Raw genomic sequence first — 112100 nt, 5'->3', positions numbered from 1 at the left:
GTATCTTCACCCTTACTCTTCTCAAGGAGTAAATGGCATTTCAGGCCTTCTGTCCCAGGTAGTTCATGGCCCTAAGCCAGGACAGTGTAATATTATGGTCTGGATCATGAGGGGTTTTAAATAGAAAGGAAACATCACACATTCTGCAAAGTTACTGTCAAAATGTCTTTGGAGAGCTAAGACTTCTGCTGTTTAACATCTTTGTCAGTGATAAGGACAGAGGAATCAGTGCACCCTCAGCAAGTCTGCAGATGACACCAAGCTGTGTGGCACAGTCAACTTGCTAGAGGGCAGAGATCCATCCAGAGGGGCCTGGACAGGCTGGAGAGGTGAGCCCAGGCCAACCTCATGACATTCAAAAAAGCCAAGTGTAAGGTCCTGCACCTGGATTGACACAATCCCAAGCACAGCTCCAGGCTGAGTGGGGAATGGCTGAGAGCAGCCCTGAGGTAAAGGACCTGGGGGTCTGGGCTGATGAAAAGCTCAACAGGAGCCTGCAGTGTGAGTGCAGCCCAGACAGCAACTGTGTGCTGGGCTGCAGCAAGAGCAGTGTGGCCAGCAGGGCAAGGGAGGGGATTCTGTCCCTTTGCTCTGCTCTCCTCAGACCCCACCTGGACTCCTGTGTGCAGTTCGAAAGCCCCCAGCACAAGAAGGACATGGAACTGTTGGAGAGAGTCCAGAGGAGGGCCACGAAGATGCTCAGAGGGCTGCAACAGCTCTGCTATGAGGACAGGCTACAAGAGTTGGGGATCTTCAACCTGGAGAGGAGAATGCTTCAAGGAGACCTTGTAGTGGCCTTCCAGTACCTGAAGGGAGCCTACAGGAAGGTTGGGGAAGGACTATTGACAAGGTCTTGTAATGACAGGACAAGAGGTAATGGGTTTAAAGTGGCAGAGAGGAGATTGAAACCAGATGTTAGGAAAGGGTTCTTTGCAGTGAGGGTGGTGAGACACTGGCACAGGTTGCCCAGGGAGGTTGTGGCTGCTCCCTCCCTGGAAGTGTTCAAGGCCAGGCTGGATGAGGCTGTGCGTGACCTGTTCTAGTGGGAGGTGTCCCTGCCTATGGCAGGGGATTGGAACGGAATGATCCTTAGGGTCCCTTCCAACCTAAACCATTCTATGATTCTCTGAGCTGAGATAGAGGGTGACCTGATGGGTGCAAGATATCAAGTTCTGATTTCTAAGCAAGCAGTGAAAACCTGTGAGAATGCTTCCCACTCAATATAGAATGGAAAGTACAGCACTGGTCATTTTGTTTCACTCTCAAGTCAGTAACTGTTTTTCAAGTTACCACTTCTGTTTACATTCTCTTATAAATATGCTACCATCCATGTCTAAAGACGGTGTAGTAAATAGAAGTCAAAAAATAATTAGTTGAGCCATGGTTGACTGTTCAAATGAAACTAAATTACCTGTATTCATCTTGCATTCCTGTTGATCACAGAAGGTAAACTTGCAGTAATGAAATGTTACATTTCAGGGCTTTAATATTTTAGAAATTACATCATTTTTGGTAACATAATGCACTGAATGGATCTTTCTTTGTTGTCTCCCCCCTACACACACGCCCAATTTGGTGTTGCTGCTCTAAATAGTGTGGAATTAAATTGTTTCGAAATCTGCCTAGCAACTGAGGATGCTCTCTCTCCCTCTGGTGGAGAATAAAACCCAGAGCGGGGAGTTTCTGTCTCTGTATATGTAAGCCCTCAAATACTCTTCAGAGGTTGAAAGCTTTCTTGAACAAGAGTATAGGCTGAATGTTAGGAGGAAGTTGTTGGCAGAGAGAGTGATTGGCATTGGAATGGGCTGCCCAGGGAGGTGGTGGAGTCACCGTCCCTGGAGGTGTTGAAAAAAAGCCTGGATGAGGCACTTAGTGCCATGGTCTGGTTGACTGCCCAGGGCTGGAAGATAGGTTGGACTAGATGAGCTTGGAGGTCTCTTCCAACCTAGTTGATTCTATGATTCTATGACTATTTGTGCATAACATGTAACATAAATATCACAAGAGTAGCAGTTGAATAAGATGTATTTTCCTATTAATATTTTTCTACAAGTGCACTGCTTTTAAAACGATCCTTAATCATACAAATTATAAAATATTTGCCTGTAAATATTTGCATCTGTCTAGACAAATGTTAAAATAGCACTAAAGGCCCATCATCTGTAGGAGAAGAAAATGAAAATGTTGTGATACAAAAATATAGAAGATGAGCTTGAACCATACCCAAATTGTAATATAAATCTATACATTTGCATAAATCTTTTCAGGATCTACTGTAAATATTAAGGCTTCTTGGTTTATCTAGCTGCTTGGTCAGTGCATCCTCTGTGATTGGATTGCTCCTTACTAAATGACTTCAGCAAGCAAAAAAAAGGCAACATTAGCACAATATCCTTCCTGCAGGTGTTGAGCACTCTGCTTTGCGAAGTGCTAACCCTACATAGAATCATAGAATCAACCAGGTTGGAAGAGACCTCCAAGATCATCCAGTCCAAACTATCACCCAGCCCTATCCAGTCAACTAGACCATGGCACTAAGTGCCTCATCCAGTTTTTTCTTAAACACCTCCAGGGATGGTGACTCCACCATCTCCCTGGGCAGCCCATTCCAATGCCAATCACTCTCTCTGGCAAGAACTTCCTCCTAACATCCAGCCTAGACCTACCCCGGCACAACTTGAGACTGTGTCCCCTTGTTCTGTTGCTGGTTGCCTGGCAAAAGAGACCAACCTCCACCTGGTTACAACCTCCCTTCAGGTAGTTGTAGACAGCAATGAGCTCACTCCTGAACCTCCTCCAGGCTAAACAACCCCAGCTCCCTCAGCCTCTCCTCATAAGGTTTGTGTTCCAGGCCTTTCACCAGCCTTGTTGACCTTCTCTGGACATGTTCCAGCACCTCAACCTCTCTCTTGAATTGAGGGGCCCAGAACTGGACATGAAATGCCAGGTCTGATCTTTTTTGAATGCTAGATAAAACAGCCACCAGGGTTTTCTTTCATGCCTGCAGAAATATTAGTTTCAGTAAGCCCAAGGTTTTGTTGCGCTGTGTTAACAATTTTAATTTGTTTAATAGACTCATAGAATGGTTTGCAAAGCACCTTAAAGATCATCTAGGTCCAGCCCCCTGCCATGGACACAGACACCTCCTACTACCCAACCAGGGCCTTGCTCAGAGTCCCATCCAACTTGGCTTGAAACAATTCTAGGATTGGAGCCTTCACAACTTTTCTGGACAACCTGCTCTAAATATTTATACTGAAGTGAATGAAGATCAATATCAAGATGTGTCCCTGGAGGTGTTTAAGAAAAGCCTGGATGAGGCACTTAGTGCCATGGTCTAGTTACAGTATCACAGTATCACCAAGGTTGGAAGAGACCTCACAGATCATCAAGTCCAACCCTTTACCACAGAGCTCAAGGCTAGACCATGGCACCAAGTGCCACGTCCAACCTTGCCTTGAACTGCCCCAGGGACGGCAACTCCACCACCTCCCCGGGCAGCCCATTCCAGTGTCCAATGACTCTCTCAGTGAAGAACTTTCTCCTCACCTCGAGCCTAGGATAGGGCTGGATGCTAGGTTGGACTGGATGATCTTGGAGGTCTCTTTCAACCTGGTTGATTCTATGGTTCTATGATATGTTTTCAGCATTTTTAGTGCTCACACTAGGAGGAGAAGGAGATTGCCACAGTGCCTGGGTGAAATGTCTATCTATCTTTTCTTCAAAACCAGCTGATGAAATCTACTGTTTCATTTCAGTCCCCTCCTATTTAAAGAGCAGCATAAACACCTTCCACACACTTACTGCTCATTAGAAGTGCAAACTGCTTATGTCAGAGTTAAGTCCACAATTAGGGGAGTAATACTTCATGTGTATTACTAATTAAAAAAGATATGGCTATAATTACTCCACTTTAATTTCTAAACTCTAACAAGGCCACTGTTTCTTGGCTAGATTCCTATTATGTTTTCAGTGGAAAGTTTTTCTTATTCTGCTGTTGAGTTCCTTTTTAGCATATTTGTTTCTATTTGACATTTTTATGATCACACTTTATTGATATTTTTCTTTTCCTTCCTTGTTGCTGTACAGAAATTTTGCACAAGTGGAGAAGCCATTGGCCAAAGGGAATTTGGAAGATGACTGCATGTGCCTTCACAGTATTCATCTTTCTCCACCTGCTCCACAGTGAATGTGTCACTGTGAGCATTTTGGTTCAGATTAATTGGAGATCATATATTTGTTGTTCTTAACCCTTCACTAAATGGCAACACATGAAGTGTTGGGTGGCAGTTCTGGATTGCCACTGCTCAAATACTGGCAGAAAGTGGATCTCTTAACAAGGAGGGAAAGCTTTTATTTTCTTGTACAGGGAGTGACTCCAAAGTCTGTGGTGCAATGAGTCACTCAAGTCATAATTGCTATGAGTAAAACAGAAATGTAAAGAGTGGGTAGAAAAAGTGCCCTAAGAGGTGATACAGAAGAGGTGGTGGAAGGCTCTTAAGAAATGGCAGTATGGCCTCTGGACTATCTGTCCTTGAAAATCTCCTGCAGTATGAAAAGATGTTGTGGTGGGGCAGAGGGATATAAGACAACGCTGCCGAGGCTGCCACAGCAGATCTGTGCTTCCTTCCCAGCAGAGCCTGCTATAAACGCATCCCAAAGCCAGAATTTGACAGACTATTGATGACTCAGATTGTGCAGTGTTACAGAGAGGTTGACAGAGAGTCAGAGAATCGCAGAATGGTTTAGGTTGGAAGTGACCTCAAGGATCATCCAGTTCCAACCCCCCTCCATAGGCAGGGACACCTCCCACTAGAACAGGTCACTCAAGACCTCATCCAACCTGGCCTTGAACACCTCCAGGGAGGGAGCAGCCACAACCTCCCTGGGCAACCTGTGCCAGTGTCTCACCACCCTCACTGCAAAGAACCCTTTCCTAACATCTAGTTTCAATCTCCTCTCTGCCACTTTAAACCCATTACCTCTCGTCCTGTCATTACAAGACCTTGTCAGTAGTCCCTCCCCTGCCTTCCTGTAGGCCTCCTTCAGGTACTGGAAGGCCACTACAAGGTCTCCTTGAAACATTCTCCTCTCCAGGCTGAAAGGCCCCAAATTTGTAGCCTGTCTTCATAGCAGAGCTGCTGCAGCCCTCTGAGCATCTTCGTGGCCCTCCTCTGGACTCTCTCCAACAGTTCCATGTCCTTCTTGTGCTGGGGGCTCCAGAACTGCACACAGGACTGCAGGTGGGGTCTGAGGAGAGCAGAGCCAAGGGGCAGAATCCCCTCCCTTGCCCTGCTGCCCACACTGCTCTTGCTGCAGCCCAGCACACAGTTGCTGTCTGGGCTGCACTCACACTGCAGGCTCCTGTTGAGCTTTTCATCACTCCAGACCCCCAGGTCCTGTTCCTCAGGGCTGCTCTCAGCCATTCCCCACCCAGCCTAGAGTTGTACTTGGGATTGTGTCAACCCAGGTTTCAAGACCTTACCCTTGGCCTTGTTGAATGTCATGAGGTTGGCCTGGGCTCACCTCTCCAGCCTGTCCAGGTCCCTCTCAGTGGATCTCTGCCCTCTAGCAAGTTGACTGTGCCACACAGCTTGGTGTCATCTGCAGACTTGCTGAGAGTGCACTGATTCCTCTGTCCTTATCACTGACAAAGATGTCAAACAGCACTGGTCTCAGCACTGACCCCTTAGGGATGCCACTTGGCACCGGTCTCCAGGTGGACATTGTGCCCTTGATCACCACTCTCTGTATGCCACCATCCAGCCAATTCCTTATCCAGCAGTGCTCCACCCATCCAGTCCATGTTTCTATATGGTTCTATCATTGCTAGGCAGGATAAGACAGTAATGCCTGGATTTGGGTGATCCCAAATGCTGTGCCCTTTAGTGTGATAAGATTATTATTTGAAAGGCAGCATTGGCTCCTGAGACATTTGGAGTTCATTGTTAACTTCTCCCTGGTTTCGGAGCAGAGTCTCACGCTCTCATGGTCAGCAGTTGCAAAGGACCTCACAGATGACTGCTAATGCCCTTTCCACTGTTGTGACAGCTACAGCTGAAGTGGCACCAAACACACAAAAGTAACAAAACAACAACAAAAAAACCCAAACAAAATTACACCATTAAATGTTTTCTGATTTAAATCAGTTGATCTTCTCTGAAGCTGCTTTAATAGGGAATGCAAATATTATTTTAATGCCTCTGTGTGTGTGTATGTGTGTTTGGAAATTACTGTTAACCTCTATATGCTTCATTTTTGTAGCATTTTTTGTTCATGTTCTGAAATGATTTTTTTCAACCAATTAGTGTGTTCCTAACATTGAGATGATGATTATACCAGCCTAGTATTTTCAGGAGCACTGGCTTTGTTTGCAAGATTAAGGAGTGCAGCCTCGTTTCTCTGTGTTTCCTTTTAAAAGGCACATGTTTTATTCAGGTCATTACTGAGCTGACAGTTCCCTAACTTGGTAGTTTTTCATTTCTTTTTTAACAGAAATGTAATGAGGCTGTAAGGAGAAACTACAATTATTAGTAATGAGGCTTCCTGGAAGGAACAGTTACCACAGCATTTTATCATTCCTAAAAATAATGTTTCTGTGCCTCTTGTCGCTTCTTTTCCCCCAGTACCCTCCTGGAGATACTGCACCCTGAAGTGCTGGAGGCAGCAGCTTCCTCTCACTGTTGCTGCACTGAGAGAGGGCTCCTCTGCTGCTTCCAGCCATTGTGGAGCTTTCCAAACCCAGTATGTCAAGGAGGAGAGTATGTTCATAGCCAGTCCAGCCTCAGAAGCCTCTGTGGCAGACTCAAGAGGCCATGTCACACCAAGCAGACACCAGCCTAGAACAAGGAGGAAGCAGAAGCAAAGCTAAAATTGAAGCTTATGGATCTGAGTAATTCCTTTTCTGGCACAAGGAGGAGCAAAAGGTATTCTCTGAGTTTGCAGCACACCTAGGACACACCAATTATAGCACCCACCCAAAACACACTGTGTTATGTGAAGGCCTGCTCACTCTCAGCACATCCCTATCTAACTTGCATGGTGTTGCTTCTCATGGTTAAGACAGTCTTGCTAGCTGCTTCTTATAGGATGTTAGCTGAAAGAAGCCTTTGTGTTGTTGCAGTTCTCTTAATGGCTCTGCAGTCTTCGCTCACTGTCACCCAGACAAGACAGCTTATGTTAACAGTATTCTGATAATCTTCATCTGGACAATAACTTGAGGCACACAGGGCTCCCATCCTCTCTGGCCTGATTTTTTGACATTGACAGGTGCAATACTGGTAATTGCACTACCACTCATGGTGGTAATAAGCAGCATATTGTCTAGTGGTTTGGGTTTTGGTTTTTTCCCCCTCAGAAATAGCAATAACCTGCTTCCCAGATGTGTTCCAACCAGAACAATCTTATGACCCCAATTTTATATAATTATATTCCAAAAAAAGCCCAAAGCTGCCAAGTGTGCTAACATCTTGCTGAAAGCATGTAGCTTTCCCTTTCAGATCACAAGCCCTGCCTGAGAAATGCCAGCAAAACGTAGTGCATTATGGCAACGTAAGTCAGATGCAGCATATACTGTGCATGAGAGATAGCCACAAGGTATGCTTAGCATGAGGAACCTGCAGAAGGAAATTGTCTCTGCAAAGCTATGGTGTCTAGAACAAAGGAGGAGCTTTTGAGGGTGAGTCAGAGAAGGTGACAGACATGTTTTACTCGGTGCTCTTGTCATTACACAAAATATTCTGGTGCAGATACCCCTGCTTGTCACTGTTTTCTACAGGAAAACAAACTGCAGCTGGTGGTTAACATAAACAAAGCAAGGCATGCTCCACCTAACTTTTTAGGACTTTCATGGATTTGGGGGGAAAGACTGTTGTCATTCTAGAGTTTGGGTTTGAAAGGACCTTCAAGATCATCTGGTTCTAACCTTGTTGCCACAGGCAGGGATGCCTTCCACTAGACCAGGCTTCTCAAAGAAGGCTCTGCCATCGCAGACCGTGCATTTAGTCTCACGTTTAGTACACAGGATTTTCACTCTTGCAAAGAGTGACATATATACAATATCCTGTTCAATATCTTTATTGATGATCTGGACGAGGGCATTGAGTCCAGCATCAGTAAGTTTGCAGATGACACCAAGCTAGGAGCAGGTGTTGATCTGTTGGAAGGTAGGAGAGCCCTGCAGAGGGACCTGGACAGGCTGGATGGGTGGGCAGAGGCCAATGGGATGAGATTTAACAAAGCCAAGTGCAGGGTTCTGCACTTCGGCCACAATAACCCCAAGCAGCGCTATAGGCTGGGGACAGAGTGGCTGGAGAGCAGCCAGGAGGAAAGGGACCTGGGGGTACTGATAGATAGTAAGCTGAAGATGAGCCAGCAGTGTGCCCAGGTGGCCAAGAGAGCCAATGGCATCCTGGCCTGCATCAGGAACAGTGTGGCCAGTAGGACAAGGGAGGTTATTCTTCCCCTGTACTCAGCACTGGTCAGGCCACACCTTGAGTACTGTGTCCAGTTCTGGGCCCCTCAATTCAAGAAAGATGTTGAGGTGCTGGAACATGTCCAGAGAAGGGCAACGAAGCTGGTGAGGGGCCTGGAACACAAATCCTATGAGGAGAGGTTGAGGGAACTGGGCCGGTTAAGCCTGGAGAAGAGGAGGCTCAGGGGTGATCTTATTACTGTCTACAACTACCTGAAGGGGCATTGTAGCCAGGTGGGGGTTGGCCTCTTCTCCCAGGCAACCAGCAATAGAACAAGGGGACACAGTCTCAAGTTGTGCCAGGGTAGGTATAGGCTGGATGTTAGGAAGAAGTTCTTCACAGAGAGAGTGATTGGCATTGGAATGGGCTGCCCAGGGAGGTGGTGGAGGCACTGTCCCTGGGGGTCTTCAAGAAAAGACTGGATGAGGCACTTAGTGCCATGGTCTAGTTGACTGGCTGGGGCTGGGTGATAGGTTGGACTCGGTCATCTTGGAGGTCTCTTCCAACCTGGTTGATTCTATGAATAGATGAAAATATTCCATGAATTTCTATGCAGACAGACAGTATGAGGATATGTAAATTGTCCATATTCTGTTGCAGCATGGTAATGCTGAGTGTCTGTATTGTATCAGCTTCTATTGTTCACAAAAGATTCGGTGTGGTAAGACACAGTGATACTGATCATTCCCTGTTAAAGATCTTTCTGATTTTGCAGACTACCTCCTAACACCATCTTACTTCTAAGCAGATTCCTATTTAATGCCAACAAGGAACATTGCAGAGAGCATGGAGCTGCTGCCCATAGTGGATGTGAAGCCATGCCTGACTGTATTGTTGTGCTGGTTTGGGTGTTACCTGCCCCCCTACGCTTTGGAAAATCACCCAGACTAGACTCAGCAGTTCTGGAAATGGAATGAAGCTTTATATTGACAGCTTAGCACAATATACAAGCAGATATTTACAATATATACAGAAATATACAAGTTAAAAAGTAATACAGAAACTCAACAACCCTTCAAAAAAACAGAGTCCCCAGGAGGGGCTCTCAACCACCCTTCCACCTTACTTCCACCCCTCTGCCTTACCCAATACTTTGCCTTATACTTAAGGTAGTTTGGAGAGTCGGCCAGGGGAGTTAGGAAGCAGATGGATTAGTCACACAGACAGCAGGTTAGATTAGAGAGAAGTTCATGCAGCCCCAGAGAGACAGAGAGCAACTCTGTTATCTATAGTTATGTTCTTGTTCTTACACATCTCAGCAAGCCTATGAGTGAAGCAGACATCACCACTGTTTTCTTTTCACAGCCTATAATCTAATTCTTCTCACCAAAACATTCTAGCTAGGCTCAAACTAGCACAGTTGTGGATAAAGGCTCACATGGGCAGGCCCCATGACTCTGTCATAAGAGCTGTAAACATTTTTAATCTAAATTGTATAGGCCTGCATTCTGATCTAAACCACACACAGACCTAAACTGCAGGTAACAGCCTTAAGCTACGGTTTCCTTTTGCCCATACATAGGAAATGACCAATTAAGCAAAGCATTACTTATGCACATATATAGTCAAGTTTCTAGGACCCCTAACAACCAAGGAGACAGTGGTCTGTATTATTTTAGCAGCTTTCTGCTTATTTAGTGCATATGTCTGATGAATTCATTCTTCTACACAACAAATGGAAGACAGAATGTCTTACTTATGGTTGAAGTAGCTAAATGCTTCCCTTGCTAGATCACACTGGGAGATCAGAAGGCTGGTTTGTGACAAGGCAGTGCATTTTAAAAATAGCTCCAGATGCCAGTATTGACATTGTGGAACTGAAGCTGTATGGCTGCACAGAGCCAAATCAAATCCACAAGCTGGCCTGTGTGGAGCATTTTGAAGCTTTGGAGACCTATCTCTGAAGTGATGTGTTAGCGTTAACAGGTTGGCAGGAACAGGTGAAGCTGCCTTAGGGTCTAAAAAGGCATCATCTGTATCATGAGTATTCTCTTTGTGTCTTCAAACCACATGGTGATGGGTTTTTGGTGATGCATCTTGCTTTCTGTATTTGCAAGCACAGTGAGAAGTGTTGTCTCTGGCAGTGAAGCAGCTTGCTTCTCCATGCAGTGCTCATTGATGACAGAGATCCTTGAAATCCTGACTGGCTTCCTATGCCTAGAGCTTTACTAGCACTTACAGCAGGATCATATTGCCTTTACAAAATTTGCAGTGATGTAACAGATCAAATTCAGCTTGATAAAGGAGCTGAATAAAGAGGAAATTAATTGACATGATCACTTTCCAAAACACATTCACTCACAAAGCTGTTTCCAACTGGTTAGCACGTTGCTGGCAAAAGATTTTGTGAGCATGTTTTGCTTGGATGGATTGCTCTGTTTCGTCAGTGTGGTTTGGAACACAAATGCTATTGTTAAAAAAAAAATGAATGTAAATTTGCATTCCATTGCTGGGTTTTTACACAGGGTGTGGAAAGAAAAAGCAAGCTTTGATTTAAAAAAACAAACCCCAACATTGTTTCCTTTTCCCTTTCTTCTTCCTTGTGCCTGGTTCTCCTTCATTTCCATGTTTCTTCTCCAGACTATGCTCTCTGAGAGAATGAGTGTCCTCTAGAGCCTTTAGGCAAATGTAAGTACATTACAGCTGGGTAAGATACAATAGGATAGAACAGAATAGGAATAGAATAGAACTGTTTCCGTTGGAAGGGATCTATAACAGTAATTTACTCCAGCTGCCTGTAGATCATCTAGCAGAGCTATAGAACTTTTAAGATGAACTTACAGAATCAGCTCTATAATGATGTCTGTGTGACAAAAAGAGACTAGACTGCAAGGTACACATTTATTCAAGGTTTGCTTACAGGTTTAACTGCAAGGCCCAAGCAAACAACTAAGCTCAGCTTCCCTTCTGGGTTTATCAGTAGCACTGCCCTGTTTGGTCTATGGTTTATCATAGAATCATAGAATGTCAGGGGCTGGAAGAGACCTCGAAAGATATCTGTTCCAGCCCCCCTGCTAGAGTGGGATCACCTAGAGCAGATCACACTGGAACACATCCAGACAGTACTTGAATATCTCACCCAACCTGGGGCCGAGCTATCTACACAACTTCCCATGGATCATCTCTGGTGATCCTGGCGGTCCTTTCCAACCACGGTGATTCGTAGTGCTTAGATGTTGTGCTGAGTGATTTGGTTTAGTCAAGGACTTGTCAGCTGAAACTAATGATTGGACTTGATGGTCTTGAAGGTCTTTTCCAATCTAAGAAATTCTGTGAGTCTGTGATCTCTGCATAGATAGGGCCTCAAGGCATTCCAAGGCTGGGTCAATTGTATGACCCTTTCATGAATCACCTGTATGCACTAGACAACCAAAATTTGTTCAGAACTGAGACAGACAGTGCATGCAGTCTGTGAAGGGTGACATCTGCTCTGAAATTAGGAGGTAATTGCAGTATGCAAATCCATATCCATCCTATGCCAGAAGACTCTGGTGTAGCTTCAGAAGTGGCCTAGACACTCCACAGACCACACTGGCACCACTCACTGATTCTCAACCCTGAGCCAGGTGCTCTGGCTGCCGCCATAGCTCTGGTTCTAATGTTCATGTAACAGTGTGGTGAGTTCACTACAACAATCAAAAATAACCCTACCAAAAGAGGCTTCATTTCCAGTTGAAGTGGTGAGCTGGTCTGACTCAACAGGCAGCTTCACAAGCACTAAGGCTAATGCAAGAAGGGTGAAAGGAACAGGACACTGGAAAGAGGAAAGAGTGGAGTGGTCAGAGCCCTGAAGTCACTCGTAAGCCTCTACTGATGCCACCTGGAGCTTCCCTCCACACCTGTGGGCCCAGAGGCTTTATTTAAGTTCATGTGTATTAATAGCTCTGACAGTTATGTCTGTTGATCTGTGTCATTGTGGACTGTCCTGACCCACACTTGTGGACTGACTTTGCAGCCATTAATATTGAGGAATCTATTACAGACTTAATTGAAATTACTCATTTAGAACTAACAAGAAGCATTTACATTAAGATGAGGTATTCCACAAACTTTTGCAGTTTCAGAATTTATCAAATACCATGGATGTATTAGGAATAATTCCAAAGGCACTTGAAAGGGTAGTAAAGCCAAGCAGGTGTGTGAAACAAACTGCCAGTGTTAAGTGAAGCACAAGTGATTAATGCTATCAAGGGCAGCAGAAAAATGAAGGATTATTTTTGTCTGGAATAGAGTCCTTGATGCTTGGTAAAGGTAAAACTGTTGTACATCTTGTTGTGAGCTACATGAAATCAGTTTAAGATTAATAAGTGCCAAATTAAGCAGATTCCAGGATACTCAATAAGGAAGCAGATGATAAAGGTTTGGTTTGGTTTGGTTTTTTCCCACAAGAGCTGAAAGTGTTGAAGGAGACCAAAATGGTACTTGGAGAGAAATTGTATCATTGTTATTGTTTTGCTCTTCTTTCTATATCTATCTTGATGCTTTAAAGAGAAAAAAAATGATATAGTCATGGTGTCCTCTTCTTTGAAGTGACAAATGCTGTGAATAAAGCAGCTGATTGATTCAGGCCTGATGCCTGTTACTTAAAATGCCTTCCATTTTTAAAGCTGCACCTCAGTAAACCAGCATAAGCAGAAAAGAAATTCCTGGAGCTTATGAATGATCCTGCAAAGGTTCAGTTCCTAGTTACAAAATTAAAGACTAAATGAAAGAAACTTGCCTGCTGTTAGTCCACAGCAATGCTATTTCCTTGTCTGATGAGCACTTCCTCAGAGTAATTATATCACGGTTTTGAAAGCCTTTTATAATGTTTGTGTGTAACATTCCACTTCCATTTCTGGAATCATAGAATCATAGAACTGACCAGGTTGGAAGAGACCTCCAAGATCATCCAGTCCAACCTAGCATGCAGCCCTAAACAGTCAACTAAACCATGGCACTAAGTGCCTCATCCAGTCTTTGCTTAAACACCTCCAGGGATGGCAACTCCACCACCTCCCTGGGCAGCCCATTCCAATGCCAATCACTCTCTCTGTGAAGAACTTCCTCCTAACATCCAGCCTAGACCTCCTCTGACACAACTTGAGACTGTGTCCTTTTATTCTGTTGCTGGTTGCCTGGCAGAAGAGACCAACCCCACCTGGCTACAACCTCCCTTCAGGTAGTTATAGACAGCTCCCTCAGCCTCTCCTCACAGGGCTGTGCTCCAGGCCCCTCACCAGCTTTGTTGCCCTTCTCTGGACACGTTCCAGTATCTCAACATCTCTCTTGAATTGAGGAACCCAATACTGGACACAGCACTCAAGGTGTGGCCTGACCAGTGCTGACTACAGGGGAAGAATAACCTCCCTTGTCCTACTGGCCACACTGTTTCTCATACAGGCCAGGATGCCATTGGCTCTCTTTGCCACCTGGGCACACTGCTGGCTCATCTTCCAGCAACCCCAGGTCCCTCTCTGCCTGACTGCTCTCCAGCCAATCTCTCCCCAGCCTCTAGTGCCGCTTGGGGTTGTTGTGGCCAAAGTGTAGAACCCTGCACTTGGTCTTGTTCAATCTCATCCCATTGGCCTCTGCCCACCCATCCAGCCTGTCCAGGTCCCTCTGCAGGGCTCTCCTACCCTCCAACAGATCAACACCTGCTCCTAGCTTGCTGTCATCTGCAAACTTAATGATGCTGTATTCAATCTCTTTTTTCAGATCATCAATAACACATTGAACAGGACTGGGCCCAGCACTGATCCTTGGGGGACACCACTAGTGACTGGCTGCCAACTGAATTTGTCTCCAGTTCTTGGTAGGGATAAGCCCCATGTGCATGTGGTTCTGGGTGTTGTTCCTGGGTGAATCACTTAGCCCTTCTGTGGTTTTTTATTTCCATCTGTAAAATTAGCATAATAATGCTAATTTATCACAGGCTATAGTTAGCCTCAATGTTTGTGATGATCTCTGAGACTGCTGCATAAAACAGGCTGTAAAAGTGTATTATTATTGTTAATGAAGCCTTTTGTAGAACTGCACTCTAGCAAAGCACTACCAGTGCTCACTGGCTTTGGCCTGAAAATTTCACTGAAATTCCTAAAGACTTCACAGAATCACAGAATGGGAGGGGTTGGAAAGGACCTCTGAAAAGCATTGAGTCCAACAACCCTCCCCCAACCCAACCACAGCAGGATCACCTGGAGTAGATGGGATATGACTTTTTGCAAGTGTGCCCATTTCTCTTCTTGACTGACTCTTACCATCAGAAGAACAACTTCAGTTCTAAACCACAGAAGAGACACAAAGTTTGCATGAAGAGAAATTATGTCATTTCATAAGTGATCTAGGACTGAAAGCTTTTAAACCAGGGCTTCATTTACACTGACCTTAGTTACAGCTCAACTAGTTCAGACTTCAGAAAGCTGTTATAGAACAGCCCTCTTAAAATGAAGTACCTACCTGTCTAGTTGGGAATATAGACAGTCTTTAACCATAGAAATTACAAGTCTGAGAGAGTGCTGGTAAACAAATTTCAGTCTACAACAGTGGAGAAAAAAGGGCTGGGATTCAAAGTTTATTCTGGAAAAGAGGAGACCTCATTGCTCTCTACAACTACCTAAAAGGAGGTTGTAGCGAGGTGGGAGTCGATCTCCTTCCCTAGTAACAAGCAATAGGATGAGATAAAATGGCCTGAAATTGTACCAGGGCAGGTTTAGGTTGGACATTAGGAAAATCTTTTTTCCTGAGTGGTTGGAACAGGCCATATCCAGGAAGATGGTAGAGTCACTATCCCTGCAGGTGTTCAGAAAAGGACATGGTTCATGGGCAGGGTGGTGTTGGGCTGTTGGATGGACTTGCTGATCTCCCTAATGACTCTGTGTGATTCTGTGTGATACATTTGTTAGATTGTTAGTAGTTACAAGACTGTGATGGTTTGGGTGTTCCCTGCTCCCCCCCCACTTTTGGAATTCACCCAGACTAGACTCAGCCAGCTCTGGAAATTGAATGAAGCTTTATATTTACAGCTTAGCAGAATATACAAGCAGATAGTTACAGTATATACAGTTATAGACAGAAATATACAAGGTGAAAGGTAATACACAAACACAACAGCCCTCCCAGAAACCTGAGTCCCCAGGAGGGGCTCCCAACCACTCTTCCACCTTCTCTCTGCCCCTCTCAACCTCACCCCAGCCCCAAGGAAGAATGGTGGTTTGGCCAGGGGGTTAGGAAGCAAAGTGGATTAGGAAAGAAAAAACAGAGGGTGAGGTTAGAGATAGAGAGAGGCAGCTTGGAGTGCCACAGCAGGAGAAGTGCTTGTGCCTTATCTATGTTTTGATTCTTATTCTTATAAAACTCAGCAAGCCAATGAGTGAGGTAGACATCAGCCTTGTTTTCTTTCCACAGCCTATAATCTAGTTCTTCTCACCAAAACATTCTAGCTAGGCTCTAACTAGCACAAAGACCGTTGGGTAACACCCATGAATTTTAGGCAGCAAGACTGTAACATTTGATTTTACCAAAAGCTGAACTGTTCTCTTGTAACTTCAAAAACATTTCCTCTTTTGCTGGTGTACTGCAGCTTTGTGATAGGTTGGACTGGATGATCTTGGAGCTCTCTTCCAAGCTGATTGATTCTATGACTCCTACCCCTGCTTTTTTTCTTGCACTTTTATTACTAAAAATAGATTTCTTGCTATTTTTAATAATGAAAACAGTGTGTTATCCTGTTTAAAGCTGCGTGTATATATATATCTCAGAAGTAACTTTAATCAGGAGTTTATAAAAGGAAAATGTTTGCTCATGCAAATACATAAAAATGCTGAACTTCCTTTTGCAAAGGACAGATTTTATGTTTACTGCTCTGAGAAAATGTCTTTTTTTCAACCTAATCCATATTGCCCTTTGTGCTAGTTTGAAGCTAGCTAGAATGTTTTGGTGAGAAGAACTAGATTACAGGCTGTGAGAAGAAAACAATGGTGATGTCTACTTCACTCATAGGCTTGCTGAGATGTATAAGAATAAGAATGTAAATATAGATAAGACAGACACTCTCTCTCTGGGCTTTGGGCTGCATCTCTCTCTCGCTAACCTAACCTGATGTCTGTGTGACTAAATCCACCTGCTTCCTAACCCCCCAGGCCAACCCTCCAATCTTCCCTGGGCATCTGGAGTGAGGTAGAGGGGTGGGAGAAGGTGGAAGGGTGGTTGAGAGCTCCTCCTGGGGACTTAGGTTTCTGGGAGGGCTGTTGTGCTTCTGTATTACCTTCTTAACTTGCATATTTCTGCATATAACTGTCTATATTGTAACTATCTGCTTGCATGTTCTGCTAAGCTGTAAATATAAAGCTTCATCCAAATTTCCAGAGTGGCTGAGTCTAGTCTGGGTGATTTTCCAAGGGGTGGGGGGGTGGGGGGGCTAGGGAATACCCAAACCATCACACCCTACTTGCCTATTTCCTGGTAGAATTATTTGGCTAATATATCTGTATCTCTCTCCAGGTTTTTATGTGACTAAGTGAAGCCTCTTTCCATATCAAATCTTTGAGTCTTTTGCTCTCCAATTGCAGAGTCTACCAGTTAAAAATGGAAGGGAAGCGAAGAAATACCTGAAAGAAGAAATGCTGATCAACCGGAGGGAATCACAGAAGAATGCAGCTATGAGTGTCAAGCAATCTGTGCCATTTAGTACAGAGAAAAATAAAACTGGTAGGAGCAGAGTAAAAATACAGTACCCAAGTTCACTAATCCAGTAAATGAGTCAGGACTGATAGGCCACAGAAGCTTGAAACACATAGCATAGTGCCTGGCAGCAATTCAGAAAGCAAATAGGGCCTTAGGAGGCAAAATTAGAGGGAGAGATCATGCTCATTAAAGCACTATTCAGAGGAAATAATTCAGAGAGAAAAAGGAATCTAGCAGAGCCATCCTAATGGCTATGTTTAGGACCAAGAAGGAATTCTCTTAACTTTCCTCACCCAACTAGCAGCAATTGTAGGAATCACTTTTCCTAAACAGGTGGTGTTCCCCAGCTTGGGCATCTCTAGCCTAGTTGTGTCATTGACATGGCATAGCTACAGGAGCAGGTGGAATGTTGGCTCCTCAGTCTCTGCCTATGGCCTACAGCAAGTTAATCTGCTAAAGACTGATGCTGTGTTTTGGGAATTCAGCCTTTAGTTATCCACATGGTATGTGGGTTAGTGCCATGTAGCGTGGTTGGGCTGTCTTCCATGATAAATCTCTGGTGGTATGAAACTCTTTTCAGAGGTGGCCAGAGACAAGACAAGGGGCAATGTGTACAAAATAGAACACAGGAAGTTACACTTTTAAGTTAAGGAGAAATTTCTTTATGTTGAGGGTGACGGAGCACTGCAACAGGCTGCCCAGAGAGGCTGTGGAGTTTCCATCTCTGGAATGATTCAAAACCTGCTTGGACACGATCCTGTGCAATTTGCTTTAGGCATAGCTGAATTAGCAGGGAGGCTGGACTAGATGATCTGCAGATGTCTCTTCCAGCCCCTGCCATTCTGTGATACTATGGTGCTGGAAGGCTGCTATAAGGTCTGCCTGGATCCTTCTCCTCTCCAGGCTGAGCAACCCCAATTCTCATGTTTTATCTTTTCTAATATAACTCTCATTTTGAGTATTCATAAACAACATATTTTTTTACAATGACACTAGTGGAAGGAAGGGACAAATGTAATCAATACAGCTACACAGGGAGGCTGAAACAGTTATCCCAAGAGCAGTTTTGTTGAAAGGCTGCAGCCAGTTCTCATTTGCACTTTTGTAAACACTCATCCTGGTTCCTCAGCTGTGCTTCACGTTGTCTTGCCGCTGCTCAGCAGGGATGGTATCACAGGACAGCTGAATATGGTTTCTTGAGTGCTGGGATTGATTCTGTTGTTTTCTGTATGTTGCTCATTTACTTGACAGTTAAAAAACCCAAACAACCTAAGTACTGAAGTGGGAATCACCTCAGGCATATATATATATTTGTTCATTCATAGATATATCATTAAGCATATATGGTGGGTTAGGAACTTTCCCCCACCACTACTGAAACTAAACCAGACCAGCTCAGATGGCTTGGAAGCAAGATAATGCTGTATTTACAGCAAAGCAAAATTCACAACCATATATACAGAATATATTTACAAGTATGCACAAAGCAGAAATAATACAGAAATCCAAAGTCCCTCCTGGACAAAGAAACTGCCCAGAAGGAGCTCAAAGCCTCTGTCCCTCTCCCCCTCTTTCCCAGACAGACAAACAATCAGTAAAGCTTACTTGTTATCTGTTAGTGGAAGATATTAAAGTGAAGTAGAAGTGAAAGGAGCAAAGGTGACAGAATTACTTACATTGTGGCTTTTTATGCCTTTCAGCAAAGCAATGAATGATACAGACTTTATCATTTTTTTTGCTTTTTACAACCAATGATCTAATTTCTCTCTTTAAAATATCCTAATTAGCCTCAAACCAGCACAGCATAACTCCTACATCCAGGGCATCTACTATTGCTACAAGGACAATTCATTCTCTTTATCCAACTTGGGCCTGTGTTGAGTAAAGCCAGAAGCAACCTGATCAATATTATACTGACAGTGTTTGTCATTTTTTTTTCTCAGTCTGCTGGTCTTCTTCCAGCTATTTAGTGCTAGAAGGCAGTAAATTCTTCAGAACTTGGCAGAGCTCTCAGTTTACCAGCCTGCCCTCATGTATTTTCTTCTTAGGATGACAAGGTGTGGCAGTATTTTCTGACAAAAATCAGCTCAGTTTTAGGGACTCTGTTCTTTCCACATTCTATCTCCTTTTGCTTCTGCTCTCCAAATGATCAATCTGGAAGACTAGGAAGTGTTCATCTAAGAAACCATATGCCATGAAGTGGAGGCTGCAATACAAAGTGATGTTGGACCCCTCCTCATTCCTCACAATTTTGATAAGCTACAGTATTTGAAGAGAGACTAGATGCTGTTGCCTTCAAGTGCTGATAAAGAGAGGAAGAAGCAGCATGCTCCTAACTATGAAGCCTCAAAGTAGGAGAGAACAAATGGCCTGTTTGATCCAGAGAGGATACCTGAAAGAGCCTCCCTTAGAGCTGATTGAGTAATGGATACAAGCTCACAACAAGGGCTGAGAAAGGCCTGACCCAGCAAAGGCAGGAAATTTTGAAGTCAAGAACAAAAAAGACAATGCTTTAGGACTACAACAGTTAGAAGATCTTTCTGACTGAGAAATAACATACAATATGAATACATCTCTGCCTTGAAAACTTGGGCCTACATTGTGCAATCTACAAGTGCCATGCATCATGCAGCTGTAGAAGGGCCTAAAAGCTGATTTCTGAGCTGAAATGATGTTGAGTCTGAAGCAAAATAATTGCAACTCCAACCCTGGAAAATTATTACTAAGTACTGCAAATGACCTATAAAAGCAAGAGGTACACCTAAAGATTTGGATGAGCTCACTCCCTCATTCACTGTGAGATGTTTATTCTTCTGCTGCACTCACTGCCAGCAGGTCTTTAATATTTCCTATATCACAAAACCCAGAACACCCCTCTACCCCAGAACACTACTTCTCGGGAAGAATCATAGAATCAACCAGGTTGGAAGAGACCTCCAAGATCACCCAGTCCAACCTAGCACCCAGCCCTAAACAGTCAACCAGACCATGGCACTAAGTGCCTCATCCAGGCTTTGCTTCAACACCTCCAGGGATGGTGACTCCACCACCTCCCTGGGCAGCCCATTCCAATGCCAATCACTCTCTCTGTGAAGAACTTCCTCCTAACATCCAGCCTAGACCTCTCCCAGCACAACTTGAGACTGTGTCCCCTTGTTCTGTTGCTGGTTGCCTGGCAGAAGAGACCAACCTCACCTGGCTATAGCTTCCCTTCAGGTAGTGCTGACCTCAAAAATACAGGATTGGATATATTTGTTGTGATGCTCCCCTGAAACCTGTTTTTTTGCTGAAAATCTTTCTTTAAACAAACCCATCACTTGGTTTTGAAACTGCAAAATCACAGAATTGCCTGAATGGATGCCCCGGGCGGATCTCTCCCCCAGTAAAGTAAACTCACTACAACATAGATTTTTGGAAAGTCAGGAAAAATGAAATAGTATTTCATAGAGTTTAAACTAAATATAACAGTATAAGGTGAATAAACTGCTACAGAAAAATGTGATAACCTTAAGGAAGATGGGAAAGGGGTCAAGCGGCTGCAAAGCAGCCGGAACAGTGGTGGGGGGAGATAGCAGCAGGCACAGTAGAAACAGCAGAAGTAGCAAGGGGAAGGTACAAGCTGTGCTTTCAGACATAAAGCTCTTGATGCTCCAAGGAAATTATATTAACTTATTCATTGTTTCCATTATATGGCATATCCCTAAAATGTTCACCCCTCCACACTTCTAAGTTTCTCTGTTCTGAATTTCTTCATGTCTGAGCTAGACACCTAGCTCAAATGGCCACACTGGAAAAGTCCTTGAGATCATGAAGTCCATCCATAACCTGATGTCTCCCTGTAGGGACCATGTTCCCAAGTTCCTCATCCAAATATCTCTTAAATACCTCCAGGGATGGTGACCCCACAACTTCCCTGGGCAGCCCAATGACCCTTTTGATGAAGAAAACTTTTCCTAGTATCTAATCCAGTCCATCTCCTCTTGTCCTATCACTTGTTGTCTGAGAGAAGAGCCCAGTCTCCACCTTACTTGAAGCTCCTTTCAGGGAATTGTAGAGAGCAATGATCTCCCCTCAGCCACCTCTTCTCCAGGCTGAACAACCCCAGCTCACTCAACTGCTCCTCACAGCACTTATGATTAAGACCCATTGCCAGCTTTGTTGCCCTTCTCTGGACACACTCCAGTACCTCAAAACCTGCTCAATGTAGTGAGGAGCTCAAAACCAAACCCAGTCCCCAAGGTGTGGCCTCACTAGTGCTGAGTACAGGGCACGATCACTTCCCTTTCCTGATGGCCACACTATTGCTGATCCAGGCCAGGATGCTGTTGGCCATCTTGGCCACCTGAGCACACTTCTCTATCAGCACCCCCAGAACCTCTCTGTCAAGCTACTTTCCAGCCACTCTGCCCCAAGCCTGTAGCATTGCATGGGGGTTTTGTGACTCAAGCACAAGACCCAGCACTTGGCCTTGTTGAACCTCATATAGTTGGCCTCAACCCATTGATCCAACCTGGCCAGGTCCATCTGTAGAGCCCTCCACAGCTTAGGTTTACCTTCTTGTAAAACTAACAGCCTGCTATATAAGGCTCAAATCTTCTGTCATTGAAATCTGTCTGATTTGGCATAATTTTAAACAGGGCATGATTAGTTTGATAGTCTGTATTTGTCTGAGACAAGTGTTAAAAAAAACCCCAAACAACAAACCAACAAAATTAACCTGTATTTACCATTCTTAATTTAAAGTTGAGACATGGTGGCATGTATATAATCAGACAGGTCTTAGTTCTAAAAGCTCAAAACAAACCAAAAAAATCCAAAGAAAGGGTTGCTAAAATCCTAACTTATTTTGTAACCATGCACTGCAATAGCTGATGGTTCTGCTGCCCTGGTCTGCCTTTCTGCTGGCTGGGTTCCCTTTCTGCGTGACAGATGTGCTATTTATAGAAAGGGATTCTGAATATTTTAAAGCACTCACTGTTAGGATCATCTCCTTCCCAGCTTTTAAAATGAAAGAGAACACAGTGCCAAAGAACTTCCCAAAGAAAAACCTCCTAATTAAATTGACACCTTTTTAATCACTAAAAAAAGAGAAAGAAGATGGGAAAAAAAAAAGAAGCAAAAGCAAATTGTCTGGTTTTTACAGGAAGTGAGTCTGTACATACAGCAGTCTGGTTGTTGCTGTGCAACATTTTCTGATTTAACACAGTACTTGGTATTTGTTTTCATTTTCAAAACTAAGTGTTCCTTTAGAAAAAAAAAAATACATTGTTCATGGGTTCCTAGAGCAAGAATATGTTGCTGAAACGTTTGTCTGCTTTCTTTCTCAGCTGTACTGGCAAGTCGCATAGAAGACGGTGCCTCACAAATACCACCTCAGAAGCCTCCATTTAATTCAGCAGTTGGCCAGAAACCATTCACTTATATATATATATATGTGGTAAACAATGCCTAAAGAAGTCTTTTGGTGAAGCATTTTCAGAGTTACCACATTCATTTTCACAATGGTGTTCATGTGCTTGCTAACAGTTGGTGGTATTTGCAGGTAGACAGAGAGGAAACTGGGCAAAATCATTAAATTAGTGTAGGGGGGAATCTGCTCTCTAATTAGGAAGATCTTATGTTTTGTTTTGCCTCACCTGATAGTTTAACCTTCTGGAAAGGAAATTCACATTGCAGTAAACGGTGGCATGGTCATCTCATCTGCCTTTTGGAGACACAGGGTAATGAAAATAAAACCAGTTACGCTTATTAGGCAACACAAAAATAAATTCCGAGTGGAAGTTTTTAATGCTTACATTCTACATATTTTGCATTAACAGATGCAAAATGTTTTTACTGTATTTTGAACTTCTCCAGAAGATAACCCTTTTAAAACACTCATAAAAATCTAATTCCCACAATTACTCTTGCAGCCTCTGCAGAGGGTGATACCAGTTTAACGTATGCAGCTAAACAATGTGCGTGCCATTAATCTCAGAAGGTAACAGAAGGATGTTAAGTAGATGAGGCAAAATTTGTAATTAAAAAAATAATACAGCAGTAGTTTAATTTTTCTCTTAAAGGTGATAGCACTTTAATATCTGCATTGAACTCAGGATGTCAGAATGTCATCATGCAACCGTAGCTAAGAAAAGCCTCCGAGGGAAAAAAAAAAACACCAACAAAGGAGCTTTGCATCTTCCAATAACATGAGATGTGCACACACAGTACGTAGCATTTTGGATTTCAGACTGTGGAAGTGAGTTGTTGCTTTCAGTTTGATTAGATGATCATTGTTTCGTTTTCTTTGCTGTGACAGCGAATCTGCTTGTACGCTGCTTAAGTCTTCTTAGTGCTATCTAGGTCAGTATACTCAGGCTAGCTTTTCCGAGCTGTAGGTCTGACAGATACCGTGCCTGACAGATCACTACCAAATTCTCTTTTATTTGTTCTATCTGAGGAGAGAAAAAATATTTTATAATCAGTCAGAACAGTACACCACATAGCACCTACGGTTTCTGCATTGCAGATATATTTAGCTCTAACACTGCTTATGGTTAACAGGGTGTAGCGTAGACACAGACAGCTGATCATGCAGGCAAACCCTCTGCTCGTGCGGTTTGTCAATACTGCTCAGCATTTTGATGGACTGTAAAAGAGAGGAAACGGAAAGAAAAAGCAACGTTTTCTTTATACAAGCATCACAACTTTAGTTGTGCTATTTTTTGCTAGCATCTCTTTTTTTTTCTTCTCCTTTGTTTTAATTCTGAGGCTTAAAAAATAGAAAAGCCCAGCAAATGCATCCAGGATTTAATGCGTGCGACGTGAAATCTTCCTGCATCAAGAGGATGTTGCTGTAGTCAGTCCAGCGTTTCTCCAGTGAGCAAGAAGACTGGTTTCTTTTCCTCTGCAGGCGGACTCAGCCATTGCACAAGCAGATTTTGATAAGAGTTTGAAATGCCTGCTACTGTATCACTGTAGAATTTGGAGTTTGCTAACAATGTTAGTGACTGAAGCTCATCTTGCATCACCAATTGATGACAATTTTCTTTGTTCCCTCCCACCCAGTTGAACCAAGACTCTGTAGCTGATACGCAATGTCACTTACAACATTAATCAGATACTGCATTTAAGGTGAGCTGTCCCTTGCCTCCTCCCTTACCAGCGCTGTGCTGCAGTATGTATCTTACTCCTGCGAGCCTAAAATGGCAGGCAGGATTAACGTTGCTTGTGCTGTGTGCATGCTGTGTATTGAATTCATTATACTGTGCCTAGTATCTCAAATGTGAGTATGTAAATGGTCTGTGTGCCATGTCATGCAGTAGGGAAGACTGGTTTATACTTTTTTACAGGCTTAGATATTTGAGCATCACCCTCAGAATTCTTTTTGAATTTGCAGTGTGGGGAGCTGTTAGCTTGTCAGCACATTCAAACTACATTATTAGCCCTTGGAAAGGGATAAAAAAAAAAAAAAAAAAAAAAAAAAAAAAGGCAAACTGTGCTTCCAGATGGTGTCACCCTTTTTCTTCTTGTGTTTACTGCAGTTTAAATAATGTATATTGTATTGTTAATTAATGTGAATATCGAATTAAAGCACTTGAAACTTAGATATTTATTATGCAGGTAGGAGGCATGTCAAATCTATTTTTAACTCTTACGCAGTCCACGTTGTGCAATGGGCTTTGGTTGTTGAGTTTATATTTTCAGCTGTGGTATCAATAGGCTGATTTTCAGTAAACGTGACAAGTGGCCTTTGCAGTGGTCAGCTTCAAGCTTTTTGAACCCTCTGAGAAGGAGGAAAAAAAAACACCAAAAACAAACGATCTTTTGTTGCAGTTTCGGAAAACCTTGGATGAGGACACTTTTTTTTTCCCCCCTCACTCCTGCCTTCCCTATTCATAAACTCGGTTCTCCTGATCACAGTCTGTTCAAGCTGCTTCCCATCTGATTTTTGACTGCTTCTAAAAAATTATCAAGAAGACCAAGAACAGAACTTACCTCCATCGCTTCACATAAAATGGCTGGGTGCACTGCCATGCTAACACTGCACTAAGTGGCACGAGCAGGTAGGTTGAGATTTGCATGTTTTACTTATTTCTTGGTCAGTGTTGCAAGAACATGAAATGGGCTTTGGAATGCAGCTTTTGGTTAAAAAAAAAATGTACTAAACTGTTAATGAAAACAAGCTAATATTAAACTGTTGGCTTTGGTAATGGGCATGGCAATTGTTCTAACCTGCTTTTAAAAAACCTGCTGTGAAAGTAGAGCAATCATGTCTGTTAAAATAATCATATGGAGCAAGGGCGTGGCAACGCTTATGCAACAAAAGAATTTTTGAAAACCCTATTGATTCGAGCCCATTTTAAGGGTGACTATGGGCATTACTAAGCTTGCCATTAAAAGGCAAAAATAAAAACTGAAGGAGATCAGAAAAATGAAAAATCTTTCAATTTTGTCAGAAGCGGATTTGTGCGAAATCTGAAAATCATGAGTAGCCTTGAATGCTTATATTTCCAGTATCAGCTACAAACAGGAACCTGCAGCATTTCTGTTGACTTTAAGGCAGAAGGACTTTTAAAGAGAGAGATTGATAGAGATGGTCCTGTCAGCTTAAACTGAGTATCAGTTCACCAAAGTGTGTTTTACTTTACACAAAAGCAGGTTATGAAATAAAACCAGCACTAGGTACAAAAGCCCAGATTTCAGCATTAGGAATAAAAACCATCATGTGTATGGTATGGCTTGCACCAACTATTGTTAATGTATTTGTTTCCGATTAATACTGGGCCAGAACCAGTTTCCTTGGCAACCAAATCCATTTAAAAGGTGCAAGAGTATAGATGTAGAAAGATGTTTGCTCTCTTTAACAGCAGTATCATAATGCACATTGAAATCTTGCAGTTATTTGTCTTCGGTTCTGATTAAGAATCTGATCTCACGTTATGTTTCCATGTGGCTATCATTTCTTAAATGATGCCACGTTGATAAAGCTGTGCACAACATAGAACTGGTTTATTGGTGGCTTTAATTGGTTGTTCCCAGTAACGTAGGCAGATTTCTTTTTTTAATTGAGCCTAGTCTTGCACGTAGGTCAAGGTTTGTACTGTGGGTATATAAAGTGATAGTTCCATTATGACAAGTATAGAAGTATCGTTTAAATATTTAGCAGCTGAGAAATTGAGAGAATCAGAAGTATGTTTAAACCTTTGCTGAATTCAGCCCCTGCAATGCTAATAAACCTTTCTTTAAAGAGTGGACCCATTCTGAAGTTGAGGTAAACAACTGCATTTAAGCATAATGGAAAAGAACTTCTGTCATATCTTAACCAAGCCTTTAAAGAATAAACTCACTTGTAGTTTGCGGTAACTTCCAGATCATACAGACTTTGCAAACTTTAAGTATTCTAATTCGTTGTTTCCATTCTAGCTAGCATATTAAACAGTATCAGTAAAGTTAAATCTTACCTGCACCACCGGTAACTGCTTAGACACAATCAGATGTTACTATGTTTCTCCACTGAGCTTATAACATACTGTACCTCCTTGTGAATCTCCTTTATATGTGACTCGAGAAATTCTCACTACTGCAAAAAGCATTTTGCAGCAGGGTAGCCATTTTCCTTTCATGTCCTTGACTTTAAAATGACTAAGTATATTTTGTGCAGATGAGGAACCAGCATTGAAAATTAATGCAGAGGAGGTATTCAGAAGCAGAGCCAATTATCAGTAATAGCCTTCACAGCCTCAGTAATATCAAACTAATTCTCATTTATTTCTAAATGTGTCAATTTGGTGCATGCCAAATAAGCAGAGTATAACTGTTGAAGACTATGACTGGTGACCTGCCTTGATAGGCCAATACCTAATAATGATAATAAAAACATCTGAGTCGTAATTACAGGACTAGTTTGAGGCAGTGCAATATTCCCCTGTTCCACCTGAAGAAGCAGAACTGAAAACGTAATAAACAGCTTCTCTCAAGTGGCAGATAAAAGTCTGCAGGCTTTTGGTAATTTGCTTTATCTCCAGCAGCTTGCTTCTGCTGCATCTTTTCCTGGTCAAAACGTTAATATGGAGTATGCCATTATATGTAGCTATCAGAATTGCATTTCTTTGTTTATTTCTTGTGGAGTTATTTTTACAGGAAGTTGCTGAGCAATGGCTACGTAGAAGCAATCTATTTATTGCTGCTGCTATTTCTCTTTAGAAAAGATAGGGCACTTAGCAATCAGCTGGTTTTATTACATCTCTGTGTTCAAACGTACCCACCACTCAAGGCATTTTACAAACTGTGTCACTCCATGACATGAGCACGCTTCACTAAGGTTATTTTAAATCCATCTGCAAATTTGCTCTTTTGTTAAAGACGTGCAAGTCCTCTTGTAACTAATATGACTAAACTCAAGGGCTGAAATGAGTCTGCAAAAACTCACTGGCAGCCTGGAAACTCTTTAATATTTTCTAGCTAAAAAAACTTATTTACTGAGGAGGAGTCTAGCAATTAGCAAGTTGTTTCCAGTTTGATCAGTTTAAGTGACTTGCTGTATGTATTTTAATGATAGCTCGTGCAGAGGCTTAGAACGGTACAGCCAGAGGTGGTGTGAGAAATCTTGTGTCAGCTTAACCATTTTATTCTCTCTGGCTAAGGGGGCTAACCAAGGCACGTAGGAGCAGGTGCAGGTTTTCACACCTCCAGCAGAGCCTGCACATGTTATTGTTAGGGACGCTTGAGGGTTGTATTTTTTTGCTTTCATCATAGAAATTTAATTGTTGGTACTGAGTCCTCTCTCTTGTAATTGAAATGTGCTCTGTCTACGTGAATTTCATTCCTGGAATGCAAAGCACGAGTCAAAATAAAATCAAACTAAAAATCATTCGGGCACTGTCCTACATGCTTTTCAATGACCTTTCCAATTAAGGTTAATTCTGATGTGAAACTACAGATCTTTCAGTCTGAAATTGTCTGTGTTCGTGTATTTGTTAGACTATCACACAGGCTCAGGCAGAAATTAACAGGTACTAGTTAATCATTTTGGGGCATCTATTGCCTGTGGTACTTTATCATGTGAGTTGTTGCGGCATTCTAAAAGGACTTTATTATGTATAATAGTAGATTTGAATTCTAGTATTATCACATTTGGGAATTCTTTAGCTTTTTAAGATGGTTTACTGCTTTGTAAAACCTTTCAGTGCTGGATTGCTCCAAATGTGATGCTTAAGTTTCCCATTCACCACAACATTCCCATTTGCATTTTTTGTGAATACTACTTTCTTGGTATTTGGGGTAATAATTAAGAGTTTAATTTTGTTTCATTCTACCCTTTGTTATGGGCAGATGTGAGCTACAGAATATTGAACTGAAAATGAGATATGCCACAAATGTACTCAGCTAAAGCAACAAAAAAATATTAGCTTGACTTCTTGACTTTTAAAGCCAAAGGGATGGATCCTATATCAGATGTATAATGTTATTCATAAAAATGCTTATTTGCAAATGGAATATGGATCTATAAATTCATAATTGCTGCTATACAAATGCCTATCAGCTCTGAGATTCTGCAGTTGCCCTACGGAACAATTTCATTTTGCTTAGTGTCTTTGAAACAAAGCCTTGCTCTGAATAATTTTTACACTATTCCATAATAGGCTTATTAGGACGTTTAATACATAATAACATAAAATTGGCATGTTTGACAACGATGAATAATCAATTAAGCAAACAGATACAGGAATTGTATTCCAGAGAACAAGAGCTGCCTAGAAATGTCAGTATCACAGATACTGTGATATCTGTGACAAAAAAAAAGACCAAAAGAAAAGCAGCAAAATGAAAAGGGGAGAAAGAAAAGGCCTTTTGAAACACTGAAAAAAACCCAAGCAAACAAAAAAACATGGAGACTTTTAAGATAAAGGATAATTTGTCATTAGTTCCAGCAGTTTATAGGGAGTCAGAGTTGTTGAATAGTAATGATGATTGCTTCTCCCTGTATCGTGACTTGTTTTGTAACTGGCAAACTGTGAAGCTAATCTTAAAATATACTTGTTTTCTGCTGATTTACATTGTGAAACTCAGGGCCGGATGTAACTGAGGAAGCTGTGAAGCTTCTGTTATTTGGTGTCTTATTAGGCAAATGTGTGAGGAATAATTTCAATTATATAATCTATACAGTGTATTCTATATTACAATATATAATGTATTAATGTATAATATATAATATGGGGGTGGGTGTTACATAAATATCATAATAGGGAAAGGGAAGAAGAGCCCAGGATTGGATTTAGACTATTTTTTCCAGTGACCTCAATGAAAAATTCAACTCAAAAACCTCTTTACACTTCTGCCTAAAACACGTTATGAAACACTACATCCAGTTTGCACTATGCAGGTTAAATCATTAAATAAGCAGTGGAGACAGAAGCAATATTCATAATGGATCTGGAAATTACCACTTGCCTAATAATGTAGAAATTACATTTGGATTTTTCCCCTTTGCAGGCTGATACACAGTAACCACAGAGTTCACAAAATTACTGAGATGGTTTTGCTGAAAATACCTGTTGATACTACTTTTAAAACACTCTAACGGAAGAACAACCTGATTTTAGGTAAGTTTATCAAGTGCTTATAGCAAGCTGAGATCTCTTTAAAATTCACATATAAATAGTGATAAAAATATTTAACATTTTAAAACCACTGCATGAAATGTTTGGGTTTTTTCCTGTTACCTGGGTTCTACTTTTCTTAGCAACCATTGTTCTTGCTATGGCACAACAGTGCCCTAGTCTCCTATCAATACTGTTCGATTTTTCCATCTCCTGTTGGATTTTTATTGCCACAGTGGTTGGGCAAACAAAAACAGGCAAAAGAGATCTTTGAAACAGGCTGTTTCAAACAAATTGACAGACAAGCAGACCTCCTGAGCTTGCCATGATGTTAGCCCTGGATCCCAGTCACTAGTGTTCATTACAAACCCGTGCCATAAGATAAAGGCTGAGGGACTCTAATATTATCGTTTTGGTTAAGCTGTACGTAGTTCAGCTAATTTCTGCCTCTACACATAACTGTAATTATGTCAGTCGTGGGCTGCAAAGAACAATTTCTAAATTCAAGTACAGTATTGGGATAAATAATCAGGATATTTCCAAATAACTATGGCTTTTTCAACTATCGGCAGTTTCCTTTCTTATCACTGTGCATGCACAATAATCATGGTTAAAATATGTATGTCTGGTATCCGTGCTTTAGATTTGAGATACGTACACACTGAATGAAGGTATCAGTGAAATCCTGATTAATTCATTAATTTTGACCATGGTTCCTTATCCTATAGCAGATGATTTGCGTTATACAAAGAGAGCAGTTTAATTTATTTCAGTGGCACCATTTGCACAAATTTCTATAGAAATGGTCTGTTGCATCATCATCATTAATGTCATGATATCTCTAATTAGAAATAAGTAATTAAGGCTAGCAGGCAGAATGTAAGATAAGGAAACGTATTTAAAACAAAACAAAACCCCAAAACTACACATCAAACAAAAAAAATCTATTTAATTCCTAGAATCTCTCAAAACATTTACTATATTTAAGTTTACTTCTAATACACAGCATTGTACGATGTAGAAAATGGCAATGGATTTTCAGAGACAATGAAATGGCATTGGAGGTTTAATCAGTGAAACATTAACATTAGACATATTCAGGTGACCTGGACTCGTACCAATGGGGTGCAAAATCTAAGTTGTACCTATTTTAAGTGAATTAGCATAGAACATTTATTCAGTATGTTTTAGAATACTGGGCCATAACCTGTTTCCTTGGCAACCACATATGAAAAAATGGTACATTAGCAAAGCTGCAGATGTGTGTCAGTGAATGCTTATTAAGCAACCCAATGCATTAACATACCATGTGCTTGCAATAATGCATGCATCTTGAAAATCACCATATAAAATGATTTCTGGGCACAGTCCAGCATGGATTCTTAAGATGCAAAGGTTTTAACTTAAAAGTCTCATGTTTGCAATGGAAATATCTTGTGGGGGGTTTTTTGTTTGCTTGTTTGTTTTCGTTGTGCTTTAAATCCAACTTAGAGCAACTGGGCAAATTTAGCATGGCAGGCTTGGTCTGAAAATTGAAACAGTTGTCCAAGATTCTCAGTACTTACAGCACTGCTTTAAGGCAGTAAAGTTAAGTTTAGAATGGCATTCTAAATTTGAGTTTTGTACCATCACTTGGAAGTATAATTATACACAATGACAAATTAAAGCCACTCCATGATGATGTTGCTCATTATACTCTCATTCTATCCAACATATTAAGACAAAGAGATATAATGAAACAGCGTCTTCTAATACTGAACCACACATAAAGATGGGGGGGAGAAGGTACAGAAAAAAGAGGTAGAAGTCATCAAAATGTAATTTCAGAGTAACATTTGGATATAATATTTAGGCAGTACTCACTCTCTGTGCAAGTGTTTGTATAGTACTATTTAGTTTTATACTCATGGACTAAAAGAAGCTGATTTTTGTTCAAAACTGATCTTACATGATTTGTTTGCTGAATTCAGCAGGTTTAACTACAGGTTATTTATGGCCTTTCTTCTTAAAGTATCTATTAATATATAAAGTGAAAAATGGGTGCAAACCTTTGGATTAACTATGTTATCCCAAGATAATAGATCTTTAAGAACTACGTCTAAAATGCTGATCTTGTCTTTTAGACAGGAAAAACAGGAATCTGCAATTTTTGATCTTAAATTCAGTTAGTAGTATAATCTGAGTTGTTGTGTGTGTGACCAGTAACCTAATTAAAGCCCCACTTCTTGGAGCGTGCAATAAGAGAGAAGGCTTCATTACATAATGTGTTTTAGCAAATAAAGATTATCTTGAGAATCACAGAATCACTGAATGTCTTGTGGTCTGTTTAGTGTTAAAGAAACTCAGATTAGTCCACCCCTAAATTGCAAGAAGGCAATGCACCTTGGAGGACGATTTCCTCCACTGCACATGCACAGTTTACACAGCCTGAGAGCCAAATGAGTTCTGCCAGATTCTTCTCTCATCCAGATCTGGAGGAGCAGACAGCTGCTGCAGGTTTCAATTACTGTGCTTATTCTCCCTTTCTCTCCCTCTTCTTGATGGTGGAAAGGAGTAGAATTATACAAAGGAACTTCTTCCTCCCTTGTTCAGAAACAGAAAGGGAATAAAGCCACTTTGGGCTGCTGGGTCCTGCCTGAACCCCCTTTCCTAGTGAAGTGTTGGGCCTGCCTGAGGGGTTTTCCTGCTCGGCCACTTTCACAGTAACAGCAACAAAGAAGACATGCCATCTAAGTGTTTTTCTCATGGATAGGCTGACCTACTCTAGGCACTAAGAAGAAAACAAGTAAAGCCCTGGTCAAAATCCTATCACTCATGAGGAATCTGCATGAGTTGTTAATGCTATATATGCTGTTTCCTTCTGTTCTTTAAAAACTGAAACTGCTTGACAAGAGAAGAACACTGGAACACTTTTTTTTTTCCCTGGATGGTCTGAAACACTCTCAGGGAAAGAATACCACATGCCACGAGTCTCAGAAGTGAGATTATTAGACTTCAGCACCCCAACATTGCCACTTTAGTAACCTTGGAACTGGTTTAGACATTTTAAAGAAGTCAAAGTTTGCTGACAATTTTCTCTGTATCTTGCAACTTTAATTAAGATCTAGAGAGAATTCCTAAATTCCTAATATTCATTAAATGTATTTCATGTAGCCTAAAAAAAATGCTTGTATTCATTGTTGATCAGTAATGTACTTCTTTATTTTAAGGGATTACAACAGATTTAACTTTAACCCATGCTATTCTGTCATTACTGGCAATGCATTTGTCCCAAATAGGGCACTTGTGTTGGAAATATTAATTCATGTATATAATTTTATATATATATATATATAAAGTACAGATAAATAGATAGATAGAGGTTCCTTAAACAATAATAAATGAACAATAGCAAAATCTCAAGATTAAAAGTAACCCACACGTTAAGTACGAAGGTTTGATTCTCAGGTAGATTGGAATCAACGAGAATGTTGTGAAAATTTTGGGACACACTTCATTGTCTGAAGCACGCTCTTGTGTGCTTCAATTATTTGTTTCACTTCCCATAGCTGTTGGTAACCAGCTCAGTTTGCCATGAGGTGAAAAAAACCACATTTTGGTAGCAGAGGGTCAAAAGCTAAAAAAAAAAATACTCATTTCTGGTGATCCAGAAGCAGTAATTAAGCCCTCCACTGAGATGTTCTGTATTTCTAACACTATCTTTTAAGAGGGATGTATAGATCAATCAGTCACTGAAATGATTGATCACTTGGCCAGGCTGGATGGGGCTTTGGCCAGCCTGACCTAGGGTAGGCTGTCCCTGCCCATGGCAGGGGGGTTGGAACTAGATGATCCTTGTGGTCCCTTCCAACCCAGACTGATTCTATGGTTCTATGAAATGATGACAATTTCCTGACAGGAACAAATTTCTTCCTCTATCTTTAAAATGACCAGGAAAGCCTATGCATCCCAGGACAGAATGCTGCAAAGCAGACCTCCCCTCCATAGAACAGATTTTATATCTTAGGTTGAGATTAAATAGTTTCCTTAGATAATAAGCAGCATTTATAGTGATGGAGCTCTAGCAACATTCTAACTTCCAAGCCTCTCAGGGGTGGCAATGATGAAATTTAGTGCTTCTGGGTTTTGAGTTTTGGGGGTTTTGTTATTGTTGTTGTTGTTTGTGGTTTGGTTGTTTTGTTTTTCCTGAAGTAATCCAGTTCCTACTATTCAGTGCTTCTAATGCATAGGCTTGAAAGAATTGAACATCGATTCACTGTGCAGTCAAACCCCATACACAAACGTAGGTAAAAATAAACACAGGTTAGCCTTGGTCAAAATGAGTCTTTTCAAGCAAACTGTCTGTTTTTCTAAGAGTGTTTTCCACCTGGTCAAAGCCCAGCTTTTCTTTTTAAGCTTCATGATTCCAAGGACTGGGGAAGCAGGTTTTGCTGACTATTGAGAGACAGAGCATGAAAATATATAGGAAGACTGTATCAAATATTTTGTAGCATCTGGCTAAACAAAACCAAGCTTATCCCTTATCTAGGTAAGCACTTGTTAAGTGCTTGTGGAGAACCAGGTTTGGTTCCTGAGGCAGTAAGCCATCTGGAAAACCAAAACTGGAGGTTACTGCTTAAAATAAACCTCATGATGCACGAGTTTCTGTGTATGATAAAAATTTGTCATCATCAGAGAAGGAAAGTGAAGGAAATGGGACTACAGTTCACATCTGTAATAAATCTGGTTGCTGTTGTTTTCCGAGGCACTCTTATTTCATCCCTCCTGTCCTGTGGGAAACTGCAGGAGCTATGCACAGCACTGTGGATCCCCAGAAATGCCTTCTCTTCCTACGAGAAAGGTTTTTAAAGAGAGCAAGGTCTCAAAAGCCTTTGTTAGGGTTAAGAGGGATTCTGAATTCCGTGGACAAAACTGCGCGGATGCCCCGGAGCAAGGGGCTGAGCACAGCGAACACAGGATTCCCTCATCTCCCCTCCATTTATTACAGCCCTTGCCTACAAACAGCCTTGTCCGATAGGCTACACCGTCCACCTACGCGTGTTTACTAAGCGCAGAGCCTTTGCTGTCCAACAAGCACGTTAGAAACACGGCGGCAGCAGCAGCTAGCAGAGGAAGAAGGGAAGCCCGGGCGCTGGAGCCCGCCTGCACTCCCCAAACCGCAGCCTAATCCGCTCACCAGGGATTAGAAGCGCAAAATGGCGACGGCGCCTTCCTGCCCGCCGGCCCAGGCCCCGCGCCGCCCGGAAGACAGCACCTGTCACGTCAGCTCGCGCCCGGGCGCCCCGCGCACCGTAACGCTCCGCCGCGGCTCTCGCCTCCCGCCCTGCCGGAGACAGCCCCAAAGCCATGGGTCTAAGCGCCAGGTAGCTCAAAAACAGTGAGTTATGCGGCGTTCGAGCCTAACGTTGCGTAAGCCTTGCTTCTGCTGCTAGGAGAGATCATGCTGCAGGTTAACGTGCGCTGCTTCCTTGGCTAGAGAGATCGAACCGAGTCCGGGCGACAGTTAGTGCCCGTAAACAGGAAGCGACTTCAAGTTCTCTGCAGCTGACAGGTTGCCAAACGTTCGATGGCTCAAGAGGCTCCGCTTTAAGGCAGGCAGATAACCTGACGTTAACATGCTGCATCCAGATCGTATATTTTACAGGATTAAGGAACAATCCCGTTGGAGCTCTGCAGCAGCAGTTGTCATTTAATGTAGTGGTAAAACGTTGGGTTTAGCCTCTAGCTGTAGCGAGCAAAGCAGATGGGGCCTTTCTGCGCGTCCAGCTCCACCCTGTGGGCCAGCAGTGCGAGGGAGCCTGCGTGGGCCGCGCCGCCGCCCTTAGCCCTTGAGAAGGGTCTGAGAGGGACGTGGGCGAAAGGGTGAACCCTTTAGGTTATCAGAAAGAACGGGACAGGCAGCGGGAAATGGGATTGTATTTTGTTTTGCTTTTACATAATTGTAAAGCCAGATGAGTTAAAGAGTGCCCCAGGCTCTCCAGTTAAAGTGAGTCAGGAAACTACTGGAGAGAGTCCAACAGAGGTCCGTCAGGATTAAAAGGGGACTGGGGCAGATCTCTGAGAAGCTCTTCAACCTGGAGAAGACAGAAAAGGGGAGGTTATCAGTGCTTATAAAATACCTGAAGGATGGAGAGGTCAAGAGGATGGAGCTGGGCTCTTTTCAGTGGTGCCTAGTGAGAGGACATGGGGCAACGGGTGCAAACTAGAACACGGGAGGTTTCACTGGAACATAAGAAGAAACTTGTTTGAGGGTGCCAGAGCACTGGAGCAGCCTGCCCAGAGAGGTTATGGAGTCTCCTCTAGAGCCTTTCAAAACCTGCCTCGACATCGAGTTGCTATTCTGTATTGTGTTACAAAGAAAGGACACACTTTGGTTTTCAAAGATCAATTAAAAAGCACAGACCCACTCTGAGGTGTTTTCCATATGATGAGAAACAGTCATAAAAGGTGTGAAATAGGAAGTGAGAGAATGAGTTGGAGACACAGCAGGGAGGAATTATGACTCTGAAAGAATGGTTCATCTGGTGGCTTCAGGGAACAAACATTCTTTTGCTAAATTCCACCACCTCCAGCTTTATGAATTAAATGAAGCAGTGCAAGGCTGAAAAAATCATTTAAAGTTTTGTGTTTATGAGGCCATTAACAGTATTCTGTATTGATGGGGAAGGAGGTAAGCAGTGAGAGTCTAAGAGAGAAAAACTATCAATGTATTTGTAGAAATATTATGCAGCTATGTAAACTTGCATACTGAAAACTATTATACATTTAAAACTTCCTTGAAATATTATAACTAAATTAAAACTACCATTAAAATTAATTTAAAACTGCCATTAAAACTTTTTCTGCATACCTGAGGTTGTAACGAGACTGAAGAGACCCTGGTTGAGGCATACCCATAGGCATACTGCATAGTCATACTGCCCAGTGAGTCCATATCCTTCTGAAGTGAGTCCATATAAAACTGAGCTATCAACATGAAAGTGATGATTGGACAGTAGGCTTCCAGGTTGGCAAGGATCAGGATAGCAGAGCTAGGATAAGATGGAGGATTGTGTGTGGGGTTTGGTTTTGTGTGTGTGTGTTGGTTTTGTATGTTTGTGGTGCCTAGGCATATTTCTGCATAGATGAATGTTACTTCTCAGGGAAACAGGCTGGAAGCAAAAGACAGAAGTATGTTAGTGAAGTGGAATGAATCTGAGCATAAGGAATTACAGAGTAAACATGTTTCTGTAGCATCATGTTGTTAAGTCTTTAAAATCCCAGTAGAAATGTGTGCAGTAGAAAAAAAGAGGGAGAATTGTTATTACATGTATCATGTACCTTTCTGGTTTTAGTTTGGCTGCATACTAGCAGCTGGATGGAATGGTAGTTTTTTCTTGGTGCCACTAGCTTGTCTTTCAAATTCAGGTGGCTGAAGTGTAATAAAATAAAATGATCTCATATTTATCATTGTACTTGCTTGGCAGTGAATTGCAAAAGTTCAGCAAAAGTTAACAGTAGTATTCTTAGATTGCTTAGATTGCAGCAATTTAGTTGTAAAAAATAAAATTAAAAAATATTTGTTATATTTGAGTTTCATCTATCTGTAAACTTTCTCATGATCTCTTTATGTGCAAGTAGTAAATGTAGAAACTAAGAGTAGTTTTTCTTCCTTCTGCAGTGTCTGTGTAGAGCTGGATGCTCTAACATTTATAATTAGCAGAGTCATTTGTGAGGCATAAGTAGTCAGATTTGTGTTTGGATGCATCAACTGCTGGTCTTTCCATTAACTTTTAATATTACTTATTGTCATTTATAGCTGTTGACCTAAAATGGTATTTGTTGATGTCAGAAAAGGTAGCATTATAGTTGAATCAGCCTACTGACAATTGCACTTAAGTGTCAGATGAATATTTAGATCTTTTCTCCCAAAGTGATTCAACAGCTTTTAATAACAAGCTAGGTCTGCAAATAGTAAGGTAACTCCCAATCTGCTGTTCAGGAAGTTCTTTATAGGCGCACCAGCAACTATGTTACAGTATAAAGGTACTGTTCAGATTCCTAAGAAATTATTTGTGTCTGCATTGCGAGTATAAAGTATCAAAATAACACACATGTTTGTGTCAAAAAAAGATGGCATAGCAGGCTGAAGAGTTTTGTTATCAAATGGTATCTATGTTTTGGTCAGTAGTTACAAATAATACTGGAATTTCTTATGTAAATCTATAATTAAAAACAGAAGAATAGTAACATTTTAAATTGACTTTTAAGTGTTTTAATAAAAAAAAAATTAGAAGAGTAATATAAGTGATGCTACTACTACTAATACATCTAAAAAGTTTGATCTTTGTCACCATAGACCTCTCTGGGAAACTGAACAGGTTTTCCTTTTGCAAAATGAACTGCAAATGGAATGTAAAAAAGAGCTAATGTATTCCATTTATGTGTGTTCTAGGAAGAGCATTCTGATTTTACAGTGTTTCAGACAGGTTTTTCACAAATGCAGGAAGCAAGACAGGTAAAATAAAAGGCGGTAGAGAATCATTACACACATGAATAAATGGACTACTTGGGAAATGTATAGGCTGGGACACAGAAGTAAAAATGTTGTCTCTGAAAATCAATTTGCTCCGGAAGTTTTCAGTATGTTTCCAGTGAGATATGTAGCAGATGGTTTAGCACACAGCAAAAAGTGAAATGTCCAAATAGCAAGTGATAGCTGCAACTGTCTCCATACAAGAAACCTAGTTTGATGATTACTGAGCATACCAAAATAACCAGAACTGTAAAAACTGGCAATCTATCTACATGCAAGCAGAACTGTAAATATTTACTTTTCTCCTTAGGGTGCTAAATTTTGAAATAACTAGTTGAATAATAAGCCTGCTACTAGAACCACGAAGGTTTGTAGGCCTTGGTTGTAAATGCCTCTTATTATAGAAGTGGCAGTCTAATATATTTAGCAAGTAGTATGTCAGGTGATGAGTCTTTGAACTAAACCCAGCTGCCTCCAGTAAAGAAACAGAAGAGACACAGGCAAATTCCCATGGGGCAGTTCACTAGGAGGTAGAGTCGACATAATATATTTCCTATACTGAGGAAATAACTATCAATAGCTCCTGTTGTGAAATGGTTTTGATGTCTGACAGTTGGTTTCTAATACCACATCACATGAGCAAGTCAGATGTAATCTCATACATTGTCTATGAGAAGAAAGAATCAATTATGGAAGGGTGGCTGCTTGCTTGAAGAAAAGTTTTCTTGGCAGTATTCTTTCTGTAGAAGACTCGATATGGGTTTTCAGATACTGAACCAAAGCAGATAACTGCATCCAATTATTGTGTATTTCACATTATCATTCCAAATGAATAAACATCTCCTATTTTAAGCCAAATAAGTGTAATAAGCACATACATGATAAATTGTGATTTTAAGAATTAAAATACAGAAACTAGTGTATTTAGATTTATAGCTGCTGAGTGATCAGATAATAAAAATAGCATCCATCTACTTTTCTGTCACAGCTATACTAATGAATTGATTTCTTGATATCTATGATGCATATAAGCATCAGAGGTAATTTTTGTGATTCAGAATTTTGTTTTCTTCTGAATTCTCTACAATAAAAATTCTCAGTCATTAAACTGTGTTGGAAGTTTTGGGCATTTTCTTAGACAGCACTGTCCTGATAGAAACAGTTGCCATGCTGGAGGGTAGAAATTATACTTCCAAGTTTCATCCACAACTTCCCAAATTACAGTCTTTCTCATAGTACATTGTATTTGTCTTCACAGTAAGGTTGTCTTTTATTTTGGTATGATTTGATTTGCAGTGAAGTAGTTGATGGCTTCATGATAGTGTTGAAAGTGCAATTAGATGCAAGGGTGCATGTCACATATTACTTTGTGATCAAGACCTATTTTCAAGAAAGGATTACTTCTGAATAGCTCCAGTGACAGAGCAAATGTCCTAAATGGCCATTGCTCTTTGTTTACTGAATGTGGGTCAAACCTTTCTTGCAGCACTTGGATCAAAACTATCCTAATAAATATATTGACATGTCTAATGTGAACTATTTGAAGGTAACTGCTTAGAACATAGCATGTACTGTTTTAACCTATCAAAGTACCTGTCGTTGGTCATTTTCTTTAAGGTTCAGTCTTATTTAACAAGTTGAAAGGAAAGGGTTATTAATAAATACAAAGGGGTTCTTTACTGTCATTATTGGTAAGTACCAGAAGAACAACTATTTCTTCATGACTTGGAGTTGAAAATGGGCAGTACTAGTTGAAAACTACTCAGATGGAGAAGAAAAAAAAACAAACTTCATTATATCTTTTGAATTTGAACAAAACAAAACTCATCTGGTTAACTCAGAGATTTTCTCCAGATATGTACTGTCAAATTAATAATGTTTTCCAGTCAATATTTTAAAATTCATATTTAATTAATATAAACCATAAAATGCTACTTTATTCATATAAACCAAAATACTCATGCAGTAACAGCCTAGCTAATCTAAACATATTTTGTCATCATTAAATCTCCTTATTATAAATTAGCTGTTATTTAACAGCATTTTCTATTCCAATTAAATATTATTTGGATGAAATTAGCATACTGTCTAATTATTCTTACGTGAACACTGTAAACTGTAACTGAAGAAAAAACATCCTATTGCTCTCTACTTATTTTACAGAGCTTATAAACTCAGTTGCTTATAAATTTTCAGTCATTTTGAATCACACAGAATCACAGAATAAACCAGGCTGGAAAAGACTTCCGAAATCATCCAGTCCAACCTATCACCTAACCCTTCTAATTAACTAAACCGTGTCACTAAGTGCCTCATCCAGCCTCCTCTTAAACACCTCCAGGGACGGTGACTCCACCACCTCCCCAGGCAGCCCATTCCAATGGGTGATCACTCTTTCTGTGAAGAACTTCTTCCTAACGTCCAGCGTAAACTTGCCCTGGCACAGTTTGAGACTTTGTCCTCTTGTTCTGTCAGTGGATGCCTGGGTGAAGTGATTAACCCCACCTGGCTACAACCTCCTTTCAGGTAGTTGTAGACAGCAATGAGGTCACCTCTGAGCTTCCTCTTCTCCAGGATGAGCAACCCCAGCTCCCTCAGCAGTTCCTCGTAGGGCTTGTGCATCAGCCTCCTCACCAGCCTTGTTGCCCTTCTCTGGACATGTTCAAGCACCTCAACATCGTTCTTAGTGAGGGGCCCAGAACTGGACACAGTACTCAAAGTGTGGCCTATCCAGTGCTGAGTACAGGGGCAGAATGACTTTCCTGGTCCTGCTGGTCACACTATTCCTGATACAGGCCAGGATGCCATTGGCCTTCGTGGCCACCTGGGCACGCTGATGCTCATATTCAGTCAGTTGTTGACCAGTAACCCCAGGTCCCTTTCTGCCTGACTGCTCTCCAGCCACTCTGTCCCCAGCCTGTAGCACTGCATGGGGTTGTTGTGGCCAAAGTGCAGAGCCCTGCACTTGGACTTGTTAAAAAATTAAGTGTAAACTATTTAATAAAATGTAACCACTATTTGAGAAACAGTGCTCTGTTTCTGCAGTGTTAGACCTCCTATTGTTTACAAAATTGTGTTGCTCATAAATTCATTTGTTTATAAAGCCTTGTGACTAAAACTTTATTTAGTGGGAACTCTGACCCCTATTTTAAATGTGACCTTCATAAGGGTATCAGATAGTTGTCTTGTAGTCATTCTCTGACAAGTAGCCCCAGAAAACAAAGTCCTCAGTATCCACAGAACTACAGCGATTCGACCTTCCCCAGAATGTCTACCAAATACTTCATCTGCATGCCAGGGGCATTACTTCAAGGGTTCAGTGAGACATTCGGTGTGAACCTGAGCAGAGACACCCACTGGCACAACAGAAGGTTGGCAGCCGTGGTCCCCCGTGAAAGGTACAGGGCAGGCAACAGATCCAGGTGGCGACAGAGAAGATCTTCTGCCTCCTACTGAGGAGTTACTGGTATTCATGCACTACCTTCAGTCCTGTTGGCATGAATGAAGATGACTTCAACCTGAAATACTATGGCAAAATTCTACTTATTCTTAAAACGTAAAAGCTAATAAATTAGAAAAAAAAAATCTATAGATGAGATCTGTACTGAAATTATTAAAAATGCATTTTAAATGGATTTACATTATCTTTTTTTTCTCTTCTTTTTTTTTTTTTCTCGTAGATGACAGTCATGTCCCATTCAAAGGATCTCAAGGATGACTTCCACAGTGACACTGTACTTTCTATTTTAAATGAGCAGCGCATTCGGGGCATTTTGTGTGATGTCACCATAATTGTGGAAGATACCAAATTTAAAGCCCATAGTAACGTGCTGGCAGCTTCAAGCCTTTACTTTAAAAACATTTTTTGGAGTCGTACTATCTGTATTTCAGGCCATGTACTGGAGTTAGATGATCTCAAAGCTGAAGTGTTTACAGAAATACTGAATTACATCTATAGTTCCACAGTAGTTGTTAAGAGGCAGGAGACAGTAACAGACCTTGCAGCTGCAGGAAAAAAACTGGGAATATCATTTTTAGAAGATCTTACAGATGTTAATTTTTCAAGTTCTCCTTGCCCCTATGCATATTGCATTAATGAAAAAGGGCCTGTCAAAGAGGAGAAACATGAAAAGAGACATGAAGACTCTGCTGTGACAAATGGACCACGAATTACAAATGCATTCTCAATTTTTGAAACAGAAAGCAGTTTGTTTTCTCCACTTGATTTGAGGGCAAACTTTAAAAAGGTATCTGAGGCAATACAAGATCACAACGTAAGCCTCAACAGAAGTGATGTTTGCAAAGATGCTGAGCCAGCCAGTACACTGGCTGAACACTCCTATGCAGTTTCTTCTGGAGGAGATACTTCTCAAGGAACACCTTTTGTTGAACAGGCAAGCAGCCCTTCATGCAAGACAGGTGAAGACCACTATGAAGATGTCCAAGCCACACCACTCGTTCAGGCAGGAAAACAAGCATGTGGTACTCGTAAGACAGTCCTTAAGTCCCAGGGTACCAGCTTGTCTATAGCAAAAGCACCAGCCTCTACAGCAACCACTACAAAAGGCCAGCATGAAGCAGTTCCTGATCAGCCAATTACTTCCTTTCCAAAACCTCAGAATAAACCAGAAGATCTCCATGTATCCAGAGAAGAGGAAAACAATTCTGCTAATGTTTCTGGATCCACACCAACTGTGATTCCACCTGTTTACAATTGCAATTGTTGTGCAAAATCATTCAGTGACAGGGCATTATTGAGCAGTCATCTTCAGCTGCATTCAGAGCATCAGGAAACCTTCACATGCAAATACTGCAACAAACAATTTGCAAATCTAAATGTATTGGAAAGTCATGAACGAGTCTGCACAAGATCAAGTGGTTTATCAGTTCAGAATGGAAAGGAACAAAACTTTGCAGATAGCTATACTGCTACAGACAGAAGGAGTGGAAGTTCATATGCAACTGCAGAGTCTCTGTTGTCTGAAGACAACATGACTGATTATTCTAATGCAAACTGCACTTTGCCAGAAACAGATCATTTGATTAAAGTCGTTGATGGGCAGATACTATATACTTGCATCGTTTGCAAGCGTAGCTATGTCACGTTGTCTAGCCTTCGAAGGCACGCAAATGTGCACTCCTGGAGGAGAACGTATCCTTGTCACTACTGCAATAAGGTATTTGCGTTAGCTGAGTATCGCACCAGACATGAGATCTGGCACACTGGAGAGAGGCGGTACCAGTGCATTTTCTGTCTGGAGACTTTTATGACTTACTATATACTAAAAAATCATCAGAAGTCTTTCCATGCAATTGACCATCGCCTCTCAGTAAACAAGAAGACAGCCAATGGAGGCTTAAAACCAAGTGTGTACCCATACAAGCTTTATCGACTTTTGCCCATGAAATGCAGACGACTGCCTTATAAGTCCTACCAAAATTCTTCATATGAAAATGTTCAAGCAAGTACCCAGGCTAATGAAACTGCTTCTACTAACTGTTTCATTCCAACTTCTCTTAGCTCGGAGCTACCACCACTGAATTTTCAAAGTAATATCATACCGAACAACAGACCTCTTGCCTTGGATACATCTTCGTGTAATGATACAACATCTTCTGTGAATTCTCAGAATGCATCCTCTTGGGGAGCAAGTATCTTAAATTCTGACCTGCAAAGGAACTTTTGTACAGGTGAAAAAAGAGTTTCCACTGCTACAGATGACTCTGGTTCTCAGGAATGTGACTCTTCAGTTGTGTCTCTAACTAATGTGAATGAAAATTCAACCTCTGTCATCAGTTACAGTAGTTCTGCACCCTCTGTTATAATGCACAGTAGCAGAGTTTCGTCGGTAATCATGCACAGTAAAGCAGTCACTTCTGTAGAAAATAAGACAGAATCTTCAAATAATCCACCTAGTCATTCTGCAGCTGATGATTGTAAATATGAGTCAGATAATCACGGGAAGTGCATTACAAAATCAAAAACTACTAAGGAGAAAAAGAAGACACTGCTGCAGAGCAGAGCAGAAGCAACTGAGGATACACAGCATGTCCCAGGATCTGGAGGTTCATCTAGCAAAACAACAAATACTGTCCAGGAATCAAGTAAGACTGAAACATATATTGCAAAGCCTGCCTTACCAGGAACATCTACTGACAGTAATGTTGCCCCTCTTTGTCAGATTACAGTGAAAATTGGTAATGAGGCTATTGTGAAAAGACATATATTAGGATCCAAGCTGTTTTGTAAAAGAGGCCGAAAATCTAAATATGAGTCCAAACAGGACAATGTAATTGAGGAATCAGAAACAGAGATAAAAGAAAAAAGCCCATCTAGGCTGTATAGCTCAGAATGCCTGGAGCTGACAGAAATGTGTGATGATGTAAGTGACCAGGACTCCAGTGATAAGCCCTGGAGACCCTATTATAATTACAAACCAAAAAAGAAATCTAAACAGCTAAGAAGAATTAAGAAGACCAAATGGAGGGAAAAGCATGGAAGCAAGAATACTGTTGTGGAAAGCCACAACACATGCAGTCGAGAGTATGCACTGAGGAATGCTCCTGAGGAAAAGGTGATGAGTCAAGAAGAGAACACAGAAATGCCTAATCTTCATTGTGAGCTTTGTGAAAGAGATCAGTCTTCCACTGAAGAAATGCAGGATCATGTGCACTGGCATGTAGCTACTTCAAAGCCTTACATTTGTGAATTATGCCAAAAACAATTTCAAAGCCCATCCACTTTAAGAGTGCATATGAGGTGTCACACTGGGGAAAAGCCCTACACTTGCAAAACCTGTGGTAAATGTTTCTCAGTTCTTGGAAGTCTACAGAAACACGAACGTATTCACCTGGGCATCAAAGACTTTGTCTGCCAATACTGTAATAAGGCATTCACTTTAAATGAAACGCTCAAAACACATGAAAGGATTCATACTGGAGAAAAACGTTACCACTGTCAGTTTTGCTTTAAGAGCTTTTTATATCTTTCTACCAAAAGGAACCATGAGCAAAGGCATGTACGTAAGCTTAATGGAAAAGGATTTGCTTGCTTTCACTGTCAAAAAATTTGCAAGACAGCAGCTGCTCTGGGAATGCACCAGAAGAAACATCTATTCAAAAGTTCAGGTGCACAGGATAGAAAAGAACAGTTTTGCAATGAAAGCACGAAACTTTTGGAAACTCCAGATTTTCGTGGCTCAGAAGGAAGTGAATTAAAAAATACACAAACTGTAACTCCAGAAGTTATACTCTGAGTGGCAGTTTGACAGAAGAGAATCAAAATCCAAAACTATGTATAGGAAAAAAAATACAGAAACAAGTCCACTCCAATTAGTATCATTTACTATGACCAAATTTCTTCATCCAAACTTGTCACTCTATGCAAAAGAAGGAAAAATAACACAGAAAAGAAAAACTAGGATTTGCAATGAAACAAACTTAGTGTGAAAGACCCATGATACTTTTGCCACAATAGAATTCTAACACAGAGAAAGTTCAAAAAGCAAGCAACCAAAACCTTTCTGCTTAGTGTTTCAGGGAACTAGTCTCTGAACTCTCTTACAGTGCTGTTTTTTCAGTCAGAGTTGGTCTAGGCAAAATACATATGTAGATTCACAGTGTACTCTGCAGAATGAATTTGTGCTGCGGAAAGCATATATTGCATTTTTTTAAAACAAAAAATGTGTTCATAAAAAAAAGTGTAATTTAGTGTGTTCTAAAGTGAAGGTGAGAAATGTGTCATGCACTTGAGTATGCTGAAGTACATTTGAGTACTGGTATGCTTCTGTAATTCAACATTTAGAAAACATTCAGGAGTTTAAATCGCTTTTCCTTTCTGTATTCAGTTTTGTAGTTACTGTAATAACCCAGTAAGTCTGAGTCCTCATGTGGGAAGTATTCCAGATTGATGATATCTCTGAGACACTTAGTAAAGATTCAGTGGGACTCACAATAGCCAGTCTTCCAAACTGCATAAATCCCAGTGTCAGTGGCCTGGTAGAATTACTGAGGTTTGTATCTCTAAGAAAACCGTTCTCATGAAATAGCCTAGCTTAAAGAAACCCTGTATACAAATGCCCACATACTGGTGGCTCTGCAACTCCTGTCTTTTGGAAATACCATTCGTAGCAGAAGAGGAGGTTTAAAGTCTTCCTCCTTGTCCTGGAATAATACTTGGACAGCTAACAACAGAGCAAATCCCTAGAAATACTTACATTTTGGGAGGAGTTAAGTACTCAGATTCTTGCTTCCATGTATATCACTGATGCAGTCCCTATGTATAAAGAGGAATAGGGCTAGTTTGTGGGGTTCCTTGTCATTCTCATGCTTTAAGTACAACATCAAACCTTCCTATGTCCCCCTCAGTGATACCCCTAACCATGGCAGCATCTGGGCCAAGACAAACTTTGTTGCACTGTCCCTTGGCCTAGCATGTTGAGTCCATAGCAGAGAGGTGCCTGGAATGGGTTACTGGAAGAAAGAAGTGTTGGCCTTTCTGCTTCCCTCATCCTATCACACCAAAGGCTTATGGTGAGCCTTGCAGGTTCACAGTTTACTAGGAGTCAGGAAAAAAGGCTCTGAAAGACATCACCAAAATATAAATACAATTTTATGAGAATGTGATTACTCTTAACTGAGATGATGAGATTTTTTCAGGAGGAAGGTGTATGTCTACAAGTTCTATGTGATAGGGCTCTGTTGTTCTGTTTCTCTGAATTTCCAAGTAGTCATGTATGTTCATCTCTGTGAAGTGTTAAAAAATTAAGTCAGGACAGGTTAGTGATGCTCTACTTCATTCTGCGTGCAGGTATGGTACATGGTTTGCGTATTTCATCCTCTTGAATATTTTAAACTATAGCTGGATACAATAAAACTACAGATGAAATGATAATACAGTATTGATTGAAGTAATAATATAGTCCACTTATTTATTCTATCATTGGTGAATGCTATGAACCCCATTGAGAATTTCTTGGTTTCATGGAAGCTTTGGTTCCATTTAAATAAGGCTAGTAGAAGAATAAATGTAAGAAAGTACAGTGATGTTTCAAAGGAAGTACACAAAGATACCTTCTATGTGGGCTCATATGATCATAATTATAGACCAAAGCAAATAAGGTAGAATATTTATAAATATAAAGATAATTTTTGAAATATTTTATATAACTGTATAGTTCATAAGAAAAATATTGATAGCTTCTGTTAGGCTTGGGGGGGTTTGTATATTTTGATAAAACCACAATGACTTTGTAACTCTGTATATTCTCTACAATTTATAGCAAGGCAGTTTTAAGATGGCAATGTCATGTTTGTAGTTCAGTTGTGGCACTTTTACTACAAGTAACATGTTGCAGTAATGAGTCAAGTATTAATGACCAAATTAGAATTAAAGTAAGTGTAAGAGAAAGTAAATGCTATACATTGTCAAATACTGTAATTTGCTACATAATTGCATCTGTATTTTTGTTTAGAAGAAAATATTAAATGCAGATGTTAAGGATTGATAAAGAGTCTAATTTTATTTTTAGAAAGAGTGATTATAACTGTTTTTGCTTCATTAAAATAACATCTTCCTATTTTTCTCTAAGCCTCTCCATTTTTTCAACTATGTTAATACTTAAATCATCTCTGAGATTCAGATACCTTCTAATAGAGAAGTTACTCCGTTACAAGATTAAGCAACACAGTTACCACATTCTCCCTTTGTTAAGGTCGAAACAGTGACTCAAGAACACACAAGTGCTCAAGGGAAATGATGGTATCTCCTGGCACCTTTCTGTTATGGGTGAAGGCAATGTTGAGGTGAACAGAATTTATCTGCTTAGTATCTTAAAGGACTTGGAAGACAGGTGAACTGCTTTTAATACTTTGCAATGTCTTAAATACCTATTCATGAGGACCTGAAACTTTTAAAAGTCATTTGCAATTCTGACACATAGTAAACATTCAGTATGGATTGTCTATTCTACCCAGAAGCATCATTCAGAATGCAGATATCTAATTCCTTAAGAAGATATAAAGATGCATAGAAAATAGCAGATTATGCATGTTCAGAGTGCTTCCTGCTTCAGCTAGGTGTAACTGCTCTGTAACTTTCATTTAAAATTAAGTTAATTTTGGCAGATCATTTGGGGATGGTCCTCAGGAGAGAGGTACAACCTAAAAAGCTTTGTAAGTTTGCTACATAAAACACATTTTTCTGTTTCAAATGCTAATTAAAACCACAAGTGAATAATGGGAAATATTGTACATCTAAACATTAGTCAGTTCTCATTTATGACGTACTTAGAGTTAGACTAAATATATTGAATGATGTTTCTGTCTTCTGTGAAATGAGAACATGACACAACTAAACTATGGGCAGAAGCACATGAACTAAGCCAGTAAATGTTGCCATCACTTATAACTTGGTATAATTTGGGGTTTGCACTTATACAAATATCTCATTACTGGTGTGATGAAGCAGCTTATTACAGAATCACAGTATCACAGTATCACCAAGGTTGGAAGAGACCACACAGATCATCAAGTCCAACCCTTTACCACAGAGCTCAAGGCCAGACCATGGCACCAAGTGCCACGTCCAATCCTGCCTTGAACAGCTCCAGGGACGGCGACTCCACCACCTCCCCGGGCAGCCCATTCCAGTGTCCAATGACTCTCTCAGTGAAGAACTTTCTCCTCACCTCCAGCCTAAATTTCCCCTGGTGCAGCCTGAGGCTGTGTCCTCTTGTTCTGGTGCTGGCCACCTGAGAGAAGAGAGCAACCTCCCCCTGGCCACAACCACCCCTCAGGTAGTTGTAGACAGCAATAAGGTCACCCCTGAGCCTCCTCCAGGCTAGACAATCCCAGCTCCCTCAGCCTCTCCTCATAGGGCTGTGCTCAAGGCCTCTCCCCAGCCTTGTTGCACTTCTCCACTGCTTACTGTTCCTGCCTGCCATCTTCGAACACCTGTGCTCACCCAACCATGACATGGACTGAGGATGAAGAAGGAACCTCACTACTGCTGAAGGAGCAGCAGGGCAGATGTTGGATGCAGGAAAACACACCAGGGAATGGGGCACTTTAGTGCTTGACTGTCAGATGATAAGCCTCAGTGTCGTATCATAATAACAGGAAGATTCATACAGGAGAAATAAGAAATGGAGCACAACGCAGAGGACTTAAATTTGATACAAATGACAAGGTACAGCCTCAGACTTCCCAAACTTCCCTTTGTATTACCAGAAGGGCAGACCAAAGAGGCCTTTCTAGGCATAAAGAATCCGAGTCCTCCAATGCTTTCTCAGGCAGCTTTAGCTCCCTGAACTCTCTCTGATTTAGGATATGGCAGTCACCAAAGGCTTTCACTAGACTTTTTATCTACCAGGTCTCAAGACCGATGAACCCTCAGCACGCATCTGAGTACCAACAAACTGGGCACAGCACCTGCAGCTGCTGGCTGGGTGGATTATGCAGACCTAAGCAAGCCATCTACCACCTCTATGGGACTGGGGCAAACAGCAGGTGTAAGCAAGATCCTGGGGTTTCACATTAAGACCAGTGCCTTCAAGAAACATTAGAAACATGATGCAAAGGCCCCTTAATTGTTGCTGAAAGTGGGTTGCTGCTGTGTTCCATGTGCAGTGTACCAGCACCCCGAGGTGTCTCAGAACTCCGGTGAACACGGCATCGCTCGCTGCCGATCGCAGGCAGCACTACACCAGCTTTTGCAAGCCGCACTGTTTGTTTGATGGCCTTTCTTAGGTGGCTGAGCAGGCAAAAATAAGTGAAAATTTAACACAAGCCATCGCATGCTGTTCAGAGACAGACGCTGCGCATACCAGAAATCAAAGCAACCGGCTCTGTCGCTCGTTTCAGGCGTTTAATGCGATGAATAACGCGCCAATGGCAAGCGTTTAACATGCCTCGCAGCCAGACCCCTCTGCCTCCATGAGAGGCACACGAAGCCGCAGCCAGTCAGGCGAACTGCAGGAGCAGGCAGATCGTCCCTTGGGCCCGCTGCTGCAGAGCCTCCATGCCGGGAGCTGCCCGTGCCCGCCTCTGGACTGGGACTGCCTGAGCAGTCCCCGCCGGCAGCCGTAGCGAGGGCGGGACCGCCGCGCAAGGCCCTGCTGGGAGACGGTGTCCGTGGCGCATGCGTGCCGGCGCCCCCCGCCCCTGCTCGGTCTGTGGTGCCCCCCGGCAGCGCGGCCGGTGTGGTGGCGTGCGGCGGGGCCGGGCGGCTCCGCTCCCTTCCCCCACCGGGCACTGCACTGCGCAGGCGGCGCTCGCACGATGGCGACCGGAGACGGTGGCGACGAGGTGCGGGTGCTGCAGAACCTCCGCGGGAAGATCTGTAAGTGCTGCGGACAGGGCGGGCTGCCGTGTGACCGGCCCGGGGTGGGCTGGGCAAGCGTCCGGGGCCGCCGCGTTCAGGTGCCCGTTGCCGCCTCAGCTCCGCGGGCCGCCGCTCCCCCTCTTTGGTGGCGGTGAGGCGGGCGCTGAGGCCGCGGGCGGGACGTGGGCCGGGGGGCGCTGAGGGGCGGCAGCTTCTCACGGCCGTGCTTCTCGGGCCAGGAGCCGAGGAGAGGCCAGCGGAGGGGGGCGCGGGGGCCCAGGCCGCGCCGCGGCGGCTCCGGGAAGGGGCTTTGTGGCGGGCGCGTCTGACACGTGCTGGCCAGGGTGGGGGAGGCCGAGCCGGGGGCTGCGCTGCCCAGGGGCGGGCGGCAAGGAGGGAGCGGGGGAGGCATGCGGCGGGTCCCGGCGGAGCGCCGAAGGGGCTGGGAAACATTCGTTGCTCCGAGAGTTTACTTGAGCCAGAAGAGCGCACTTGAGCCGGGGGACAGAAGTGCTCCCACCCGCCCAGTGCTCGGGCATCGGAGTCTGTTTGTCAAGCGGCAATTGCGAAATGATTGGTGTGCAGGAAGTCGGTGGTAGCGGGCTGTGCTGCGAACGGTCATTAATGCTTCTGTTTCTTTGTGTTGTGTGTGTGCGAGTGAGGGGGAGGCCGAGAGGGAGGCTGCTGACTTTATTTTGGTGGTTAGGAAGCGATGATTAAAAATACCTGTACATTTAGTAACGTGGGAAACCAGAGGATGAGCTGGAGAGGAGGGGCTGAGGAGGAAAACAGATAGTGTGGTACGGCTCAGGAAGACTTCAAAGCAAGAAGGAGAAACAGGATGTGCAGCGGCTTCCTGAAGGGGTATCGAAATACATTCATACAATTCAGATGTAACCCATCCATTTCCTTTCTCACGCACATGATTTTATTGTTGTTGCTTTTTGAGAATGAAGTGAGACAAGTTGCATTTGGCACGGCACTGGGACTGAGAGCAGGCTGTGAACGTCTTTTGAGGGGTTAGATTTGATGAAGGAACGGACTCAGGTTTACTTAAATGTCTTACGCAGTATAGAGTCGAAGGTGTCTTCAGTGAACAAGGCTAGGTCACAAAACAAAGGAGACTGCACAAAGTGCAGATCTCGAGAGGTGCCTGCCAACCTGTACCATTTTGTGATTCTACCTGAAAATTAGAGATGTGGATAAATGGTCTGAACCGTGAGTTTTCCCAGAGCTCCTACTGTTTTGTGCTCTTTGAACCAAGCTGATCGCACTCCACTCTGGTGAGACCTCACCTGGAGTATTGCATCCAGTTCTGGAGCCCCCATGACAAGAAGGATGTGGATGTGCTGGAGTGTGTCCAGAGAAGGGCCACAAGGATGCTCGGAGGGCTGCAGCACCTCTCCTATGAGGACAGACTGAAAGAGTTGGGGCTGATCAGTCTGGAGAAGAGGAGGCTCCAAGGTGACCTTATTGTGGCCTTCCAGTATCAGAAGGGAGCCTACAAAAAAGCTGGGGAGGGATTTTTTCAGGATATCAGGTAGTGACAGGACTAGGGGGAATGGAGCAAAGCTGGAGGTGGGTAGGTTCAGGCTGGACGTGAGGAGGAAATTCCTCCCCATGAGAGTGGTGAGAGCCTGGAATGGGTTGCCCAGGAAGGTGTTTGAGGCCCCATCCCTGGAGGTGTTTAAGGCCAGGATGGATGAGGCTCTGGCCAGGCTGATCTAGGGTAGGGTGTCCCTGTCCATGGCAGAGGGGTTGGAACTAGATGATCCTTGTGGTCCCTTCCAACCCTGACTGATTCTATGATTCTAAGTGAAGCTGAGGTACTCTCCCTCCAGGGCATTAGTGAGGGAATGATTGCCACTTGCTGGGCGCACGCCGAGCTCTTATGTTGTTAGCAGCCATCATAGAAATAACATGTCAACCTGCCTTTGGAAGAGAACACTGTTAGTTTTAGGACTAAGGCATGAGTTAGTGGATCTGATTCATTTACTGTCACCCTTCTGTTTCCCAGTTCATGTCATAAGGCTTTTCTCAACAGTGGACATTCAAGGAGTTTTGCATCTTGTAATACTTGAACCTGACACAAGTTTTCCATTAAGCACTGAAAGGCAAAAGCCAAAACGTCTCGAGACATATGTTGAAACTAGGTTTATTGTCCCGTTTATGTGTTCTGGACTGAGACTGCAGTTGTAACTTTGAGTATTCAGTTACCTGGCAAAAGCAACGGTATTCCAGACTGTGTCCTAGGGATTACACAGGAAGTTGGTTGTCAAAGATGAACCTGTAAGAACTCGAGGAGCCCATCTGGAAAATTAGTGGAAGTAATAGCTGCAGTAAAAGATGATTTTTCATGCTGCCTCAAGACACATCACTTTGTAAACCTACTCATTTCTTCTAACAAAACAAAAACTGCTTAAAAAAAGGATAGGAGTTAAATATGCTGTGGAAGCCTGAAAACCCACTAATTCCTAGATGTTCTTTTGGCTTCTTTGCACAGCAAATGTTGTTTTGTTTTCACTTCTTCCTAGTATTTGTATTACTAATGTGCTTTTTCAGGGGAAAACCTTCTTAATGAACAATAATAAATGTAATCATAGCATTGTTCCATTTGGAAAAGACCTCTAGGATCATGGAGTCCAGCCTTCAACTTAAGACCACTATGCCCATTAAACCATGTCCTGAAGTGTCATGTTCACATGCTTCTTGAACACCTCCAGAGGTGGTGACTTCAATGTCTGACTACTCTTTTAGGAAAGGAATTTTTCCTATTATCCAATCTAAACCTCCCCTGGTACAATATCAGGCCATTTCCTCCTGTTACCTGATACTAGGGCAAACAGACCAACCCCCACCTCTACTCCAGCCTCCTTTCAGGGAGTTGTGGAGAGCAATAAGGTCGCCCTTCAGACTAAACAATCCCAGCTCTCTCACAGACCTTGCTTTAGAAAAGCTTCACGTTCATAATCTGGGAGAATTCCTTGTAACATGTTTCATACAAGTAGGGTGCATCTTGGTGCCTAACCTTTGGCTTTTCCACTGCTACCAGCCTTGGCCCTGACTGTTTTCATATGTGGCACACGAGAGAGCACGGTAATATTAATGAGGCAACGTCAGTTCTGCAGTAAGTTCCTATTTACGGTGTTCAAGAATACAGAGTAAAATCTGAAGTTACTGATGTTGTATAAATCATCACAACAGATTTAGAACTGAGGCATGTACTTAAAGGTGACTTAAGTAGCTATTGGATGCCTAACAGTGAAAAAATACAAGTAGGATCACATTTGCACTCCCTGATGCTCTCTTTCTTTTTTGTGAGTCAATTGTGTTTGCAGCCAATCTCCTGCTTCCAGCCTTGAAGTAATGGGCAAGATGAACTGGGGTTACCAATTTTAAGACCCCTCCATAATATTTCTATTTTCATTTTTTAATTTAATTTAATAATCAAATTCCCACTAGAAATCCACTGAAGCTCTGTCCTTTCTTTAGGATGTGTGGGTGTCTCTATTTCATGTGTCATATTGATGACCAAAAAGCACTTTACAGAGGTATGTGAATCTTGTGTAGATTGAGGCATATCTCATAGCGTGGTCTTTTATGCTGACTAGCTTCTGTTTTCATTTTGTGACACATGGTGTTACGTTTTTAGTTGCTTTCCTTTTGATGTGATCTCAGGGGTAGTTCTGAGTTCAGTCTCTTTGGAGTCTAATGATTCTGTTCATGCTTTTTGATCTGTCAACATTAAGTGTGATGTTTAAAACCAGTGTGTATACTTCCTCTTTTCTCATACCCATGTTGATGCAGAGCTCATTGATGCTTTTGAGAGCACAGTTTTTAACTGTGGAAGTTACTTAAGCGTCTGTTCATGCTTTCCATCAGTGTACGTACTCCTGACTTGGAAAACATCATGCATAAAGTATAATCTTTCTTCCTGTTGAACTGTCCTGTTCTCTACTCAGGCATTGCTTAATTTTCAAGACCATAATAATCTATTTATCAAAAAAGAAAAAGGGAGAAGGAAATGGGGAGAAGAAAAAAGTAAAGTTCAGACTTCACAGGCAATAAAGCTTACTCCACTGTGCTTCATATCCCTGGAGTTTTTGAAACGGGTACACTTGTATGACACTTCAAATGTTTAAACCTGAGGTCTTTGAAAGTGGAGGTGATATTTTATTCAGACATGATAAGTAATTATAACTTTGAAGTAGTTTTCATCCTCTTTTTAGTGCCTTCTGTAAAGTTTAGATAATTCCTCCTTTCATTGGAACAGGTATTTCCAGTAGCAGACACGGATGAGTTCTACTGTAAAAGGTGCTAACGCAGGTTCTGGTTGCCTGTGTTTAAGAATTAAAGTGCAACAGAGAGTGGCTACTTGCTGATTAGGAACCTCTTCTATGAGAGAATAGCAGTGAAGCTTTCTCTTTTAGCAGAATAAAAGGTGAAAAGGCTCTGTCTGCTGTCTTCAAAGACATTTAGAGGGGAAGCAAACATCCGATGGGAAATAACTGTTTAAGCTAAGGACAATGTTGCTGTAAATAAATGTAGGTGTGTGCAGCACTCAGATTTTGGAAGAGCTTTCCAGTTTGAGCACTGAGAACTGTTTTTTGCTCTAAGGGCTTTGAAAGAACCATTTCTGGAGGCTGTGTGTTAGTGCAGTGGCCTAAGATCAATACCTAGCAAATCTTGGTATTCCTGTGTTGCCAGTTATCCTGTCTCATTAGGAACTTCCTTTTCCTACTAGTTCTTGTTCATGTTGCATTTGGTCAGTACGTGGTTTTTCCCTTGCATACTAGACCAGACAATTAGGAAAAAACAGAGTACTCAAAGGTGAACCTTTGAAAATATATCGGTTAACATCAGCTATTCATTGTGGAAAATGAAATCAGGGGTTTGATGGGTGAATTGTTATTAATCAGCCTGCTTTAGCAGAGAAAATACCAAGTAAACAGGAGCTCAGCCAGATCCTGTCTTGGAGTCTTATGACTTAATGCATTAACACCTCAGGCTGCAAGCTTCTTGGATTTAGCAAGCTATGCAGGGTCAAGCCCAAGATGAGACCTCTCAAGGGAAAGTGCAGGTGCTGCAGGAAGTGGTGTTCATGAGTCAGTGCTGTCTTCTTCCTGTCAACTCTTCTTCCACATGAAGATGGATGTAGCAATTTCTGTACACTGTTGGATCTTACAAATTGGAAATGAATATGGAAAGACATGAATGGAGGAGTACACTTAGGACACATGTCAAAGCTGTAAAATTCTTGTGCCTGATACTTTCTGATTTCCTCCCTCCCCCAGTATCTACAGTAATTATTTTTATTTACAGATGATGCCAAGCACTTAGTACCCAATAAAATGAGAGACTTTTTCTGTACCATAAATTTGGACCAAGAAGAAGTTTTTCGTACACAGGTGGTTGAAAAGTCTTTAAGGTAAGCTGTATTTATAAGTAGAGATGATAATCAATTTTTTGGGTGATATGAAATTGAGCATGTTTTATTAGGAGATAGAAGGCAATGTTCTGAATCACTTGTTGCCCATAGGTGTCTTTCTGTCTCTGCTGACTGCACGGAGAGAATCATAGAATGGTTTGGATTGGAAGAGACCTTGAAGCTCTTCTGGTTCCAGCTTGTGCTGCCATAGGCAGGGACACATTCCACTAGACTGGGTTGCTCAAGGCCCTGTCCAAGCTGGCCTTGAACACCTCCAGGGAGGATGCATTTGCAACCTCTCTGGGCAACGTTGTGCCAGGGTAGGTATAGGCTGGATGTTAGGAAGAAGTTCTTCACAGAGAGAGTGATTGGCATTGGAATGGGCTGCCCAGGGAGGTGGTGGAGGCACCGTCCCTGGGGGTCTTCAAGAAAAGCCTGGATGAGGCACTTAGTGCCATGGTCTAGTTGATTGGATAGGGCAGGGTGATAGGTTGGACTGGATGATCTTGGAGGTCTCTTCCAACCTGAAGAAGAATTCTATGATTCTATGTATTTTTACAATGTGCAAATAGATTTGGGCCTCTACCTGCACTGGGACTATTATTGGAGCACAGATGTGAAGCAAATGACTTTTCAGAGTTAGAGAACCATGGATTAATAACGAAATGAAAGAAGAATATTTTGAGTAATGATTCAAGAAATGCTTCCTGGCATGGTGTGAGATTTCTCTTTTTTCTAGAGAAACAATTTAAAATTGAAATTTTTTCCCCCTCCTTGGAAAGTTAAAAGATTCTCCATGAGCCTCTTAAAATCTGTTTTCAGATGTGAGGAATTGGAGAGTGGTTGTCATACCTGCATGCTGTGTTTTTAATTTGAACTAAAATTGGTTTCTTTTTCAAATTGAACTTTTTGTGTGAATGCAACATTATAGCAAAACTTAATTTGCATGTAGCTTTTATGGAAAAGGCAGATCTAGGGGCATTTTAGCAAGGAAAGGAAGAGCAAACATGTATGCACAGATTGAAACTTAATCTCCTTTGTTTCTCTGATCCAGTTCTTCCTGTATGGCAGTCTGGTCTTCCCTTGAATTAGCACCATCTTCTGCTTTTCTGTCTGTCACAGTCTTTAAAGTTCTTGAATCAAAGGCACAAATGAAAGTTCTAAACTTACTCAATTCCTGAGAAACAGGTTTGCCATTTAATTGTTCCTCACTGGTATAACCTTTTGTACCCCATCAGCCAGTTCTGTATCCACCTAAGAATGTCTTTACTTATCCTTTGTACTCACCTTGAATTTTCCCTCTGTGCCCCATACTTTGCTAAAGAATCATGAACAACAGATTCATGTGACAGTGGTAACTTAGGTAAGGAAGAACTTCCCAGCTTAAATAAGACAATTCATTACTTTCTGTTTATGCTTATACTATAGATCTGCTTTTTCCTGCCAAATGTGAGACTTTGTGTAATGTTGAGGTCAAAATGTTTGCTAGTGACTGACACAGAGGCAGTACAGTAGTGAAGTTTGCTTTCTTTGTCATAGGGTATGGTTGCTAAATAGTTATTTGGAAATCTCTGCTAATAGTCTCCATCCTAGACTAATTACTTGATGATAATTGGATGCATAGAGTTCTATAGATCCAGGAAAAATGAGGATTTAAGACTTGGAAAATTAACAAAGATTGAATGACTGAAACATTAAAACAAAAAGGCAAGAAGCTGAGAAACCTTTTCTATCAACCAAGAAGTCTTAAAGTTGTTTCTCAATGTCATTTTAAAGTCTGTTTTGTCACTTTTGAAGCCTGTGGTAAAAGGTCTGTGTTTAAAAAAAAAGGAACTGGTAAGTTAATCAGTTCCTTCATCTTGCTCTTCAGACCCTGCTCTCTTGTCTTCAAATGCATTTTTGGGGATGTCCCTGCTTACTGCACTGGCATTGGCCTAGATGACCATTAAAGATCCCTTCCAACTCAATGCATGCTACACCTGTGAAATTCCTCATAATGGATTCCTGCAGTAAAAGCTCTTCTTTCTAAATACTGGCTATAGAAATTCAGAATGTGAGATTTCACCTGTGGGTGGTTTTTTCCCCACTTTTAATTAGCTCTTCTCATGTTTTTTACTTATTTAATGAGCAGTTTGCTCTTAAGTATTTGGTGTTTTACTTGTGATTATTTTTGAGGGAGTAGGGATGATATCCTGTTCTTCCTGGTATTCTTTTGGACTGCTTGTTCCAGACATAAGCATGTTTATATTAGTTTAATAACAGTGCTGTAGCAATACAGTGTCAGAAAGGTATTGCAGCAAGAAATATCCCCCCCCCCTTTGTCTCTGGGTTTAGTATAACAGTCATCACAGCACTTTTCTGTAGAAAGAAAGCAGGCTGGAATTAGTTTCATGGAGCTGCAGATCTTTCACCAATGATGTTAATACAGTTGTAATTGAAAGTGGTCTAAGTCCTAAGAATCCAGTAGTTCCAAAATTGTGGAGTTAGGAGGGGTTTGTGCATGCACCTGATTTTCAGAATTCACAATTTGCAGTGACACAAAAAATGTTGTGCACCATTTGAAATGCAATGTTCTGACTGCTAGGTAAGTACAGTGCTAGAAGCCTACAGCTAGGACTACACTGAAATGCAGTGAGTTTGTTTGTATAAATGACATAAAGTGGTTTTCTGTTTTAACTTTCAGTCTTTATTTTCAGCCCTTATTTTGGAGAAGAATTCTACTTTGAGATTCCAAGACCATTCCAGTGGTTGTCCTTCTACATATATGATAAAAGTGTTCTGCAGAAGGACCTACGTATAGGTAAGTTCTGGAATGCTACCTAAACATTGCATAACATTTGATTGGTTTCAGTGTCATTATCTGTAGTATTAAGGGCATGCTTATTAAGGTGATGTGTTCTTAAAACACAGTGTATAGTGCTTCTAAACTAAATGGTGCTTTAAAGTTTGAATTAATTGCTTTGTTGTATTAAAATATGCTTATTTTTTAGACCATTTCTTTGAAATGGTATTATGAATGTGAAATGAAAATTATGACAATTATATAGAACCATGGAATCATTATAGTTGGAAAAGACATATAAAATTAAGTCCAGCCTTCTACCCAACACCTCCAAGACCATGTCCCAAAGTGCCACATCTACTTATTTTTTTGAACACATTTAAGAAACCCTTTTTTCCCCTTTCTGTTTCATCAGACAGTTTGGGTAACTGTCACTACCTATAAGTCTTTAAAGAATTCAAATCATGGAATTCATAGAATCAACCAGGTTGGAAGAGACAGTATCACAGTATTATCAGGGTTGGAAGAGACCTCACAGATCATCAAGTCCAACCCTTTACCACACAGCTCAAGGCTAGACCATGGCACCAAGTGCCACGTCCAGTCCTGCCTTGAACAGCCCCAGGGACAGCAACTCCACCACCTCCCCGGGCAGCCCATTCCAGTGTCCAATGACTCTCTCAGTGAAGAACTTTCTCCTCACCTCCAGCCTAAATCTCCCCTGGCGCAGCCTGAGGCTGTGTCCTCTTGTTCTGGTGCTGGCCACCTGAGAGAAGAGAGCAACCTCCTCCTGGCCACAACCACCCCTCAGGTAGTTGTAGACAGCAATAAGGTCACCCCTGAGCCTCCTCTTCTCCAGGCTAACCAATCCCAGCTCCCTCAGCCTCTCCTCGTAGGGCTGTGCTCAAGGCCTCTCCCCAGCCTCGTTGCCCTTCTCTGGACACGCTCAAGCATCTCAATGTCCCTCCTAAACTGGGGGGCCCAGAACTGGACACAGTACTCAAGGTGTGGTTTAACCAGACCTCCAAGATCATCCAGTCCAACCTAGCACCCAGCCCTAGCCAATCAACTAGACCATGGCACTAAGTGCCTCATCCAGGCTTTGCTTGAACACCTCCAGGGATGGTGACTCCACCACCTCCCTGGGCAGCCCATTCCAATGCCAGTCACCCTCTCTGTGAAGAACTTCCTCCTAACATCCAGCCTATACTTCCTCCAGCACAACTTAAGACTGAATGAGCTGTGGAACACTTTCACAATAATTGCAATTGTGCAATAATTCTTAAAACTAGCTATAGATATTAGTCTTTTCTCTGTCAGTGCACTGTGTAACTTAGTGACTTAGAAGTTTGCTGCAGAATGCTTTGTGTAGCATAGGTGAAAAACTGCAGCCACCCCCCTCAGTGTGTAACAGCTTTATATCCAAAGAACAGCTGCAGTAGCTGTTATAAAACTCCTTGTAAGAGTGATATGAAGAAAGGCTTCGCATTACTTAGGTTGAGGAAGGAAATGATTTGCACCAGGATGAAAGCTAACTTGGTATAGTAACAGCTTTCCTTTTTTTTTTTTTTGTTGGGACATGCAGCACTGTTGCTGTTCTCTCAGGTCTTTACTGTGGTATTTCCAGCCACAAGGGTGTTCTTTGTTTTACCTAATCTTGTTAATACATTGTATTTAACTTAGTTTGACTTTATATAAACAATTTAATGCTTTAGAATCATAGAATCAATCAGGTTGGAAGAGTCTTCCAAGATCATCCAGTCCAACCTAGCACCCAGCCCTAGCCAGTCAACCAGACCATGGCACTAAGTGCCTCATCCAGGCTTTGCTTGAACACCTCCAGGGATGGTGACTCCACCACCTCCCTGGGCAGCCCATTCCAATGCCAATCACTCTCTCTGGGAAGAACTTCCTCCTAACATCCAGCATATATTTCCCACGGCACAACTGGAGACTGTGTCCCCTTGTTCTATTGCTGTTTGCCTGGGACAAGAGACCAACCCCCACATGGCTACAACCTCCCTTCAGGTAGTTGTAGACAGCAGTGAGGTCACCTCAGAAAAATGATTGTTCTGCACACAGTGCACAGGAACTTAACTTACGTTTCCATAAGCTTTTCATGGAGCATCATAAGCTTAGAAAAAAAAAACCCCAAAACAACAAAAAAGACCCCCAAAACAAAAAAAATGAAAGAAAGAGAATTTAAACAAAAATCACACTTCAGTTCTATTTACATATTTGTCCTATTAAGAAGCACTTTATATTTATCTCTCTCTGTTCTCAACCAACCCCCACCCCCAGGAAAGGTGTCCATCAAAAAAGAAGATCTGTGCAACTACACAGGAAAAGAGAACTGGTTTATGCTTCAGCCTGTGGATTCTAATTCAGAGGTTCAGGTAAATAATTGCATGGTTTTGTTTTTAAAAGTAAATATAAAGGAGTGCATGTGATGGTAGAAGTTTATATTGATCTGTATGGGATAAAGGTTATCTTCTGTCTCAATTCCTGTGAGACAGCTGTTGTTTGATGCAGCTTGATTAACAAATAATGCCTATTCTACATTTCTAAACTAACTGTATTGTTTAAAGCTGGCAGAATCATACAATGATTTGGCTTGGAAGGGACCTTTAAAGCTCATCTAATCTACCCCCACCTGCAGTGAGCAGGGACATTTTTAACTAGATAGAGTTGCTCAAAACCCTGTCTAACCTGATCTGGAATGGTTCTAGGGATGACACTTCTGTCACCTGCCTGGACAATCTGTGCCAGTGTTTCACCACCCTCACTGTGAAAAAAATTCTTCCCTCTATGTAGTCTGAATCTCCCTCTTTCAGTTTAAACCCATCATCCCTTGTACTGTTGAAAAAGACCCTGCTAAAATGATTGTTCCCATCTTTCTTGAACTCCCTTTAAGTACTGGAGGGCTGCAGTAAGGTCCCCTTGCAGCCTTCTCTCCTTCAGGCTCAGCCCAAGCTTGCTAACCTCATAGGAGAGGTGTTTCAGCCCTGCGGCAGCAATTTCGTGTCTGTTTACTGAGGGCCCCAGAGCTGGGCACAGAACTCTAGGTGAGGTGTTGTCAGAGTGAAAGGAGGGAGTCACAAAAGGTTAGGGGCTGGAAGGAACCTCAGAAGATCATCTAGTCAACTTCCCTGCCAGAGCAGGATTACCTATACCAGATCACACAGGAACGCGTCCACGCAGGTTTTGAATATCTCAAGAGAGGGAGAATCCATAACCCCCCCAGGGCAGCCTGTTCCAGTGCTCTGTCACCCTCACAGGGAAGAACCTTCCTATGCCTCAGCTTCCACCCACCTCTTAATCATCTTTGTGGCTCTGTGCTGAATTCTCTCAAGCAGTTCTGTGTCCCTCTTGGAGTAGGGAGCCCAGAACTGGACACAGCTGAATTGCTTCCCTTGGTCTGCTGACCATGCTTCTTTTGGTGCAGCCAAGGATGCCAGTGTGAGTGCAAATTGCTGGCTCATATCCAGCTTTCCATCCACAAGTCCCACTTCAGTCTCTCTTTGCAGGGCTGCTCTCAATCTCATCATCCCCCAGCTTGTATTGATAATGAGGATTGCCCCATTGAGAATTATGTAGAACCTTCCACTTGGCATTGCCAATTATAGAATCAGCCAGGCTGGAAGAGACCCCCAAGATCATCCAGGCCAACCTAGCACCCAGCCCTAGCCAATTAACTAGACCATGGCACTAAGTGCCTCATCCAGGCTTTGCTTCAACACCTCCAGGGACAGCAACTCCACCACCTCCCTGGGCAGCCCATTCCAATGCCAATCTCTCTGGCAACAATTTCCTCCTAACATCCAGCCTAGACCTCTCCTGGCACAACTTGAGACTGTGTCCCCTTGTTCTATTGCTGGTTGCCTGGCAGAATAAACCAACCCCACTTGGCTACAGCCTCCCTTCAGGTAGTTGTAGACAGCAATGAGGTCACCTCTGAGCCTCCTCTTCTCTAGGCTAAAATTCTGTGAAAAAAAATCTCATCTCATGAGGCTCACATAGGTCCACTTTCTGAGCTTGTCCGGCTCCCTCTGGGTGACATTCCGTTCTCCTGGCGTGCCATCTGCCCCACTGCAAATTTGATGAGGGTGCACTTGATCCTGGCATGCCATTGATAAAGACATTACTGGTCCCAGTATAGAATTCAGAGGGATGCTGCTTGTCTCCAAAGTGAAGCAGAAGTTTTGAAGCGGCTATTTGGGAAATGCCTTAACAGTATTCTTATGTCTTAAGTCTTCCTGGAGCTGTACAGATGAAAAGCATATCCACATGAAGTGCACTGCTTATTTGTTGTGGCAGCATGGCCCATTTATTTTTCTTCTGAATAAAACCTCAATCTGTACAACCACACTTAAAACCTGTACATTCAAAAACTCTGCCACTACACTTGCGTCAAAAGTCCTGATAGAGATCTGCAGATCAGCCACTTCAGAAAGCCTCTGTGCTGCTTTCAGCAAACAAAACAAAAAGGATTGTCCCTGAAACTCTCTGTACGTGTCAGGAAAATATTTACTTAGAGTCACCTCGCTGCAACCATCGCGGTGCCAACTTTTGAGCAAACTGCATCTACAGATAGCTCCTCAGGAGCAGTAAAGTGGGGAGTGTTGTGATGGTTTGGGTGTTCCCCACTCCCCCCCCACTTTGAAAGTCACCCAGACTAGACTCAGCAGCTCTGGAAATTGAATGAAGCTTTATATTTACAGCTTAGCACAATATACAAGCAGATGTTTATAATATATGCAGAAATATACAAGTTAAAGGTAATACAGAAACGCAACAGCCCTCCCAGAAACCTGAGTCTTCAGGAGGGGCTCCCAACCACCCTTACACCTTTCTCCCACTCCTTTCCCTTATCCCAGATCTTGCCTTCTGCCCAAGGAAGATTGAAGGGTCGGCCAGGGGGGATTAGAAAGCAGGTGGATTTAGTCACACAGACGGCAGGTTAGGTTAGAGAGAGGTTTGCAGCCCAAAGCCCAGGCAGAGAGTGTCTGTATTACCTGTATTTACATTCTTGTTCTTATACATGTCAGCAAGCCTATGAGTGCAGTAGACATCACCTCTGTTTTCTTTTTCACAGCCTATAATCTAATTCTTCTCACCAAAACATTCTAGCTAGCTTCAAACTAGCACAAGTGTAGACCACATAATTTGGAGGTGATGGGGCAAGTATGCTTTGGGGGTTTGTTGTGGGTTTTGCTGCAGTTGCTCTTTAAAAGAAAAGATTTTGAGAGCATTTGCAAGGTCTGCTTAGTAAAACTAGTTAAGTCAGCTGTTGCAATAAATACTAATGTCTTTTCATTTGTCATTCAAAAGCTTTGCCTTATAAGGCTGTTGGCATGCTTCCTAGTATCCTTGTTTTATCATGTAAATCTACTTTTGCAGTTGAGTTTCTCTGTGTGACAAATGTTTTCTGAAGGTACCTATGTTCCAATCTGTGTAGTTACAACTTACAAAATGCTTGACAGGCATCCCGAAATAGTTTCATTAAAACTTTCTTATAAAAGAAACTTCACTTCTCCTCCCTTGTGATGTACAGAGAGAGAAACACACCCCTTGCCCCTGGGGATTTGTGGTAACATTCCAGTTTTGTGTCAAAACATAAGTGCTATAGAAAAATGTGTGCAAAGTCAGCAAAGGATTTTCCTTCCATTTTAGTGTTGTGCTTCAAATAGTAGCTTGCTTCGTTTGCCATGTGTTAAAGTGACCTTCCTGGTCGTAGAATCATAGAATCAACCAGATTGGAAGAGACCTCCAACATCATCCAGTCCAACTTATCACCCAGCCCTGGCCAGTCAACCAGACCATGGCACTAAGTGCCTCATCCAGTCTTTTCTTCAACAGCGCCAGGGACGGTGACTCCACCACCTCCCTGGGCAGCCCATTCCAATGCCAATCACTCTCTCTGGCAACAACTTCCTCCTAACATCCAGCCTAGACCTCTGCCAGCACAACTTGAGACTGTGTCCCCTTGTTCTGTTGCTGGGTGCCTGGGAGAAGAGACCAACCCCACCTGGCTACAGCCTCCCTTCAGGTAGTTGTAGACAGCAATGAGGTCCCCCCTGAGCCTCCTCTTCTGCAGGCTGCATACCCCCAGCTCCCTCAGCCTCTCCTCACAGGGCTGTGCTCCAGGCCCCTCACCAGCTTTGTTGCCCTCTTTTGGACACGTTCCAGCACCTCAACATCTCTCTTGAATTGAGGAGCCCAGAACTGGACACAGTACTCAAGGTGTGGCCTGAGCAGTGCTGATTACAGGGGCAGAATAACCTCCCTTGCCCTACTGGCCACACTGTTCCTGATGCAGGCCAGGATGCCAGTGGCCTTCTTGGCCACAAGGTCACATTGCTAGCTCATGGTCATCCTGTTGTCTACCAGGGCTAAAAACCCTCATTTCTTTCAATCTTTCTTTATAAGAGAGATGTTCCAGTCCTCTCATCATCTTTATAGCCCTTTCCTGTACCCGTTCCAACAAGTCTCTCCTTGAAGCAGGGAGGCCAGAAATGGGTGTAGTACTCCAGAAGTGGCCTCACCAGGGTAAAGGGGGAAAGAAACCTTATTTCAACCTGTTGGCCACCCTCTTCTTGATGCATCCCAGGTTGCCAGTGGCCTTCTTGGCCGCAAGGTCACATTGCTAGCTCATGGTCATCCTGTTGTCTACCAGGGCTCCCAGGTCCTTCTTCCCAGAGCTGCTCTCCAGCAAGTCAGCCCCAGCCTGTACTGATCCATGGAGATGTTCCTCCACAGATGCAGGACTTTGCACTTGCTCTTGTTGAGTGTCACTGAGTTTTGCCTTGCCCAGCTCTCCAGCCTGTCCAGGTCATGCTGGATGGCATCATTTGGTGTCATCAGCAAACTTGCTGAGGGTACACTCTGTCTCTTTGTTCATTTTATATGAAGCAGTCATCTGAACAGGGCTGTACCCAGTACTCATTCCTGGGGAACACTACTAAGCCTTTGCCCTCCAACTATGCTCTGTCTGCTGTGTCCTTCAGCCAGCTCCTAATCATCCCATCCACATGGCTTTTAAGCTTGGCTGTGAGGATGCCACAGGAGACAGTGTCTAAATACTTGCTATTTGGCAAATAGACCCGTTCCAAGAATACTGAGGACAGCATGGTTTAAAGGAAAGGCCATGTCAGTGTCTGGTTATCTTAGATATGAAAGCCAGTACAAATAGCAAGGCCCTGAAAAGAATAGCTGTATTCTTCAAGCAGTAGATATCTGAAGCAAGGTTATAGTACCAAAGTTTGGTCATCACAGGAAAGTTGCTCTTGGTGGTTTGGAGTTTTTGCAGCCTTTCATTGAGAGAATAGAGTAGGCTACTGTATTCCCAGTTGGGATGGTTTGGGTGTTCCCTGCCCCCCCACACTTAGGAAAATCACCCAGACTAGGCTCAGAAGCTCTGGAGATTGAATGAAGCTTTATATTAACAGCTCAGCACAATATACAAGTAGATATTTACAATATCTGCAGCTATATGCAGAAATAGACAAGTTAAAAGTAACACAGAAACACAGCAGCCCTCCCAGAAACCTGAGTCCCCAGGAGGGGCTCCCAACCACCCTTCCACCTTATTCCTGCCCCTCTACCTTACCCCAGGCTTTGCCTTATGCTCACGGTAGTTTGGAGGGTCAGCCAGGAGGTTAGGAAGCAGATGGATTAGTCAGGCAGGTTAGAGAGAGAAGTGCAGCCCAAAAAGCTCAGAGACTCCCTTATCTATATTTATATTCTTGTTTTTATACATCTCAGCAAGCCTATGAGTGCAGTAGACATCACCACTGTTTCCTTTTCACAGCCTGTCATCTAATTCTTCTCATCAAAATATGCCAGCTAGGCTCAAACCAGCACACTGAAGTTAATCCACCTTTTATGGATTCTTAATACTTCCTATCATATCATAGTAATATAAGGAAGAAGCCAGGTTTAGCAGATCTTGCCACCTCTTCCTCCCCTTTCCTTGGCTTTACTGTTGCATGAGTACATCAAGAGACGTCATGAAATAGCTGAAAGCTGCATGGGGATGCATAATAGATTTCTGAATGCTGTTGAGACTAGTGGGATGGACAGGATTTCACAGATGGGTGTTAAATGTTGCTGCCTCTGGCTGCTGCGTGCTACTCGCCTTTTATGCCTGTCTTCAGAGTCCAAGGTGATTTTGGAACCCTCTCCTGAAATGCTCATTGAAGTCACTGGTTGTTTGTTCAAGGGTTTGTCCTGTGTTTAGGATGAAATAGCTGAGAGGGCCTTTTGCTCTTGGTGCTTTCTTGGGCTGGAAGATGTATTTTTGTGTGTTGTTAAATCTCTGGAGGGTTGGCCAATTAAGGTACTGTCTGCAGCTGAGGATGCATGCTTTAGAAATTATATAGAATGGAATTGCCTTAAAAAAGCTTCTAACTGTAAACTTTCTTTTTCTAATCAGTCCTTGTAAAATAAAGGCTTTAAAGCTGTTTGTTTCTCTTGTGTGTGTTGTGTTTTTCAGGGAAAGGTTCACCTTGAATTAAAACTGAATGAGCTGATAACAGATAACGGATCTGTGTGCCAGCAACTGGTAGTACAGTAAGGAAATACATTAATCCTTCAATATTGATTTGTTTGTTAGAGCCTTGTTTGTTGCTCTTAATACTGCATGTCATGATGCAAATAACATTTTTGGGTTTGTATGACTTCCCTTGGAGCTTCTTTGCTAAGGGAACTGGTGTAGGCTTAGGAAACAAGGTTCAACGACTCCACATGCAAGGTCCTGCATCTGGGTTGGGCCAGTCTCAGGCACAAATCCAGGCTGGGTGCAGAGTGGGTTGAGAGTAGCCCTGAGGAAAAAAAGACTTGAGGGTTTTGCTTAATAAGACACTCAGCATGAGCCAGCAGTGCACTCATACAGCCCAGAAGGCAAACTGTATCCTGGGCTACATCAAGAGGATTGTGACCAGCAGGTGCAGAGAGGTGGTTCTTCTCCTCTTGTCAAACCCTGCCTTGATTTCCATGTGCTGGTCTGGTGTTCCCATTGTAAGAAGGACACAGTTGTTGGAGTGAGTCCAGAGGAAAGCCACAAAGGTAATCTAAGGGCTGGAGAAGCTCTGTTATGAGGATGGCCTGAGGGAGCTGGGATTGTTGAGCCTGGAAAAGAAAATACTTCAAGGGGACCTTGGAGCTACTTTCCAGTACCTGAAGGGAATCTATGGGAAAGCTAGAGAGGGACTTCTCCTGAAGGTGTCTAGCAGTAGGACTAGGGGGAATGGCTTTTCAGCTGAGGGACATTAGGTTTAGTCTAGATCTTGCAAAGAAGTTCCAGTGGAAAATGTTGGCCCAGTTTCTTAAGGTGGTGGGACTTTCTGAACCCAGCTAGGGCTTTCACTTTGTGTAAGAATGCTGAAAACAAGAGATTGGCACCCTTTTTTTTCCCTGGAGAAAGTCAAATTAAGACTCCTACTGCTTATCTTATAGAATCAAAGAATTGTTTTAGTTGGAGAGCACCTCCAAGTATGAGTCTGACCATCAAACTAAGACTACCATGGCCATTAAACCATTTCCTGAGATGCCATGTCCACATGTTCTTTGAACACCTCTAGGGACAGTGACTCCACCACCACACTGGGCAGCCTGTTCCAGTGCCTGACCATTTTTTCAGGAAAGGCATTTCTCCTATTATCCAACCTCAACCTCCCTTGGCACAGTTTCAGGCCATATACTCTCATTCTGTCACCTGATAGTAAGGAGAAGATTCTGTCTGTTTCCTAACTGCAACCTTCTTTCAGGGAGCTAGAGAGCAATGAAGTCTCCTCTCAGCCTCCTCCAGACTAAACAGTCCCATGTCCATCAGCTGATCCTCATATGATTTGTTCTCTAGGTCCTTCACCAGCTGTGTAGTCCTTCTCTGGACATGCTCCATCACTTTAGTCAGTGTCCTCTTAGTGAGGGGCCCAAAACTGAATCCAGAGCCCAAGGTGTGTCCTCATTAGTGCCAAGTGCACTACCCTACTCCTGCTAGCTACACTCTTAGACTTTTTAGAAATACAGGCATAAAGCTAATTTTCCTTTGGTGTGAAGAGTTATCTTCACCCAGGGAGGTGGTGGAGTTGCCATCCCTGGAAGTGTTGAAGAAAAGCCTGGATGAGGCACTTAGTGCCATAGTCTGGTTGACTGGCTAGGGCTGGGTGCTAGATTGGACTGGATGATCTTGGAGGTCTCTTCCAACCTGGTCGATTCTGTGATTCTATGATCAAGACAACTTGAATGGGCTAAGCCCTTATTTTATGTTCAGCTTTCATATTAATAGGAAACACATTGTTAAATTTCCTGAAAATGCACTAAGAGAACATTTCTGCATGGTTAATTAATTTTTTGGGGGTCTCCAACACTGTTTTGTTTCCTTTTCTAATGTGTGAATGCCTGGGTGGGGAAAAGATAGTTAATAGATTAAGTGCTGCCTCAGTGTGGGCTCTTCTGCAAAGCCACAACGGCATGCATAGTAGCACTTGTCAAAAATGGTGATTGCAGCTCTCCTTTCTGGGAGTCTGCAAAACTGGGAGGCTTACAGAAAGGCAGGGAGGGACTTTTATACAAGGGCTTGTAATGCTGAGTTGATTTAATGGGGAGATTCAGACTGGATGTGAGGAGGAAGCTGTTCAGCATGAAAGTGGTGAGAGGCTGAAATGGGTTGCCCAGGGAGGTGGTTGAGGCCCCATCCCTGGAGGTGTTTAAGGCCAGGCTGGCTGAGGCTGTGGGCAGTCTGATGTAGGGTAAGGTGTCCCTGCCCATGGCAGGGAGGTTGGAACTGGCTGATCCTTGTGGTCCCTTCCAACCCTGACTGATTCTATGGTAATGGTTCCTGCCTTTTATGGCTACTTCCCTTGCTGTGCTTTTGGAGCTTGTGAGCTATTGTGTGTGATTGGGTTAGTTCAGGTTGCCAAACCTCATGAAACCTGTTTTGAAACCCGAATAACTTTCTGTAAAGTTAGTGAGCAGGGTCACCACAGGTAATATGTGCAAAGCAGGACTGTAAGAAGAGGAGACTGCATTTTGGTGTAGTTAGCTGACCTAGCTGTGCTGTCAGATAGTGTTTACAGCAGATTCCAGGCAGCAGCTGGAGAGTTAAGGAATGGTTATGTCTGGCTGTCTTAGAGATGAAGAGAAGAGGAGGTGAGATAAACTTAGATGAAATTCTGAAGGTCAATGGGTCTGAAAAAGAAAGATTTGGGAATATTGCAAGTTGATGATCAGAGGAGCTGCAATATTGTTTGGGTTTTGAGACGTTGGAAAGTTTGGTAGACCTCACATTGTGGCGATATAAATGGAGCTTGGGCAGGCAATGAAAAGGAAGGTCTAGAGTTGCTTACACAGGGGACATTGACTGGAGCATGAAATCAGCTTGGAGCAGCAGATCAATGACATTGATGAGGGCACAGAGTGTTTGCTCAGCAAGTTTGCTGGTGACACCAAAGTGGGAAGCTTGGCTGATACAGCTGAAGGCTGTGCATCCATCCAGTGAGACTTGGACAGACTGGAGACCTGGGCACAGAGAAACCAAATGAGGTTCAACAAGGACAAGTGCAAACTCCATCAGTACAGGCTGGGAGGTGATCTGCTGGAAAGCAGCCCTGTGGAGAGGGACCTGGGGGTCCTGGTGGAGAACAAGTTACCCATGGCACAGCAATGTGCCCTTGTGGCCAAGAAGGCCAATGGGATCCTGGGGTGTATTAGGCAGAGTGTGTCCAGCAGATCAAGGGAGGTTCTCCTCCCCCTCTACTCTGCCCTGGTGAGACCTCATCTTGAATACTGTGTTCAGTTTTGGGCTCCCCAGTGTAAGAGGGACAGGGATCTGCTGGAGAGGGTCCAGCAGAGGGCTGCGAGGATGATTAGGGGCCTGGAGCACTGCCGTAGGAGAGGCTGAGGGATCTGGGGCTTTTCAGTCTGGAGAAGAGAAGACTGAGAGGAGATTAATAAATGTCTATAAATATCTGAGGGGGGGGACAGGCTCTTCTCACTTGCTCCCTGGGGTAGGACAAGGAGCAGTGGATTTAAGCTGCAGCATAAGAGGTTCTACCTCAACACAAGGGGGAACTTCTTTACTGTAAGGGTCCCAGAGCACTGGCACAGGCTCCCCAGAGAGGTTGTGGAGTCTCCTTCTCTGGAGCCTTTCAAGGCCTGCCTGGATGCGCTCTTCTGTGACCTGAGCTAGGTTGTGTGGCCCTGCTCTGGCAGAAGAGTTGGACTTGGTGATCTCCTTGGGTCTCTTTGAACCACTGACATCCTGTGATCTGTGTGATGCATGTGGAGGTCCTAGTTCTGCTGCAAGGCTGTGTAATTTGTCAGTTAAAACGTTTTTCAGCTTACAGGAATTGACAAACAAGCCTTCCTTCAGTTTGTGTATGTTGTGGTCAAGCTGCAAGAAGACAGAGGAAGCCAGAAGAAGCAGTTTCTGTAACCAGAAGTGATCAGTTTTTGTTGGTCACGTTAAGTACACAAGTCATTCAGACAGTGACTGGGGAAGGAGTGAGAAACCATACATGGGGAAAGCAACTGCTTTCTGTAGGGCACCTTTCTGTCTGCTAGAGAAATGCAGAAGCTTAGTGAGTATGGCACAAGCTGTAGGAAGAGAAGTTCTCTCCAAATCAGTTTGACTTGATCCATTTGCTGTGAATTTCCTATGAGATTCAAGCTGAGGCTGACTTAAAGGTACTCAGTGCTCATACCTGAAATCAGAAATCCCTGGCAGCTGCAGAGACAATGTGCTTAGTGCTACACAATGCCTAACAGGCTGACAGAATCAAGTCCTGGCTGCCTCAAATCAGATGCCCCAACTGACTGAAAAGCTTAGACAGTTCAATTATGTTACCACTCTTACATAGCATGTGTGTGTTGGAGGAGGAATCAATTAATGCTTATGAAACAACTGGATGTTTCAAGAACCCATTTGAATGGTGGGTTTGAAATCACTGTGGGGTTCATTGTGGTTCAGAAATTACTGAAATGCTGAAGGCCATGTGCTTGAAAACAGGAAGAAATAGAACAAATGATTGTGCAGTGTGTCAGCACTGAAAGTTCCTTGGACTGGCTAAGACAAAGGGACTTGGGGAGGTTATAATCATCTGGTTTCTAATCATGCATACTCAAAACAGTTGAATTTTGAGGCAGCATGGGAGTGTTAGTGTCTGTTGTTTCCTCCCTTGGGTTTGCAGCTCTTCTTACCCTGTCAACCCTGTTTTTCCATAGTACAGAAAGCATTTCCTTAACAGTGTAGCTGTTGTTGCTGCTGTGGAACTTTAGCTTGGTCTCCACTACTTAATGTTTTACATGACAGTGTTAGAACATTTACTTGGTTATATGTACTTGGATCAGAAAAGGCTATTTTCTACTTGAGGTACATAGCTTTTACATTTCATTCAAACAGGCTAATTACAGTGACCAAACTTTACTTGCATTAATTTATTTAATACCTGTTTTTAAAGCAGATGATTTTAAGGAGTTCAGTTCTTGTTTGTGTTTTGTTTGTGAAATTTTGTGAGCTGCTGAATGTTTTTGGACTCATTAAATGCTACAGTGTGCACAGCTGCATTAGAGCAGCGTCTCGCTGAAGAGTCTTCTCTCTGCTGTGGATTTGCAAACTGGTTTGCTCTGCTGTCATAGAATGGTCTAGGTTGGAAGGGACCTCAAGGATCATCCAGCTCCAACTCCCCACCATAGGCAGGGACACTTCCCACTAGAGCAGATTTCTCAAGGCCTCATCCAACCTGGCCTTAAACACCTCTAGGAAGGAAGCAGCAACAATGTCCCTGAGCAACCCGTTCCAGTGTCTCAGCACCCTCAATGGAAAGAGCTTCCTCCTAACCTCTAGTCTAAATCTCCTCTCTTCCAGTTTAAACTCATTACCTCTCATCCTGTTATTACAAGACCTTGTCAGTAGTTCCTCCCCAGCCTTCCTGTAGGCTCCCTTCAGATACTGGAAGGCCACTATAAGGTCTCCTCAAAGCCTGTTCGTCTCCAGGCTGAAGAGCTCTGACTCTCATAGCCTGTCCTCATAGCAGAGCTGCTGTGGCCCTCCTCAGGACTGTCTCCAACAGTTCCATGTCCTTCTTGTGCTGGGGGCTTCAGAACTGCACACAGGACTCCAGCTGGGGTCTGAGGAGAGCAGAGCAAAGGGGCAGAATCCCCTCCCTTGCCCTGCTGGCCACACTGCTCTTGCTGCAGCCCAGCACACAGTTGCTGTCTGGGCTGCACTCACACTGCAGGCTCCTGTTGAGCTTTTCATCAGCCCAGACCCCCAGGTCCTTTTCCTTAGGGCTGCTCTCAGCCATTCCCCACCCAGCCTGGAGCTGTGCTTGGGATTGTGCCGACCCAGGTGCAGGACCTTACACTTGGCCTTGTTGGATGTCATGAGGTTGGCCTGGGCTCACCTCTCCAGCCTGTCCAGGTCCCTCTGGATGGCATCCCTGCCTTCTAGCAAGTTGACTGTGCCACACAGCTTGGTGCCATCTGCAAACTTGCTGAGGGTTGCTTGTTTCAGTTGGTTTTAGTTAATACTCCTATTTGGGCAGCATCTGAAGGTTAGTCAGCTTGCTGACTCAGGTCTGTTTCTGTTAGTGTTGCTGTCATACTGACTCAAAAATACTGCAAGCCTTCAGAAGAGGTCCAGAAAGTGTGTCTTTGTCCCCATGAGCATTACTGTCTAACCATCCCATCCCTTTTCATCAGGAATGGTGAACAGTGTGCCCAGGTACCTGTTAAAAGCACCAGCTTTATGACTTAGGGAAGGACTATGTTCAAATGATGGCAGGGAGCAGCATTTTAAAAGACATTTCACCCTGCTAATGCACTGTTCTGAAGAGAAACTTTAAACATTGTTTCAAAGCAAAACTGATTTTTCTGCTTGAATAGTATAGATGGAACCTAGACATGCTCAGACTACATACTGTAGTTTTGGATGCTCAATTTTATATTACTTTGAATTTCTCAGCTTATTCTACTCTGGATGTAGTTTAGCCAAAACAAAATATCTGAATATTATAGTGCCTTCAAATGTGGTTGCTGCCATGTGGATGAGAGCCTTTTGTGGGCCTTGAGAAATCAGATTTTAAAGCTAATGAAGCCTGCATTTTCCTCTGCCATAGGTGCTTGTTTGAGTTAGGATTTTGGCATGTGGGTATGGTACTGGAATGTCTCCTATCAAAGCAGTTCCAAGAATTTTGTTCTTACAGAGTCTGGAATCATAGAATCAGTCAGGGTTGGAAGGAACCACAAGGATCAGCCATTCCCAACTCCCCTGCCATGGGCAGGGACACCCTGCCCTAGAGCAGGCTGGCCAGAGCCTCATCCAGCCTGGCCTGAAACACCTCCAGGGACAGAGCCCTCAACCACATCCCTGGGCAACCCATTCCAGGCTCTCACCCCTCTCATGTTGAACAGCTTCCTCCTCATGTCCAGTCTGAACCTACCCACCTCCTTACTCTGACTTCATGTTTGACTGTTACCTTGTGTTACTATCCAGAAATCTGTAGTTAGGATCAACTGTATGTATGTACATTACATTAGATCCACATATTTATCAGTGTGTAATACAGCAGGATTTAAGGAACAGCTTCACAAATGAAAGACATTTTTTGTTTGTTTTCAAGCCAAAGACATTGTTTCACTGATCTGTTGATTGCCTTTTTCTTGTAGCATAAAGGAGTGCCATGGGTTGCCTCTTATAAATGGGCAGAACTGTGACCCTTATGCAACAGTCTCTCTTGTGGGGCCTTCCAGGTAACATTTTAGTTTAAAATTAATTAATCTAAAGTGCTGTTGTGTTAAACTGGGGGGGAGGAAGAAGAAAAGGTCATAGCTTTTAAGCAAGATCCTTAAAGTACAGGAGAAGCTTAAAATGCCTTCTGTGTGTATCACATCTTCCTTTGATACTGTGTTTTCCTCACAATATCAAGATTGTGAAAATGTTTGCTCTGTCTGAATGGTTTGCACTAGTCAAGGACCACTTGTGTGTGACTCAGTTCTTTCTTTCTCCTTATATATTATAGTGGACTCTTAATATCTGCACTCTACTTCCTGTTAATGTTTATCAGATTCCTGTGTGAGATGATAAGAGTCAGTTGCTCACTCACCCTCCTCTGTTCCCTGTTTTTCTTAAGGTGTGAGTTTCTTCCCAGCAGATGTTTAGCAGTGGGGAGGAAGCAAGAAAGTAAAGGTTTTGGTGAGACCTTTCTAATGCCAGCACCTTCAGGATGCTACAAAGTCCCCACAGTTTAAATGTGCCTTTTTGTGTGTGGGGGGCTTGGTAATGCTGAATAATTGTTGAGGTTTTTTAGTTGAGAAAAATCCCATATCTTGCATATTTACTCTCTGTAGGTCCTTGCCCATTAGTTTCTAAAGCAAGCTAGATGTCACTTGTTTCTTTTTTGCAACATCAAATCTAAGCCCAACTACTGTCTTTAGTATGGAAGAATTGCTGCTCTGAGCATAATACCAGAGTGTCCTCTAGTAAATTTGTGTGGTTTTAAAGACTTTGGAAGGATTGTCCCTGAGTAAGGTCTCAGTGAGTGGGGCATTTTTTTAGTCTTTCTTGGTAATGTGTGCTCACCTTTTTTTTTGGGGGGGTTGTTTGGATGTTTGGGTTTGTTTGGGTTTTTTTTTTGATGAGTGGGTGTTTGATTTGGTTGTTTGGAGCTAGTTTTGAAGAGAACCAGGGAATTTTGACCATTATACCTAGGAAGCATGGTGCTGATTGCCAAAGAAGGTAAATGGACATGTATTTCATGTTTGAGTGGTGATACAGGTAGAAGTGAGTGAATGTTGGTCTTGCAAAGTATTTACCCTGTTAGTTTGAGACTGTGTGTGGATATATATATGTGCTAATCTGACAAAAATTTCCCAGTCTCACATGTGTGTGACTCAGGTACCATGACTGGAATAATTCTATGACCAGCCCCTGAAAACAATGAGTTGATGTCTAGGACAATATTTTTTTTCCTCCTCATCTGTGTTTCCCCCAAATTGCAAAATAATTTCTTTTAGAAAGTGTTTTTATCCCACCATAGTCCTTTGCTAGCTAAATAAGACTCTATTCTTTTATAAAATGTGCAAAATTAAGGGAAAAACCCAACAAAATTAAGGGGAAAAAAACCCAAAAATCACAAGGGATTGGGGAGCAGTTGTTTTGTTTGACCCTATGCTGTTCTGCATGTAGTGTTAGCAGTGATTTCCTTCCAAAGAAAACATTCAGTGGCTTGCTGCAAGCCTCCATCTGTGAGGAATTAATGGGTATTTCCCCAGCAGAAGAGACTGGCAAACCCAGAAATTGGCAGTTGAACAAGACAAGGAAAACTGCTCACCACCTGCAAGCAGTGGTACAGAAATTGTCTGCAGACTGAAGCTTGAAACTGTCTGCAACAACAAGCTTCTGGCAAAGATGGCAGCTTGTTGCTTGGACAGATTCACTCTGATATCAGTCAAGAACTGGCTGGAGGGCTGGGCCCAGAGAGTGGTGGTGAATGAAGTCACATCCAGTTGGCAGCTGTCACTAGTGGTGCCCCCCAGGGATAAGTGCTGGGCCCAGTCCTGTTCAATATCTTCACTGATGATCTGGACAAGGGGATTGAGTCCAGCATCAGTAAGTTTGCAGATGACACCAAGCTAGGAGCAGCTGTGGATCTGTTGGAGGGTAGGAGAGCCCTGCAGAAGGACCTTGCCATGCTGGATGGGTGTGCAGAGGCCAATGGGATGAGATTTAACAAGGCCAAGTGCAGGGTTCTACACTTCGGCCACAACAACCCCAAGCAACACTACAGGCTGGGAACAGAGTAGGTAAGAGCAGCCAGGCAGAGGGGTACCTGGGGGCACTGGTGTAGATAGTAGGCTGAAAATGAGGCAGCAGTGTGCCCAGGTGGGCAGGAGAGCCAATGGCATCCTGGGCTGGCTCAGGAGCAGTGCGGCCAGCAGCACAAGGGAGGTTATTCTTGCCCTGTACTCAGCACTGCTCAGGCCACACCTTGAGTACTGTGTCCAGTTCTGGGCCCCTCAATTCAAGAGAGATTTTGAGGTACTGGAAGATGTCCAGAGAAGGGCAGCAAAGCTGGTGAGGGGCCTGGAACACAAACCCTGTGAGGAGAGGCTGAGGGAGCTGGGGGTGTTTAGCCTAGAGGAGGCTCAGGGGTGATCTCATTGCTGTCTACAACTACCTGAAGGGAGGCTGTAGCCAGGTGGGGTTGGTCTCTTCTGCCAGGCAACAAGCAACAGAACAAGGGGACTCAGTCTCAAGTTGTGCTGGCAGAGGTCTAGGCTGGATGTTAGGAGGAAGTTGTTGGCAGAGAGAGTGATTGGCATTGGAATGGGCTGCCCAGGGAGGTGGTGGAGTTGCTGTCCCTGGAGATGTTCTGGAAAAGCCTGGCTGAGGCACTTAGTGCCATGGTCTGGTTGACTGGATAGGGCTGGGTGCTAGGTTGGACTGGATGATGTTGGAGGTCTCTTCCAACCTGCTTGGTTCTATGATTCAGTGATGCTGTGGCAATTGTTGTATTTTACTTGAGCTATGTAAATCATACTCATTTGTGAATTGAGATAGGAACTTAGGGCTGGAGAGATGCACAGTTAACTGGATACAGCACTTCAAACTTCATACTGTATCGCAAAAATGAACTTGGGGTTTTCTTCACTGACCAAGTAATCTCTAAAATGACAAGAACTGTTTTTAATATCTATGCATGGGTCCTTCTTGACAATAGAATGTCTTTACAATTGTGTGTTTAAGTTGTCTATGGTAAAAATTTTACCACATTGGAACAGGAATGACCAAAAGAAGACCAAAGTAAAGAAGAAAACAAGCAATCCGCACTTCAACGAAACCTTTTATTTTGAGGTAACTTTTTGTGTGCTGTTTTGTTGATTTTTATGCAACCCTTCAAATGGTTTTTAAGCAAGCTGCCAAAAAATAGCTAACACAGACAACTCTCTTCATGCAAATTGAAGAGCTTTTACTAAGCCTTTCAAATAGAAGTGAATGATGTAATTAAATTTCTGGGGACTGCCAGAGAGTAACATTCCCCTCCAGTTGCTGTGTGGAAAAATTGCTTCCTCAAAAACGCATACAGGAAGGTAATTCATTGTCTTGGATAGTTTTGTATAGCCTCTGCTGCCACTGGGGGTTGTGAGAGATCTTTTAACCTCTTTTCTGTTCAAGAATATTAAGCTAAAACCCCCCAACTTATTTCTTTAATTAAACAGTGTAGTTATTATACCTCATAATGGATAAATTTACTGGTTTGGGTTCTTTTAGAATGTTAACTTCTTTTGTTACTTGGTATTTGATTTTGGTCCTGTGAGTGACCCTACAGTAACCAAATGATGTTTGGCATTTTGTCTGATTTGTGTCTGTAACAAGAACTACATTTACATGGAAGCACTCTGCCTTCAGCTGAGCGTTGGAAGTAGTACAACTGTTAGATTTGCCTCAAATGTGTTACAACTTACTGTGTTTATGTAGATCTTGGTTCTCTTGTGGGACTTCAGTGAGAATCTGTTCAGTCCTTCAGTATAGAGAGTGAACATATGATGTGGGTTTCAGCTCACCTGCTGTGGTGGTTTGGCAGTTACCTGCCTCTCCTCTCTTACAAAATCACCCAGACTAGACGCAGGCAGCTGGAAGTTAAGGAATGGAGGTTTATATTCATAGCTTAGCATGATATACAAGCAGATAGTTACAACATAGTACAAATATTTACAGTTATATACAGAAATATACAAGTTAAATGTAATACAGAAACACAAAACCCCTCCCAGAAACCAAAGTCCCCAGGAGAACATCCCAACCACCCTTCCACCTTCTTTCCAGCCTTCTACCTTATCCCAGAATCTGCCTTATGTGCAGGGTGAGCTGTGAGGATTGACAAGGGGAGTTAGAAGCAGAAGGATTAGTTACACAGAAGAAGCCCAGGGAGAAACACAGAGACACAGACTCAGACAGACACACACACTGGATCTTATCTCTGTTTGTGTTCTTGTTTTTATACATCTCAGCAAGCCTATGAGTGAAGTAGCCATCACCACTGTTTCCTTTTCACAGCCTGTCATCTAATTTTCCTCACTAAATAATCCAGTTGGCCTCAGTCTAACGCATCTGCTCAAGATGCTGAGTATAATTCCTTAGGAAGTAAGAGACTAGGATAAATATGTCATCCAAACCACTTCAATAACTTTGTGACTTGTAATTTATTTGAGTTAAATTGACAAAGCAATCAGTCAAGAAATCAGGAACATGAAAGTAAAGGGTTATGATTGTAGTATAACTAGAGCAAGGAGAGTGAGCATCTTCTTAGTTGTTCTGTTAGAACTCTCAGAATTAGCTTCAGTTCTTCCTTGGGGCTCAGGCTGAATCCAAAGAAGTCTTTGCTGTTTCATGTCATACTTCTTTCTTGGGGTTTTCTATTGTTGTGTTGGTTGGGGTTTTTTGGGGTTGTTTTTACTGATAGATCCCTACTGTATTTCACTTGATACATGCTAGCCTTCATCAGTCTCTAACATGAACCCTTCTTGACCCATTTGTCACCTGCTTTCTCTAAGAAGGCAGTTTGGTGAATTGAAAGTTGTCCTTTTTAAAAGCAAGTGTTAAAGAGGTGATGTTTTCTTTGGGTTTTGACCTCCATAACATGACAATGTAAAGTATGTTAATAGGAAGAATTTACTTGCAGGTTACCAGGTCCAGCAGTTACACCAAAAAGTCCCAGTTTCAGGTAGAAGAAGAAGATATTGAGAAACTAGAAGTCAGGTAAGTTATGTAGATTCTGAAGTGATTGTTTTAATGATAAAATACACTAAAATAGTTCTTCTATTAATAGATTCTAGTAACTCCAGAGAATTACTGATCAGACTGGTAGAAAAGATGCTTCTAACATGTAAAGTTGCTCAGGTGTTTTTTTTAGTGTCTTTCTTAGTGAGGACAAAGGCATTTATTTTTAAGTAAACAGTGGCAAATTGTATCTAGCAGTCTAAACTTGTTTCCTTTACCTGTGAGGAAGGAGGTGTGAGGACCTCCTATGGATATATATTGGTTTGCACAGAATATTGATAATAGAACTTGAAGGAAATAAGTTGAAGGATATATTTGGAGGCTGATCAACAGAGTCCCTTAGGAGGCAGTCCTGAAAGCCCAAGAAGTCCAGGAAGGCTGGATACTGTTCAAGTCGTGAAAGCCCAGAAACAAGCTATCCCAACTAGCCAAAAGCTGAGCTGGCAGGGAAGAAGGGGCCTGGCTGAGCAGAGATCTGGTTGCTGCACAAGGAAGAAAGGAGAGTTTGTGGTCATCGGAGGAAGGGCCAGGTCATTCAGGAGGTCTGTTGAGTTGTCGTGAGGCTGTGCAGGGAGAACATTAAAAGGGCCAGAGCCCAACTGGAAGTTAATTTGGCTTCAGCTGTTAAAAGAGTACAGCACAAGTCATTAGCAACAAATGGGGGACTGAGGAGAACAAAGTCTGTATAGTCCAAGAGCAAATGGTTAGTGACCTGCTGCATCACTTAAACACACAGAAGTCTCTGGGGATGGATGGCAAGCACCTGAGGGTACTGAAACAGCTAATGGAAGTGCTCACCAAGCCACTTTGCATCATTTACCAGCAGTCCTGGCCAACTGGGGAGGTCCCAGCTGCCTGGAGATGGGCAGTGATTGTGCCCCAGTACTCAGCACTGGTGAGGTCGTACCGCAAATACTGGGTTCACTTTTGATGCCCTCACTACAAGAAGGACACTGAGGTGCTGGAACATGTCCAGAGAAGGGCAAGAAAGCTGATGAAGGGCCTGGAGAGCAAGTCTCATAAGGAGTGGTCGAGGGAACTGGTGTTGTGTAGTCTGGAGAAGAGGAGGCTAAGGGTCAACATTCCTGCTCTCTTAAACACTGTGATAGGAGGTTGGAGTGAGGTGAGTGTTGGTCTCTTCTCCTGAGTAACAAGTGATAGGATGAGAGGAAATGGCCTCAGTTTGCACCAGGGGAGGTTTAGATTGGAATTAGAAGAAACTTCTTCCCTGAAAGGGTTCTCAAACACTCAACAGACTTTCTAGGGAGGTAGTTGAATCCCCATCTCTGGGAGTGTTTAAAAGAAGCTGAGATGTGGTGCTGAGTGCCACAGAACATCAGAGAACCTCTTGTGTGGGTTTCTTGTAATTTCACATTGCTTCTTAGGAAAGTATTTATGTTGCATCATTTCCTTACAAAAGAGTACTTCAAAGTACCTTCCCCTTTCTGCTCACCTACCCTTAGAACAGGTCCATACTTAACACTACGTAGGTAGGGTCGTGGTGATCCCTTCTGCTCGGTTACTTTCGCTTACTGTGCTCACGCTCATGCGTGCACCCAATTTGCTGAATGACAGAAAGCCTTCAGAAAGGGTAACATACATAGCAGAGCAAGAATGTAGTGGTTAGTTTTAATAGCCATTAGAGAACTAACCTGCTGTGTGCATTTTAAACTATGACCTTCATGAATACCTGTACTCAACGCTGGTCAGGCCACACCTTGAGTGCTGTGTCCAGTTCTGGGCTCCTCAATTCAGGAGAGATGTTGAGGTGCTGGAAGGTGTCCAGAGAAGGGCAACAAAGCTGGCGAGGGGCCTGGAGCACAAACCCTGTGAGGAGAGGCTGAGGGAGCTGAGGTTGTTTAGCTTGGAGAAGAGGAGGCTCAGGGGTGACCTCATTGCTGTCTGCAGCTATCTTGAAAGGAGGCTGTAGCCAGGTGGGGTTGGTCTCTTCTGCCAGGCAACCAGCAACAGAACAAGGGGACACAGTCTCAAGTTGTGCCGGGGGAAGTACAGGCTGGAGGTTAGGAGGAAGTTCTTCCCAGACAGAGTGATTGGCATTGGAATGGGCTGCCCAGGGAGGTGGTGCAGTAACCATCCCTGGAGGTGTTGAAGCAAAGCCTGGCTGAGGCACTTAGTGCCAGGGTCTAGTTGATTGGCTAGGGCTGGGTGCTAGGTTGGGCCTGGATGAGCTTGGAGGTCTCTTCCAACCTGGTTGATTCTATTCTATGAAATGTGTATATTTCATTATAGCTGCAAATGTGTTTAGAAAGGTAGTCATGCCCCAACAAATCTAGTTGATTTTTTTTTTACTATTTTTGTTTTGTTGGTTTTTTTCTTGTTCTTAACTGCTGTCTGTCACAAATGTCAGAGAGGTAAGAAGGAAAAAAAAAACCAAGGTGCATGTCTGGAGTCTTGTGATTCCTTTTGAGGTTGAAAGCATACAAACTGCAGCTTGGGGTGGGGGGGTGGAAATGTGCATGTGCTGATGTGGCCTTGCAGTGTGCCAAATTCTAGCTCTTAAACAGAGGTGGGTAAATACATTGGTTGGAAAGTGTATAGGGTTAACACTCCAAGGGGGGTAACCCTGAACCTGTCCCTAAGGGTCTTAACCCCTCCCCAGGGGTGGGTCTGAACACCACCAGGTGATGGATAGCCCACTCCCCCCTTCCTGTCCCCTATCTCTCTCTCTGCCTCACTCTCCGCATCACTGCTCTCCCTGCATACCACCACACCACCTGGCAGACACGAGGCAGACAAAGCCACCATCACAAACTTGGGTTGTGTTTATACCTTTTGTATTTTGCTTTTCCCTTCCCTCTGCCTTTGTAACCTCCCTACCTCAGATACCTCTTTCTAAGTTACTGCTAAACTTTTCCTTTTAACTTCCAAATCGAGTGAGATTGATTATTGGCATGTGCTTACCTTTCCTCTCTACTTCTAACCCCTTTCTTTTGGGAAGGGAGGGAGGAGAGGGAAGGGCACTCTACAAATTGTTATTGGCTCTATCAAATTGATTAGAGTCTCTGGGAATTTAAATTAGAACCGAGACAGAAAGTTCACTTGAGTTACCTGAGAAGAAATGCGCACAGATTTGGGAACAAGAAACTGCTCAGAATATATGTGTGTGTTGCCAATAGCACTTTTATCTACTGATGCAAGGTCTGTGAGTCTAACCTCCACTGTTTGTTTCTTTATCTGTTCTTTGTGGGTTTGTACACCACTTGTTTGATTATTCTTGATTTAATCAGAGTGGAGTGAGATTTCTAACATAACTCTTTTTTGCCCGCATGTGTGTGGATTAGTGCTGTAAGTCAGCTGTTGTTAACTTGATGATTTTTGCTTCTGAGAGATAAAATAAACCCAATAAACTGTCCTTATTTTCAGGGTTGACCTGTGGAATAATGGAAATTTGGTACAAGATGTCTTTCTAGGAGAAATTAAAGTTCCTGTGAAGGTGTTACGAAATGATTCTTTCCAAGCATGGTAAGAAATAATGGCTCAGGAGTGAATCAGCTCTTACCTTGCTGATCTTGTCTTGTCTTCCTTGTTCTAGTCTAGGTAAAACGTCTCTCTAAAGAGTTTCCCTACTTAATAGGTACACTTAGCTCTTTTCTTCCCCCAGTTTGCCTACTCCCACAAAATACTTCATGTGTTTGTGGGGAAAGGGCAGAGAGTGAAGAAAAAGAGGACTGAGTGTAGCTAGCTTTCAGTCAGTTTGCTCTGGTTTAGTGTGTGCTTTTCAGCCTACCCAGCAGACCTGGAACTTCTCAGAATGGCATCACTTGTAATTAAATCCCTAAGGCAGATTTCCACAGTGATGAAGAACTTATTTTGTAATAATCATTAGGGATTTTTTTTCTTTTACATTGGGAAGGTTTGGAGATTGATAGATGAAGAGAGAGCAGTGGATATCATCTATCTTGACTTCAGCAAGGCTTTGGATACCATCTGCTGTAACATCCTCCTAGGTAAACTCCAGAAAAGTGGATTAGATAATTGGACTGTGAGGTGGATTGGTAACTGGCTTAACAACAGAGTTGGTGTCAGGCTGTGCTGCCATCCAGCAAGATCTGGATAGGCTGGAGAGCTGGATGAAGGAGAACCTTGTGAAGTCTAACAAGGACAAGTGCAGAGTCCTGCATCTGGGGGATAATAACACCAGACACTAGGGATCATCTTGATGGAAAGCAGCTCAGTGGAGAAAGAGCTTGGAGTCCTGGTGGACAGAAGGTTGCTGGTGATACAGCAATGTGCTCTTGTGGCACCCCGGGGTGCATCAAGAAAAATGTGTCTTGCAGGTCTGGGGAGATTCTCCTCACCCTCTACTCAGCCCTGCTGAGACCAGACCTGGAATACTCTGCCCAGTTTTGGGCTTTTTGTTTCAAGAGAGACAGGAATCTGCTGGAGAGTCCATTGGAGAGCTGCAAGAATGACTGGGGGACTTGAACTCTCTTCTGAGAAGGAAGACTGAGAGAATTGGGTCTTTTTAGTCTTGAGAGGGCTGACAGGGGATCTTATCAACCTCTAAGTATCTAAGGGATGGCTGTCAAGATGAAGGTGTCAGTCTCTTTTTAGTGGTACTTAGTGATAGGACAAGGAACAGTGTGTACAAGCTAAAACACAGGAGATTGCACCTCACCGTGAGGAGAAACTTCTTTGTGGCAAGTGTGACAGAGCCCTGGAGCAGGCTGCTCATAGATGTTGTGGAGTCTCCTTCTCTGGAGACTTTCAAAACCCACCTGGATGCATTCCTGTGTGGCCTGCCCTAGGTGATCCTGCTGTGACAGTGGAGGTTGGACTTGATGATCTCTAGAGGTGCCTTTGTGATGGTTTGGGTGTTCCCCGCCCACGCCCCCACTTTAGAAATCACCCAGACTAGACTCAGCCAGCTCTGGAAATATAAATGAAGCTTATATTTACAGCTAGCACAATATACAAGCAGATAGTTACAGTAGATACAGTTACAGACAGAAATATACAAGGTAAAAGGTAATACAGACACACAGCAGCCCTCCCAGAAACCTGAGTCCCCAGGAGGGGCTCCCAACCACCCCTTCACCTTCTTCCACCCCTCTCAACCTTACCCCAGTCCCAAGGAAGAATGGAGATTTGGCCAGGGGGGTTACAAATCAAAGTGGATTAGTCAAAAAAGTGGAGGGTGAGGTTAGGGAGTGAGATCCAGCTCGGAGCTCGCCAGCAGCAGAGGCAAGAGTGATTATCTATGTTTTTATTTCTTGTTCTTACACATCTCAGCAAGCCTGTGAGTGAAGTAGACATCACCACTATTTTCCTTTCACAGCCTGTAATCTAGTTCTTCTCACCAAAACATTCTAGCTAGGCTTAAACTAGCACAGCCTCCCAACCCCTAATATTATGTGGTTCTGTGAACATGATGTCATTTCAGAGGAGCAAACACCGAAGTTTAAAAGCTGGAAGGGCAAGGTATGAAGGGAATTCAGAAAAGAAATTGGCCTAAACTGACAAAAAATAATACTTAACAATGAAGAATTGTCCAATTTATTTCTTTTAATTGAGAGTAGGAAAAAAAGTCACTTCTTTTGCCTCACTTTAATCTATGCTTCTCAGGAACTGCTGCTTATGCTGTGTATTTTCCCTGGTTTCAGACTAGGCCATGTGGATTCTTGACATTAGCTGTTCCATCAGCAATGTCCAACACCCTAAGTATAACCTAGATGTATATTGAGAAGGTCTGGCATCATTTCTAATTATTCCTCTTGTCCCTTTTGAGCCACAAGAAGTCTGTCCTATGTCACTGTTTGGAAAGAGGAGGAAAATGAGAATGTGTTTTCACTGTGAGCTAAAAGGGCATCAAATTCTGCTCCTTTTTTTCCCCTTTTGCATGTCATTTTTTTTTCCTAATGTGACTTCTCTTGCCAGTCTTCAGACTCAGTTTATGTCCTCTGAAATAATGTGATAGTTTGCTTTATTGTCAAGTTAGTCAAATTGATGAAATGTGAACCTAACGTTTTAGAATTGCTCTGTTGCCTTCAGGTACTTACTGCAACCAAGAGAGAATGGGAATAAGTCTTCTAAAACTGATGATTTGGGATCACTTAGATTAAATATCTGTTACACTGAAGACTGTGTACTTCCCTCTGAGTACTATGCTTCCCTAAGAAACTTGCTGCTAAAATCATCAGATGCTCAGGTACTATTGTTGAAAAATTCTTTTAAAATGAAAGCTTTAAATGATTTTATCCCATCCTGTATGAGACAATGTGAATGATGCAGCTCTGTGGTCAGAGAAATTAAGTCCTATGTGGAGAGAAATTAAATAGACCTTTAAGGTTCCTTCAGACTGTTCTGTGCAGATCTAGAGAATTTTTTGGTCCCTTTTCACGAGTTGCTTGTGTAGCAAGCAGATGAGCAGCTTGTAGAGCATTTACTAATGCAACAAACTACCAAGATTTTAATCTGATTTTAGAAGAACCAGCAGAGTGAAGAAATCATCTGTGATGTGTGGCAGAAAAAGAAAGAATACTTTCATCTCATTGGTTACTTTACTTTGTGTTTTCCACTGACTGCTATTTGCCCCCTGGCTTTAGTGGTTTTCCAGGGACATTGATCCATTATTGGCAGTGAAGTGGCTGATAATCACCTTTACCAGAAATTACCTGCTGCAAAACTGATTTTTGATTCTTCTTGTTCTGTTTCCCCCCAGTATTTTCTCACTGTGAATGAGTTTCTCATGTGGACCTGGTGACAGAGGGAAGATGATTAACATAACTGTAGACAGGGATCAAATTACAGTAACAAGGTTTTTTTATTCCTAGGTCTTTTATAGCCTTTCTTGAGCTTGGTGTTAGTGACCAGGGATAAGGTAAAGAGGAGGCAGATTGTGCCTAAAATTTTGCTAGCCCATATTAAAATCTAATGGACTGGGAATTCAGGAGGAGCAGAGTATGTAGCTAGTGGCAGTCAGCAGCTGTCTTTTTGTACTTAACTTGATCAGGTTTTGTATTGGAATTCCCAACTGTGAAAGGGCCACAGACACTTTAGAAGCATGAGAACTGCATTTTCATGTGCTGTAATTAGCGTCTTAGAAGTTCTGCAGCTACGTAAGACCTTGCAGTGAAGCAGCTGCTTACTGCCTCCTTCTTGGATTTCTTACAAATCCATACTCTAAACCTTCTAGGGAAAATAAGGATGAGTAGATGCTGAATTTAATTCTGAATGTCAAGTCTAGATGAGATAATAACCAATTCTCAATGAAGTGTTGCTGTAGAACTGAGGCTTTTAATTGCTGTGTCGTACAGCAAATGTTGAAACTTTAACTGTTAAGCCATGTCTTAGTAGGTTTGAGCTGTACTTTGCCAAATACATGAAGAACATTTAACTACTTTACTCATGATTTCATATTCTGCTTTCTCATAGCCAATTTCTGCATCTGCTGCCTACATACTGAGTGAAGTTTGTAGAGACAAGTATGATGCTGTTCTGCCTCTTGTGCGGTTGTTGCTACACCACCATAAGCTAGTTCCATTTGTTGCTGCAGTTGCAGAGCTAGATCTGAAGGACACCCAGTATGTATTTCATGTTTAGTGATGTCATGCCTCTTTAAGGTATTCTTAGAGTTTCAAAGGGCTTCATGATACAACACTGATCAGTAAGCATGTCAAATTTCTTTCTCTGTGTAAAACGAAGTACATAGATCTGTTAATGGTAGTCTATAAATGAAGTCACATGAAAGCTGGGAGTCAGAGATTGTGTGCTGGTGTTAAAATGTTGTTGAAGCTGGTATACAGCTTAACTTAAGCTAGAAGCCTAGAGTTGTGTCCACGGGTGCATAGTTTCTATTTTAAAATGTCATAACTTGAATGGTCATCAGATTTTACTGCTAATTAGGCTAGTACTTTATTATTCTTTAATTGCCAAGAATCTTAGCCTCTTTCCTTTAGTACGTGACTTAAATAAGGGGTACCCTTATTCTGCAAAGATGCCTTGAAAGTAGTAAGCATAGGAGTTCTTCTAAGCAGCTGTGCATGGCCTGTGAATTTGGTTAGGAGAGAAATGAAGTGGACCTGAGCAGTGACTCCAGGGTCCTGTGGAGATGTGGAAGAGACTTTGTCACCACAGCATCGTCATCATTTCAAAGCTGAGTTACTCCTGATTTAAATAAGGTGTGGCAGTGCCACAGTGCAGAAAGAGGTGACTCATGCAAAATTGCAAACTCTTTCCCTTATAATTGGACCAGAACTAGGAAAAAATAAACTGAATCTCTCAGATTAGAAAGGTTTTGCTTTGCACAGCTGGTGCTCAGTTTTCTGTAACAGCTATAATGAGTAAAGTGTCACCCTAAATTAAATATGTCTTTAGTTAAAGTGTCTGAATTTTTCAGTAGTGCAGAAGTTTATCACCAATCTAAGCTTTTAGGTGGGTTTTTTTTTTCACCAAGTCTGGAGAAAGAATTATATATCTGTCAGGTACAAGTCATTATTTGGGAATTTTCTCCACTTGTTCTTTCTCATATTCAATTCTGGATAACTTGCACTGCCTAAAATCTCTTAGGTTTTTCCTTATAGCTTTATTTATGTTTTTGGTTTTGATAATAGCTGTAATAATATCTCTTTCTGAGTGCTTTTGCAAGCTGAGATACATAGGTTCTGGAATTCCTGAGTGAAATATATGGAAAAAATGTTTTCAGTGATTTAGCAGAAAGATAAAATATTAATCAGGGTTTGTAACCAGGCTTCTTTTTTTTTCCCCTGTTCAAATAAAATCAATTTTCTTGCAGAGAAGCAAACACAGTCTTCAGAGGCAACTCACTAGCAACTCGATGTGTGGATGAAATGATGAAAATAGTGGGGAAGCACTACCTAAAGGTTACTTTGAAACCTGTTATTGATGAGGTAGGCTGTCCTACTGAACTCTTTCTCAGGACTCTTAAACTACTAGTTCTTCACAGAGAGAGTGATTTGCCATTGGAATGGGCTGCCCAGAGATGTGGTAGAGTTGCCATCCCTGGAGGTGTTCAAGAAAAGACTGAATGAGTCACTTAGTGCCATGGTCTGGTTGACTGAATAGGGCTGGGTGATAGATTGGACTGGATGATCTTGGAGGACTCTTCCAACCTGGTTGGTTCTATGATTCTATACTGGTGTATCCTATCTCTTCAATGGGAATTCTTACAGCTTCTTACATGGTGGTAATCACTCAGGTGGGGGAATTCCAGAGGAAAGTTAAATTGAGTAATACTTGGTTAAGTTTAGTGGGAGGAGCTGCTTTTTACAGTTCATGTTCTAGATGCTTGAAATTATACAGTCAGTAGTAGTTGTTCCAGCCTTTAAAACACTGTTGAATTTACCTCTGAGATGCTTTATGTCATTTATCAATGCAAAAGGCACACACAAAAGGTAGAGTGGTGATTGCTTGCTGTTGTGCCTGAATGGGACCTATTTAAAGTCTTAGCCATAAATACAGGATGTAATCTGGTTTTCAGTAGGTGTTTTTCCATGTTTTCTGTTTGAGAAATTGAACTTCTACTGTTCATTTTGTTTGTTTCAGATATGTGAGTCTCCTAAACCCTGTGAAATAGATCCCATCAAATTAAGAGAAGGGGATAATGTAGAAGTCAATATGGTGAGTTTCTCCGTCTCTTCCTAGTTTTAAGCTTCCTCAAAATCTGAGAGATAAGGCAGCTCTGTGTAATGGAAAATGAGTAACTTACCAGTAGCAGTATAATCCTCTGAGCAAAGGAGAAGTCCAGTGGAAAATGGGATGGGGAGAAGAAACAGCAGAGGATTACAGTCTTGCTTCCCAATTTGTTGGATGTTGTGATTCCTTATGTTGTCTTCTGTACTTAGCATTTAGATGAAGTACCAGATTAGGACTGCTGTAAAACTATCTGCTGAAGTTTTGTTTGCTACTTGCCTATGACTACAGGATAACATTTAAGGCCACAGTTACTGCAATAAAGTAATGTTCACTAAGTATTCATGAGAAGGACTCCTTCCTTGTAATATTTCAAATTAGAAAGGTGGGATTTGACAGTTGTATGTTGCTCAGTGCTGCCTGTGTAATGCAGGTGAACATCACTGAGCTATCTTCTCACACTGATAATTCCATATAAATATTATGAGACTTTTAAGATATGAACTGGACTAAAGTACATCATTGAGCAGTCAGGATGCTGGTGTTTTTTTTTAAGAACTGAACTGTGTTCAGGGAGCAAACAGAGCAATGCAAATGTTTGTGTGGTCTGAAAGAATCCCTGTTTTGCTAATTGCAGGAAAATCTACGCTATTATGTGGACAAAGTGTTCCGTGAAATCGTGCGGTCAAGTATAAGTTGTCCTACCCTAATGTGTGATGTTTTTTATTCTTTGAGACATCTGGCTGCCAAAAGATTTCCAAGTAAGTGTCCTCTAAAAACTTTTGAAATGAATTCTCTGAGTAAAATACTTAGTTAAAGGACAGTTGTTACCTGATGGGAATTATTGAAATTCTTGCCTTGTTTGAAGCACTTCTTACCATGACAGTTGGGCATTTGTTTTTCTGTCAGTATTTAAAGTTATAGTAAAGTCTTGTGATCAATCAGCAAGATTTGTCATGGGGGGGGGAGGGGATTTTGTGATACAAAATGTAGGAGGTCAGAAACGCTTCAAGGCAGCAGCAAATGAGAAGTCAGCAACAGAAATGTGCAGTAATAAAAGTGATACAGAAGTGGTTTAGTTGAAAGAAACATGAAATCTGGAAGAGCAGATCTGTTAGTGCTTCTAAAGAGGCAAGGCATTGCCTTATTTTCAAGTCAGATGTTTACATTTTAACTACTTGAGCTGCAGCTGTGTTGACTGTGACTACAGCACATAACTTACATGAAGTTAGCTTTACTAATACCAAGTAGTTTTCAGGAAGGTGGATAATGTAAAGTATTTGATGTGCTTTTAATGTGACCACTATAAGCACAACTTTACTCTCTCAGAATGGTTTTAATATGGGAATAATGTGGCTCTGAAATATTATTGCACTTCAATTAAAATATGAAATGCTATATAATCTACAAATGAAGAGTATTCTTGTAATCTAGAGCCCTTAGCTGTGTCGTGTTTGTCACCAGAGCTGACACTATAAATTCAGCTAGTTAAGACTGTCCTTTCTTACCTGTGTCATGTTTGTCACCAGAGCTGACACTGTAAATTCAGCTAGTTAAGAGTGTCCTTTCTTACCTGTGTCATGTTTGTCACCAGAGCTGACACTGTAAATTCAGCTAGTTAGTGTCCTTTCTTACCTGTGTCATGTTTGTCACCAGAGCTGACACTGTAAATTCAGCTAGTTAAGAGTGTCCTTTCTTACCTGTGTCATGTTTGTCACCAGAGCTGACACTGTAAATTCAGCTAGTTAAGAGTGTCCTTTCTTACCTGTGTCATGTTTGTCACCAGAGCTGACACCGTAAATTCAGCTAGTTAAGACTGTCCTTTCTTACCTGTGTCATGTTTGTCACCAGAGCTGACACTGTAAATTCAGCTAGTTAAGACTGTCCTTTCTTACCTGTGTCATGATTGTCACCAGAACTGACACTAAATTCAGCTAGTTAAGACTGTCCTTTCTTACCTGTGTCATGATTGTCACCAGAACTGACACTGTAAATTCAGCTAGTTAAGACTGTCCTTTCAGTGTGATCCTTTATATTTTCCAGTATAAATCTGTAAGTATATCCACCATGAGTGTGAGAAATCCTCATTTACAGCATCAAAATTAAATAATACCATTGGATTTATGATGCAGCTCTGGACTGGAATTGTTCCTAAGTGTTGACTGCATTCATTGTGCAGCCTGAATGTATTTGAGTCACTTAATGATGAGCCCTGCTGTTTAAAGGCAGCTACCAGAGTGTTTTCTCTTTTGATGCAACATGCATAAAGTTGTAACTAATCAACACTCTGTATGCGAACACTTCTAGTAATCATTCCTAATAATGTAGCTGATGAGCCAGTTTTATAGGAACAGAACTTCCCAGAGAAATAAACTCTCCATTTTAAGTAGAACACTTCTTGCCATTATCATCTTTCTCATTTCATGCACTTCATTGATTTTACTTTTTCCTTCTGTTCTAAAATAGAAATGTCTGCTCTGATGTTACCTGCTTAAAGATTCTTATGTTAACTGTCTTCGTTATTTCCTCTTCAGTGTAGTGCATGTTACATGTCATGGTTTTTCTCTGCAGATGACCCACATGTACAGTATTCTGCAGTGAGCAGCTTTGTGTTTCTTCGTTTCTTTGCTGTAGCCGTAGTCTCACCTCATACTTTTCATTTACGACCTCACCATCCAGTAAGTTTTGTGAAGCTTTGTTCTGGTTTATTCATAACTGTCAAATCTGTTTTTCTGGGAAGGTATTACATTACCTTCAGTGGGTCTGTGGCTGGGAAATAAGTTACTAACTGTCTCTAGGTTAAGTTCCAGTTTTACTGAGTTTATAATTTTCTAAATCACCAAAGAATCCAAAATGCTTACAGTTGTGGCCAGTAGGACAAGGGAGGTTATTCTGCCCCTGTGCTCAACACTGCTCAGGCCACACCTTGAGTACTGTGTCCAATTCTGGGCCCCTCAATTCAAGAGAGATGTTGAGATGCTGGAAGGTGTCCAGAGAAGGGCAATAAAAAGCTGGTGAGGGGCCTGGAACACAAACCCTGTGAGGAGAGGCTGAGAGAGCTGGGGGTGTGCAGCCTGCAGAAGAGGAGGCTCAGGGCAGACCTCATTGCTGTCTACAACTACCTTAAGGGAGGTTGTAGCTAGATGGGGTTGGTCTCTTCTGCCAGGCAACCTGCAATAGAACACGGGGACACAGCCTCAAGTTGTGCTGAGGGAAGTCTAGGCTGGATGTTAGGAGGAAGTTGTTGGCAGAGAGAGTGATTGGCATTGGAATGGGCTGCCCAGGGAGGTGGTGGAGTTGCTGTCCCTGGAGGTGTTGAAGCAAAGCCTGGATGAGGCACTTAGTGCCATGGTCTAGATGACTGGATAGGACTGGATGCTAGGTTGGCCTGGATGATCTTGGAGATCTCTTCCAACCTGGTTGATTCTGTGATTCTAGGAGGAATAATTAATGCAAGATTCTATTTGCCAAAATTAATACTGTTTAATAATTTTGATATTAAGGAGTCTCACCCCTCCCACACACACTAATTTAATAGTAATTGGTTCTTCACCCGGTCATGGAAACGTTATACAAATGGTAACATAGGATCTAGAGTGTTTAAGAAATAGCTAGCAATAATATTAATTGAACTAGAAGAGGTTCTTGTGGTCAGCACACTGCTTGTGGTTAATTACACCCCTTGTCCACTAGAGAGACTCACGGAGCTCCTCTCTCCTTATGGCAGAAGGCAGTTTGTCCATCCAGGGGATTACTTAAAGTACCTACAAATTAAAAACCTATTCTGCAGTAGCTGTGCTGATTGATTTTTCTTCCCCTGATCCTGTCCCAACACATAAGGCCAGACATGCAGAGATGTGGTGCTAAGGGACGTGGTTTAGCGCCAGACTTGGTAGTTAGATAGTGGTTGGACTTTAATGATCTTAAAAGTCTTCTCTGGCCAAAATAATTCTGTGATTCTGTGATTTGCTCACAAATATTAGTCTCCTGACTCACGGGACTAGCGACAGCTTCAGGCAGTACCCAAAACACTTGCAAGGAGTTCTGTTGTTGTCTTGTTAGCTGCTGAGGAGTCTCATTCTCCCTAGGCTTCACGGGGTGCTGGGGAAAAGATGGCAGATGATCACTGACCTTACTCTGATTTCTCTGGATGATCAGTGTGTCCCTTCCAGAGTGCCTCATCTTGGCAGGTGTAGGCAGGACGGCTTGTGATGTGTGGTTTTGGCACAGATGTCACTCTGGCTATGCAGGCATATCACATGGGGGCAATTTATGCCCTTTCCTGGTAAATGAATCAGTCTCCAGGCAAACTAGCCCAAAGCATCACTGTTTTTTCCTTTGTGACTGAGCTCGTTTATATCTTAGCATAGCATGGCAAGATACAACAAGGCAGTGAGGCAGAATACTGCCAGGAGCAGAGAGCAATGGCAGCAGGCAGCAGCATCAAGCAAGCACAAATATAACAGCAGACCACATTGTTACCTGCTCATCTCTTTTTATCAATACAGCCCAAGGTTAATGGGCCTTTGGACACAAAATAGCCAATCAGAGTGGCAGTTGACCATATTAGGTGAAGCCATAGGCTTGCATTACACAAATTTGGGAAAACATGGGCCCTGCACAAGCCAAGTGTGTGTACATTATTGACCAGAGGCTATAAACAGAAGCAAAACAAGTCTGGGCAAGCCAGGGTCCTTAGACTCAATGGCTCCAGGTTCTTTGTCCTCCTTCCTGTGCTTGTTTCTCCCCAAAACAGAGAGAGGGAGAGCAGAAGAACATGTTCTGGCTTGGCCTGTCATGTACCACAACACAAAAGTTTGAAGTCCAGTTGTTATTATGAAAACTCCTATTATTTGTCCATCAGCAGTTCATTTTATTTAACATTAAGTTTTGAAGAGTTCAGAAGCATTAAATGTGTAGTAACCATTACAGGGCTTGAGGGATTTAAAATGTTGCAGATTAAAGTATATTTCCCAAGTTCTAATACTGAATTCCAGCAGTAGTGAATAAAATATTCAACAACATGCAGTAGCTTGATTTTCAAAGAACAGGTGCTAACAGAACACTATACTGCATGTAGAATCATAGAATCAACCAGGTTGGAAGAGACCTCCAAGCTCATCCAGTCCAACCTAGCACCCAGCCCTAGCCAGTCAACTAGACCATGGCACTGAGTGCCTCATCCAGGCTTTGCTTCAACACCTCCAGGGATGGTGACTCCACCACCTCCCTGGGCAGCCCATTCCAATGCCCATCACTCTCTCTGCCAACAACTTCCTCCTAACATCCAGCCTAGACCTCCCCTGGCACAACTTGAGACTGTGTCCCCTTGTTCTGTTGGTGGTTGCCTGGGAGAAGAGACCAACCCCACCTGGCTACAGCCTCCCTTAAGGTAGTTGGAGACAGCAATGAGGTCACCCCTGAGCCTCCTCTTCTTTGTGTGAAGAAAAGGACTTAAAGATGTGTCAGATTTACTACATCATGTAATCTAATAACTTTGACACTTACATTTTAAAATCAAAATTTAACCTAGAACTGTGACAGAATATAACTCCTGAATGTTGTTTCTTTATTTCAGGATGCACAGACTTCTAGAACATTAACTCTTATATCAAAAGCCATCCAGACTTTGGGGAGTTGGGGAAGTTTGACCAAAAGCAAACTTGTAAGGATACTAAAATTCTTTCTTACTTCATAGACAGCATTCTTTGAAAGTATATTTATGTCACTGTGCTTCTTCTTTCAGTCGAGTTTCAAGGAGACATTTATGTGTGAGTTCTTCAAAACATTTCAAGAGGAAAAATTCACTGAATCTGTTAAAAAGGTACCTTTCAGTTAGCTTTGTCTTCTTAATGGTTGATGTATATATGATCAGTCTTAAAAGGTTCTTATAGATAAGTTTCCTGAGAGATGAAAAACAAGAAATACACAAGAATTATACATAGTAGACTTAGGTTTGGGGAGGTGAGGACCAAAATAAAAACACACCCACGACGTTTTTGAAACAGATTTTATTATATCTGCTCTTCAAGGAACTAATTAAAGAAATCTTGTCTGGCTTATGGGTATAAGTTGGTCCAAGTTCCTGTGATGTATTTTCATTTCATAAAGTAATGGTTCTGTCCCAGGAGAAAACTGTAGATGGATGTGATGGTTTGGGTGTTCCCCATCCCCCCCACACACTTTGGAAATCACTCAGACTAGACTCAGCAGCTCTGGAAATTGAATGAAGCTTTATATTTACAGCTTAGCACAATATACAAGCAGGTATTCACAGTATCAACAGTTATAGACAGAAATAGACAAGTTTAATGGTAATACAGAAACACAACAGCCCTCCCAGAAACCTGAGTCCCCAGGAGGGGCTCTTAACTACCTGTCCACCTTTCCTCCCACCCCTCAACCTTACCCAAGATCTTGCCTTATTCTGAAGATAGTATGGAGGGTCGGCCAGGGGGGGTTAGGAAGCAGGTGAATTAATCACACAGACAGCAGGTTAGGTTAGAGAGAGAGAGAGAAGTTCAGCCCAAAGCCCAGACAGCAACTCTGTTGTCTATGTTCTTGTTCTTACACATCTCAGCAAGTCTGTGAGTGCAGTAGACATCACCATTGTTTTCTTTTTCCCAGCCTGTAATCTAACTCTTCTCATCAAAACATTCTAGCTAGCTTCAAACTAGCACAATGTATATTTTCAAATTGGCTTTTGATTGCTCTATGTTTTTGAATAGAATATATTCCCTGTGTATTTGTCCTTAAGTTTCTAGATGATGTTTCCTCTACTGAAAGTAAAGAGCCCAGTGGTCTGAGTGAACCAGTACATCTAAAAGAAGGGTAAATATATCTTGAATCTAAATTGTGCAAAACAGAATTGAAATGACTGTTTTCTTTGCTAATGGCAGCATCAGATGCTCACTGAAGTGTTTTGTATGCTATAGAAATTACTGCAATTGTGATTATTTCTTAGTTTGCAGAACTAGTTTAAGATAGCAGCTGTAATCTTTCATAACTTTTTTAATACCTCAGAAAAAAATAATTCAAAGCAGCTTAAAACCTCTTAAAGTCTGGCTGCATTTCTGTGACAATTCAGTGTGTGTTCTATGATGACTTATTCAGGGTTGTGAAAGTGTATTTCAAAAGAACATACTAACTTGGGTGTGCACAGGTGGCCAAGAGAGCCAATGGCATTCTGGCCTGCATCAGGAAGAGTGTGGCCAGTAGGACAAGGGAGGTTATTCTGCCCCTGTACTCAGCACTGGTCAGGCCACACCTTGAGTGCTGTGTCCAGTTCTGGGCTCCTGAATTCAAGAGAGATATTGAGGTGCTGGGATGTGTCCAGGGAAGGGCAACAAAGCTGGTGAGGGGCCTGGAGCACAGCCCTGTGAGGAGAGGCTGAGGGAGCTGGGGGTGTGCAGCCTGGAGAAGAGGAGGCTCAGAGGTGACCTCATTACTGTCTACAACTACCTGAAGGGAGGCTGTAGCTAGTTGGGGTTGGTCTCTTGTCCCAGGCAACCAGCAACAGAGGGGACACAGTCTCCAGTTGTGCTTGGGAGGTCTAGGCTGGATGTTAGGAGGAAGTTGTTGCCAGAGAGAGTGTGCCCAGGGAGGTGGTGGAGTCACTGTCCCTGGAGGTGTTCAAGAAGAGACTGGATGAGGCACTTAGTGCCATGGTCCAGTTGGTTGGCTAGGGTTGGGTGCTAGGTTGGCCTGAATGATCTTGGAGGTCTCTTCCAACCTGGTTGATTCTATGAGCTTCATTTAAAATTGCTTTACATGCTGTTTAAGGCCAGCAAGCTACATCTTTTGCCTTTAAAGTAGGAGAAAAAATACCGTGCAATTGGAATACGTAACAGTAAATGATAAAATGCCTTTGTAAAAGTTGAGGTGTAAATAACTCTTTGTTAGGAATGAACATTTTATAAAGTTGATCAAGAATAGCTGATGAATTCAAACAGTCATGGGGGGAAAAACATAGTTATCTACGGAGGAGGTTCATAGCAAGTAAAGATTGTTCCAAATTACAAGCAAGAAAGAAATGTGTCACTTACTAAAAATACTAAATAGAAATGGGGGAGACAATCATAGTGGATCAACCACTTCAATTTAGCAATTTGGAAGCTACTCTATGTCATAAACTGATGGCTGTTGCTAAAAGGAAAACGATTGCCACTGAGTGCATTTAAAGTGTACTGGATACAACCTCTATCTGCCCCTGCCACCGAATTGTGTTCTGTGTGATTGCAGTCATGCTCAGTTTCTGATGCAGATACAGTAGGTACATTCACATGTAGAAAGGTGTAGGAAAGAGAGAATCTTGCAGTTGGGTACATCTAACTCCACTAGAGAAAATCTAGTGATCTGCATAAGTGCATACCCACTCCACATTTACTGGTACAAACAAGGCTCTGGATTGCACATCTTTTAAACTCCCTTCCTGTTTATGGAACTCTGTCCATGGCCATCATATAGGGAGGTAATTCTGAGGATATATTTTGAACTATTTGAATTCTCCTTTTAATCTGGAATGAACAACCTGACGCTGTTGGAGATGTCCCTGCTGACTGTAGAGGGTCAGACAAGATAACATCCAAGGGTCTCTTCCGAGCTGCTGCATTCTGTGATTATGAACAATATTTTGTTACCTCAGGAAATAGCTTTGGAAACTCTTCAGAAAACTCATGCTTGCAATTCATCTCATTCTGTCTTTACAGGGAAATGTACAAAAGAGCTCAGGGAAGGACTCGCATTGGTAAAAAGAATTTCAAGAAACGGTGGTTCTGTCTAACGAGCAGAGAATTAACCTACCATAAGCAGCAAGGTAGATTGTTTACTTGGCAATTGCTTTTATATTCTCAGTGTTTTCTAAGCCTTTGAGTTCATTTGTGCTTTTTAAAATGTCCTCTTAGAGTACCTACGATACACAGCACTAGGGCAGTGTGCATCACAGGCTCACAGGATGTTAGGGGATGGAAGGGACCCAAGGAGGTCATCGAGTCCAACTCCCCTGCCAGAGGAGGCCAGTACTATCTATCACAGAGGAACACATCCAGGCAGGCCTTGAAAGTCTCCAGAGAAGGAGACTCCACAACCTTCCTGGGGAGCCTGTGCCAGTGCTCTGTAAGCCTTACAGTAAAGAAGTTCCCCCTTGTGTTGAGGCAGAACCTCTTGCTGCAACTTAGGCCCGTTGCTTCTTGTCCTGTCACAGGGAACAAGTGAGCAGAGCCTGTCCCCCCCATGCTCCTAGCCAGCCCTCAGATACTTATAAACATTTATCAAATCCCCTCTAAGTCTTCTCTTCTCCAGACTAAACAGCCCCAGGTCCCTCAGCCTCTCTTCATAAGCCATGCCCTCCAGTCCCCTAATCATCCTTGTAGCCCTCTGCTGGACCCTCTCCAGCAGATCCCTGTCCCTCTTAAACTGGAGACCCCAAAACTGAACACAGTATTCAAGATGAGGTCTAACCAGGGCAGAGTAGAGGTGGAGGAGAACCTCCCTTGATCTGCTGGACACACTCTTCCTAATACACCCCAGGATCTCATTTGCTTTCTTGGCCACAAGGGCACATTGCTGTGCCCTGGGTAACTTGTTCTCCACCAGCACCCTCAGGTCCCTCTCCACAGGGCTGCTTTCCAGCAGATCACCTCCCAGCCTGTACTGATGGAGTTTGTTAGTCCTCCCTAGATGCAGAACTCTGCACTTTTCCCAGTACTCGGCATCAGGGAGGTCACGCCACACATGCTGGGTTCATTTTTGGGGCTCTCACTACAAGAAGGACACTGAGGTGCTGAAACAGGTCCAGAGAAGGGCAACAAAGCTGGTTGTGATGGTTTGGGTGTTAACTCACCCCACGACTCTTACTCCCAGGCAACTAGCAATAGAACAAGAGGACACAGTCTCAAGTTGTGCCAGGGGAGGTCTAGGCTGGATGTTAGGAGGAAGTTCTTACCAGAGAGAGTGATTGGCATTGGAATGGGCTGCCCAGGGAGGTGGTGGAGTTGCTGTCCCTGGAGGTGTTGAAGCAAAGCCTGGATGAGGCACTTAGTGCCATGGTCTAGTTGACTGGCTAGGGCTGGGTGCTAGGTTGGACTGGATGGTCTTGGAGGTGTCTTCCAACCTGATTGATTCTATGATTGAAATCACCCAGGCTAGACTCAGCTGGCTGGAAATTAAGCAGATATTTACAACATACAAGTCAAAAAGGTAATACAGAAACACAACAGCCCTCCCAGAAACTAGAGTCCCCAGGAGGGGCTCCCAACCACACTTCCATCTTCTTTCCACCCCTCTACCTTACCCCAGATTTTGCCTTAGGTTCAAGATGAGTTTGGAGGATTGGCCACGGGGGTTAGGAAGCAGAAGGATTAGTTACACAGCAGGTTAGGGAGAAAAGTGCAGGCAGCCAGAGACACACTGCAACTCTGTAATCTATGCTTGTGTTCTTGTTTCTTATACATCTCAGCAACCCTATGAGTGCAGTAGACATCACCATTGTTTCCTTTTCACAATCTATAATCTAATTCTTCTCACCAAAATATTCCAGCTAGGCTCAAACTAGAACAGTGGTGAAGGGTCTGGAGAGCAGATCTTATGAGGAGTGGCTGAGGGAACTGGGGTTGTGTAGTCTGGAGAAGAGGAGGCCGAGAGGAGACTTCGTTAATCCCTACAACTCCCTGAAAGGAGGCTGGAGTGAGGTGGGGGGTCAGACTCTTCTCTCAAGTAACTCTTGATAGATGAGAAGAAATGGCCTGAAGTTGTGCCAGGGGAAGTTTAGGTTGTATTTTAGGAAGAATTTGTTTCCTGAAAGAGTGGTCAAGCATTGGAGCAGGCTGCCCAGGGAGATGGTGCAGTCACTATCCCTGGAAGTATTAAAAAACGTGTGGACATGACACTTGAGATGTGGTTTAGTGGATGTGGTGGTGTAAGATTTGATGTTCTTAGAGGTCTTTTCCGACCTTAATGATTCTGTGTGCTTTAATTACCTTTGCTCTGGTTACCAAATGCTTCTGCCTATGATTCATGTATGTTTTTCTTGATAATAAAAATGCACATTTTGAGGAGTTAACCTACAGTACAGTGTCAATGCATGTAGGTGATAAACCAGGATGTTTTTAGTTGCTTTGGTCATCTCTTTACAATGCATTTTTTTTTACAGATAAAGAACCCATTTTCACTATACCAATCAAAAATATCCTTGCAGTGGAAAAACTTGATGAGAGCTCTTTCAATAAGAAAAATGTGAGTTTGATATGTAATTTTTGATGTATTCTTTAACTGAAAGTTTACAGTTAGCTTACAGAGTTACTAAAACCATGTTATAAAACTCTGCAGGAAAAAAAGTCATTTTCGTATTGGGGATAAAAAGCTTATTTCCAAGTATTTTGAATATGGAACTTAACATTGAGATACAGATCTCTGCACCAACTTCTTTGCCATTGGAACGGGCTGTCCAGGGAGGTGGTGGAGTCACTGTCCCTGGGGGTGTTCAAGAAAAGCCTGGCTGAGGCACTTAGTGCCATGGTCTGGTTGACTGGATAGGGCTGGATGCTAGGTTGGACTGGATGATCTTGGAAGTCTCTTCCAACCTGGTTGATTCTGTGATTCTCTCTCTTTTTAAGACTTCTGCTCCCTTTCCAAATTTCTGGAATGGAGGTTAAAACCACAATGACCTTATTATGTGAGGCATTAGTAATGTGTGTTACATTCTACTGGAAAGGTTATGTTACCAAACTTAGATTTATTCCTGTTGATGAGAACTTCATACACCACTGCCATCAGCTGTGCTCAGAGCCTAATTCTAGACCTGCAGCACATCAGTATTTCTGTTGTTACATCAACCCAAAATTCTGAGGCAGTGATAAAAGTACAGGTACTTTGGCTAAAGGAGTGACTTCTGGGAATCTCCTGTTAGTCAGCATGTGAAGCAGGAACTCTTGAGGTTAACATTGAAAGATAGGTGGATGAAGAGGTCAGAAAATGCATATTTTCATTCTTTAAGGATTCTTTATTGGATGAGGAAATAGTGTAGGCAGAACACAGGATGCTGTTCTGTTTGTTTTTTTCCACTCCTAGTAAGGGCTGCATAATAAAATGAAAGCAGCAAAAAGTCTTCTTTTCTCCCTTATCTCACTTTCTGCTTGCTTTGATCTTGCTGAATTGCCTGTGCTTTAAAATACCTTTTGGCACATTCAGAGTTGCTCGATAACTGGATTCTTTTTTACTTAGCAGACTAATACAGTGTTCCTTCTACAGATGTTTCAAGTACTCCATGGAGAAAAGCCTCTCTATATCCAAGCCAATAACTGTGTAGAAGCTAGTGAGTGGATAGAAGTTCTTTGCCGGGTGACGAGATGCAACCAGAAGAGACTTAGCTTCTACCACCCTTCTGCTTTCCTGAATGGGAACTGGCTTTGCTGCAAGGCTACGATAGAGAACACAGTGGGCTGCGCCCGTTGCACTGCGTAAGTGGCTCCTCAGGTGAAAGTACATTGTGTTTTGTAGGGCCACTCACCTAACAGTTGCTAGACAAAGGCTTTCCCTGTCTGCTTTGCTAAGTTAGGCTATTGAAAACCTGCCTTACTAATGAGGCCTGAAGTAATGGGTTATACTGAATCTAAGAGGTGGATGTGTGCCAGCCTCATTAAGTTCAACAAGGCCAATACCAAGCACAAATATAGACTGGCAGGGGAGTGGCTTGAGAGAGGTCTTGAGGAGAAAGACTTGGGTGTGTCAGTCGCTGAAACAGCCTGCAGCATGCACTGCCAGCCCAGAAGGCACCCATGTGCTGGGCTGCATCAAAAGTGGTGTGACCAGAAGGATAAAGGAGGTGATTCTCCCCTCTACTCCACTCTCATAAGACCCCACCTATAGTATTGCATCCAGATGTGGTGCTCCCAGCACAAGAAGGACATCAGACTGCTGGGAAGGGTCCAGAGGAGGGCCGTGAAAGTGAGCAGAGGACCTGGTGCACCTCCCATATGGGGACAGCCTGCAAAAGTTGGGCTGTTCAACCTTGGGAAAAGAAGGCTCCAGAGAGACTTTATAGTGGCCTTCTAGTACCTGAAGAGGGCCTACAGGAAAGCTGGGGAGGGATGTTTTACAAGGGCCTTGTGATAGGGTGAGGGGCCGTGCCTTTAAGGTTGAGCAGGGGAGATTTAGACTGGATGTTGGAAAGAAATTCTGTCCAGTGAAGGTGGTGAGATACCGGAACAGATAGCTCAGAGATGTTATGGATACCCCCTTCCTGAAGATGTTCAAGGCCAGGTTGGATGAGGCCTTGAGCAACCTGGTTTAGTGGAAGATGTCCCTATCAATGTGAGGAAGGTTGGAACTAGATGATCTTTAAGATGCCTTCCAGCCCACACAATGTCAGCCACCATATGAAGTGAAGATAACCAATTCAGCATTTAAATTTGAATTACTGAATGGTTAATTTCTTTGAATAACAGATTTAATAGCTTGTTTGTTCAGATGCCAAGCTCAGTACAGAAATATGAGATGTCAAGGTCATCTCTCTGTAATTACTGAAATAACTTGCTGTAGAAGATTTCCACCTGAAAGTCTCTGTCTCTCCCTAATGTCATTGCCATATTTTGTACAGTCACTCTTTTATTTTAACCTCACATATTTTAAAACACAGCTTCTATTTTAAAATGAGCTAAATAATCTTGGGATCAAGATTCTGAAGAATCATTTGGAGTTTGGAGATATGTCAGGAATATTAATAAGTAATACTGAGTAGTATCTTCTAATGCATTAACCATCCTTGGAGATGTGGACGTGGCGCTTCAGGACATAGTTTAATGGTTATGGTGGTTTTAGTTTAGACCTCTTAGAGGTCTTTTCCAACCAAAACAATCTTAACCAACCAAAACAATTACATGATTCTATGATTAGTGCCTTTAAGCTGTTGATTTCTGAGCTGAAACAAATGTATTTTTAAAACCAATTAGAGCACTCCTTGGCTGAGTAGGTTGCATAAATTACAGACTAAAGCACTCAGTCCCCTGAAGTTCAGTAAAAGTCTCACAGGATAACTTTCTGAAGAAATATGGAATACTTTGTCAGTGTTACTCATTTCATCCTTGTATTAGATTTCTCAACAGTTGAGAAGATTCTCATTACTGAATAAACTTCAGGTTGGGTTTTTTTTTCTTTCTATTTTTTTAGTAGTTCTTGTTTAGGAATATAACTTGTCCTTCTCTTCTGGTTCTCTTTTGAGTATTGCAGATTCTAACAGGATGTTTTAACTCTTATTTAATAACAGCATCACTTTGTGGGGGGTGTTCTGAATTTTTTTTTCTCTTGACTTAATAGTAAGTTCTAGTGGAAGAAGCAATGTCTAACATTGCTGGGTTTGTTGCCCTCCAAACTGTCTATGCTCGTTTCTGTAGAAAATGCAATGACTGCTAAATTTTGTGTAGCAATTGCTGTGAGCAGCAGACATAGTAAAAGGTTGAGTATATCAAAGCAGGATCAGTTCTTACTTGCTTTAAAAATGTGATGGTTTGGGTGTTACTCACCCCCCCCACTCTTGTGCAAATCACCCAGACTAGATTTAGCTGATCTGGAAATTAAAGAGTGAAGCTTTATATTTACAGCTTAGCACAATATAAAAGCAGATATTTACAATATTTGTAGTTATATACAGAAATACACAAGTTAAAAAGGTAATACAGAAATACAACAGCCCTTCCAGAAATCAAAGTCCCCAGGAGGGGCTTCCAACCACTCTTACACCTCCTTTCCACCCCTCTACCTTATCCCAGACTTTGCCTTACATTCAGGGTGAGTTTGGAGAATTGGCCAGGGGGGTTAGAAAGCAGAAGGATTAGTTACACAGATGGCAGGTTAGAGAGAGAGAAAGGAGGCAGCCAAAGCCAAAGAACAACTCTGTTATTTATGTTTGTGTTCTTGTTTTTATCCATCTCAGCAAGCCTGGGAGTGAAGTAGCCATCACCATTGTTTCCTTTTCACAGCCTATCATCTAATTGCTCTCACTAAAATATCCCAGCTAGGCTCAAACTAGTACACAAGTCTTTCAAGAATTACTTACATTGACTACCTGTGTCTTTTTTTCATGTCTTAGAGATGTTCCTGCTGATACTCAAATTGAGATTGATGGAGACAGAGAGACAGAAAGAATTTATTCACTTTTCACTATCAACATGTCTAAACTACAAAAGTTGGAAGGTACTCGTATAATAATTCAAAGCACTGATATTATTCAGCTCTAATTCTCTAGGCCCATAACATCCACTTGATGTCTTAACAATTTACTTGAAAATAAGTAGAGACAGATTATGTTTCATAGTCTTCTTAGTGCTCTGTTATAAGACATTTTTCAGTTATTTCATCAGACATGCTTATTGTTACAATGGAATTTCCATGAATAGCTTTAAGCAGACAAACTGCAACTATAGCTAGTTGCTCTTCTGTCTTTGCTCTCATTGTGCTTACTGTGGAGTGAACACTGTTGAATGTGGTTGAGTTGCAAGAAAACATTGTTCTGCTGTTGATGTGAACAGGAGAGAGCTAGGTGCTCAAAATGCTGAACACAACCAGCTGACAATAAGTCACAGAACCATAAATCTAGTCGGTACAGTCTCCCACTGTTGTCTTAACCCCGTGTGTGAGGTAGAGTGTAATGGTGTGGGAGTTACCTGTCCGTCCACTCCAACTTAAGAAAATCACCCAGACTAGACTCAGACGGCTGGAAGTTGAGGAATGAAGCTGTATTTACAGCTTAGCACAATTTACAAGCATATATGTACACAATATTTACAGTTATATACAAGTTAAAAGTAATACAGAAACACAATACCCCTCCCAGAACAATCAGATTGCCAGAAGGGCTCCCAACCCAAACCTCCTTCCCCCTTCCCTCTTCCCCTCCCTTCAGAAATAACCAGATCAATCTCTGTATATCTCACATGATAAATCTGGAGAGATCTGAGGTGAGATGTCAAAAAATACCCCAAGGAGGTTTGAGGAAAAAGGGTTAGGTCACATTAAAGAGTTAAGGTAGACACAACCACACGGACCCAGACTGCCAGAAAGAAGAACAGAACTGAGAGCTGAGCAGTGTGAGAGAAGTGAGTGTCTTATCTATATTTTGACTAGTTGCATTTCTCAGCAGAAAAATAAGGGATATAGGCTACTGTTGTTTTTTTTTCTTTCTTCTCACAGCTAAGGATTTAATTTCTCTCAGTAAAATAATCCAATAAGCCTCAAACTGTTGGATATAATAATATTAAATGCAGTGATTTTATAGAATTGTCTGACTGTGGTACAGCTATTGGAATATTATACAGTGGAATATAAGCCGTGGACAGGCAAGAGTGCATGAGCTCAGTAAGTGCTGAATAGAGATAAAGTGGAAGGTTGGAATGACCTTAGAGAATGGTGTAACAAAGAGAAAGAAATGTCAGGCTGGAGTCTGTGGTTTTCTCCTATCTCTGCTTAGACACAATATACATGTTGTTGAGAGAATATGAAGAATGTCTACACTAATTAGTGTGTAATCCTAACGTAGTCCTAACGCAAATGTATGTAACCAGTCAGAGCCTAACGTGATTTGTAACCCTGTTCTGTAGCCTTCTGATAGAAAGTGTATAAGCCCATGCTTGGGGTGCAATAATCTGGATTTGGAACTTGCTTATGTTAAGCATAGCCCTGTCTCTTCTTATACCCATGGTATTTGGCCTGTGGCATCAAACCAGCACATAGAGTAGCTTTACCTGCATTAATGCAGCAGTTAGGTCTGGTTTTTTTCATTACCAAATTCTAATTGGGACAATTGTGGTAATTTTTTGTAGAGGCTTGTGGAAGTATAGCAGTCTATCAAGGTCCAAGGAATGAACCAGATGATTATTCTAACTTCACAATCGAAGATTCTGTATCAACTTTCCATACGCTTAAGCAGATCATAGATGTAGTAGAAAAGCTGAATGAGTCACATGAAAAATACCGCAAGAAGAGATCCTCGAGTGCTACATACGGTAGTGAGTAAGTATCTTGCCTAGATTTGGTATCCATAGGTGTGTATTTCAACCCAAAAAAAACTGCACAACAATGCCAGGCTTCTTTAGGTAGAGGTGATTAAGCTAAAGACAGATTTAGACAGCACAAAGATGTGGAGGGCATAAGGTATGTCATTTGTAGTAATGCAGCTTTTTACCGGAGAGGCTGAGGGAGCTGGGGTTGTTTAGCCTGGAGAAGAGGAGGCTCAGGGGGAACCTCATTGCTGTCTGCAACTACCTGAAGGGAGGCTGTAGCCAGGTGGGGGGTGGCCTCTTCTCCCAGGCAACCACCAACAGAACAAGGGGACACAGTGTCAAGTTGTGCCGGGGTAGGTATATGCTGGATGTTAGGAGGAAGTTGTTGGCAGAGAGAGTGATTGGCATTGGAATGGGCTGCCCAGGGAGGTGCTGGAGGCACTGTCCCTTGAGGTCTTCAAGAAAAGCCTGGATGAGGCACTCGGTGCCATGGTCTAGTTGACTGGATAGGGCTGGGTGCTAGGTTGGACTGAATGATCTTGGAGGTCTCTTCCAACCTGGTTGATTCCATGATTCTATAAGATACAGGAAGTTCCTCTGGTATGGGATTCACCTGCATTCCTGGTGAGATTCCCACCTGTGGGTTAATGATTCTGCCATTTCCTTGCTACTTAACATCTAAAGTGCACACACAATACATCTCTAACTGTCTGCCTACTTTTTAATTAGTGTATTTTGTTTTTAGAAAGTTAAGAAACAATTAAAATGAAACATTCTATAAAAAACTGTAAAGATTACACTGCAAAAACCTACGTTTCACACAGTATATTTACAGTTTGCAATTCATTTCCCATGTTCAATGATACCATTTGTGGTGAAGTTAAATAAATGTACTCCTTGGAGTACATTGTTCCTCAAGAGCAAATTCTTTCAGTTCTTTTCAGTCCAGGCTGATACCTGTGGAACATCTCTGGTCAAGTTTTCTGATTCCTTTTTTCATCAATAATGCTTGATCACCAGGAAAAAAAAGGACTGCTCAATGCCTGCTTCAGGTTGCCTGGTGTAGTATGTGACCCTGTTGTGGAGGCAGAGAATTAATGTGGTCGAGTCAGAAATATATGTAAAAATACAATTATTTTGTTTCCCCAAAACCCACCCCCAAAACTATACACAAAAATTAGTTGAGTTTTAATTAGCAGACTCAGTTTGATTGAGAAGATCTTGCAAGGATACCATAGATAAATTTGACTATTTTAGAAGTCAGGAGATGGAAAAGGCTAAGCTACTAAACATAGCATTCCCCACTATTAATCAGGCTGAGCTGGAAGTTTGCTCACAGGTGAGTCAGGCTGGCTGAAAGGGCGCTCCAGATGTTTGTCCTCTCGCTCTCTTTCAAAGACATCTGAGCCTCCTTAAGGCTTACCAAGCCTGCATAAAGAGGGTGCTTATGGTGGGAAGCCCTCCAAAGCAGGGACAGTCCTGTCCCTCAGGAGCTTGTCCTTACAGGGGACTCTCTGCAGGAACTATCCAGGCTGAGGAGAGCTCTAAGGCAGGAACCCCAAGGTGGGAAGCACCCCTATATTTATACCCTTCCTAGACAAAGGGCCGAGTTACCACTGCCTAGGTGCGAGGACCGCAGCCAATCCCCAGCCCGATTCCAGCACAGGCACTGCATGGAAAGGCTCTCTGTTTCCCCCCTTCGTGCCTGCAAGGCAGGGGTGAGGGAAACAGGTTTTTCAAGCCTTTCCTCTCCCATTCAAACCACAGAGGGAGTGGAATTTTGGTGTGTACAGGACTCCAGGACAGACCCCAGTTGTTTAGAAAGAATTGATTTTGGTTTAGAGGTCTTTCCTGAAGGTATATGAGGTTTTCCTTAAATAATATTTCACAGCTAGTGGTAGAAATTGCATAAAAGTTTACTTAATGAATAAAATTGTATGATGAGAATGCAGATGTTAACCTTAAAAGTATTTACATACAATTTGTTTTCTTTCCCTAGAGAAAATCCAATTGTTGGAAAAGCTTCCTAACCAAAAAAAAAACCCCACCCAAACCTGGGGCACACTTGGATGAAAAAAGAAACTGGAAATGTTCTTGAATGTTTTGGGGTTTGGCTTTAGTTGTTGTTCATTTTGTTGGGTTGGGTTTTTTTTTAATCACTATGTGGATTTTTACAAAGTATTTAAGAATGAACATAAATGCTAATGACGTTGACAATCTATTTAATACTTCATGGAAAAAATATCTACTTGGAAGTCTGGTCTTAAAAGTTGTTCTCGTTTTGCTGAGAAGTTTGAAGTTCCAGGTTCTGGAAGTAACAGGTGTGAATAAATCTAAATGTTGCTTTGCCATTGTTGTCTAATTGGAAAGAACTTTGTAAACAAATAAGCTTTTTAATGGAAGAAAATCCACCTGGTGTTTGTTGGTTGGATTGCATCTCTCAGTACATACACTGCAAACTTGCATGAATTTATCAAGAGTGCCTGCTCTGCTGATACGGATCTTGAAACAGAAATCCCAAGATACTATGATGTGGAAAAGATCTGAAGCTTCACACTCGGTTCATTTGACTTTTCTCCTTGTATTAGGTGTTGTCAGGACTTGGGTTATCTACAGCTGAAGTCTTAACAAAATCATGCAGTGTGCTGCAAATAATCTGGACAAGAAGATACCAGTGTTAGTTAATGCTTTTAAAGTACTAAGGAAGAGGAAATCAGGGAATTTATGTTGTACCTCTGTTTACATTTGGGGTGAGTAATATTTGGAGTGAACTTAGACCACTATCTATTTTCTTTAAGATGATTTTTTTTTAAGGTACATAATTCATCTTAATCTAAAAAGAAATGCAGGGTAGCAATATTCTTTTTAAGTTGGCCTACACAGGTTGTGGTTAAGTACTGGTCAATTTGCATCATCCCATGTTTGATTTTTAAGTCCTGTTTTTATATCAAGTAGTAACTAGGTCTAGCTCACCTTTTGACTACGAATCTAATAAATAATCTCTATTATAATCACTCAAAGCACTTTAGATATCTGGACTGTGCCAGATTATTTTTAGATACTTTGTAGTATCTGCTTGTTATGATCAGTTGAATGATCAACATTTGTTTTGTCTTATAAGCAATGCTTCAGTGACTATTTTTATATCTTTAGTTAGTTGGGTTCATATTTGCCACTTAACACAATTTTGAACTGGCAGTCTTGACTTTAAGATTAATTTTTGCTCACTTCATCTGAGAAGTTAGATTTGTGCTGAAAGAAATAATCTGTGTAACCAGGAAGAAGCAAAGGTATTACTGTGGCAACTTTGCTTCATCAGTATTAAATACTTGGAATATTATTTTTTAAGAACCAACACATGGTACTTATTTTTTGGAGCATTTGCTCTGAGGTCTTCTCTTGCTTTCTTATTGGATGGCTTTGGTTTTTTTTACAATCATAATCTGGCCAAATGAATTAGGAATGAAATTTAACAAATGAGAATAGAAATGCACAATGCTTCTTTAAATTACTAAACTTGCTGTTGTAGAGAGGCTTTCTGTAATAGAAGAAAGTTGGCAAGACAAGACTGAAAACTTGTGGAATTGATTAAATATTTGGTTTAGTTCCAGACAAGACTGTTGCAGAATATCCAGGTCTGCAAGCTCACAATCACTGTATCACCTCAGCTGATTCTGCCTTCTCTTTTTCACACATTTGATATTTTCTAAGGGGTGTTTATTTGCCAACAGTAGAAATTGCAGGAGAGGGGAGGAGGGACTATAGCAACGCCAAGAGGTCTTTTGCCAAGGTGAAGTGGATCTGCATAGTTGCCATTAACAAAGATCTGCCATTAAAAACGAAGCTCAGTGTTGACTGAGTGTCAGAGTTAGGTCTTGCTGTAAATGGATTAACCCCATGGCACAGTGACTGTTCCTTGGAGCCATGTTCTGTTGTTTAGTCAAACCTAAAGTCAAATTTATGGAAAGTTAATTCTATACTCTTGCAATTCTTGGAGTTTTTTTAATGTGCACTTTTTTTCTGCTTTGGTACTGGAATATTTAGGGACAGGGGGATGGGGGGTGGGGAACAAAAGCCATTGAATATTTGTGACCATTAAGATTGATTTTTTTTTTCCTCATTTTATAATGCTTTAAAATGCAGTAGGTGTTCTAGAACTTCATTAGGTACGAGTAGGATGATGAATAATAAAAGTTGCCTTCATTTTGATTAGTCTAGGAAGATGATGTTATCCAACAGTTCTGTTAGGAGTGTAAATTATCATTAGTTTTCATTTGTATTATGATGAGGTATTGTTGAATGTATTTTTATTTAAATTTTATTTTCTTATTGAGACATTAAAATGTTTTGTAACATTGCTTGAGAATAACTCACAAATAAATTACAACAAACTTGAGATGTCCTGTATGTTTATTGCAAAGCTTGGCTTTCTAAATGTTGGCATTTATTCTGAAGGCTGAATTAATAGGGGTTTGCATTCAAGAGTATAAAGAGCTAAATGTAGTTGACAGGAAAAAATACAGAAGTAGAGCAACCAGCAGCAGAACAAGGGGGAAAAAAGACTGGAAGAGGCACTTAGTGCCATGGTCTAGTTGACTGGCTAGGGCTGGGTGCTAGGTTGGACTGGATGATCTTGGAGGTCTCTTCCAACATGGTTGATTCTATGATTACGATTCTAAGGCGACACAGTCTCAAGTTGTGCCAGGGGAGGTCTAGGCTGGATGTTAGGAGGAAGTTCTTCACAGAGAGAGTGATTGGCATTGGAATGGGCTGCCCAGGGAGGTGGTGGAGTCTCTGTCCCTGGAGGTGTTGAAGCAAAGCCTGGATGAGGCACTTAGTGCCATGGTCTAATTGATTGAGCAGGGCTGGGTGCTAGGTTGGACTGGATGATCTTGGAGCTTTCTTCCAACCTGTCTGATTCTGTGATTCTAAGCTGAGGGATCCTGTGTGGTCATCAGCAGCATTGTTGCATTCTATCTGAGATGAATGGTTAATCATTTAGCAAAACAGCATACATAGCAGCTGTGGCCATCTGGCACTGGGGAACATTTGTAGTGTCTGGGCTGATGAATCAAAGTGGATCTAGTACAGTGTTAGTAGTGCTGTATGACCTTTCTTTTTGTCTTGTATGACCTTTCTTTTTGTCTTGATTCCCATCATGGGCTGAGTTGAATCTGCTGCTGTTACTCATACCATGCTGCAGTCATGTCAGCTTCAAGAAATGAAGGTGCTGGCTAGACCAAAGTATTATGAGATTTGAAGTTCAGATCATAAAATGAGAGTCTTCCTGTTGCTGCTTCTGGATTCTGGGTTTGGTGGGTTTTGGGGTGTTGGCTTTTCAGCTGGCAATGGGACAAGGGGAGGGATGGGACAGTAGTTTTCTGGCTTGGGCTTTTGTCTCACTTCTGCTTGCTGCTGCTTTGCACTGTGCTTTTCCTGCACAGTTCAAAATGTGTAATTACCTCAGCCTGTGATTATGCTCAGTGTGTCTAGTCTCATCTCACTTGTCTGTCTCAATCCCAAGTTTCCCTCTGTTAATTTTCCCTGCTGTTTGGTTTAACCTGTTTTGTTCTGATTTAGACCATTACACCTCCTGATTTGTTGGTGACATGTCCTGTGTACCAGTACTGGCTGCATCATTTATCAGGCCAATTGTAGAACATTAGAACACCTCAAGGGATGGTGACTTCACCATCTCCTTGGGCAGCCTATTCCAACGCCTGAGCACTCTTTCAGGAGAGAAATATTTCCTAATCTCCAACCTAAATCTCACCTGGCAAAATTTCAGGCCATTTCCTCTTGTTCTATAATCTGATACTAGGGGGAAGAGACCAAGCCTCACCTCACTGCACTCTCGTTTCATGGAGTTGTAGAGAACAATGAGGTCTCTTCTCAGCCCAGTTGCCCCAACTGTTCTTCCTAAGATCTGTTCTCATTTTAAAACTGTTG

The 112100-nt window shown here is 42.4% G+C and overlaps 2 protein-coding genes across 5 annotated transcripts; both read left to right on the top strand.

Annotated features, from left to right (window-relative positions):
- The first annotated feature begins 29369 nt into the window (after nt 1–29369).
- On the top strand, nt 29370–47823 carry ZBTB38 (zinc finger and BTB domain containing 38). 2 transcript variants are annotated; one of them, XM_064165159.1, is made up of 2 exons: nt 29370–29722; nt 41915–47823. In XM_064165159.1, the coding sequence occupies exon 2, from the start codon at nt 41915–41917 to the stop codon at nt 45488–45490; it is 3576 nt and encodes a 1191-aa protein (XP_064021229.1). In that variant the 5' UTR covers nt 29370–29722; the 3' UTR covers nt 45491–47823. The 2 variants fall into 2 exon arrangements, with proteins under 2 accessions (XP_064021229.1, XP_064021228.1); XM_064165158.1 differs by lacking the exon at nt 29370–29722 and adding an exon at nt 34289–35082.
- A 2534-nt stretch (nt 47824–50357) lies between these two features.
- Nucleotides 50358–110537, top strand: RASA2 (RAS p21 protein activator 2). 3 transcript variants are annotated; one of them, XM_064165153.1, is made up of 24 exons: nt 50358–50574; nt 55879–55984; nt 58681–58784; nt 61068–61162; nt 67261–67337; nt 74436–74519; nt 77550–77622; nt 79451–79527; nt 82933–83031; nt 85561–85717; nt 86944–87092; nt 88304–88418; nt 89074–89148; nt 89798–89921; nt 91732–91838; nt 94739–94825; nt 94907–94984; nt 95918–95991; nt 97869–97975; nt 100310–100392; nt 101407–101615; nt 104243–104346; nt 105972–106161; nt 108740–110537. In XM_064165153.1, exons 1-24 carry the CDS (start codon nt 50514–50516, stop codon nt 108777–108779), a joined length of 2475 nt encoding a protein of 824 aa, XP_064021223.1. In that variant the 5' UTR covers nt 50358–50513; the 3' UTR covers nt 108780–110537. The 3 variants fall into 3 exon arrangements, with proteins under 3 accessions (XP_064021223.1, XP_064021224.1, XP_064021225.1); XM_064165154.1 differs by having other exon boundaries at nt 50359–50574; nt 108151–110537; XM_064165155.1 differs by lacking the exon at nt 50358–50574 and adding an exon at nt 50633–50707.
- The last annotated feature ends 1563 nt before the right edge of the window (nt 110538–112100 follow it).

The sequence above is a fragment of the Pogoniulus pusillus genome, chromosome 26, assembly GCF_015220805.1.
Source record: "Pogoniulus pusillus isolate bPogPus1 chromosome 26, bPogPus1.pri, whole genome shotgun sequence".
Taxonomy (NCBI): domain Eukaryota; kingdom Metazoa; phylum Chordata; class Aves; order Piciformes; family Lybiidae; genus Pogoniulus; species Pogoniulus pusillus.
The sequence above is the reverse complement of the archived record's forward strand: the minus strand, read 5'-3'. Positions and strand labels throughout refer to the sequence as shown.

Coding starts and splice junctions, on each gene's coding strand:
- RASA2 (XM_064165153.1), top strand. CDS start 50,514: ATGGCGACCGGAGACGGTGGCGACGAGGTGCGGGTGCTGCAGAACCTC. Junction 77,623..79,450: donor ACGAAACCTTTTATTTTGAG/GTAACTTTTTGT, acceptor ATTTACTTGCAG/GTTACCAGGTCCAGCAGTTA. Junction 91,839..94,738: donor ATTTACGACCTCACCATCCA/GTAAGTTTTGTG, acceptor TCTTTATTTCAG/GATGCACAGACTTCTAGAAC.
- ZBTB38 (XM_064165158.1), top strand. CDS start 34,915: ATGGCGACGGCGCCTTCCTGCCCGCCGGCCCAGGCCCCGCGCCGCCCG. Junction 35,083..41,914: donor GCCATGGGTCTAAGCGCCAG/GTAGCTCAAAAA, acceptor TTTTTCTCGTAG/ATGACAGTCATGTCCCATTC.